The following is a 103,068-nucleotide window of genomic DNA, read 5'->3' as shown; positions in this document are numbered from 1 at the left end:
AGATTCTGCTGAATCTTTAAAATTTTAACATGATTTCATAGGTCTTTATTATATATGCAGAGAACACATGAAATATAAAATAATAGTTAAAATTCAATCTGACTTATTAACCAGACAATATGTATTGACAGCTTTGATGTTTTTAACTTTAAAGATAGATTATCTTGTCTGAGAGAAGGGAGAATTTAAGACACCTCAAAAGAGAGAAAACAAGTTATTTTAATGTTATCAAAAAATCCTTCTTGAAGGAATAAGGTATCTGCTGCACACCCAGGCGGTAAACCTCAGAGGTTTGCTCACATAAGAGTAAACACACAGAAGGTAAAAATCAAATAGAATTCCAAATGACTGCACTAAATTCCATAGCTACAAAGCTAACTATTTCAAAGAAATGGTCAAAGTCTTCCTACTGTCTCACAAGGTAAAGGTAGATCCAGCCCCTATAAAAGTCCTGGGTGGGCTAGAGCTCAGGTAATGGCTGCTGACCATGCTGTACAAGAGAAATGGCTAGGAGATGGAGGTGGAGATGGGGGTGTCCTTGGGGAGGATGGCTCACAGAAGAAGAGAGAAGGAAATACCAGTAATGGATGATCTGCAGGCTGCCCCCAGCTACTAAAGTTTGGATGCCTGGTTGATGAAAAAAAAACTGACTCATTTGGAGAATGATAAATAGCAACAATCACAGGCACTTGTAGAGTATTGATTTCCAGAGACTTCCACAGTTTTCACATGAGTAATCTGATTTATATAACCAAGCAGTTCCAGTGAGGAGTCTGATGAATCTCCTGCATGAGTCTATGGTATTCCTCACATCTCATAGAGAGGAAACTGAAGGGAGAAGGAAGGTACATGGCTGCTTCCAGGCCACATGGGGTCTTTACTAGACGGATGCTTTCTGGAGGATACAAGAACAAATGGTTCCAGGTTACATGGATGACCCTTAGCTAAGTTGTTGGATGCTTCCAAGCAGCCCTCAGATCTACATATGTCTGAATAAATGTTGTTAATATTAATGTAATTTTTAACCTGAAGGTGAGTGTCAAAATAGTTCTTTTTTAATTTAAATATTTTATTGTTTGTGCTATTACAGTTGTCCCAATTTTTCCCCTCTGTCCCCCCCCCACCTAGCTCATTCCACACTCCCACAATCAATCCCACACAATTGTCCATATCCATTCATGTTCTTTGACTAATCCCTTCACTTTCTTTCAACCAGTCCCCACCTGCCCCTCCCCTCTTACAGCTGTCAGTCTCTTCTGTTTCTATGCCTATGGTTCTATTTTGCTCACTAGTTTATTTTGTTCATTAGATTCCACTTACAGGTGAGAGCACATGGTATTTGTTGTTCACCAACTGGCTCATTTCACTTAGCATATTCTCCAGCTCCAACTACACTGTCACAAAAGGTAAGAATTCCTTCCTTTTCTACTGCTGCATAATATTCCACTGTATAAATGTACTACAGTTCTTTTATCCAATCATCTACTGATGGGCACTTAGGCTGTTTCCAAATCTCGGCTATTGTAAATAATACTGCTATGAACATAGGGGTGCATACATTTTTTGAATTGGTGTGAAAAGAATAATATACACTGTAAAATGGTAATTTAATAACAATAAAAGCAAGCACTTATATCTTACTATGTGTCAGGTACTACTGTAAGTACTTTGCACATATTACCTCACTTAATCCTCACAACCATGCTTTGATGAAAGTATTACCTCCATCTTTCATAGAGGAAAAGATGAGGCAGATGAATTAACTAAGCAATATCACATTGTTGGTAAGAATAGAGCTGGGATTCAAACCTCAGCAGTCTGGCTCCAGAATCTTTACCACCCTTCTATCCTGCCTCTCAGTACTACTATTAACAATAATCCAAAAGTGAGATTCATGGAGGATATCTACAAAAACTGGAAATGCCAGGGGACTGAGAAAGGAAATAAAGCATGCATTTTTTTTTTCATTTTACTCAAAAAGAAATAAATTTTACCCTTGAATGTGATTATTTGAGAAAATACATTTGGATTTTAGAGAACTGGAAGGAACATGAGGGACTTTTTGAGGTGATGATAACATATATTTTGATTGGAATTTGAGTTACATGAGTTACATTTGTCACACCTCAGTGAATGTACACTTCTATTTTATGTTTTATTTTATATAAATTTTATATCAAAAGAAAACACTGTAAGTAAATATTGAACTATGGTTAGTGGTATTAGAGTACTGAAATACTGAGGGGAAAGTATACAAATGTCTGTAATTTATTTTGAAATGCATCCAAAAATAAAACAAACTGATGGATGGATGGAAGGATGGATAGATGGCTGCATATATGATAAGACAAGTATAGTAAAATATATTTTCAAATGATACCTTGGACAAGGGTTTGATCTCCAAAATATATAAAGAACTCACACAACTCCACTCCAAGAAGACAAACAATCCAACTAAAAAAATGGGCAAAGGACCTGAACAGACACTTCTCCAAGGAGGACATACAGAGGACTCAGAGACATATGAAAAGATGCTCAGCATCACTAGCCATCAGAAAGATGCAAATTAGCCCTGGCTGGTGTAGCTCAGTGGATTGAGTACGGGCTGCGAACCAAAGTGTCGCAGGTTCGATTCCCAACCAGGGTACATGCCTGGGTTGCAGGCCATAACCCCTAGCAACCGCACATTGATGTTTCTCTCTCTCTCTCTCTCCTTCCCTTCCCTCTCTAAAAATAAATAAATAAAATAATAAAAGAAAGATGCAAATTAAAACCACAATGAGATACCACTTCACACTCGTCAGAATGGCCAACATAAGCAAATCAACAAACAATAAATGCTGGCGAGGTTGTGGAGAAAAGGGAACCCTAGTGCACTGTTGGTGGGAATGCAGACTGGTGCAGCCACTATGGAAAACAGTATGGAATTTCCTCATAAAACTAAAAATAGAACTGCCTTTTGACCTGGAAATCCACTGCTGGGATTATATCCTAAGAACCCTGAAACATCACTCCAAAAGAACCTATGCACCCCAATGTTCATAGCAGCACAATTTACAATAGCCAAGTGTTGGAAGCAACCTAAGTGCCCATCAGTAAATGAGTGGGTCAAAAAACTGTGGTACATTTACACAATGGAATACTACACAGCAGAAAGAAAGAAGGAGCTCCTACCCTACACAACAGCATGGATGGATCGGGATGGAGAGCATTATGCTAAGTGAAATAAGCCAGGCAGTGAAAGACAAATACCATACAATCTCACCTATAAGTGGAAGCTAATCAACAAAACAAACAAGCAAGCAAAATATAACTAGAGACATTGAAGTAAAGAACTAACTGACAGTGACCAGAGGGGAGGGGGGAGGGCATAATGGGGGCAGGGAAGTGGAAGGGTCATCAAGGAACACATGGACAAAGGACACATGGACACAGCCAAAGTGGGGGTAGGATTGAGGGTGGGAGGTGGGGATATGTGAGGCTGGGGGCAGTGAGTGGTAGGGTGAAAATGGAGACAACTGTTCTTGAACAACAATAATAATAATAAATAAACAAATAAATTTCAGATTTAACCAAAAAAATAATAAACAAGTATAGCAATGTGTTCATGATAGAGCACTTGAACTACCCTCCATGTGCCCCATACTAATCACTGCCTCCATCTCTCCCTCTACAAGTATAATCACCTTCCTGTGTTACTTTATGTTCTATCACCCTTGAGCACAGTTTAGTTTGCTCCCCTTTCTAATTTTGCATATCTCCCTCTGCCCCTTTCTTTCCCTGAAAATGAGTCTGTTGAAGGACCTAGTTTCACCTGTGAAGTTTCCTCCCATCTGAACTTTGATGATTGCATACTCATGGTACAGGTCAGCATGTTCCTCCATCCTCTGCACTGCATTTCCTGCAAGCTGGTCGCTGAGTGCAGAGGGTGAAAGACTCAGATTCTATCCCTTTGGCAAGATCGAGTGGTGGTGTGTTCTTTCATCAGGAGATACAAAATGTCTGCTTTTCTTTTTTCTTTTTTAATGTTGATAGTTATTTGTACTCAATGCCTAGGTTCATTAATTCATTTGAGATCATTAGGATGGTGATATATTACCACATTATTTCCATTTATTGGCTGGAATGATTTTATAAAGAGATGTTTCCTTTCGTCTACCATTTTGTTACCCAGTTGCACAGCTCAAAAAGGACAGGTAATATAAACAAACAGTTGATTCTTTGTATTTATTCACACAATTTTCACAATAATGAATTGGTTACCTGTCATCCTCAGAAGCTGACAAATTAGCTTTCTTTTTAGATATTATGAAATCATGAATTTAAACATATTTAAACATTATCCTCATTAAGCCTCAAATTGTTTCACCTGTTACCAGGGGGCTTCTCCAAGATGATTCCTGAGCCTTTTGTCTCCAACTCTAGTAGTCTTTGGTAAGTCAAAATGCTTCAGTTTATCTTGTACATTTCCTACTCCAAAACTGGAATCAGCCATTCACTTTCTTCAAGAAACCCTAGTTTCCTTCAATGGAACATAGTATTTCAAGACCATAACCTGGACATTAGAACACTGTTACTAGGGGATTGCATTCCTTTTCTTCCTTGCTAAGAATCCTAGTTCTCAAGAACCCAGGGGAATGACAGAATTAGAATATCCCATCATTTGCTCTGACATATAATAATTGTACAACAGTTTCAGAATAACAATAACACTACCACCACAAATTACGATCAGAGGAAACGGTTAAAATTTTTAGGCTAATCTTATTCTCTCCTCTTTTTAAATGGTTGTACTAGATCTGTGTTGACAAATCATATAATCTTACATATTCTCCCTCTTTCAACCTTCATTAAGTCTTAGTTCTGCAAGCACAATATACTTCAAGTTCACCAACCAGTTCCCATATCAACGTCTCTCTAATCTTTGTGGCGGACTTGATCTCTAGTAGACACTTTAATAAGGGCCCATAAGAACAATAGTCCCCAAGTAACTGCATGTTGATCACAGTTCATGTCCATCTTACTTGACATAAAACCTTTTGCTCACATTTTCTTTCCTTGTGTATCTTAAGTATATTACTCCATTTTCTTTTGTCTTTTTTTTTAATTTCTAGAGAACATCTATCAATCTTATTTGGTTTGACAAAATCAGCATTGTTAAAAAGTAACAAAACATGCCCTGGCTGGCATAGCTCAGTGGATTGAGTGCGGGCTGCAAACCAAAGTGTCGCAGGTTCGATTCCCAGCAAGGGTACATGCCTGGGTTGCAGGTCATAACCCCCAGCAACCGCACATTGATGTTTCTCTCTCTCTCTCTCTATCTCCCTCCCTTTCCTCTCTAAAAATAAATAAGTAAATAAAAATCTTTTTAAAAAGTAACAAAACATGAGCTTATATTGAATCCGACAAATTAAGTTCTACAGTATCTAGAATATTATATAAGAAATATCAACTGAGGGGAAAACAGGGTAAAGCATCACATGCAGATGCTCTGGGCAAAGAGGGAGCAACATCTGCAGGTGAGGTCCATAGTGTACAGCTCATAAGAAACCCTAGAGAAAATACAATTGACTTCTTTGGGTGAAGTGTTTTTCTTTTGGGAGAAAGATAAAGGGGCAGGAATTCAAAGGCATATGCAGATTGGCTTCACCACTTCAAAATGCTCATAAAAGTATTTAGATGATGGCACTAGGGCACCTTTGAGGGAAAGAATACCTTAACCACATATAGGCTCATTACATAATATTTTGGTAACATGGACAATGTCCAAGTAATGGAGCAGACAAGAATAATTGTAGTTTGGACTTCTGGCCAAGATGGAGGCCTAGGTAGACACACTGTGCCTCCTTGCACAACAAAAGGAAAGACAACAACAATTTAAAAACAAGAAACAATCAGAACTGACAGAAAATTGAACTGTATGGAAGTCCGACAACCAAGGAGTTAAAATAGACACGTTCATCCAGACCGGTAGGAGTGGTGGAGATGGGCAGCTGGGCAAAGAGGACTCGTAGCAAAGCAGCAGCTGGCAGACCCAGTGAAGTGGCAGATTGCAGACTGAGTGGTCCCACATTTGCATGCAGATAAACCAGGAGAAACAAAGGGGGAGCTGGACAGACTGCACAACCCAGGGCCCCAGCCCAAGGAAATAAAGCCTCAAACCATTGATTGAAAACACCTGTGGGGGTTGAGGCACCAGTGGGAGAAACTCCCAGCCTCACAGGAGAGTTTGTTGGAGTGACCCACAGGGTCCTAGGCACAGTGTGTCTACCTATGCCTCCATCTTGGCCAGAAATCCAAACTACAATTATTCTTAAGTCTGCCCCATTACTTGGAAATTGTCCATGTTACCAAAATATTATGTAATGAGCCTATATGTGGTTAAGGTATTCTTTCCCTCAAAGGTGCCCTAGTGCCATGATCTAAGTACACAAACCCACCCACATGGGGATCAGCACCAAAAGGGCCCAATTTGCTTGTGGCAAGCAGGGGAAGTAACTGAAATACAGCAGAGAACACAGCAAGTGCCATTGTTCCCTCTCTGACCCCTTCCCCACATACAGTGTCACAACACAGCCACTGGGTTGCCCAGCCCTGGTGAACACCTAAGGCTCTGTCCCTCACTACATAACAGGTGTGTCAAGACAAAACAAATGGCCCAAATGAAAGAACAGATCAAAGCTCCAGAAAAAATACAACTAAACAATGAAGAGATAGCCACCTATCAGATGCACAGTTCAAAACACTGGTAATCAGGATGCTCACAGAATTGGTTGAATTTGGTCACAAATTAGATAAAAAATGAAGGCTACACTAAGTGAAATAAAGGAAAATGTACAGGGAGATAATAGTGATGGGAAGAAAACTGGGACTCAAATCAACAGTGTGGACCAGAAGGAAGAAAGAAACATCCAACCAGAAAAGAATGAAGAAACAAGAATTCAAAAAATGAGGAGAGGTTTAGGAACCTCCAGGACATCTTTAAACTTCCCAACATCTGAATTATAGGGGTACTGGGAAGAGAAGAGGAAGAGCAACAAGTGGAAAAGTTATTTGAACAAATAATAAAGGAGAACTTCCCAAATCTAGCAAAGGAAATAGACTTCCAGGAAGTCCAGGAAGCTCACAGAATCCCAAAGAAGTTGGACTCAAGGAGGAACACGCCAAGGCACATCATAATTACATTACCCAAGATTAAAATGAAGGAGAGAATCCTAGAAGTAGCGAGATAAGGAGAGTTACTTACAAAGGAGTTCCCATCGGACTGTCAGCTGATTTCTCAAAGACACCTTACCAGCAAGAAGGGGCTGGAAAGAAGTATTCTAAGTCATGAAAGGCAAGGACCTACATCCCAGATTGCTCTACCCAGCAAAACTCTCATTTAGAATGGAAGGGCAGATAAAGTGCTTCTCTGATAAGGTCAAGTTAAAGGAGTTCATCATCACTAAGCCCTTATTATATGAAATGTTAAAGGGATTTATCTAAAAAAAGAAGATAAAAATATGAACAGTAAAATGACAGCAAACTCACAATCATTAACAATCACACCTAAAACAAACAAACAAAAAAAAGCAAACAACTAGAACAGGAACAGAACCACAGAAATGGAGATCACGTGGAGGGTTTCAACAGAGGAGTGGGAGGGGGAGAGAGGAGGAAAAGGTACAGAGAATAAGTAGCATAGATGGTAGGTAGAAAACAGAAAGTGGGAGGATAAGAATAGTATAGGAAATGTAGAAGCCAAAGAACTTACATGTATGACACATGGACATGAACTACAGCAGGGGAATGTGGGTGGGTGTGCAGGGAAGAGGGGAGTGAAGGGGGGAAAATGGGACAACTGTAATAGCATAATCAATAATATATATATTTTTAAAAAGAATACTTGTATTTTAATAGAGGCTATCTATTTTTCTTCTCACTCTCTGGGGCTTGTCGCAGCATCACAGGGCCACTTTCTCCACATGGTTTCTAGGGGACATCCTCTTATTCTTGAAACATCTTCTATAAAGGAATCATCAAGAATTTTGTCTCCCTACAACCAGTATCATAACCCCCTCATGCCTAAAACGAACTCCCCCTCTACATCATTATTCGAGGCTCTTCAGTGCAAGGGCTCATGAAGAATGTTTTAATTCCTTTATTCAAAGGTCAGCAGGCACCACTGTATTCTTTTACTTTATACTAAACACTTCTTACTCTTATATATGCTTTTTGTTCCAACTGTCCTGTTGTTAAACTGTAGTAGTGACAGCCTTCACTTATTGATCACTCCAGTCCATCTCCTTCTGGGACCCCTGACCAGGTAAATACCTGTTTAAAGTTCTTTCATCAACTTCCCATATCATAAGGGAAAACAAAAACTTCATCTTGTTGAATTTGATCTGTAGCCTTTTCTTCAATCCATGATTAAATAGGAGTTTTGTTTCTGAAAATTATTTTCATCTAGATAATAAAACAATATCCCAATGGCTATTGTTGTTCCTAAAGCTAATCCCAAGGCAAACAAAATGGCAGCAAATGCAGCTAATCCAAATGGAACAATTGGAAGAGGAATGAGTCTGCACTCATATCAATCTTTACCGTGTTCCACCTGAAGGAGAGCCAGTTATAAAGCTGTGTATATAATCATAACAAAAATTAAGGCAGCCTGCATACAACCCAATAGTATTAGAAGCAAAAACAGTATGAACAAAGCATGATTTTGGTAACCCAAGTTGTTGATTCAAGGACAGTGATGGCCCATCTTCATCACACACCTGTTACACTGCCAGCAGCAAGGTGACTACAGTGCCTTGTATGCTTGGAGACTTGACGGTACTGGAGGTACATGCTATCCTGAGAATTTTCCAGTTCCCACCCCAGAGGGACAAAGCCAGGACTAACAAACATAGCTTTAAAGTAATTATAAATAATTATGCCAGTCCAATTTGTCAACATGATGAAATCCAGGCTTCCTCCAGTTGTATCTAAGGGCTGGTACCACAGCACAGAGTCAACCATGGCCATCGCATATCATACTGCTACAATACCACGGGCTATATTAGGACCCCAGTGACACAGTCTTTAATTCTTGGAGATTTTCAAACTCAATAACTGAGCAGAATGTACCCATTTTGGTGAGTAAGAATGCCTTCTTATCTTTAAAGAATTACAGATATCCTTTCTCTGTGTACACATTTCCTTGTGCCACCAGTCCATATGTGTTCCCTAATTATCATGTCTTCGGGTTGTGTGATGTTAATTCAGATTATGCCACTTTCACTGTTACACACTCAGAGGAGACTCCCAAAGACAGGCCATCCTTACTCCAGGGGCTGGAGTTTCTTTCAAGTAACCATTTTTTCCTTTTCACACTTCAAAAGCAAATAAACTATTAATTTAGTGAGGAGAAAGTGCACCCACATAGCAGGCTTTTAAAACAAAAAGGCTAATGAATCTTATTTCATTTCTTCTGCAATATCAGTTCAGCTTCTGCTTTTGAGGCCCTCCCTACAGTAAAAAATTCACCTCTTCCTTTGTGTGAATCAAAGAGAGACATCAATGACATACTGAATTAATATGAAAGGGATTTTCAAATGCAGACACCATCCAATGCCAACACCAAGAATAAAACTGTCTTCACTGAAATATTTGATCAATTGTTTGATGTCAAGCAGCATTATTGAGTTAGATATTTGTCTCTCTTCACATAAAAGGACAGATTACTGTATTCTACAGAGGAATAAATCTGACAATTTCCTACCAATAAAATAAAACTATGCCCTTAAAATGGTTTAAACACTTGAACTTTAAAATGCAAGCTGTCTCCACAACTATTTGCTATTTTCCTTGGACTGACAAAAATAATTTATTTATATTAAGATGAATGTCTATAAAAAATAACTATCTTACATAGCAGTATAAAAAACACAAAAGTGCTCCTTTGATTAAAGGATAAAAATCTCTAAGTATTTGCATGTAAAAGAAAAATTATAAAACTTGGATAATTATAGCTGAAACCTTACATTAGGCCTTACCACCTAAATGGAGCTTCGAAAGTCCGCAGAAACCCTTTCAGGCTTTCCCCAGCAATAATTTCCTGTACATTGCCCTACTTGCTCCCTAGGCTCAGTTGTGTTAGTTCACAAACAGTAACAAAGGCTGTGACCCTGTCCTCAGGCTACCAGGCACTAAGCAACATACCAGGGAGTCACCAATAATGTTAATTAAGATATAAGTTGGGAAGGAAAAAGAAATGCCGTAGAAAAAGAAGGAGAAACTAAAAAGGAAAAGATGGAAAAGGAACAGTAGAATAGGACAAAAGGAAAGACAGAACTCTTTGGGAGCCATTGACAGGCACCACCAGCTCCTAAAAGAGACTCCTGTCATCGTCACCAACCCCATCATATGGAATTACTATTTATTTTGCACCTGCTGTGTACCAAGCTCTGTATTTGATGTCTTACATGCATCCTTTCAATTTATTCTTGCAACAAACCCAATATGGTAGGGTTTGCCCCTTCTGTATTTAAAACCATAGATTGAGTTGTACATGAATGTTTATGGCAGCATTATTCACAGTAGCCAAAGGTGAAAACAGCACAAATCTTCATCAACCCAAGTGTCCACCAACTGATGAAATAAAATTTGGCATATCTGTACAATGGAATATTATTCAGCAATAAAAAGAAAGTACTAATACATGATAGAGCATGGTTGAATCTTGAAAACATGATGCTGAGTGAAAGAAGCCAGTCACAAATGACCACATTTATGTAAACATTCCATTTATGTGAACATTCCAGAATATAGAAACAGAAAGTAGATTAGTGGTTGCCTGGCGGCAGGGGAGATGGAGGGAGAATTGGGGAGTGACTGCTAATGGGTACAGGGTTTCTTTTTTGGGTGATGGAAATGTCTTCACTTAATCGTGACAGTGATGGTTGCACAATCTGCACATATATTAAAATCATTGATGTATACACTTTAAATGGGTGAATTACATAGTATGTGAATCATATCTTAATAAAGCTGTTATTTTAAAATCAGGGATTGACTATGCCAGTCACTCCTGGAGGAAAGGAATCCAATATTGATTTGTTTCAGCATAACAACTAGCCCATTTCTGAGACTTGTAAGGGGCCCTGCAGCTACATGGGAGCCAGGGACCTGAGTCCTAATGTTCTCCTCTAACTAGATGGTAATTTTGAGTAAGCAAAATCTTGGAATATGAAGAGACACAAAATCTGGTGTTACTGAAGCAAATACATGTGCTTGCAGTTTGTAAGTTTCTCCCTTTCCTTCTACCTCCAACAAATCACCAAGTATAAGAGAGTTTATCTCCTTAACACTTCTCCCGTCCACTTCCTCTTCTCCATTTTCACCACCCAATGTCTGACCTCAGTCCTCCCATAGTCGTAGATTACTGTAATCACTCCCAACAGGGTCTCCCTGGCTTTACTCAATGCCCCTTCAATTCTCCCAAGCACACTACTGCCAGAGTAATCTCTTTAAAATTAAAGTCTTAATCATTAGGGAAAAGAAAATCAAAACCACAATGAAATACCACTTTACACACATTAGGAAGAGTACTATGAAAAGAAACAATGAAAAGAAAACACAAAGTATTGACAAAGATGTGGAAAAGTTAGAACTCTTGTGAACTGTTGGTTAAAATGTAAAATGATATAGCTGCTGTGGAAAATAGTATGGTCATTCTTCAAAAAATTAAACATAGAATTACCATATAACCCAGCCATTTCACTTCTAGGCATATACCCCAAAGTCTCAAACAGATATTTGTATACCCAAGTTCATAGCAGCCTTATTCACAGTAGCTAAAACATGGAAGCAATCCAAGCATCCATTGAGAGATGAATGGATAAGCAAAATGTGTGTATATACACACAAAGGATTCAGCATTTAAAAAGGAAAGAAATGCTGACATATGCTACAACATGGATGAGCCTTGAGAACATTGTGCTGAGTGAAATAAGCCATCCACAAAAAGGCAAATACTGTATGATTTTACTCTATGAGATATCTAAAGTAGTCAAAATCATACAGACAGAAAGTAGAATGGTAGTTGCCAGAGGATGGGGGAGGGAGGAATGTGAAATTATTGTTTTGCAAGGTGAAAAGAATTCTGGAGGTGGATGTAGTGATAGTTGTACAATGGTATCAATATATTTAATACCACTAAACTGTACACCTAAAAATGGTTAAGATGGTAAATTTTATGTTGTGTATATGTTACTACAATAAAAAGACTTAAATTTTGTTTTGAAGTTTTAAATTAGAAAAAAAAAGAAAGAAACTTAAGCACGCTGGTCTTAATACCAGTACTAATACTCTGCCTGAGACCCTTCCATGCCCTCTTTGTCTTATAAAATGAAAGTCAAGTTGCTTGAATTCCCATCTGTTGGTGACCTGGCTCCTAGCCTCATCAATGTCAAACTTTCATCCAATAGAGAGGACATAACCTCAGCCCCAGAGACAGGATACCAGGGAACTGGAGGTCCCTTACATATGTCACAATTTCTCAGATGTTCATGCCTTTGTATACTGTTCCCTCCATGGAACTGCCTTTCCTCCCCTTCTTCCTATTGTAAATGCCTAGACCAAAGGCAGTTCATCTGGGTGCCTCTGAGGTGATGGGTGGGGGTAGGGTACTAGCTGGAAAGAATCACAAAGGAACTTTCTGTGGTGAGGAAAATGATTTATATCTTGACTGGGGTGGTATTTACAAGGATGTATGCATTTGCCAAAGTTCATTGAACTAAATTGCAATCTGGACATTTAAATTTGTAATAATGGTAAGCAACAAGGAGAAAAGTCAATTTAAAGCACCATTTCCCTGAGGCCCACTTCTAACACGGGCTAATTTAGATACCCCTCCTTTGTGCCCCATAACACTCTACAAATACTCTTGAACTTCACCACCTACAATTAGAATCAGCCTACAAACCACCCTCACCATTGGCTACCTTCGTGCTTCTTGTAGACACACTTAAACAATCCCACATCATCATTTTCTTTCCTCTTCCTCATAAATAGTTTATACCGAAATTAATGTGTTCGTGGCTCCAGGGGACACCTTTCCAATGTGATGTGAGATTTGTCTGTTTATTCCCCTCCAACCCTTATAGATGATCCTGAAGAAAGACATTTAGAAGTCATTCCCACATTGACTTTATGTCCTGTTGAATGATCAGCAGGAATGATAGCAAATCGATTTTCCAGAAAAGGGTTCCCTGGCTTCTTGTTTAAGGAATTCAACTCTAATCTCTTCAAAAACACATGTCTAAGTGAGCCTTAACATCAACATCCTTATAATTAACTTAATTTAGATAAATACTAATTTCCAGAAATTTTACATTGTAAACTTGGCTATGACTGAATGCTTCAGGAAGGCCCAAATGTACTGCAGGAATCAATGAAATGTTAACAAGCTCCAACAGCCTCACAGTTGCCGCCGCAGAGAGTGGAATCCAAAAAAGAATTGTGCTGCACCAGGCACACCTGTCCCACCTCAGCAAGGCTGTCTTCTTGCCACTCTTCCACCTATATGTAGCTAGGCACAACCCTAGCCTAGGCAGAATGTGACATTCCTCCCTATCTGATTCCTTCCCCCATTCTGCTTCCCACTTAGCACCTCTATTCATTAAAACCTGTGTCAAAAAAGGCCTGAGTCATGGCCGGGTGGCTCAGTTGGTTTGGCATCATGCTGTAAAACGAAAGGTTGTAGGTTAAATTTCCGGTCAGGGCAAATGTCTAGTTTGTGGGTTCAGTCACTGGGTGGGGATGTACAAGAGGCAACTGATCGATGTTTCTCTCTAACATCGATGTTTCTCTCTCTTTTTCTCTTCCTCCCTTCCCCTCTCTCTAAAATCAATAAGCATGTCCCCAGGTGAGGATTAGAAAAAAAAAAAAAGGCCTGAGACTCATTCACTCAATGACAACATTGGCTGATACAGATCTGTGTTCTCTCAAGAGCAATTCCAAAGCCCAAAACTCGGAAAACCAAAACATTTTTTAAAGTTTGATGTGAATTCCTTTGGCAGCACACCCTGGCCTGAACTGACAGGGGCGAATTTGTATGGAGTCTTTATCACCATTTTCTGATTATACAGAGCTGCCACAAACCATGTTGGCAGTAGTATATACTCTACAGTATATGCAATGTATCACCTCTCTAAAATCCAAAAACCTCTGGATGCCAAAGTACATCCAGTACTTTTGACATGAGATTGTGGGCCTCAACCCACTGGAAGGCCAGTTGGATCCCTTTGCAGTGGGCACCCACAAGGACATTCCTGGGTCCAGGTGGAAAAAGCAAGCACCATGGTGTTGGGAACTGCCCTGCTTGGTTTCAGAAGCTATAACCCCATAGGGCTAAGGCTGAGTAAAAGACCTTGGGACCATAAGCCACTAAGAAGACAAAGCTTATCCTCCCAGCTGGGGCGCTGCCTCTGCCCCCTTCACTTCACGCTGCTTGGCCTGGGGCGGATGACTGGTTGGCCAAAGACAGGTAAGATTCCTCAAACGAAGGATGACCGAAGACAGGCATGGTTTTGAAGGAGCCATCAGGGAAAGACTTGGAGGAAGATAGGAAAGGGGTGATGGACCCTCACCCCTTGGTTTTGTCATAGCCTGAGTCTTCCTTCAGTCTGTAAGAAGTCTCCTTATCTCTAGGCTGCCTTACTTCCTCCACCTGACTTTAGCCTGAAACAGTGAGGGAGGTGGGTGTGGCCCTGTGCTGGAATGGGCAATTTTGGGGTAGGGGGCAATCAGGCCTAAGAAAAAATGCATAAAACCCTGTGAAACCTGCTTTGCTAAGAATACAATCAATTTAAATGATAAGGATCCAAGCATAAAATGAGTTTGTTTCCCAAAGTTTTATGGCCCTTTGGCTATCAGACCCTGACTCAGAATAAGCCCTCATAGTTCTTTGAATGTTATTTGTTGTTTGATCATTACTGTCTGACAATAATTGATGAGCTTTATGTATATTGCCTGTATTCCTATGCAAATTAAATCCAATAAAAGCCCATTAAAGAATAGGCTTAAGGCCCTTTTCTTCTGGGACCTTTCCTCCCCAAGCAGATCCTGTCTTGGTAGACTTATTCTCACGGGGAGTGGGGAGAGGCTCTGCAGGCAGAGCCCCACCACACCATGCTGGGCAGCTTCTGGGTGTGTGACACGGATGACAGAGCAGGGTGTAGGGCACACCTGCCTGACAGCACTATCTCTGACTTCAAGAGTCACCTCATCCACAGGGATTACAGTCTAGTAGCTCCAATGCTCAGGGAGCCACAGGGCAGCCATGACCTTGCTCTTGAAACCAATAGTTTAGTAGTTTAATGCAGTCTGATTTTAATGAACTGAGAGAGTACTGTTCATGGAAACAGAAACTTTTAGAATAGCCATGACTGGGTGTCATATCTAAGTCAGCAGGTCAGTTCAGTGAATTCTGGTCCCCGTTTAAGTGACTGTGGCTAAATATCGGAGGCTAAACTGACTTGTTTACTTGTTATTGAAATACAGTCAACACTCAGAATGGTGCCTATACACAGGTGAATTTTCACAAATTGAACACACCCTTGTAACCAGTGTCCAGCATGCAGGAACCACCCTTGTGTTTCCTTCCGAGCCATTATCATCTCCTCTCCCCACCAAAACCAACCATAATCCTAACTCCTAAAAGTCCAATTCCCAGCTAGATTTTTAGGTTAAATTCATCAAATGTTTTGCCATCCAATGGACCCAGTTTTCGTAATGACCAGGTTTTTCCTTACCTTCTGAAGGTGGAGCAATAAAACTAGCTGGTCAGAAGTTAGGCAGGGGTGATGAACACACCATACAATACACAGATGGTGTATCGTAGAATTAATTGTACACCTGAAACCTATAATTTTATTAACCAATGTCACCCCAATAAATTCAATACATTAAAAAAAGAAGTTGAAGCAAAACAACCAGAGTACAGGTCCTGATAAAACTCTGGAAGCTGATGCCCCACCCCAACCTGGTGTTGCCTCTAAATCAGACCAGAAAAGAATATAAAAATAAGTAAAGTTTGCTTGCAATAAAGAGCAAAGAAACTTAATTTAAATTAGCTATTCAAATATAGATATCACTGAAATCTTGTAAAATGCCATTTTTAACTGAGATAAAATTTACATAACATAAAATTCACCATTTTATTCATTTGTAAATGTATAATTCAGCAGATGTTCACAGACTTGTACAATTTTCACTGTTATCTAATTACAGAACATTTCCATCACACCAAAGAGAAACCCCATTATCTGTTAGCAATTACTCCTAATTCCTCTGTCCCCCCATTCCCTGGTAACCACCAATCTACTTTCAGTCTTTGTAAATTTGCCTGTTCTGGACAACACACCTCAATGAAGTTATACGGTATGTGGCCTTACCTGTCTGGCTTCTCTCACTTAGAATATTATTTTCAAGATTCATCCATTTTGCAGTATCCACCAGTATTTTATTCCTTGTTATGGCTAAATAATATTGCATTGTATGCATGCAGTACATTTTATTTATCCCCTGATCAGCTGGTGGACATTTGGGTTGTTTCCTCCTTTTGGCCATTAATAATGCTGCTATGAGCATTCATGTACAAGTTCTTGTATACCTGTTTTCATATGAAAACATATGCTCTCAATTCTCTTGGGCATATACCTGGAAATGGAATTGTTAGGTCACATAGTAACTCTAACATTTTGAGACACTGCCAGTCTTCTTGCCAAAGTGACAGCAGAATTTTATATCCCTACCAGTAATGTATGATGGTTCCAATTTCTCCACATCCTCACCAACACTTATTTTCATTATCATTGTTATTATTGTTATTATAGCCATCCTAGTGGGTATGAAGGAGTATCTCATTGTGGTTTTGACTTATTTTCCTAGTGGCTAATGATGTTGAGCACCTTTTAATGTTCTTATTGGCCATTTGTATATCTGTTTTAGGGAAATGTCCTCTGCTTATTTTTAAATTGGATTGTTTGTCTTTCCATTGTTGCATGAAGGGGTCTTTATACAAAAAAGGTTTGCAAATGTTTTCTCCCATCCTGTGGGTTGTCTTCTTACTTTCTTGATAGTGCCATTTGATGCAGAGAAGTTTGTAATTTTGAAAAAGTTCAATTAATCTGTTTTTTTCCTTTGTTGCTTATGCTTTGGATGTCACACAGGATGGGTTACAGTTGTTTGTATGGAAAATGATACAAATAATTAATAAATAATACAAGAATAAACATTCTTTCATGTACTCACAACTGTAAACCTACATCTGCCCCACCATCATGAAGAGTCATACTTGTTTTTCATGTTAAGAGTTTTATAGCTTTGTAAAATACCATTTTATTAAATCATGTTTTTATTCATGTAAGACAACTATCATGCCAAACCTTCCTTATTGTAAGGATCACAAAAATATAAAGAAAACACAAGATATATTTTAGTTTCATCCTCCATAGCATAATATTTTATGCTGTAAATCATTCCTGCTGGATTCAAATTCTAGAACTGACATGTCTAAGGAGCACCTTTGGGAAATCTGTGTGTCCTGATTGAAAAACAGTGTTCCAAATTATGCATGTGTTCTATATATTTATCTATAATTAGTTGTTTACCCAAATCTATATAAATATATTGCTCTACCACTAGAAACCATTAACATGAAAAAAAAAAAACAGAAAACTTTGTATAGACTGATACAATTCCATACCCACTAAGCATAGAGAGACAAAGGGTATGTGAGTGGCAGGAAAACTGTCTGTTGATATATTAATAATATATTCTAAGACTGAACATAAACCAATCCCAGTTTCCTAATCTTTCCAAGCTTCAGTTTTGCCTCTGTAATATGGAGATGATAACAGTGTTTACCTTATAGGTTATAAAGATTAGATATGACAATGTATAAAATGTAATAATTGTATGTGTCACACATTATAAGCTCAATGAATGTTAGCTGTTGTTATTTTTTCATGTTTAATGCACATTAAGATTATTTGTAGTAATTTTTAAATAACACATTTTTCTTTTGACCCTCTCTGTCCCCTCTTGCCATAGAAGGACATACGCTCTATGCAAGCAAATGAGCAAATAATGATTTGAGCTGAAGATAAATAATAGCCTTGAAAGAAATCTACAGGATTAGAAAGATAAACAAGAAACTTTAGAGTGGGTAAAGACCAAGAAATGTTTATTTTTCCATCTCTTAGGTGATACTCTAGCTACTTCTCCACTGGCACTGAGCTTTTTGAGAGCCAAGCAGTTAACTTCTCCAAGATATTCAACTGAGCACTTCTCTGATTATTTTCTTGTTTAGTGGGGTAGGCAGCAAAACGTATTCAAAAGAGTGAGAATTAGGAAACCTGAGTTCGAGCTCTGATTCTGCAATTACCTGTGTAATCCTGTAGATTTGCCTCATTTCTCTGGCCCTTGATGTTCTATTTGAGGAAAGAAAGAAGGAAGGAGAGAAAAAGGGAGGGGAGGGAAGGAGGGAAATGCTCTTCTGATTCTGAAAGTCTAATATTTGGGACTACATTTAGAATTTCTTTTCATCTCTATTTGTAGCAAGCAGAATTATTCGAGCCAGTTTTCAAGCTATTTGGGTGTGCTAACCTTTGTGATAATACTTCTACCAGAACTGGCTTTTGGAAGTAATTCCCAGCCCAAAAAATAATCTTCCTTTGTTTGTTTGGCATCTCCACAAAAGCCAAGCATCCATACATCTGGAAGGAAGACAGGCTCTGTGCCAGGCTCACGGATGGGTATAAATGCTGACTCCTCACGGATGCTGCGGGAGACCAAAGTGGGGAAAGATGTGCTCACTGTCCAGTTGGAATCACTGTGAGTCCACAGTTCAGAGGGACTGTCATCCCTCACCAGCCAAAGTTTTAGAAAGAAACAGAAGGCCCCTACTATTTCACATCAGTCAGAAGGCAAACTAAATAATGCTTTAAAATTTCTGCTCTTGCCACTTGTCTCCAAGGGAGGGGTTATGGGAGGGAGAAGTATGTAGAAAATGCATTCACTCATTCAATTAACATATATTGAGAGCCTATGACATGCCAGGCATGATTCTATGTACTGGGAATACAGTAAAGAGCAAAAGTAAGTTCCAGCATCCACAAGCTTACACTCTACTGGGGAAGACAGTTGATAGGAAAATAAATTAGTAAACAAGTAGGTATACATGCATGTGTAGGCGGAAAGTGTGCACACATATGTGCATGTGTGTATTCACAGGTGAAAATGTATGCATATATATGCATAGGTGGAAAGTGTGTGCATATGGTATGTATAGGTGCAAATGTACGCATACGTGGAGGCATATACTTGTGTGTGTATATCAGTGGGTTTTAGTACTTGGAAAAAAGAAAGGCAGAGAAAGTGGCACAGGAAATGTGGGGAAAGGGTTGGGTACAAGTTGCTATTGTAAATACTGTGGTCTGAGCGATCTTCCTTGATTAGATGATATATAAACAGAACTGAAAGATGAAGGATTGAAAAAGAGCATTCTAGGTAGAAAGAACAGAGTAAAAACAGGCCTTGAGGTGAGAACAATGTGTGTTGTATAAGAGGAATAGCAAGCAAAACAGTGTGGAAATCAAGGTAGAAAGTAGCAGAAGGTAAGTGTGATGGGGTGAGGGGAGGACACATCACATAGGGCTTGTAAGAAACAAAAGAAACACTGTAAGAACTTTGGCTCTTATTCTGACCAACACGGGAATCCACAACAATTTTGGGCAGAAGAGACATATGATATGCCTTACATTTTAAAGTGAGCCCTCAAGCTGCTTAGAATATTCTGCAGAGGGGTGGTAGCAGGGACACCAATCAGGAGCTTATTGCAATTATCCAACAAGTTGAATGGGAACTCAGTCAAGGGGGCATAGCTATGAAGACAATGAGAAGAAACTAGATTCTGAACATATTTTTGAAGTAAAGTCCAGCAGGATTTGCTGATAGATGCAGTGAGGGATAAGAGAAATCAAGTTAAGCTTCATGACAAAGTTTTTGGTTGTCTAGATTGAAGGGTGGCTGTAGGAGAAACAAATTGGGAAGCAGGGGGTTGTGGTGACTCAGGAGTCCACTTTGGACATGTTGTTTTTGTAACACATATTGACATCCAAGAAGAGGTGAAGAATAAAGACCTGGGCTGGGGATATAAATTTAGGAGTTGATGGCATATGTCTGGGATGAAAACCCATGAGACTGGATGAGGGCCCCTCTGGAATGAGGGTAAAGAAGAGAAGAGTTCTGATGCCTGAGCCCCAAGGCTCACCAGTATTAGGAAGGCTGAAAGAGAAGGAGGGAGCACTGGAGACGAATGAGAGAGGTAGCCAGTGAAGTAGGAGGCACATAATAAAGAGGGTGCTCCAGTGCTACATTGAGACACAGGTTGTGCTTCCATCACAGTAATTTTATTGCAGTGGTGACAGTGAGACCTGTAACATTTTTGCTTGGCTCAATGAGTAAAAACTGGATTTGAAAAGACTTTTCAATTTTAGAAACAATTAAGAAATAATATATCTTACATCATCTGCCAAAATAGCAATGTACTTCTTACTATTTAAATTCTAGGGCCCTAAAGTAAATTGCTTGAGGAAATTGGGTCCCAACAATTACAGGTGGGGAATTTCTGAAGTATGACCACATTCAAGTGGAGGTCAAAGGAGCTCAACTAAAAGAGTTGTGGACTGACTGACATAAAAACTGGATTGAGCAAAAATTACTTTAAAAAGGATTAAGACTCAAACTTGGGAGGAATTCAGGTAGTGGAAGGAATCAGAACAGGTAAACTTCCTTCAATAAAAATTTATTAACAGGAAGGAAGGAAAGAAGGGAGGGAAGGAGGGAGGGAGGGAGGGAGGGAGGGAGGGAGGGAGAAAGAGCTGCAGAAGCCAAAAGGACAAAGAAGTCAATCACATCAAATGTTCCTTATGGTCAGGATGAGGACTCATGATTCATGCCACAATGTTGATAAACCTTGAAAACATTATGGTAAGTAAAACAACTAATAGCAAAAGGCCACATCTTTTTTAAATATATTTTATTGATTATGCTATTACAGTTGTCCCATTTTCTTCTCTCCTTTATTCCCCTCTGCTCTGCAGCCCCCTTCCCATCAGCATTCCCCCACCTTAGTTCATGTCCATGGGTCATACATATAAGTTCTTTTGCTCCTCCATTTCCTATACTATTCTTAACTTCTCCCTGTCTATTTTGTACCTACCATTTATGCTTCTTATTCTCTGTATCTTTTTCCCCATTCTCCTCCCTCCCCCTCCCCATTGAGAACCCTCCATGTCATCTCTACTTCTGTGATTCTGTTCCTGCTCTAGTTGTTTGCTTAGTTCATTTTTGTTTTTATTTTCTAGGTTCAGTTATTGATAGTTATGAGTTTGTTGTCATTTTACTGTTCATAGTTTTGATCTTCTTTTTCTTAGATAAGTCCCTTTAACATTTCATATAATAAGGGCTTGGTGATGATGAACTCCTTTAACTTGACCTTATCTGGGAAGCACTTATCTGCCCTTCCATTCTAAATGAGAGCTTTGCTGGATAGAGCAATCTTGGATGTAGGTCCCTGCCTTTCATGACTTTGAGTACTTCTTTCCAGCCCCTTCTTGCTTGGAAGGTTTCCTTTGAAAAATTAGCTGATAGTCTTATGGGAACTCTGTTGTAGATAACTGTCTCCTTTTCTCTTGCTGCTTTTAAGATTCTCTCCTTATCTTTAATCTTGGCTAATGGAATTATGATGTGCCTTGGTGTGTTCCTCCTTGAGTCCAACTTCTTTGGGACTCTCTGAGCTTCCTGAACTTCCTGGAAGTCTATTTCCTTTTCCAGATTGGGGAAGTTCTCCTTCATTTTGTTTTCAAATAAGTTTTCAATTTCTTGCTGCTGTTCTTCTCCTTCTGGCACCCCTATGATTCAGATGTTGGAATATTTAAAGTTGTTCCAGAGGTTCCTAAGCCTCTCCTCATTTTTTTGAATTCTTATTTCCTCCTTCTTGTCCAAACTGTTGATTTGAGTCCTGGTTTCCTTCCTTTCACCATTGGTTCTCTGTATATTTTTCTTTATTTCACTTTGCATAGCATTCACTTTTTCCTCCATTTTTTGACCATACTCAACCATTTCTGTGAGCATCCTGATTACCAGTGTTTTGAACTCTGCACCTGATAGGTGACTATCTCTTCATTGCTAAGTCCTATTTTTGGAGTTTTGATTTGTTATTTCACTGGGGCTATATTTCTTGATCTCAGAAGACAGTGACATTGTAAGGGGCAGAGCCTTAGGTATTTGCCAGGGTGTGGCAACCCATGTTGCTGTGTTGTGGTGCTATATGTGGAGGGGGGGTCCAAGAGGGAACAATGCCACCTGTTCAGCTCTGGGTCAGCTTTCAGTCACTTCCCCCAATACCCACTAGTAAATTGGGCCCTTCTGGTGCTAATTCCAGGTGGGTGGGTTTGTGTACATCCTAGGACCCCGTGAGTCTCTCCAAAGAACTCTACTGGGAAATTGGGAGTGTCTCCCACCACTGAAACTTTCACAGGTATTTACAGCCAGAGGTTTTGAGGCTTTACTTCCCCGCACTGGAACCCTAGGTTGCATGGTCTGTCTTGCTCCCCAGTTGTTCCTCATGGTTTATCTGCACAGAAATGTGGTATTGCCTGATCTGCCAGCTGCCAAAAGGCCACATCTTGTATAACTCCATTTGTATAAAATGTCCAGGACACACAAATTCTTAGAGACAGAAAGTGGGTGAATGGTGAGGAGAAGCGAGGGAGGGGAAAATGAGGAGTAACTGCTAATGGGCCTGAGGTTTTGGGGGAGAGGTGATGAAATGTTCTGGGATTAGAGGGTGGTGATGACTGTACAACTTTGTGAATAAACTAAAAAAACTCACTGAATTGTATACTTTAAAGGGCGAATATTATGGTATGTGAACTAATTATTTTAAATTTTAAATGAACACTCAGAATTGACTGTGGGGTCTTGGAAGGTGGAGGCCAGTGGTAACATTGACAAGAGTGGTGGGCATCACTGGAGTAAGTTTAGAGGCAGTGGGAATGGGAAAATCTGAGCATCGGTGTGCGTAACAACTACAATGGATTGAAACTCATCCGATATGTTTAAATACATTAGTTCATAATGATGCTTTTTTGTGAAAAAGTCACAAAAATAACTCAAGATCAGATTAGGAGATGCTAGGGAACCAAATTATTATTTTGAGAGTACTAAGTGATGGTATATGGAATTCACTTCAGAGTACAAAAAAGGAGATGTGGATAAGGATCCAGGTGAAACAAAATTAGCCATGATCAATGATCGATCATGGTTAATCATGCTAAAGCTGGGGGAGACGTACCTGGGGGTTCATTCTTCTCTTCTCTCTGGGCTGTTACATCAGTTTAAAACACATCACCAAACACAAACGAACAAACAAAAAGGCTGAAAGCGCAAATGGAAGAGGACCTGAGGAGAGCAAGTGCAGACCACTCTTTAGAGAAGCCAGTAAAGGGAAGCAGAGATAGGGGGCACCAGTAAGAAAGAACGTGGGGCCAGTGGGGGGTTTTCTGAAAATGGCAGGCGTTAGCCGAGGTTTGTATTCTGATGTGAGCATGATTGATTAGAAAGGGAAAACATCTGGGAGAGGGGACAGAAGCTCTAGCCCGGGCATTAGGCAGTTACCTGCAAATAAGTCCAGCACAATTCTCACAGCTAAGGGCATAGGTTTTTTAGAGAAGAAAACTGTCTCTGAGTTGGTTCTATTTAAGGGACCCGCATACGTGAATTTGGGGTTTCCTCCTCCTTGGGAAGAATCTTGCTGAAAATACCCTCCTTTCTATGACCAGGCTTGAAATCAGCCGTGGTTATTCTTCATTCATAATCATCCTCCCTAACATCTATGAAGCACCCATTTTCCCAAGGGTCTTTGATTTTAATTTAAACAATTAATTTTAGTTTTTAAAGAGAAAATAATAAAAATAAAAACAGCCCATAATCCCACTGCCCAGATAGCCCTGTGAATATATTTAATGAAGTAGAAGCCTGCCTCCCCATTCTGAATTCCCTAAGCAGTGTTTTATTTTTCTAGATGATAATAATAATAATAATAATAATAATAATAAATTACCAGCAATAAATTTTTAATAAAAATTCATACACAAGAAAGCACTATACTATAATTACTATTCTGGACCTTAATCTTTATACTTAATATATCTTGGCAATCTTTACCAACATATTTAATAGCCACAGTGCACTTTTTAAATAAAAAAACTCTTTGATATGTGTCATACCTTCATCTCATTGAAGCACATGGAGAACAGATCTCATTTTGCAGATAGCAAAACTGACCCGGAGTAGGATTAAATGACCTGTCCAAGGTCTCATGAAGTTGAAAGCTGAGGAATAGTAGATGCTGGGTCCCTTTCACTCCCTGTGCCACAGCGCCTCCCAGTGGCATTCAGGTAGCATTTTCCACCCACAGCACTACAGCTCCCATCCTCCAGTTCTCAGGAAAATTTCCATTTAAATTATTAAGACCAACCAACATCCTAAACCATGAAGTCTCTTTTTATTAAATAACTTCTCTACTTGTGAAATACTTTTTATAACCATTGAGTTGGGGCTTAAAATTCTTAATAGCATGTTAAGTGGTACATCCTATAATATTTATAACATTCTAAATTTTTCATATGGAAAGAGAAGGTATAGGTGCTCTGAGAAGATCCTTTTTATCAAATTTTCAAAACTTAGTCCAATGTACTGAGCATTTTCAAATGTTTGGGCTCTTAATCTTTTGGGGGCACATGACCCCTTTTGAAAATTGGGTGAAAGCCACAAATCCTCCCCTGAGGCAGAAACACAGACATGCAAACTCTTGCCTCTCGTCCCAGGGCCTTCCCAGGACTTCTACAGCCGGTCACAGGCCCCAGGTTAGAAACCACTGCTGTCATGTGTTCATGTCCCAATTTCACTCACCCAGGCATCCCTGCAACATTTCAGTCAGTGCCACAACATGCTTTAATTCACTGCAGCTTTTAACATGTATATGCCAAATCTTCTCAACCTGACTGGTTGTTTAGGGATAACTCAATATAAGTCCAACAGGTATTCTGAAAACCGTAATATATTTTGTTTCAAATGTTTTTAAAGCAACATAATTAAATTGAAGCTCCCATTGAAAACAAGTTTTCGACAAAAAAGATATTGAAATAAAGTTTGACCTAGGATTATTCAGTGATAACTTGATGTGTGGGTCTTTACTTACACTGAAAACGAAACCAAACAAAACAAACATCCAGGCTTTGGATATGAAGGGGAGAAATCAACAGAACAGAGGCTTCAACACAACATCAATTAATCATTAACTCTAGAAATATGATGACCTCAGGAGCACAGGAAGTTTAACCTTTGGCTTTTGGGTGGGCAGAAACACTCCATAAAGAAAATCCTTTCTTCTTCCACCCTTACAATCCTCTACACTAATTAGGGGATCTTTTTCTGAGCTGCCTTAGGACATCTCCTTATGCAGGCTCAGTACCCAATTAAAAGTCTGCATATAACACGATCATTAAATAACAGTAAAGGACTGTGTCAAATTTTTTCCTCACACGGTTTAAAACTACTTTTAATTTCCCTTTCCGCCACCCAACTTTCTAGTTCAAAGCCACTCTGAACAAGAGTTTAATCAGCTGCATAAAACATTAAAAGCTTATTTTCAAACTTTTCAAAAGAGTGACCCTTTTATCACTATTGATAAGGTGAGAAAAAGATGGGAAGAGGATAGTAACAATAACAACATTTTCTCACCTCTAAGAGCTTCTCTAAGCTAAGGCTCTGTCCCCAACACCAACCCTAACCTCATCTCCCAAAGGACAAACACTTTCTTCAATGTGAATCCAGTCCCTGTCTACTGACTCACTAAGTGCTGGAACAAGAACCAGAAAACAGAAGCGGCTGTGGACTAGGGAGACGGCGACCTTGCCATACAGCAGGCGGTTGCCCAGGAGAAGCAATTCCTCAGAGCCACCAAAGCCCTTCCCTTCCGGGGTTAGCAGCACATGTTAAAACAGATGGTTTTACCTTTGGGGGGTTTGAGGGGATTTTTTGCCTTAGATCTGTTTCTCTGCCTGGAAACATTTTGTCATTTGTTATTATCATTCATATTTTAAACTTTTTAATTAAATTTTTGGGGTGACATTGATTAATATTAATTCAATAGAAACCCTGAAGCATAAGGACTTATAGGTGTGTGCCTGAGTCACTCTGAAATTGCATTTAGCTTTTAAAGGGATGTTATTTATGTTGCTGGGGGGCCTGTGGCCGTGAAACCTCCTTTTTTCTTCAATTTCTAGGCTTAGAACAATCTCCAAACCACAACCTCCCCCATACTGACCACTTTCCCAGTACAATGTTCTAATTAATAGAGCACAGAGGTCTCTCTCTGTCTTCTAGCAGAGAGCAGGTTTAACCAGAGCATTTGCCCCATCTGACTGCACTACTGTAGGATTATATAGAAGGCCACCCAGGGAAATATATGCAAGAAAAATGCATATATTACTGTAGCTCTGTGCCAAATTAGCTCACCTGGAAACTTTGATTATCTGGCAGTATGCACTTGTCTTTGGCTAACAAATGTCTTCACTTTTTAACATATATGCCTGGCCTCAGCACTTTTCAGTCCTAAACTCTGCTGTCCTTTAATCCTCTTGACAGCTAGCGTGTGTCCCAGGGTTTTGAGGGTTATGGATGCCGATGTACCAGGAATTGTGAACTGTGCCACCAGCATCCATCCCAGACAGGAATGAGGGTCTTTGGGGGCTTCCAAGAAGGCTGACCCAAATTCCAGAGACAAGCAGTTCAGCAGAGGCAACGTGTTCCTCACATGTCACCAGGAACCAGGCTGATCACACAAATGTATCATTTATGGCCCATGAGGAGAGAATAGAACCTTGTTATTGATCGTTATTGGGTAAGGTACTGTTAGTTAATTTGCCCACATTTCCTCCAAGTAGGTATTATTAACCCTATGTTTTCCAGTGAGAAAACAGATCCAGAGGAGTTAAATGACTTCTCCCAAAGTACCAGCTATCAGGTGGTAGAGCGAAGACTGATGTTATTGTTTGGCTTTCTGATTTAGAATGCTCAGATGGTGAGCATCTTAAAGATACAGCTTTAGCATTACACACCAAGTGGGAGGAAAGGAGAACTCTATTTCCAAGAATGCTTCAAGAAACAGTACTCACGAATGTAACTGCAAAGAAAATCCATTATTTTCTCTGTAATAAAACATGTAGAAAAAGAAAGGAGTTGGCATCTTCTCCTATCCTCTTAGCCTATCCTGCTGTTCTCCCTCACCAAGGATCAGTCCAGTCCTGCCTTCTCACAATGGCTTCTCTGAGTGCCCTCAGCTGGCACTTGGCCTTGGCTAACAGTACCATATACTGCTCCATGTTGCTAGTTTCCCTTCTTCTCATCTCCATTCCCAACTCCTAACTACTTGATGGAAATTCTAATAAGCAGAGAAACACTAAAGAAAAAAAGTAAAGGAAGCAACCTAAGCATCAGTGAATGAATGCATAAAGAAAATGTGGTATATAAATGAAATATTATTCAGCCATAAAAAGAAGGAAATCTTGCCATTTGCAGCAACATAGATGGACCTTGAGGGCCTTATGCTGAGTGAAATAAGACAGAGATAGACAAATCCCTTATGATCTCACTTGTAAGTTTAAAAAATGAACTAACAGATATATACAGAGAACAGACTGGTAGTTGCCACAGGTAGGGATGGGAGGTGGGTGAAGGTGGTCAAAGAGTACAAACTTCCAGTTAGAAAATAAATAAACCACGGAGATGTAATGTATAGCATGGTGACTGTAGTTAAAATACTTGAAATACAATATTTGACTATAGTTAATAATATTTGAAAGTTACTAAGAGAAAAAATTTTAAAGGTTCTCACCTCTAGAAAAAATTGTAATGATGTGTGACAGATTTTAATTTGACCTATTGTGGTGATTTTTCACAATATATACAAATATGAAATCATTATATTGCACACCTGAAACTAATATAATGTTATATGTCAATTATATCTCATTAAAAAAAGGAAAGATCCTGTACATTCCACAGACTGTATCACCAACCCGATATCCAGAGCTGACTCTTACAGTGGAAGCATCACGCATCACAGCACCTTGGCCTTGTTCATCCCACCTTTTGAGCGGAGAAGCCAGAAAGAGATCTTCCAAAGTCCAGTCCTGTGCGAGTGAATGTGTGGAGTTGTTCGGCAGTGAAGGAGCAAGAGACAAGGGAGCCTTTGGCCAGCTCCAGGCAGAGAAAGCTCAGTCACAAAATTAAGAGTTACGTCAATCATGAGTGACTTCCAAATATAGTTCCCAAAATTTCCCTGCTATCTAACAAAATTTTATCGACATCAAAGTTTTTGTTTTTCCTTTCTTTCTTCACAATCCAGCTACATTATCTGAGCATAAAACCATCTTTCATACCTTCCTGAAACATCCACCATGAAAGCTGTTGGTGATGTAGCTCAGGTAAAATACATATTATCTGGGACTACCACTGGTATTGTGCATTAGCATTTGTTTATCAGTTTGCTATGCAATTCCTTGCATGCCAAAGGGCTGAGATCACAGATGAGGCACAGGATAGTGAGTCAGGACAGTCTTGTGGATGAACACTGAGGTGGTGGGTACTGGCTGTATCTATATAGAGACAGGCTCCAACACTTCACTTAATTGGAGCTCCCATTTTTCCCCCAAATGAAACAAGGATAAACATCCTTGCCCTGTCCTGGGCTGAATATTAAAGGAGATAACATGTATAAATATTCAATGTAAAGGACAAATATTCCTATGGCAGTAATTCATGACATGCCACCCCAAATTATGGTACCTTGGCACATTGAATATTTTAAGCTATAGAAATATGTCATGTCATTCAATATGTCATATGCAGAAAGGACCTTCCCCTAAAGCAGATCAATAGACCCTCACATGAGGGCCCTTCCTATACCCAGAGGAAAGGAGCGGCAGTCTTAGCTCAGAAGATAAAGGGACATTCAGAGGAGTCTGAACAAACAGGCCTTGCTAAGTTTCCCCTCGTCAACTACACTTAGCTCATACTCTTCGTCCCTTCCTATCTGTCCATGACTTCCCACCCTTCATCAAACCTGGCACAAATACACTCAAATTTAACAGTTTCTTTGGGTCTTCATTTCCTTACGAAGGTTTTTGTGTCACACAAAACTTATATTAAATAAATTGGTATGCTTTTCTCCTGTTAAGCTTTGTTAGTTTAATTTTCAGACCAGCCACAAAACCTAAAAAGGTTCAGGAAAACTTTTTTCTCCCCTACAGCAAAGAGCATATTAAAAACTCAAAGTGCCAGAAGCATGGTGCTTTGTCACAACAGAGTCCCAATATCTCACATCAGGAAAGATCTATGCTATTCAAACTTTAAAAATCAGTCAACTTCTTTGAGGGGGAAAAAAAAGACTCCTTGCTTATTATGTGAAGACACACCAAAATATGACATTAAGAATACCTGTCAGTTTGACTCAGCTGATGTATTTCTAACAATTGCAAACTACATGGCTTGTTTCTTTGGTGTGATATGCCTTTCAACAGATCTCCTGGCTCCTTCCTATAGGTGATGCACTGAAGTCCTCAGGGATTCACTGACTACAGAATTTGAGATTTTTACTTGCATATATTCTTTTATATAGACTGTGGATAAGCATTCTTTCTTCCCAAGCCTCAGTTTTCAGTACATTACTTTAAGTGCAGGAAACTGTAGAAAGCAGAAAAAGCCAGTATGGTAATGTTTCACCCGGGTAATCATATTTCCATTGCCTTTACTAAACCACAAGGCAATTTAGCTCAAAAACAGATAAATGGAAAGTTTGAAACTGTGTACATTCTTGGGTGTTTCATTATAGAAGAATAAAAGGCCATCAATGGAAAACAAAGATAGGACAGGGGTCTCTAACTAAGAAAACAAAAACCTTTCTATATGAAAACATCCATTAGTACTCAGGAAATACACAATATTTAGACATTTACAAACAAAAAGCCCCAATTTCCCCCAATATTCCTTATAAGTTACATGTCACCAAGAGACCCCTCAGATTATTTTCCAGCATTAATTGTTATACAAATACACTGCACTTTAAAATGCTCCGTGTAAACAACAACAAAGACTTAGAAGTATCTGAAAGGTTAAAATAACAAATAACTTTTCAAAATTAGGTATAGCTTTTTAAGAAGTAACTTTGCCAGCTTTTGCTGCTGGAAGATTTCACATAAATATAACTATAGAGTATTTTCATATCATTTTACCCATAAAGACATTTATATTGCATGACATTTTAACACCCTATCTTTTTATTTTACTTTTTTCCTTGAACTTGTCAGCAATATAAGTAAAATAAAATTACAAATATACAAAATACACAAAACAAGATTCTATTTGGTTCACATTTTAACATTACCTTTCTACACCATCTGCCTCTGGATTTCCAATAAAAAATCTTTTAGTTTGAAAATCTTCATCTTCGCCAAGGCAGTTTCTAGAGCTTTGGAAAGTTGTCACACTAGGACAATCACAAAATGAAATGACACAGAGCAGCTTAGAGAGACACAGGAGAGTGGGTGTTTTATTACAGTACTGTACCAGATCACTGTTTCTAGGAGGTAATCCATAAATGTTTAATCCTCCTAGTGTTCTTGAGCAACGTAAAAAGAACCACTCCTGACTAGTTCAACCTCTTTCATAACAGTAGTGGCAATAATTTTATTGTGAAACTCATTTTTCTATCATCTTTTGGGTTAATGGTTTTTGAATTTTGCAAAGTGTAATTTATACTTCTCTCTTTAGATGATGTGTTAAGCTTCTCCTTCAAGGTCAAGAACAGGTAATACTTCTAAAATTCAAGGCTCTAGGAAACATATCGCTGAGTGAATAGGTTTTCATATTGTGATGGTTAGTCTCCATTAAATTATAGCATTTCAGTAATTCAGAGTTGATTTTTAATGTATCCTATTTTATATCAATTTCCATGTTATACATACAAATGAGTGGGGGAAAATATAATTTCCTAATGCATGAGGCTTCAAGATAAATGAATTCAAGTTTACCAAAATAACATAAACTGTATCTGGACCATGTTTGTTATTCCACAAATTATATAATAAGTAGTTTATACAGAAAGACTCCCTAAGAATTTTATGTCAGTTTTGCGTCAAGCTGACCACATGTTGTTGAAGACCCAAATTAAGACAATCTGTAAACAAAAAATATTAAACCCTTTAAGTATGTAACACTGGTTTTACCTCAAAGTGGAAGGGTACAATGACAATAAATAACTCATTCTTAAGGGTATTTCTGTGCAAATTCAACACTTTCCATCCTGTGCCTCTGCTATTCTGCATGGCCTCACAGTTGCACACCCCCAGCCAGCAGCTTGTAAATAGGCCCTAGCCAGTGAACAATCAAATTCCATATTTGAGAAAGTTAAAACTCATTAAATGAATTAAATGCATTATGATGTGAAAATGAGTTTTCATTTTGCCAGATTAATAAATATTAATACATGAATAATAATTATGTAAGACTAGAAGCAACCCAGAACTGAAACAGGAAAGGTACAGAAAAGAACCTATAAACAGAAAGAATCTATGGGTTATCAGTACTTCTTATGTTTTTCTATTAGTCTGGAGAGTCTACAAAGAAGCTTTCAGGTTTCAGAGAGTTGACACAGCATGCAAATGCCTTTACTCAAACTCTTGTTATTGTGTTGACTTAGGAAATGCTTGTATCATAATAAGCTGAGGGGTAAAAGAAGGGCAGATTCAAAGAGGTCTGAGAGTCTCTGTGGAAAAACTCATGGAGAGGTACATTTTAAATGACAGCCTCCCTCTTTGGCTCAGCAGGTCACTTCATGATGCAATTACAAAATCAATTGCCTAATGGTATAGGCAAAAATATTTTTGGTCTTTAGCCATTTTGTGACTCTGCAAATTTGTGCCTGTAACTGATTGTAAATGCACAACTCTGGCTGGAGTTCTTCTAAAATCTTGACTTATTGTCAAAACACTAAGCAGTGTTCTGGTAAATCGTATGCCTAATTTCAATTCTACTGCAGAAGACTGAAGTTTTATTGCTGACTCTCTAAACAATCTGGAGCAGCGTAATTAGTTGGGATAAGTTGGACTGAGTTAACAGAAAGACTGCAAAGTGCCTAACACTTCAAACCCAACAGAGTCCATCTCCCATTATCGTAACAGCCTGAGAAGGATGCCCTGGTCAGCAGGGTCCCAGCACTTTCCATCCTGTGACTCTGTCATTCCTCATGGCCTCACAGTTGCATGCCCCCAGGCAGCAGGAGAAAAGAAAGTATGGAGGGGCAAAGGGCTGCTTTAAACCTCTGCGTGAAGAAAGCACGTAGCATTTCTGATAACATTCCACTGGCCAGAAATGGATTATAGTACCATACCTAATAAAAACTGAGGGTCCTAATTTAATGTATGATTTTGATTTAACACAGAGCCCCAGCGCTCAATTCAATTTCTTCACAACATGCCCCAGTCCTTTCCCCTGCATTTATTAACTCCCTGAGGCAGCAAGAAACATGGCCAAGCCCTGACCAATGGTCACCAGCTATGGGTCTCCTTAAACTAAAGATAGTATAATGTCCTAAGTTGTATTTCAGCTCCTGAGCCCTAAAGCAGAACAAGTCTTGAGCCACATCCCATTAAACCAGACTAAAGGACTACTCTAAAGCTGACCTAAAGACCTGAAAGCATGGCATTGAATGAGTAGCACAGCTACTTAGAGCATTGTCCTGATACACCAAGGTTGAAGGTTCAATCCCCAGTCAGGGCAGATACAAGGAGCAACCAATGAATGCATAAATAAGTGGAAAAACAAATCAATGTTTCTCATTTCTCTCCCTTCCTATCTTTCTCTAAAATCAATAAATAAAAATTAAAAACACCTGAAATCATGATTTACTGTCCAAAACCTCTTACTCATGATGACTTAGGAAGTTTGCTCTATACAACCTCTTATCTACACCATCAGGGAGTCCAGTATTTTGGAGCATAAGCTCACCTGTTCTCCAGATTGGTGTCAATCCTAATAAACTATTTTTCTCCACTGTAAATAAACTCCTGCTCTTGCATTGCTTTGGGCTTGTGCATGCAGGGGAAGAACTTTTGTTCAGTTCAGTAAAATAACCCCAAAGAGTTTAGGATTTGAAGCCTAGCTGCTTGCCTAAAGAAGTTGAAAACCATACAAGGATTGTTGGTGAAAAGCAAACAATCTCTGCTACAGGCAAGTCAACTGATCTTGTGCCTCTGGGCTCCTTCATTCACAAATGAGTAAAAATCACTTACATCCCCATAACAATCTTTTTTTTTTTTTAAGATTCATTCATTCATTCATTCTTAGAGAGAGGGAAAACTCAAGGAAGAGAAACAAAAGTTTTTTTGAGGGGTTGTGTTTGTGTTTATTTTTAAAGGTTTTTAAGCCAGCCCTGTCTACTGTTCTTGTGCATCTAAGTTAACGCACCTTTAACGCATCTTTGAAATGTCAGAGGTAATCCTCTTTTCCAGCCTGCTCAAGGGAGCATGAAATCTCGTTAACTATCCTGTAACTTGCTTTCTCCCACCTTCCTATACTCTTCCTTACTTTCCTCCCTTAATTCCATACATACAGATATAAAAGAAACTGCAAAATTGTTATTCTCTGGAGCATATAAGATCTTGTTTCCCAACACATGTTGTCAGTTTGGCTCGAATAAATTCTTATAAAAATTCTCTACAGGTTTGGATGTTCTTATTTGGACAAGAAAATGAGGAAATAATTCCTAGGGTGTCACAGAGATAGCAGAGAAAAAAATGTTCCAGAAACAGGGAACAAGTGCAAAGACCCTAAGATAAGACTCATTTGGCACATGCACAGGAATAGCAAGGAGGTTCTATGGTAGCACTAGGGTGGAATAATTGGAAGACCAATTCACAGAAAATAGAGATGGAAAGACAGTAGGAGGCCAGCCAGAGCAATGTCTCCTGAACCATGGCAAAGACTGGATTTTACACTGGAGAAATGAGATGTCTGTGACTAATGGATCAAGTTACATAGCAAGTAGGTATGGAACTGAAACACTGATCCTTTGACTTATATTCTGTGTCCTTTACTTTAGACCCCACAATTTTAAATGGCAAGTTTTATTTTCTACCACAAAAGCTACTAAGAATAGGAGAGAGGTGAGGTTAGGTGACTGAACCGTGGGTTTTCATATTTTAAATTATTTGTATTTTTTTTAATAATTGACATTCATGGAACACAGCTTAAAGGTGACCAAAGGTTTTCCAGGGCCGAGTAGTTAAGATTCCCTCCCATCTCTGATCCCAGCCACCTGCCTCTCTTTCCATGGCCTTAAATGAGTTGGGTTTTAAGATGACATTCATTCACCAATATTTATTGAAAGCCTGTTCTGGCCAGGGGTAGTACTTTACTAGGTGCTGGGACCTAACAGACTAAGAAGTAATCTCTGCCTTCTCAGAAACTATTGTCTAAAAGGCACAGGAAAGGTCTTAAGGTTTGATTAACAAATATAAGGCAAAATTAGGTCTCATTGAAATGAGAAAGCTTTAAATTACAAAACTGTCATATTCTCTTTAATATATCTAAGAGCTGTAAAGGGCATTAAAGCCAACATTAACATGTTTGGGGCCACACAAACATGTATTTTGAAGATTTTCTATTCTGAATATGAAAACTTTCTAAAATAGCTTGATGTTCTTTTCTTAGTCTAGCCCTGTTCAATCAAAAATAATAAAATTTCTTAGATCATTTTAGAAAATCTATGTTTAAAAACTAATGAATAAGTCATGAGGATGTGGTGTACAGCATGGTAACTATAGTTAAATACTGTATTGAATATTTGTATGTAGCTATTAGAGTAAATCTTGAATGTTCTCATCACAAGAAAAAAATTGCAATTATTATGGTGACAGATGTTAACTGGACTATTATGGTGATCATTTTTGCAATATGTACAAATATCAAATCATGATATTAAAGTTAATGTATGTCTGTTATACCTCAATGAAAAAGGAATATTTTTTTTAAAAAGAAAGAACTAAACTCAGTTTCAAGTGTGGCCTTTGAATTTTATATGATGGGAATGTATATGTATTCAAAAAATACATATACTGTATTGTTCTTAAATTAGGGTACAGATTAAATAAATGTTCAACTCATAGTAGGTGGAGTAGAGTACACCACTGTCTTCAGGAGGAAGAAAAGCAGCCATACTGTGGAGGTAAAGGGTAGAAGGCAGGAGTCGCTGCATTCAATACCAGATCCCCCTTGACTCATGTGGAATTTTAAACCAGTGATTTCTCCAACCAACTTCATTAACTCATCAATCAAATGAGGATGACTTCATCTTGTGTACCTCACCATTAGACTGTGACATGAAAGAAGCCCTTGCTTTTCTTCTCTGAACTCCTACTTAATCCTGAAGCACTAATTCAAGTATCACCTCCTACATGAAGCCTTCCTAGTCTTTCCTGACCAGGAGTAGTTAGTGCTTTCATCCTCAGGGTTTCAAGAGAACCGGGTCAAGCAATGTCCCAGTTTCTTTGCATTGTCCTCCAGCTTTTGGTTTCTCTCAGAACCAAGTAGCAGTCTTAAATAGTCTTTGAAGCTTCCAAGGAGCTACCAGTTTACAATTAGGAGTTCAATAAAAATACCTGCGTGATAAATGATACCTGTTTCCTTGTTTGCATTTGCAAACGCTTCTTGGGTGATTCTGCAAAGAATGTAAGACATGAAATCTCTTTTCACTAAAAAAAGTCACCCTGCGATGTAATAAAATCATAAACAATACAAATAGTATGGGGTTCTATTCCTTTCAAAATTTGAAATTCCATTGGGGTATCTTTTCGATATAAGAAAGTGTTCTTTAACGTGGACGGAGGGGTGCACAGAACTCCCTATCCTTGTTTTACTCTAGCTTGTTCCTGGCTCTTTAAAATGCCTTAAAATGCTTAAGAGGTGTTTGCTAAAAAAAAAAAAAAAAAAAAAAACGAACAGTCTTTTTAAAGCTTTAAATGATGCAAGACAAACTCAAGCCTTCATGGGCTCTTCCCAAGATTGGATGTAGATTTCCCTGGAACTCAAACAAGAAAAATAAGGAGCAAAAGTGCACAGCATAAGGCACTCCTGTAGTGTGGCTTTTTCAAACTTTCCTTCAGAAAAATAACAAATTGCTAACTGTGCTTTCTAAGCGGCCCGGGGAGATTGCCACAGAAAGTTTTAGTTCTAGTGCCCCGGGCCCTTCCCAGAGCGCGAGCCGAAGCAGGCTCCACGTCAGCCTCCAACCTTGTCTGGCCGGAGCTCGGAAAAAGTTCTCGGGCAGCCTTGGTTCCGGCGTCGCAGCAGTTTAGTCTGCGGAAAGGAAGTGGCTGGGATCCAAACTGCCACTCCGCCGAGTGGCCGCGTCCGCCCACCGGGATCTTTGGGGATCTAGGACTTAACGACGCCGGAACCTGATACCAGGGACGTGGGCGCAGCCGAGCACAATAGCTACCGCACGGTCTTACAGTGAGGCCCTACCGAGAGGCGGAAGTCAAATGCGGTGACGCAGCTAGGGGAACTTTTGCCTCGATGGCACCTTCCTGTTCGCGACTCCACCCCCACTGGAGGGGCTCGGCTCGAGAATTCAAGATGGAGTCACTGAGTCGAGCTGGGCAGGAGATGAGTTTAGCGGCCCTCAAGCAGCACGACCCCTACATCACCAGCATCGCAGACCTCACGGGCCAGGTTGCTCTGTATACCTTCTGCCCCAAGGCGAACCAGTGGGTGAGTGCCACCAGGCCACTGAGGTCGTCTGCCCGGCCGCCGCCTCTTAAAGGGGCCGCGCGGACCGCCCTGGGTAGGGGGTGAAGCCGGAGGCCAGGTCAGCGGAGATGAGGTCGGGGACTGGAGGAGCTGACCGGCTTCTGAGGGGGGGGCGGGGGCACACAGATTGGGAAAGAGGAGCTGGAGAAATACGCCCAAGATATCCGGGGGGAAAGCCGACGGAGGAGAGGACTGGAGGAGGATCAGACTGTTGGGGTCGGGACCGGGGGAGTGGGTGATCTGCCTTCTTTGCAAATGTGTTAGAGGATATGAGACCGCTGAGGTCAGAAAGATTCCTGAAAGATTAAGGGTTATTGGATAAATTACATGTATATAATCAAAGTAAACGCCCCTCCCCCCCAACAGACACATAAATAAGAGCCCCCTTCGCAGAGGTCATTTGGATTTAAAGCTTGAACTCAAGTTAGTTTCAATTCTTGAAAGAGAGGAGGTGGGATAAGTCCCGCTTTTATGGAACCACACTGTATTTCCAGAGTTTTGGAATACATTTTAAGGCACTAAAAGAGCTTCCATATTAATTGGATTCCCTTGAAACCTTTGAAAAAGAGACCCTGTAAATGTACATGGTTCCAGCTTTGCTGCTGGTGATGTCACCCCTGAATGCTACCGTCACACTCAATACTTTTTGACTTTTTTGCATGGGAGTGGGTCCAAAAAAGTTACATTTAGTCTGTTCAGTGACTTGTTGGCCCCTGTTAGAAGCTTCATTTGTTGTTTTAATAACATAATTTCCTGTCTTCTAGTAATCCTTAATTAACTCATTCAGCTCTAGGCTTTATTTACACCTAGAAAATATTCCATACTACACAAAATACTAGCAAAACTAATACAACAATTAAAAAAAATCTGTAAATGTTTGATGAATTGAATTCGCGAATTACTGATGTTCACATTTCAGTAAGAAATGACCTTGTACTAACAAAAGTATGAAAGGTTATCATCATAGCACATCCTTTACAATATAACATATAAGTTATATTTAACCAATAGTTTTGTGAAAATCATTTTTCATTTATAAAGTTAATTCAGATGAAGAGAGTTGTCAAAATTATTTTGCTTTAGAGCTTTCCTTCACCTCTTGGAAGAGGAGAAGATATGGGAAGCCACAAAGAACAAAATTACAGGGTTTTTTAAGTGAAAGTATTTTAGATACTGGCTTACTTTGAATTGTTCTGAATAATTTTTCTTGGTGCTACATATAAATTTGTGAAACATGAATTGCAGACAAATGTTAAAGACTTGGGGCAGGGACTTACTAACAAACTTTTATTTCCAATTTTTCATAGACTTTAAATATTTTGGAATTTTAATTGTGAAATTCTGCTTTATGCATGAAATACAAGTCATAATAACCTGAGTTGAAAAGTAGGCTGCCATTGTTTGTTCATTTGTATTACGGAACACAGTACATAACCAAATCTTTTGTGTCTTCGTTACTTTACAGTGAGTTGTGACTTTGCACAGTGTGTTGTTTGGGCAAGTTTTCTCTGTGAGACAATTGATTACCAATTTTTTATACTAATAACTTAGCACTTGAAAGTCAAGAAAAGCCTCTGAATCCCTAAGATGGAAAAGTTCCATAATATTTAAACTAGGGCTATACTCCTGGAACAAATTGAGATAATAAATATTTTTTATCCCAACAAACTAAATTTGATTTGACTAACATTTAACATTTTCTAACAGTTTGTTGACTACATTAAAATATTTAGGTCTTGCCCTGTCCAGGGTGACTCTGGTTTTGGGATCATCCCATAAACCAAAATGTCACTGGTTTGATTCCCAGTCAGGGCACATGCCTGGGTCGTGGGCCAGGTCCCCTGGCTGAGGACATTGGAGAGGCAACTGATTGATGTTCCTCTTGCACATCAATGTTTCTCTCCCTCTCTTTCTTCCTCCCTTTCTCTCTCTCTAAAAATAAGTAAAATGAATAAGTAAAGCCACTGTGTATGTTTTTAATAAATCATAAAATATTTAGGTCCTGTATAGCCTATGGACTGCCAACTTGTGTGTGTGTGTGTATTTTAACATTGTAACTATGTTTAAGACCTAATACATTCTTGGCACAGCAAATGAAAGATGGTGTGAGTTGTACTTGACTAAATCAAAACATTTCACTTTAAGCTAAATTTTTTTTAATTATTGGCCTACAATAATTATGTTAAGGCAGAGTATAGTTTCATTATTCAAAAAAAGTTCTAAAAATAACAAATTAATTGCATTTGATGATTTTTTTTTAACTTTTATAAGATTTAGCGCTGGTTGGTATGGGTCAGTGGATTGAGCACCACCAGCCTGCTTACCAAAGGTCGTTGCTGTTTGGATTTTCCATCAGGGCACATGCCTGGGTGGCAGGCGGGGTCCTTAGTTGGGGGCATGCGAGAGTGAGAGGCAACCAATCTCTGCCTTTCTCACTACATGGATGTTTCTCTCCCTCTCTTTTTCCCTCTCTTCCCCTCTCTCTAAAAGTAAATAAATAAAATCGTACAAAAAAATGTTTTACTGAGTCAAACTGACAACATATGCCAGGAAGCAGTATTCAAATACCTTTCATTTTACAGTGATTTTTAACTAACTACAACATTTGCTACTCATGAAATATGCTGAAATCCCCAATCATGAAACAAAGAATGTATAAGATAAAATTTCTTTTTTTCCCTACTAACTTTGATAAACTTTAAAAATGAAGAAATTGCTATATACAGTACCTTGCCTTTAAAATTAAGAAATCTGGCTAAAACATTTAACTTAAAAAGTGGAAGCTAATTTCAGGATTTTCTTCTTTAAAAATTAAAAAAGAAAGAAAAAATGCTGCAGATTCAGGCATGTCACTGGACTGAACATTACATGCATTAGTGTGCATCAGGAGCATAGAAGGAAAACAAGAGAAACTTCATAGTAGTGTGTGGAGTGAGGACTTGGTTGATCTGTTTCAAAGTGATTAATTTTAAAATAAGTAAGTTGATCTTAACGTGAAGTATTTGTTTTCCTTTGGAATATTTGGGGTTGGATTATGAGTAGAAAACTAATTGATTCATTGTCTATTATAGGAGAAGACTGACATAGAAGGGACCTTATTTGTATATCGAAGGTAAGCTTTTAAAATGTATGTATGTATTTTTAAATCTCATGGTGAACAATATCATATGAAGTGGTTCAACCCCATTGTACATTTGTCTTCAGAGCCTTCCTGCTTGACCCTTCACGTATTCACTCATCTCTGCCTAACCAAGTTACGTCTCCTCTTCGAGTCTTCCTGTGATCCAGAGTAAACAGAACTAGAACTTCTTTAGGAACCTAGCCACACCATCTTAAAGTAGAAAATATTTTGTAGTAATAACTGAATCTAAAACAGATGTCTTCCTCCTCCCCACATCCCCACCCATATTTAAAAAGATACATAGGTGAGAACGATACAACACATGAATTAGCTCTATAAAATAATGCAGTTGAAGGGTCAGTCCTGCTGTTCTGTGGTTACTAAATGAGAGGTTATCTTCTGTGACTTGGGTTCTGTCCCCTTTCCTACCCACTCCCTAAAAGTTCTGGATTGTGTACAATGAATCTAGCAATGTGTAGTTTTAATATTAGAGTCCTTTAGAGATCATTCAGAATTGCACATTTTTTTACTTTCAACTTCTTGGAGGTATAAAATGTGATTGCTTTGTAAATTGCAAGTTTCGTGGTCTAAAAGTAACTAACAGGATATGATAGTCAAGGAGTCCCTTCTTTTCCTGGATCTCTATTAGGCCTTTGCTGTGGTTCCTTTGGTTTCTAAAGCTTAGGAACTCAGCAGGAGTTATGACTGACATCTGGTTCTTTTCTCTTTTCTTTTCTTTTCAGTACTATGAGTTATCTTTAAAGGATTGCTTTTATCCTTTGATTATAATTAACAAGAATTTACCAGATATTCTCTAAATTTTTTTTTGATCAAGGGGAGGTCTTTAACATTCACTTCCTATAAATCTCTAGGAACTTTTCAACTGTTGGTAGAACTTTGGTGTCTATAATACTTTGAAATTACTCTCCTGGCTTTTTTGTTACAGTATAGCACAGATTCACTAATTGTAGAAAATGTGAAATTTAGTGAGTGGCTTGACTTAATAAAGTATAATACATGGAGGCTTACACAGTATTGATTATAATAAAAAGAGACCAAAAGGAGAACACTATATATACCTTGGATAAAGTTATAGTAGGATGTCAGAATATTACTTTACAGAGACCTTAGCATTGAAGAAGCCTGGATTTAGAGTCAGAAAACCTAAAGCTGAATTCTGGTTGTTATCTGTATGACTTGGGCATGGGCCTTAATCATTTTGAGCTTGTTTCCTAATCTGTAAACAGGATTCTAAAATCTCTCCCAAGTACACAGAGAAATGAATGAGAAACCAAAAAAGTGTTGTATACATGCAAGGTGTCTAAAGCATCATGTACTGAATCACACTGGTATAGGTACTAAGGACATCTCTTATTTAGGATTGAGGCATTTTCTCTTGGGAGAACTATGGAAAGACCTATTTGGCACAAAAAAAAACATTATTATAACATCAGACAGTCATTGTTATAACCAGTCCTGTACCATATTTAAAATAAATGAGGGTTTTCTTGAACAAGTGTTTATTAAACATCTACTGTGTTGTCTGTCTTGGGATATATAGCAGGGGAAAAAAATAAGACAAAATCCCTATTTACATGGAGGCTTACATTCTAATGGAGAAAGACAATAAGTATGGAAAAAGAGAAGGAGGTTTAGAGGTATTGAGCTTTGGGAGGCCTGAAAAGGATAATTCTCAGGTAGGCCTCTTTGAGAAAGTGACATTTGAGCAAAGGCTTGTGGGAAATGACATAACTATAGATTCTGGGCAAGTGGTCCAGGCAGAAGTATTTAGAAAGAGTGGCAAGATGCTCAGTGCGGCTGGAGCAGAAAAAGCAAGGGAAGACACATAGGAAATGAAATCAAGGTCAGGGCAGGAGGGGTGCATATCAGCTAAGACTTTGTGGCCTTATAAGGACTTCGGCCTTTACTCTGAGGGACTGAGTCCTTAGAAGCTTCTGAGGAAGAGGATTGTGATGTGACTTTTTTTGATTTACAATTTTAAATGCTAATAATATTATGTAATGTAAAAATGTATTCATTCTTAGAAACAGAAGTAAAGAAGTGGGGTAGCATTTCTACAAACTAACAGTGACTGCAGATTATTTTTCTTCTATTAAATCTAAGGTCAGCTTCACCTTACCATGGTTTTACCATTGTGAATCGATTGAATATGCACAATCTTGTTGAACCAGTGAATAAAGATTTGGAATTTCAGCTCCATGAACCATTTCTTCTATATAGAAATGCAAGCTGTGAGGAATATCTGTTTTATTACAGTTCATATGTTTATAGTTAAAATGAGTGACTATAGTTTCTACCAACACATTTTTTGGAGTTTTAAGTTACAAAAAACATTTAGTCCATACTCTTTTATAGTTATAAATTAGTCTCAGTAAAAGCAAGTCTTTTTAAATTGGGCTTCTAAAATTAAAACACTTTTGTGTACAATAACTTAGTATGTTATTTTGGTTAACTAGACACTTCATGTAATAGCATTACATTGTGTTCATGTTGTTTGCTTTATGAAGGTAAGTTTCACCCTCTTTCTGTGGGACTGAATTGTTGGCTTCCCATGCCCCTGAGCAATAGGATCTTAATTTGAAGATACAGAATGGGACAGACACTGATAGTTCTGTCCACAAAGAGAGTATTATCTTTTGCCCTGATAGTGGTATTTTTTGATTTGTTTATTTAGTTGAGTGTTGTGCTGGGCCAAGAGGGACTGTGCTTTAGGGTTAATGATAACAGTAACCTGTATGGGGCAGGCAGGTGTTTTAAATCAACTGAGACTCAGGTGAGTGGCACCAACTCAGTTGGAGAGTGAGGATAACCTTTTTTTTTTTCCCATAGTCCAGGGTTTTTGGGGGCATTTTACAGACCATTAAGAATGGTTGGATATAGTCAACAAAGCTAGAGTGGTTCTTTCGAGATGTAATGTACTAAAAAATATGTAGATATTTGGTGCCTACATTCAGTATGGGTAATGAACATATGTGTGAGGACAGAAGGCTATGTTATAACTGCCTTCTAAGGAAATTACTGGAGAGAAATGTTGCTTCTAACTCAGAAAAGAAGTTACTGTGTTTGAGTTTCACTGAATGGGAGGTACTGGTATTGGAGAAATGTATTCATATATAAATATAAAAAGCTACTAGAAATTATGTGTCTTTTAATTCCATGAATGAGAAGTGGCTAGGTCTATTTTGAAGCTAGAAGCCCCAAATTCTCCCTAACTCTCTTTTAAGTATCTAAGCGAAGTGGAATCTCTTTTCAATAAACTATTTATCCAACTAATTGAATTACCTCTGAGATTTTAATTTCTGTGGACATATGGAAATGCCTTTTAATACCTATAAGTTCAGATGGATTTAAACTAACATTAACAGTAGAATTATTCCAGATGGCTATTATTCTTTGCGTTGAATATTCTGTTAAAGGGGAAATACTGCAAAGAAACACAGATCCAATTTTTTAAAAAGAGAAATTGGCTTAATTCTGCTCTTCAGTACCTGGAAACTTACTCTAGCAATTGTTTCTTAGAAAATTCTGATTATTAAAATAGTAGGTGAGATTATCAGAGGCCATGGACTTCATTACCATTTAGTATAAGCATGAAGTAAATCATATTATATTTTATTCACAAGTAAAGTTTCCTTTAAAGTTGGAGTGCAACATAACACAAATATAATGAAACCATGATTAACCAAATTAACTAATTAGAGCTTCAGCTATCTGGAAATATTTCTGTAGTCCATGTGTGGAAGAAATGAAGACAGATTATAAGAAAGCAAGCTAATGTTAGATTTTATTTTGTGGAAATTTAGCAAATGACTCAAGTATAATCTGGGGTCAGCATAAAAATGTCAGTATTTATAACTTTACCCCAGTGTAGTATCAGTATTATAGGTAATTTTGGATATAACATTAAAATTTATATTATCTTAGAGTATTCTTGAGCAGAAAAGTGCACTGATGCATTTTATTATAGAGAGGTAGATATACAAGAGATTGAAACAAAGGTTTCCTTAGTTAAACAGAAAACTCACTTAACCAGGTCATTTCATTTCCCGGTTAACGGAGGCTCTGAATCATCCCCTAAGAGCCTTACAGTTTCTGATATTACTAATTAGAAATGCAAGAACATGTCAGCTTGTTTTCAGACTAGAGAAAGGCCTGGAAAGGTCAAGTACAACATTGTGGGTATATTAGAAACAGTCTAGAAGATGAGCTTGGGGAAATACTTAAAGGAGTAGCTATATAGGGGAGAATTAGTGACAAGATAGTATAAAGTGATCTGAGAGCATTCAGGCCTCTCTTGAGTAGTGTGTGTCTTGTCTACCTCATCTTAAAAGTAAAAAGTAGTCTTGTCGGGTCAGCAAGCCATTGAGTTGTTCAGGGATTTGTTCTTTAAATAAAAAGTTAATTAGTGCCTGATTGTATATACAGGTAATTATACCTGATTCTATAGCTGTTCTTCTGTCATTTCTTGTGGGAAATAGCACCGAGACACCTGACCCATTTTACTCATACACCTTCAGATCCAGCTTCTTGCTCTCAAATCAATTTGTAGAGTTAAAATAATAGGAAACTGAACTGTAACTTTGTTCCAGTTTCTAAATTGTTTTTATTGTTTATTTTTCTTATACAATATGCTGACCTAACCCCATCCCACCTTCCCCCAAGAAAAGGTGAAATTCACAGAGAAAGTGCTTATCCTAGTTAAGGGCTTAAGTCTGGTGATTCTCTTGAATCTTTCAGAAACAGTAAGTATGTTTTACATACTGTGCAAGGGCCTTTTGCAACCACAGGGACCCCAGTGAGGCTGTGGTAAGAGTTGGGGGAGACTGGCAGATTCTGTAGTTACTAAGCAAAAATGATTTCCAAGCACCCTAATTTCTGATTTCCCGACTTACAGATGAAGAAGAAAACATAGAGTCCAATAGAAGTTAAAGTTGCTCAAGTCACAAAGTTTTAAGTGACAGAGGGAGAATTCAAATCTAGATCTGTCAAGCTTCAAAGCCAAACTTCTTTCTATCCAACTGCAACAAAGGATTGCTACATCAGTCCACATTCCAGAGCATACTGTCCAGTAGATCTCTATGATGATGGAGATGTTCTGTATCAGTACTGCCCCATACTAGCAGCCACCAGCCACATGTGCCTACTGAGCATTTGAAATGTGGCTAAGGCAACCAAGAAAATTCTTTTTCTTTCAGTTAATTTAATTAATTAGCATTTAAATGGTCCTATTAAGCTAATGACAACAGAAATCTAAAGGATGAATTCATGTTCAAACACCCTTTTGTCATGCCATGTTGAATTGAACAAGCATTTGAGAAACTTTGGGCTCAATTTTGTGCCCCTTTAGTCATTTCTTTTTAAAATTTACAAATCATTCTAGATATAAAGGCTGCAAGAGATATCCCTGAGAGTGGCTTTGCCATGGTAACACTCTTGGCATGGAATTTAGTTTGCAGACAAGAATTCTATTCTAGGCTTGCCATTTTACCAACTGTAACCCTTAGATAAATCACTTAAACCAGTGTGTCCTGCTCATCTTAAAAGGGCATCATATATGTGAGGGTATTTGGTCAGGGCACTTAAACATATAAAATATTACAGACTGTGTCTCCATCTTGGACTCAAGCCAAAGGATCTTGATTAGTGAAAGAGTCATAATGACTTCGATATTATCCAGGTTCTTTATAACCCATGCCCATTAGTGTGGCTTCTTCCCCATTCCTTCTGACTAGCACCATGACAAGCTGGGACTCTGATTATCTTTTCAGATGTTGTAGGGGCCATTACTAGACAGCCTGAGCTGTGACAAGTTGAAAATATTATATATTAAAATGGAAAATCTTAGTGGGTACAGATTTTTAAACTCAACAAAAAGCAATTTTGATCAGTAGGTTATGGTGTTCATTCTTTGTTGTCAATAATTTTTTTCAATTCAGCTGATACATATTAGTTTCAGGTGTATAACATACTGATTGGACATTCAGTAAAACATTACTAAGTAATCACCCCAGTAAGTCTAGTATCTGTGTGCATGGTATTCATTTTTATCATAATACTGAAAACACATAGCATCCTCCTGGCTAAAACTTTATATTAATAATAAGAATATAGTAATAATGTTTTAATCTCCCTTAAAAATATTGATGATTTTAATTTTAGTATAATTAGTTGGGGGGAGGAAACATAGATCCTTTGCTGTGTAAACATACACATTACTGCACTAACACCTGCTGATATTCTATCTTTTATTTGTAAACAATTCATTTCATTAACTGGATTATAAATCATTTCTTTGTAGACTGAACTTCTAGGTATTCTATGGCAAAAGGCACCCTCAAGGAAAATATCTTTCAACTTCTGTCCAGCAATAGCATAACAAAATCTTTCTACAAATATTTAGAAATGCTATGTAAAATATTAAATGCATGCACAGCGTAAGCAAAAAGAAAACAGTGGTCATTGCCATGGGCCAGCATCAAACTGAAGTCTGAAAGCTAACTGGGAAACCTATGAGCTGACACTGGCTGCTAGCCATTAGGGGTTCTTTGGGAATGGGGAGGTCTCCTTTTATATGAGGACCCCATTACAATTACATGGGATTCAGGAGACAAGATCTTGAGTCCTAATACAGTGCACAGTTGGGAGCTGAGACACACATATCAGCATACATCCAGGTCCCCTGATAAGCTATATAATAAATAAACTAGAAAGGATATTGGCCCCTCAACCTAGGGAGATGAAAGACAAGCTTATCTATCTTGGTCTGGGCTGGGTTAGAGGGCAAATGTTTCCCCTAAAAAATTATAACCATGAGCCTCCTCTCATTCAGATTTGAAGTTTAAGTTATACCATTCATTGGTATAATTTCTTACCCAGGCCAAAAAATTAATATAAAATTAATCTTCAGCTGGTGAGCACTCTAGAACACCTGGCAAACAGAACTACAAAACTCTTCTGGAGGGACACAATCCTTAACCCAAATCGCCCCAGGGATCTCATTGATAGGCTTTATGGTTCAAAATTACTAAATATACAAAGAAGTAATTCACAGTCAATGAAAAAGGTAGGATACAACAAACAGCAGGATTAGCCAGCCCTTCCCAAGAACTTTAGTTAGTGAAATGATCAGATAAAGACTTTAATGCAGGGGTGTCAAACTAATTTTCACCAGTGGGGCCACATCAGCCTCATGGTTGCCTTCAAGGGCCAAATGTAATTTCCACTCCTTAACAGTTAAGGGGTAGTTATATTTATACAGTCCCTAAAATTATTTCTGCCCTTCGAAGGCAACCATGAGGCTGATGTGGCCCCCAGTGAAAATGAGTTTGATACCTCTGCTTTAATGGATATAAATGTCAAGTATAGATTATAAAATGACAGGTAGATATTAAAAACAACCAAGTAGAACATATGGAAATTAAATTTTTAATTATTAAAATTAATTCTTTACCTGGACTCAACAATTGGAAAGAATTTTGGGAAACTGGAGGAGACATCTGAGAAAGTATCCAGAATGCATCTCAGAATGAGAAAGAAATGGAAAATGTGACAGAGAGAATAGAATTGGAAAGTCCAACAGATGACAGAGAAGAATTTCAGAATGATAAAATTTAAAGATTTTTATTTGTTTCTTTTTAGAGAGAGAGGGAGGGAGGAAGAGGTGCCATCAGTTGCCTCTCACGTGCCCCCAACCAGGGACCTGGCCCACAACCCAGACATGCGCCCTGACCAGGAATCAAACCAGCAGGCTTAGGCTCGCCGCTGGTGCTCAGTCCACTGAACCACACCAGCCAGGGCAGAATGAAAAAATTTAGGGAGAGGTAATATTTGAAGAGTTGGAGAATTTTCCACAATCTGTAAAAAACGTAAATTTCAGGTGCTGTCAGTAGAATAAGTCCCCAAGCATAATAAATAGAAATAAATACAAACCTGAACACATGGTAAACCATCAAAGACAAAGAGACAGCAGCAACCAGAGGCTGGCTGAGATTGATTATTTACAAATAGCAACAACTAGACAGCATGTTCAGTTGCACCTACTGAGTTTGGAAGACAAAGGAATAATATTTTCTAAGTACTGAGGGAAAAAACAACCAACAATTTAGTAATCCAAGAAAACAAAATAAAGACTTCTTTCAACAATAACAGAACTGTCTCTAGTAGCACTGTCCAGTACAGTAGCCACATATTACTGTTGAGCATTTGAAATGTGCCTGGTGAAACTGAATTTTTAAATGTAATGGTGCAGTTCAAAAGGCTATAGTTGAAAAGTAAGAAAATTGAACACAGAAATAGGAAATTTAAGAAACAATGAGCAAAGAAAATGAGGTAAATCAAAATAAGCAGTGACTGTGTAAAACACTAAAGTGACTAGTTTGAGTAGAGAAAGGTAAAGCAAAAATACTAGACAGCAATAACAAAAGCTGTTCAAACCTACACATCCCAAGACTGAGGTAGGATAAACTGATTAATTATAGGCTTTTAAATCAGCCTTTGTGTGTTCAAAAGATTCAGGGTAACCACTGCATAATAAAAATAGAATGTCTTTTAAACCAGTAGAAACCAGAGTTAGAACAAAGTAAGTAGAAACCATGGGAAATAGAAAGCCCAAAACAAATGGTAGAAATAAATAAATCAGTAATTAGAACAAACATTAACTGAATTAAACCTACCAATTAAGACAGATTTTAAAGTTGGATAAAAATACAGAATTTGGCCATTATACTGCTTTCAAAAATCATAAAACTCGCTCCTGGCTGGGTGGCTTAAGTTGGTTGAAGTTCTGTCCTATACCCAAAGGATTGTGGTTCTTTTCCCAGTCAGGGTTATTGCCTAGTAGTTGCGGGTTTCGATCCCCAGTCAGGTTTGTACAGGAGGCAACTTATGGATGTTTTTTCTCTCACATCAATGTCTCTCTCAAATCAATAAACATATCCCTTTTTTAAAAAACTCTCAAACTCAAACCTGGCAAAGGTTGAAAGTTAAGGGATAAAAATGAGTTATCTCAGGCAACTGTTAACCTATCAGACAAGGGTGATGTAGCTCTGTTAATCAGACACTGATAGATTCTAAGTTAAAAACATCTAGGACTAAAGCTTACCACATAATGATGAAGGAACAAATACCTAGAAGATAAAGGCAATTCCAAAATAGCATGTATCTAGTATATGTCAGAAATGTATATGAAATGTTAAAAATCTATAATTATGGAATTTAACAGGCCACCTTTAGCAATGGGCAGATAAAGTAGACAACTCAGATTATGGTATATTTAAACAATACAGTTAACCTTGATCTAATGGACACGTGAAGAACCTTGCTTCCAGAATTTCAAGAATTTGTGTTTTTTTTTTTCACAGTACATATTCAAATTTTATAATACATTCCCACATGTAGGCCACCCAGCCCAAGAGTAAAGAAGTTAGAAATATGAGTTAATTTGAAGGACAATATAGACAAATAGAAATTAATTGGGGAAAGTAGAAATTGCAATAGAACCAATAGGACAAATCTATGAAATTTTCAAAAAACTCTCCCGTATAATATGATTGATCCAACAACAATAAAAGAGGTGAGAAGAGGTATACTAAGCAATATTAGGAATATGTATATATGTGTGTATGTATATATATGTGTCTGTATGTATATGTGTGTGTGTGTGTAAACAGTACTATACATTTCTGGCTTTATCATAGGGTGTTTATCCTCACAGACCACTTTTCTGCAGTGAAGAAGCCATACTTCTCATATTCACTGTCCTTCAGCCAGCATTTGGTAACCACCTTCCTAAGCAGCGTACCTCACTAAGTATGCTTCTCTGAAAGGCGCTTTTCCCTAAGACCAGTGCTGAGGGTTCCTTCACTTTCCACTTCTGTAGGCACCTCTCAGAATGAAAGTGGTAACCTGGAATCTGTGTGTGTATAGCATATACTATGGCTAATTATGAAATGCCCCAAGATAATTTGTAAGGTGGGTTCCAAGCAGTTTTTTTTTTTTAATCCAAAATTGGTGTTTGAATTACCAGAAACATAAAAGCAAGCAAAACTGGTTTTTCTGTTACAGCTAACAGTTTACAGTATGACCTGGTTAATTTAAAATATTAAGGTAAAGGTTTGTGGTACCATTAAGCTCTGCAAAATCAATTCTGGCACCTAATGATTTTCTTTTGCAAAACTATTTCAGTATTGTCTTTTATTTTGCTTTTAAACAAACAAGGTGATTATATAACTCAGACACACACCCAAATTCAGTGATATTTATTACATATCTGTCATTGCCAAACACTTTACCCAAGTGCTATATACTATTTTAATTAAAACTATTACTTACTTTTAAAGAATTTTATTTGTCCTTCGGTTTCTGCTGTATTTTTTTAGAAAATTATAAGCAGAAAGTCATAAAATTGGTTAGAACTTTAGTGTCAGAACTCTGCCTTTCCTGGTAAGGTCGGGATTCTTAATGAAATATCCGAATGCTATGCTTATTCCTAAAACAACTTTGTTAATTAATGGTAAAAATTAATTAAGAACCTGTGATTTGAGAATTTTCAGTTGTAAATTTGAATGATTAGGCTAGTAATAGCCAAAGCCTGACCCACCAGGGAAACGAGGGACAGCTCTTTGTTTCTCCACCTAACCCGTTACAGCACAGACTGCCCACTGAATGCCACTTTTCTCGTGTTTTAGATGTTTTCTGATAGCCCAGCAGTAACTGTGGGAAAATTAACAAGGTATGTAGCTCCATAGCCTGCTTAACAACAACAAAGCAATCGTCATAACAAGAACAATTAAAAATATTACTGCTTTTTAGTATTTTTAAGAACTTACCTCCAAAAGCCTGTGTGAGAAGTTCCCTCTCGTTCTGCTTCACTTACAACTTTCCTTTATATCGGGCATCAGTCTCCTGATACAGAACATTTTTAATTAAAATTAGACTCACTAGAAAAAGCAGGGAGATTCATTTCCATAGTGTTGAAAATTGCAGCTGCCAAGTGGAAAGTTTCAGTAAAGAAATACTGTTAGTGTGTCCCCCTTTTTTTTCTCTGCTTGTCCTTTTCTCAGTTCAAGGACAAGACTCAGAACAGTAGAGATGGTAGGTGGCTGTTGGCACTTGGCACAAATCTTCAGGCTTAAAGCACAGTGCAAGAGAAGTTTATAATTCGTCAAGTCAAAAAATGTGAGTTCTACCTCCAAACCGAAAGAGGAATTTATAAACAATTTTAAAAGTTCCACAGTTCATTCTTTGTGATCTTTGAGTTCAGCACAGTGCTTCTTACTTAGCCTGAGGAAAGGCAGTCAGTTTTCCCCCATCAGCTGCAGCACTGCGGTGGTGGGTATGAATCTGTAATCAGAGAAGGAGAAAGGATCTGTGGCAACTGCATTAGTCTGGCCTTCTGCACCAAGATAAGGAAAGAGCCTTGCTGTTGCCACATTTGTAGATTGAAGAGGTAAAAGCACCATGAAAACGTGGAGTGATTTAGACTCCAAGGCTGACCTGGTGACACTATTAGGTCAGACATTTCAGAAACCTGTATTGCTTGATATCTGCTGTAGGCTGCTGCTTAGTAGAGCTTCCACCAGGTGCCTTTTGTTAACTTTGTGAATCCCTGAACATTTTAGAATTTTCAAAGCAGATTCTTTTCAGTATGCCTTGATAATTACTGGCTTTCCCTCCCCTAAGGTAGTGTTGACACATAAAAAGCAATTTTATCTTCTTTTTAAATTGTGATGTTACCTAAATTGTAAAAATTTAGAGGTTAACCATGCTGCACCACTTATCTCTAATGTTTTCTCTTATAAGAACTCACAAAGGAAAGCAACAATTACTTGTTAAATGGCAGAAATGTGTTGTTCTTAATATGTATGTGTATAGGTTTTTATCTGTGTTTACATGGTGAAGTCCATTGTGGAGGTAAATATCGAAACACAGAGTAACTGATAGTCCAAGAAGACTAGAAGCCACTTGAGTTGGCAGAATAAGCCTCCAGGCTGAGCACTTGAGGTCAGTACCCTGGAGGGTCCAGGAAGATCTGAGTTCCTTACAGAGCCATTGTTTCCAGGCATGCTCAGCTTTTTCTTTTTACTGAAAGGAACACATAGGAGAAGCATTTGCCACCAGTATTTAAAAGTTAGGATATTTTACACACACACACACACACACCCGTACACCTAGATTTCTACCTTTTCTTCTAGGGACAAAATGGCATGCATGGTCACACAGCACCTGCATTCCTGCAAACACTAAAAGCCAAATCTCTGGGAGGGCTGCCTACCACATCCTTATGGATCCCACCTCCTGAGGTTTCTTAAAATCTTGTGGGCATTTGCTTTACAACCATGATTTGGGTAATCTCTTAGTAAACTGACAGAAAAATATGTAGGAGAGAAGTTAGGGAAAGGAGCAAAAAGAAGTTCCACCTTTTCTTACACCATTGCCTGCCTGACCTATTTTCCAAAGCCCTAGGTGTAGATTTTTGGAAGCCCAGGAAATAGAAACTCAACTCCTTGGAGGCCAGGAGCCATATTCCTCACCCTTCGTCATCCCTTATGATACATAAAAATGATCATATTTGTGTGGGAAACCAGGGTGAATAGACTGCCAGTGGGGGTTGGACGTCTCCAACGTTTTGCCACACCCATTGTCACTTGCAGCACACACTGGGAAGACACTCTCCGAACTTATGGAGTGGTGAGTACTGTGTGGCAATAATGGCAGTCAATCCTAACAGCAGAGATAAAACCCTCATGGTTCACTGTTTTATTTGGGTTTGCCTATCATTTAAAAATAAAAGTTTATAAATAAAAATGATTAGTTATGATATTCTTAAGTTTATTTTCTTAGCCCCTAAAAAAAGTTCAAGGATCATTTGATGTGTCTGGATCCTATACTTATTATATTAATAGACTGTGTGAGCAACATTGCTGATAAATATTTTCAGCTTGGTTTAATTTAGAGAGGGGTACCAGATTTTAAAATACTAAACCAAAGAGCTTGCAAAATAGCATTTTTCAATTACCTGGCCCAGCCCTAACTGGTGTGGCTCAGTGGGTTGGGCGTCATCCCACAAACCAAAAGGTTGCTTGTTCGATTCCCATCAGGTTATATACCTGGGTTGCCGGCCAGATCCCCAGTTCGGGGTGTGCAGGAGGCAACTGATCAGTGTTATTCTCTTTCTCCTTCCCCTTTTTCTAAAAATAAATAAATAAAATCTTTTATAAATAAATGACCTGGCCCAAGTCTTTTAGTTAATGACCAATAAACACTTAAGATTTAACATTTTTAAAGTGTACTCCATCTCTACCATGTTAGTTTCAATGGTGTTTTAAGATGTGTGTTGTTTTGGCCAAAAGGAGTAAGCTGCTAAGGTAATTGAAGCATATCTACCAGCCTGTCTTATAAATACATGACATTTCCTCACCTGCGTGTGTGTGTGTGTGTGTGTGTGTGTGTGTGTGTTCTTGCTCCCACCTCAGGGCCTTTCTCTTCTCTCTTTCCTAACTATTTGATGTTCATGTGGAGCCACCAGGCTTATTCTTGTCTTAAATGATTTGACAAGGCAGAAGCATTTGCTTTTATACTTGCCAGGGCAGACTATGTTTATGTAATCTGTTCCAGTCTTACATTCTTTTTATAATCAGAAGGGTCTTCCTTATGCCTAGAGTAAATGTTTTTGGCTGTGTTCAGAGCTGGTTTCTTTGTTTTTGTTTCCTGGTATAGGGAATCTTTGTCAGTATCATCTTAAGAAATTTTGTCACTCTGAACACCAGTGCCAAACAGCTTTTATCAAACCCCCTTTTCTGCTTTGTACCATGCTGAGAAAATCTCCAGCTTCCTCGAATCCTTTTAGAAAGTAGGTCAAATCTAAATAATAAATGAGTCAAAAAGACACCATGTTCATGAGAATGATTTCCAGCTCTGTTTTTGTGACATTTCACAAGACCTCTGCAAGTCTCAAGGGATTTTATAAAGCCTCCATATCATATTAATTTGGATTTTTTGACTTTATGTATACCACATACCACTCCAGATGAGAAGCAGAGTGAAGTATTACATCAAATCATAATAGGCTCTTGAATCTTCAAACAGGCTCTCTAGGGAAGTGGGAAACTCTTGCCCCTCAGCTTTTTTAAATTTCTCAATATTAAATAATCCAAATACCTTTAGTCTTTGTCAGTCTTATTGTTCATATTTTCAAAAGAGAAGGGCTGTCATTTGAAAAGAAAAGGAAACACATGATTTTATTTATTCTTTTCTGCATCTTCATATTTTTCATGAAAGTACAAACGAAAGGTAATAAATATCCTGTCATACCTCCTAACTCTTCAGTAACTTGCCTCTGCAGCATGACTTACTGGGGATGGCTGTTAACAGCCTCGATATATGGTGGGTGTCCAATAGTTTGCTTTCATCTTGAGAAAAACCATTTATCATATAGGATGCCATCATTATTTGCCATAGCAAAGTAGTACTGTATTGCCAAATCCCTAAATCCTCTGTGGTATAATTAATCAAGGAAAATTATTTCAGCTTGTTTTAGCAAGTGAATTGTTGACAGGATGTATTAGGCCATATAGTTAAGTTCTCTTGAGGAAAGAATACTTAGTTTTGCTTTGGAGACAATGTTCTCCACAGTTTTAGCTATCTGGCAAACTTGTCTGTCTTTTCTCACTGGTGACAGTGACAGGCTTAGTGGCAGGTCTTTGGGCCTTCTTGCCAGTTGCATGCACTAAGCATTTGATATGTTGGCAGACAGCTGATTCTTGGATGCGTGTCTGAACCTATACAGGTCTGCTTTTGGCAGAATCGAGTGTGACTCTTATCCTTTACCCATTAAGCTATCATTATGGCTTCCTTATCTTTATTTCTTCTGCAAACATGCCTTTGAAAGCATTTGGCCCTTTTGGCAGTTTACTTGATAATGTACAAGAACGGAAGGCAAGTGTCTTATTTCTAAATTAGAGTATTCTTTCAAAAGAAAAGAGGGAACCTGAGTGAAGATTTGTCATAAGTTGATAGCTCTCGTGGATTTATTTTGATTATCAATTTGGAATTCTTTCCTAAGATTTTGTTTTACAATCCCCCATAGAAACATAGTTGAATGCCTCTGTTTAGCCAAAATAAAAAAAAAGAAATTGTGCTTCTCTAAGCCTGACATAGTGCATTGCATATCATAAATATTTTCCCATCAGTATGTTGTATGTGTGCGTACATTAGAGGAAAACTGGAAGCATTTTTATTTGGATTTTTGTGTTTGGGTTGTTCTTTAGCCAGTGTTGGAAGAGGCATATTTAAAGAAAAGTAGGTGTGTGTGGTTGCCATATATGGAGTCTTTTCAAAGCCCAATCTAATTTATTCTGTGTTGGAGCAGTTGTTAGCTGCTAAGAACATAGCTAAGACCCTGCAGTAGATAATACTTAATAATTTATCTCCTCTGTAACAAGGCTGTTTCTGTGCTATTCCTTTGAGCTGTCAAAGCTAAATTTAATCTGTTGATTTACGTATTTCAAGATTACTTGTTATTCATTGGATGTTGATTCTGTTTGAAGCATCAGTAGTGTCTTAAAATTCTGTGAACAGGACTATGAAAATGGGTGCTGAACATGAGAAGGTAGTCACAGCCATTCAAAGACTTGGAAAACAAAAGCAAACCTCAGCTGTTTCATAGTAGTGCCTGTAGTCACCTGTAGGACACATGACTAGACATAGGTTCTGACAGTTTAGGACAGTTTTAGTATAATCGGAGAGTTTCCCTACCAGAGAAGCCTTCTCTTGTAAACAGGGTAGGAAAAAAATTTGTTTGTGCTCTTCATTCATTAAAATGAAGCCATTGCCCTGGCTGGTGTCACTCAGTCAATGGAGCTCTGTCCTAGGAACTAAACGGTCACTGGTTCCATTCCCAGTCAGGGCACATGCCTGGGTTGTGGGCCAGGTCCCCACTGCGGGGCACACAAGAGGCAATCACACATTGATGTTTCTCTCCCTCTCTTCCTCCCTACCCCTCTGTCTAAAAATAAATAAATAAAATCTGAAAAAAAAAAGCTATTTACTCACTCTGTATATCGATGATGTTTTCATTCACTGTACAGTGACAGTTAAAAAATCCAATAAATTTTTATTTTACTGAAAAGGGAACTTTTAAAGTTGTGATTGGCCATGAAGCCTTATTGGGTTGGCCAAGAATAGGTGTGTTCCCAAACAGTCTGTTGTTTTTTCTGTGAAAGACACATTTTTCATTTTCACCAATAAGTTTATTGATTTAGATATGTTGAGTATATATGTCAGCTGTCTCCTGCTTTGGCTTCTAATGCTAGATATCTTCCAATGCATGAGACAGCCCCACAGCAAAGAATTAGTTTGGCTAGAATGTCATTTGCTACAAGAGACTTTGCAAACCCTATTTTGACACGTCCACTCAGTCACAGCATTTCTGCACATACTGCACAAATCATTTTTTGTGCTTCAGTCATGGTTTTTACCTTTACTTGAAATAATAATCATGATACACCAAAAATGTTGCATATTTCTTTCCATCTCCATATTAAATGGCTGCACAAAAACTCACCAATTTTGATGGGTTTTTTTTTAATTTGCATGCTGATATGCAAACTGTTTCAAGTGAAGTTTAAAGACCATACTAAGCAGTACTAGAACATCATACAGAAAAATGTAACAGACTTTTTGGCCAGCCTAATATAATTACCTTAATTTAAGGTAAAACAAAAAATTCACAGTTAAAATAGTTTTGTAGCCTTTATTAACGGTGGCTTTCTAAATTATAGTTGTTGTTGTTTTTAAGATTTTATTTATTTATTTTTAGAGGGAAAGGGAAGGAGAGGGAGAAAACCATCAATATGTGGCTACCTCCCACACACCCCAAGCTGGGAACTGGCCTGCAACCCAGGCATGTGCCCTGACCAGGAATTGAACCGTGACCCTTTGGTTTGCAGGCCAGTGCTCCATCCAGTGAGATACTCCAGCCAGTGCTAAATTATAGTATCTTGATAGTATCTTTATAGAGTACAAATAATAACTATTTAAAAAGGAATTTTAATTTAAAGTTTCTTGTAGTAGCATTTATAGTTCCTATATTCTGTCATCCTTTCAGTTTATAATTTTTAACTTAATTATTTATACTTCTTTTATCTGTTGCTTTAATCTTCAAGCATAATGAGGTTCATTAACTTTGTATTTTTATATTAAAAAAAACTTTATTTAAAGTAGCAATGCGCAGTAGATATGCAATGGCAAGACTACTGTCCTGGGAACCAGAAAACCTGAGTTCTAGTTCTGAGACTATTTTTCTCTGATTTATTAATAAGTCACTTAATCTTTCTGTGAGCCTCAGTTTTCCATCCATAAAAGAACATAATGAAACTTCTGATACAAACAATATGGCATAAACTTGTTTCTCTCAGCTTCTTCCGGGCAGTCTAAAATTCAGAAATAACACAAAAGACAATTAGGAGACCTCCGAAAGGTAGAAGAGGAAGGTGATCTGGTGTAGGACCCAGAACTGACAGAACACAGCAGCAGGGTGCCTTAACAGCAGCCTTCCCACCCAACAGAATAAGGGGTCTCAGGCCTGGTGTTTCTTAACCTCCACCCTTGCAGTAGAATGTGGCTAGGTAGGCACATTCCTCCCCTAAATCCAATGGGAGTCCTGCCAACAATACCAGGTGAGCACAGCAAAACTTGCAGAAAAGATTGGAAGCCCTACTAACAATAAGCGGCTACCAAGAGAGTACTTTTTCTCCCTTCCATGAAGGGAAGGCGGGTGCAGGGAAAGAGTCACACACTACCAGCCTGTCCTGGGAAGTAGTATTTGTTTGTGAAGATCAGAGGCTTCCTTTTTCCCCAGAGGCACACCAGGTGGCCTAACCATGGGAAACTTCTACTGCTTCAGGCAACACTGGCTGAGAGCTTACTAAATTCCTACCTTAAGAAATCAGAAACAGAAGAGCAAAATCAACTGAAAGCATAAAGAAATAAGGTAGAATAAAGATAACAGCAGAAATCAATGAAATTAAAAATAGAGAAAAATCAAATCAATGAAACAAAAAGCTGGTTCTTCGGAAAAAAGTCAATAAAATCAATCAACCTTTAGCAGGACTGAAAAGAGAAGGCAAATTGCCAGTATCAGGATTGAAATAATGGATATTACTACAGATTGTCCAGACTTTAAAAATAATGAGAATGCTGTAAGCAACTTTATACTCATAAACTTGACAACTTAGAAGAAATGGACCAATTCCTTGAAAACAAACTACAAAACTCAACCAACATAAAATAGATAACATGAATAGTCCTATATCCATTAAAGAAAATGAATTCATAATTTATTTTTTTTTAGAGAGAGGGGAAGGGAGGGAGAAAGACAGAGAGAAACATCGATCGGCTGCCTCTCAACCAGAAGCCCTAACCAGCCCTAAACCAGAGACCTGGCTCACAACTCAACCATGTGCCCTGACTGGGAATCAGACCAGCTTCTTTTGGTTTGTGTGATGACACCCACCCCACTGAGCCACACCAGTCAGGGATGAATTCATAATTTAAGAGCTTATGAAACAGAAATCTCTAAACCCAGAAGATTTTAATGGAGAATTCAAAGGAGAATTAACACTAATTTTACAGTTTCTTCCAGGAAATAGAAAAGGAGGGAACATTTCCAAACTGATATTTTTATAAGACCAGTATTACCATGATAGCCAAATAAGACAAAAGCAGTACCAAAAGAAGAGGTACATATCATTATCTCTCATGAAATTAGACTTTTAAAATCTTAAAATATTAGCAAATCCAACAGTAGGTAGAAAAGAAATATAAAAAATGCCAAGATGGGCTTCACTCCAGATATGCAAATCTTGTTCGGTATTGAAAATCAGTCCATGTAATCCCACTGTTTCAACAGGCTAAAGAGGAGATAAAAAAAATCATGTGATCATATTGCTTTGTTTTGTTTTTAATCCTCACCTGATGACTTTTTTTTCCATTGCTGTTGCAGAGAGAGGGAGAAACATCAGTGTGAGAGGAACATCAGTTGGTTGCCTTCTTGTACATGCCCTGACCAGGAGTCAAACCCGCAAACTTTTGGTCTATGGGACAATGCTTTAAGCTACTGAGCTACGGCAGCCAGGGCCATGTTGTATTTTTTGACACACAAAAAAATAATTTGACAAAATCCAATGTTTGTGAATAAAACTTTCAAGTTACGAGTAGAAGTGTACTCTATCATCTTAATGAAGAGCACCTACAACAAACATCATGTCTATAGGCTGTTTGAAAGGCTCACAGTTTTCCCCTCTAAAATCAAGAACAAGGCAAGGATGTCCTGTGTCATCACTGCTGTTCAACACAGCACTGGGAGTTCTAGCCACTGCAGTAAGGCAAGAAGGAAAACTAGAAGGTCCACAGATTGGGAAAGAAGATATGACAGTGTTCCTATTCACAGATGACCTGATTGTCTGTATATAAATTCCTAGAACTAATAAGTGAGGTTAGTAAGGTCTAAGGATAGAATGTGTCACATTTCTGCATATAACAATGACCTTGTGGAAAACCAAATTAAAAAACAATACCATTTGTAATCTCTACAAAGAAAATTAAATACTTGGGTGAAAACTTAAATTATAAAATACTGATGAGCCCTAGCCAGGTGTCTCAGTTGCTTGGAGCATCTTGTACACCAAAAGGTTACAGGTTTGATCCCCAGTTGGAACGTGTATGGGGAGGCAACCAATTGATGTTTCTCTCTTACATCATTGTTTCTCTCTCTCCCTCTTTCTCTAAACCCAGTAAAAACATATCCTTGGGTGAGAATTTAAAAAATAAAATAATAAAAATACTGATGAAAGAGGACCTCAATAAATGGATATGCATACTGTATTCCTCATATATTAAAGGACTCAACAGAGTAAAGATTTCAACTCTTCCCAGGTTGACCTATAGGTTTAAAGCACTTCCTATCAAAATCCCAGCTAGGCTATTTATAGGCAAAGACAAACTTACACTAAAATTGAAATAGAAAGGCACAGGCCCTATAAGCTAAAATAATCTTGGAAAACAAGCATAAAGAGGAAGGAATTATTCAAACCAATATGAAGGCCTATTGTGTAGCTGTTATAATCAACACAGTGGGGACTGGTAGGTAAACAAACATGGCAGAATAAATAATCTTAGATCCACAGAAATACGCCCAACTGATATTTGACTGGTATAAAAGGTTACTCAACAGAGAAGAGTATTTTCATCAAATAATATTGGATTCGACCAAAAAGAAAAACAAACCAAGAACCTTTCCCTAAATCTTTTTATGCAAAAATTAACTCAAGATGGATCACCAACTTAAATGCAACTATAAAACTTTTGGGAAAAAAAAACCCAGAAGATTCTGGAACTAGGACTCAGCACAGAGTTCTTAGACTTGACACCTAAAGCATGATTCATAAAAGGGGAAACTGATAAATTGGACCTTGTCAACATTAAAAACTTTTGCTCTGGAAGGACCTTATTAAGAGGATGAAAAAATAAGCTACAGACATGAAAATACTTTCTTTTTTTGTTTTGTTTTGTTTTTTTAATATATTTTATTGATTATGCTATTACAGTTGTCCCATATCCCCCTTCTCTCCCCTCCACCCTGTACCCCCCTCCCACCCACATTCCCCCCCTTTAGTTCATGTCCATGTGTCATACTTATGAGTTCTTTAGCTTCTACATTTCCTGTACTATTCTTACCCTCCCCCTATTTTCTACCTACATTCTATGCTACTTATTCTCTATACCTTTTCCCCCTCTCTCCTCCTCCCACCCCCCTGCTGCTAGCCCTCCATGTGCCCTCCATTTCTGTGGTTCTGTTCCTGTTCTAGTTGTTTGCTTAGTTTCTTTTGGTTTTGCTTTAGGTGTGGTTGTTCATAATTGTGAGTTTGCTGTCCTTTTACTATATACATGTCTTTTCTTTATCTTCTTTTCTTAGATAAGTCCCTTTAGAATTTCATAAAATAAGGGCTTGGTGATGGTGAACTCCTTTAACTTGACCTTATCTGGAAAGCACTTTATCTTCCCTTCCATTCTAAATGAGAGCTTTGCTGGATAGAGCAATCTGGGATGTAGGTCCTTGTCTTTCATGACTTGGAATATTTCTTTCCAGCCCCTTCTTGCCTGTAAGGTCTCTTTGGAGAAATCAGCTGACAGTCTGATGGGAACTCCTTTGTAGGTGACTGTCCCCTTACCTCTTGCTGCTTCTAGGATTCTCTCCTTCGTTTTCACCTTGGCTAATGTAATTATGATGTGCCTTGGTGTGTTTCTTCTTGGGTCCAACTTCTTTGGGGCTCTCTGCGCTCCTTGGATTTCTTGGAAGACTGTTCCCTTTGCCAGATTGGGGAAGTTCTCCTTTATTATTTGTTCAAATACGTGCTCAGTTTGTTGCTTTTCTCCTTCCCATTCTGGTAGCCCTATAATTCAGTTGTTAGAACGTTTAAAGGTGTCCTGGATGCTCTTAAGCTTTTCCTCGAGTTTTTGAATTCTTATTTCATCATGCTTTCCAGCTTGGTTAATTCTATCTTCCTTCTGGTCCACTGTATTGTTTTGAGACTCAGATTCCTTCCTTTCACTATTGGCTCTCCTCCGTGTATCTTCCTGCATCTCTTTTATGGTAACCTGCATCCTTGCATCTAAATTGTGCCCAAAATCAACCAATTCCGTGAGCTTCCTGATCACCAGTGTTTTCAACTGTGCATCTGATAGATTGGCTATTTCTTGGTCGCTCAAAAGGATGAGTCCTGGGGGACTGATCTGTTCTGTTGGAAACATGTCTTATGTCTTTCCCTATCTCTCCTTTTTTTTTTTCCGGTCTGGTCGCTCCTGTTACGGTAGGGGGCAGAGCCTTAGGTGTTCACCGGGGCTGGGCACCCCAGTTGCTAGATTGTGACGTTATATGTGGGGGCGGGGGTGGGAGTGGGGATGGGAGGGAACAATGTGGGTAGTTCCGTTCTCCTGGGCTCAGACCCTTCTCTGGGATCCTGGGCTGCGAGCTCTGCCCTTGTCCACAATCGCTGCCTCACTGGGTCCGCCAGCCGCAACTTGCGTACTCAGGGATCACCACTGCGTTCTTGCACCCTGGATGGCTGTCGCACCGATTTCTCACCAAATTTTCCCCAACCTCCGCGCACCGCCGACCCGCACCAGCCCCACGCCCGCCCGGCTCGTCGTCTCCTACCAGTCTGGATGTACGGGTCTACTTCAACTTCTTGGCTGTCCGACTTCCATTCAGATAAATCCTCTGTCAGTTCTGAGTGTTATTCTGTCTGTAAATTATTGTTGTTCTAATCTTGGTTGTGCGAGGAGGTACGGTGCGTCCACCTATTCCTCCATCTTGCTGGAAGTCGACATGAAAATACTTTCAAATCACATACCTGATAAAGGACTAGTGTCTTGAATGTACAGGGTCCTGTAGAAGTAAGGCTTGCTTAAGTGTGGTTGGTGGGATACATGAATGTCTCACACGAGAGGGACAGCAATTTGAACATTTTACCTAAAAAGTCATATGGTGTGCTTGAGTGTGATATTGTTATGTACAGAATTATATGCTTATGACTTTGTAATAAAAGATTTTGTAATAAAAAGGGGTATTTGTGCCAGACCCTGTATAAAGAACTCTCAAAATTCAACAGTAAAAAAAAAAAAATCCAGTTAGAAGGGGTAAAAGATACGAACAAACATATGACTAAAGAGGGTATATAGATGACAAAGAAGCACATGAAGAGAAGTCAATAAATAGCACTGGCTATTAGGGGAATGTAAATTAAAACCACAGTGACTTGGCCCTGGCTGGGCAGCTCAGTTAGAGCATCATCCCAATATGCAGGGTTGCAGATTCCATCCCTGGTCAGGGCACACGCAAGAAACAACCAGTGAATACATAAATAAGTGGAAAGACAAATTGATGTTGCCCTTGATCTACCCCTCTTCCTAAAATTAGGAAATTAAAAATTAAAAGAAAAAACCAACAATGACTTCCTTTCCAACCTGGGCCCAGCCAGAATGGCCCCTGTGAAGAAGAGTAGCAAGAGGAGCAAGGGCTAATCTGCCATCAGTATGGTAGTGACCAGAGAATACACCATCAGCATTTACAAGCACACCCATCCAGTGGGTTTCAAGAGGCCTGCCCCTTGGGCACTCAGAGAAATCTGGAAACTTGCCGTGAAGGAGATGGGCACTCCAGATGTGTGCATTGATACCAGGCTCAACAAAGCTGTCTGGGCCAGGGAATAGGAATATCCCATACTGTATTCTGGTACAGTTGTCCAGAAAACAATGAGAATGAAGATTGACCAGCCAAGCTTTATATGTCAGTTACCTATCACGACTTTCAAAAATCTGTGAACATTTAATGTGAGTGAGAACTAACTCCTGATTGTCAAGTAGTTAACAAACTGCAAAAAAAAAAAAATGTGATGCTGTAGTGTACACCTATTAAAATGCATATAAAGTTTAAAATACTGAGAACAATAAGTGCTCTAAGAATGCAAACTAGATTGCTCACACATTGCAAGTGGAAGTATAAAATAGCACCACTCTGGAAAACAGTTTAACAGTTTCTTACTAAATTAAATATGCAATTGCTGTGGCTCAGTAACTACACTTTAGGGCATTTAACCCAAAGGGGAAAAAAAAAGTTAGTCTTGCACAAAAACCTGTGCACAAACATAGCAGGTTAATTCATAATATCCAAAAACTGGAAACACTCCAGATGTCCTTCAGAAGATAAATGGTTAAACAAACTCATACATTTGTACCATGAAATACTACTCAGCAAAAACAGGGAGTGTGGGGGGAATGAACTATTGACGTAAGCAAGGGAATTATGTTGAGTGACGTAAGTCAGTATCAAAAAGTTGCATACTATATTATTCCATTTATATAACATTCTAGAAACACAGATTAGGGTACCAGTGGTCAGATGGAATGGCGGAGCCATGGGAGGTGGGTATAGCCATAAAAGGGCATGGGAGATCCTCGTGGCCATAGAAATGTTCTGTATGTGGACTGTATAAGTATCAGTAGCCTGGCTGTGGTACTGGATTATAGTTTTACAAAATGTTGCACTTGGAGCAAACAAAAGGCACACAAAATCTCTACTTATTTTATTTACAAGGCATGTGAAGCTAAAATTATATCAAAATTTAAAGTTCAGTTTTTTAAAGAAAGAGTAATGATACTTGCCCTCCCTGTGCCAGGGAGTAGTTGAAAGTAAGAAAGGAGGTGCAGCCTGGGACAAGCTGTGTCACAGTAGCAGTACGAACATGGTGGCAGTAATCCACACCTACCCACGTGCTTGTTTTGACACAGACTCAGCATTTCTGGTCTGCATTATCCAAAAAGTATATACAGTGTATTTATGTATTGTTATCGTTAATAAAGTTCATTTATCTATTCACCAAATTGATTTTGTGGGCTTTCTTGTGCTGATCACTATACTGGGAATAAAAGAGAGAGAGAGATGGGAAAAGACGTATAATGGGCAGAGTTGATCATAGGATGGGTCTGGAGCTGGTATTTGTTTTTAAAGCTTTGTTTTTACTGTGACATATTTTGTATTTTAAGTTTCAAGACTCACAAAGGTTCTAGTGCTTGATAGCTGGTGAACTGGTTTTCAATAATTAAGACCTTTTTCAACATTTGGAGGGAAAGGCATTTTTTCCTTTAGAGGAATCTTTAACAGTTTGAGAGTCTGGTGATACATTCTATGGCATTCCATGGTAATACTATATTACTTACATGTATGTTTAAACTTCATTTCCCCTTATTGTTTTTTTCTCTTTGTTTTTCAAGTGTCAATATACAGTATCTGGTTTTATGACAAGAATGACTGTCATCGCATAGCCAAACTCATGGCTGAGTAAGTATTGATATCAGTCCATAGATTTATTTAATTAGTGGTATATGACAAAATTATTTTTCTCCCTACTTTACTTTGTTATTAGAGTGTACTAACTTGTATATTTTCCCCCTAATTTCCTGTTTATTGGCAAAAATTTGGAAAAGGCAGAAAGGCCTAAAGAAATCTGAAATTATTTATAATCCTACTACTACACCCAGTGTGTGTTAGCATGTTAGCATGTTTCCTTCTGGTGTTTCTTTATGCATACTTTATGTTGTATTGTTGATTGTTTCTTGCAAAAATAGCATACCGTATGTACATCCTACTTTTCATGTCAACAGCATTTTTCCAGAGCATTAAAAAGCCCTCTCTAGTGTTCCAGTGACTGCATTGTATCCAGTCCTGTGGATAGACTGTAGTTTAACCAGAATCTTACTGTTGAACATGTGGTTAGTGCCATCATACTGCTCAGCTTCAGGTGATACCGTCTACGTGCACTTTGCAGCCTGACCACCACATCCCACTTAGGTTCTCTCCAGATTTTCTGTAACAAGTGGTACTGTGTTCAGTAGCTGGTGGAGAACTGCACACATCCATATTCACCCTTTTAAGTGAACTTATCTTTGACACAGATTCTCGATTTAATAGTTGCCAATCCATTAATAGATTTGTAAGCCAGAATCTTGGAGTTTGGAAAACAAGTTTCATTGAGTTAATGTTCTAAAGGGTGGTTTGTTGTCCTTACTCAAGCCCTCCAGCAGAAGCCACGCCTCATGAGTCGTCTGTATTGCTGGCATTGCCAGTCTGGATTGTAGGCGCCCAAGACACGGTGGTTCTGGAGGGACCTGAGGAGCTCCAGAGCTCTGGGCAAAATGCTACAGTGGCCACACTTATTCTGATGCACTTACGTTCCCTTTTCAGTTTTTGCCTGAATCTTCTCAGAAATGTTGACAGCTCTTTCCCCTCTGTCAAACCAAGATTCCCTTTTCTCTCCTGCAGGATTTTTATCTGTGTGTGGTTGGGAGAAAGCAATCTTAGTTGTTTGAAACAGTCTTATTTTAAAACTAATTTTATAAATAAAAACCCCAAAATTCCAATTCTGGATATGTTTGCACTTTAAAAGAAGTACTCATAGCTAAGATTTTAATCCAGGACTGCTAACTTGTCCTGATTGGATGTTAATCAGCCACCTGCTTTGCCTGCTCTGGCTGTGGCTCACAGAGTAGGCTGTGTTTATTGCTGTGTGCATCCCCTGAGGATTGTTGCAGGTGAACCTGTGTCATTCATATTTGAAAATGTTGACTCTCTAGAACCATACTTTCTCTTTAGAGCATCTTTTCTCAAAAAACGGATAAAAACTATTTTACGAAGTCATTTATTTGATGACTGCTACCTTTTTGCAGTTTTGAAAGTAACAGGAAAGGCAGCTTACTTCTGTTTACCTAGAAGGCGCGGATTTGTTGATTCTTGGTTATCCAGGATATTTTTTTAATATCTAAACTTTGGAATATAGAAATACAGTGACTGTTGAGCAACACAGGTTTGTACTCCATGGGTCCATACATGGATTTTTTTTCCAATAAATACATACAGTAGTGTAAGTTGATTTTCTCTTCCTTGTGATTTTCTTAATAACATTTGTTTTCTCTAACTTACAACAGAAAATATATGTTAATCAACTATTTATATTATCAATAGGACTTCCAGTCAACAATAGGTTATTAGTAGTTAAGTTTTGGGGAGAGTTAAAAACTACTCAGATTTCCAACTGTGCAGGGAATCGGTGCCCCCCCTTATATCCACATTATTCAAGGGTCAACTGTGTATACACTCTCTCCTGCAGGTTGAGAGCTTTTGCAACCTGAGTAAAAGAATCTAGCTTCTTTAGCTCTAACAGCTATTCACAAGAAACCATTTTGAGTTTTTTTTCTCTGTCAGAGCAAGTGGTACCCCTATTGTAATGCTTCAGATGGTAAATGAAACTGAAGACTTAAAAGTGTCTGAAAATATTATACTGTACCCCAAAATAGGATGCGGAAATAGAAACAGGAAGCAGCGAGGAAAAAGAAGAGCATTCAGGGTTCTTTCACTAGAAGGCCCAAAAGAAACATTCACTTAAGCTTTCAGCTTATTTTACTTGAAGTGGAGAAGTATCAAAAGTGATTAAAGAATACCCTCGTTAAACTGTTGATAGTGAGTTTCAAGTGTCTGGCCTATTTATGACTGAAGAGAATACCTTATATGTTCACATTAACTTTGTGATAAATGGCATTCTGAACACCAAAGGTAAAAGACTACTTTATCTTTCTTTGTTCTAACTTTGCCTGTGTACAGCTTCTATTTGTTACATATTTCAAATGTCATGTGTGCTAACCAGAAGAAACACAGGTAAAATTCCTTTTGGCATATTATGCATCTAAATAAATGTGTCTGTCAATGCCCATTCTGTTAACTTTAGATCTTTTTGTCACTTTTGAAAGCTGCAATATACCTAATAAAAATTCTTCAAGTAAGAAGTTTATTTATTCCAAAAGTGGTTTATAAAAACTGAGAAGCTATTAGGAGAGCAAGCACATTTCTAAACCTGTACTGTATATAAATCTGGAAATTCTCTTTGGTGATTGCAAAGTTGAAAATCCATTAAACTTAATAAAGATGTTGACTCTCCTAAAGAGGAGATCCCTTCCACCAGAAACTATTTAACAGTAAAACTTGTTTCAGTGTTTGCCTGCATAGACTATAAAATTAAGAGAATTCATGGAAGTGAGCTCTGTTCCTGATCTTACAGATAGTTTTAGGGGCATATTTGATGATTTGAGAGGAAGGGAGAAAAGTGAGGTCCATCTTCAGAGTCTGAATTGGAGGAGGTCTGAGAGCCCAAGCCTTACTCAGGGGAGGGTCCCTTCCACACCACCCAAAAGCTTCTGCTTTTCAGCAGTGGTGAGCTTTGTAAGGCGCCTGTTCCCACGGGTGAGCAGAAGGTTGCTAGAAATGTCTTCTTCTGAATCAAAAGTACAGATCCAGACCAGGTCAGCAGAAAGGTGAATACAAGCATGGGCAAGCCAGGCAGCATGATAGGAGGTAGGTAGAAGCAGATTGTGTGACCAGAGTCCTTGATGAAATGTAGATTCAGGCCAGTGTGATCTATAACTGAATATATTAAATAAGTTATTCTAAATAGTCCTTTTCCTTCTTATTGAAGGAGTGCCTGTTCACTATGGAAAATGAAGAAAAGTACCAAAATGTGAAATTGCTTATAAATCACCATCAAAAAATAACCAATGTCTATCTCTCCAGTCTTTTTAGACTTTGCTACAGACCTCACAGTTACAATACAGTATTTCCCAAGAGATGATTACCAGTATGGACATAAAAGAATCAATATTCTAAGTGGTCTGATCCTCATTATCACATGCCAGTCTTCTTTCAGTCTACCATAAGGTTCATGGTTCTACCTTTGTTTTAGAAATAATAATCCTGCCCTGGCTAGTGTGGCTCAGTAGATTGAGCACCAGCCTGCAAACAGGAAGGTTGCTGGTTCAGTTCCCTATCAGGGAACATGCCTGGGTTGTGGGCCAGGTCTCCGAGGGGGCTTGCAAGAGGCAGTCAGTTGATGAGGTTTCTCTTACGCATCGAGTGTTTCTCTCCCTTCCTTCCTCCCTTCCCCTCTCTCTAAAAATAAATAAAATCTTTTTTAAAAGAAGTAGTAATCCTGTTAAGAGCTATAAGAATCTAGATAGAAAAAATGATATCATTACCTTAAAGTAGCATTTTCCAAATAGGAATCCTGCCTCAGGAGAAGATACTATAGTCAGATAAATTTGGGGAAATACATAAGCCCACCCTTCTTAGAGAATCATAATACATTTTAGTATATTAAAAAACACAGAATGATTTTGCTGTTTAAAAAAAAAGTCTTTAGCCCTGGCTGGTATGACTCAGTGGATTGAGTGCTGGCCTGTGAAGCAAAGGGTCGCTGGTTTGATTCCCAGTCAGGGCACATGCCTGGGTTGCAGGCCAGTTCTCCCCAGGATAGGGGGGTGCATGCAAGAGGCAACCACACATTGATGTTTCTCTCTCTCTCTCTCTCTCTCTTTCTCCTTCCCCTCTCTCTAAAAGTAAATAAAGTCTAAATAAATAAATAGTCTTTAATATTATTTAACCCAGTGTTTTCAAATAAAAGAAACCGCATACACTAGGAGTTCCTGGGTGGACTATTTTAAAGCAGTGAATTGAGTGACACTAAACCAATCTATCATTGCCCTGTTCCTCTTATTCCATAAAAACAACAACACAAAACCTTTACTACTGAATTGTTGTTTGTATTGCCTGTCGTCATCACTGTCTGAAGAATTCTCAGTTGATACAGCGATCAAGTTGTGACTGTGCCAATGATATTCTGTGCCAGGCAGGCCTGTTCATTGCAGTTGGAACTGAAACTTGAATAAATCTTAAAAAAAAAAGAAAGAAGACTAGTTGCCTTATTAAAACTTACTATTATTCCAAGAAAAATACAAGAAACACTTAAGAAGCCATGTGCTCACCACCTCACTCTCAGTTGCTGACATTTTGCCATAATTGCTTCAGACTTTTATGGGGGGGAGGGATATTCTCAAGACATGAAACCCCACAGATAGATTAGAGACCCAGCCCTGTGACATTCTTAACCCTCACCTTTTCTTACTTTATGTATTTTCAAGTACAGAATTAGCCTAAGCAGCACCAGTCAGAATAAAGGCATTGCCACAGTCATCCTGACCTCAGTTACCCACTGAGTGGTTTTTTAAGGAAAGAATGAGGGAAACCTTTTGTTTGCCTGTAGTGCTATCATACTTTTGAAGATTCTCCAAGATACATATTTTTAAAAAATGAATCTTTCATTCCAAACTTCCACAGTGAGTTGTTCAGCTATGCAGACTTATTTTGTCTTGGTGGCATTGTTCATTTACGAGTTTACTTATCAGTTAGTTTGACTGACTTGAGATACTTCAGAAAAGAAAGATAATTTAGTAGTTTTTAATGTACCTATTTCTAACAACTGTAGAATGGAATTCTGTATTGGTGTCCTCACAGTGAAGTGTATTGATTGGCAGTGCTGTGAATAAGTGGTGAATTAGTCAGTCATATATCCCAGGCTGAGATAACCAAGACTCTGTGATTTATATTGTGAGGACAGTGTTATTGTGACATTTTTCCTGTGTGTTTGGAAAGGAACACCAGAAGAGTTCTTGGGTCAGATTGCATCTAAACAGGTCTTTCTAAAACCTGGTTCTCCTCGTGTAGGGTGGTAGAAGAGGAGACACGGCGCTCTCAGCAAGCTGCTCGGGATAAACAGAGTCCCAGCCAGGCCAATGGCTGCAGTGACCACAGGCCCATCGACATCCTGGAGATGCTAAGCCGAGCCAAGGATGAGTACGAGAGGGTGAGACTGCATGCCGACTGGGAAGATGAAAGTGGGGGAGGAGACCTGCAGGGGGTTTGTGGACTAGGGAAGTCTCCTCCTGGGTCAGCAGAAATAATTACTTCAAAAAAGCATGTCTTTTAGTTTTAAGTCTAAAAGATAAGAAATTTGTTTACCTTTGAGTCTTTGACTTAGCATGAAAATTGAGAACTTTTTTTTCTATTTCTGTAAAATTACAATGGGAGAAAGTGGTTTTGGAGTACAGAAGTTAACCTATAACAGGTCTTTCTGGAAAAGCTTCATGCCTCTTCTTCGCTGCAGTCTCTGCTAGGTCTTAAGAATTTATATAGTCTTTTGAAAGTATCCTGATAATCTCTGCAACCTTTTAATTTGCACAGCCTTCATTAAGCATCATTGGAGTTTTACCCAAATGAGGGCTTTTCCTAGAACTCTTTTTTCTTTCTGTTTTGTATTTTAGTTAAAAGGTTCCCTGGCTGGTATGACTCAGTGGATTGAGTGCTGGCCTGCGAACCAAAGGGTTGCCAGTTCAATTCCCAGTCAGGGCACATGCCTGGTTTGCAAGCCAGGTCTGCAGTAGGAGGAGCATGAAGAGGCAACTACACATTGCTGTTTCTCTCCCTTTCTGTTCCCCTCCCTTCCCCTCTCTCTAAAAATAAATAATAAAATCTTTTTTAAAAAAGTTAACTGATAACATTTTCTCCCCAGAGTTGGATGAAGTAGACGCTGTGGACATTCATTAGTTTATTCATTACATAATTATGAACTATCCATGGTGGGCCAAGTAGTAGACATTTCCTCAGTGTTCCTCAATCCTTGTGGCTTTGGAACTGTCCTGGCTTTTCACTTGACATCAGCACTTAGAAGCCCCACGCTTCATTGAATGAGATTGAGGTTTCCACTTTGTTTCAGCAGAATTGAATTGTCTCCTTACTCTTTACTCAACACTGAGTTAAGTACTTCTATTTCTTGTTTAACCCTCACCAAAAACTCAGAGGAACAAGGTATGAAAAGCTCTCTAAAACCGTATTTCCCCAACATTTCCACTCTAACACTGGTCTCTGCATTGTTAACAGGTGATCCTTGAGAAAAGGTTCCAGTTGATCAATGAGTTAAAAAAAACATTAGCTTGGCTCTTCTGCCCTACCCTCTTAGGGACCCTAAGTACTAAGGACTCAAGACGCTGAGAGGTCCCCACAATACATAAAACAGTAAACATCAGTTCCCAGATTGGTTTTGACTATAAACCATTTTTCACATACTACCCTTTAAGAATCTAAAGTTTGGCCCTGGCTGGTGTAGCTCAGTGGATTGAGCGTGGGCTACGAACCAAAGTGTTGCAGGTTCAATTCCCAGTCAGGGTACATGCCTGGGTTGCAGGCCATGACCCCCAGGAACCGCACATTGGTGTGCGTGTGTGTGTGTGTGTGTGTGTGTGTGTGCTCTTCTTTCTCCGTCCCATCCCCTTCTGAAAATAAATAAATAAAATTCTTTAATAAAAAAAAAAAAAGAATCTAAAGTTCAGGGAACAAACTTTTTGAAACAGTGCTCTGGAAAGGTAGTTTCCACCAAAACTATACAATAAATCGTCCACGTTCAAAGACCAACGAAAGTCCCCTTTCCTAGGTAGAAACTAATACATAGAGCCCATGAGAAGTTTTAAGTTGTATCAAATTCCTCAATGGCTCATAGAGAATTAGGTGGAACCTATGATCTATGAAAAATTCATATGGGAAAACCATTCTTCTCTATAATGAATTCATTGATTTTTAAGCAACTGGATGAGAATAAATTTCAAGAATCATTTTCTGAACTTTTCAGTCACCTTATATTCCCCAAATTTGTGTTCATATCCTTAATGAGGCCTGGGTTATCTACAGAGATGGCCTTGTTTTTCAACAGGGCTTTCTGTGTTCTAATAATAGGTAGCTAATAAGTCCAGAGCTCTGTCACTCGTTCCTAGTGATAACTGGATTAAGGAGCCACATGGACAGAAAGTATATGTGCAGTAGAGCAGACACTCCAATAGGTAGCCCGACATACTCAAGCTCAAGAGTGAATACCCACAAAAGAAAAGAAGGAACCAAACTTTGTGTTTGTGCACACAACTGTAAAGGAACACCAGGTCAAGTGGGCAATCTCAAAATCTGACATGAGCCCTAGCCAGTATGGCTCAGTTGATTGGAACATCACCCCTTGACCAAAAGATTATAGGTTCAATTCCAGGCCAGGGCACATACCTAAGTTGCAGGTTCAGTCCCCAGACTGGGTGACTACAATTCCCTGGTCTGGGCTCATGGTTGTGAGGACACAACCAGTCGATTCTTGTGTCTTGCATCAGTGTTTCCCACTTTCTCCCTTCCTCTCTCTATAAGAAGCAATAAAAAAAATGTCCTTGAGTGAGGATAAAAAATAAATAGCAATAAAAATCTGACGTGACTTCTAGTTACAATAAACATTGCAAAAGTAAGAATGTGGAGAAAATAATAATTACCGTTGTTAAGAAAATTCTTCCACAGTGTGGAAGAAGTAAGAGATTGCCTGTGGTTAGATTTAGTTGGGAAATTTAGTTAAATCTTTGATATTTACTTTATAATATGTTCTTTCTGCTCTTGAAAACTGTCCACAAATAGAGCTTCCGTAAACGACAGTTTTGTTTCTTGTCTGCACTTGGCCTAACATCTAACCGAATGGAGTTGGTATTAGCAGTGACCCCTGAATTCATTATCTTAGTATTTGGATGCGTTCTCCTCAGCTGCCACATGGTTCCAGATGGCTCCATTGTTTATCTATAGGGAGACACTTGGGAAACTGACAGAGTCAAGGGCAGGGGCACAAGCCAGGCCTCAATGATAGGATTTAATCCCAATTCTAAATCTCTCCTGTCCAGTGTATATAATAAAGTGAATGAAATTCAAGACTTTTGAGTGAGGTATTTATAATACAGACAGTTTGAATATAAAAACTCTTTATAATAAAATTTTTCTTCCCAAATTCTACAGTTAGCTTTAATCAAGTTTGCTATTTTTTCAAGGTTTTTTTTTCTATTACTGTTTATCCCCTCATACCTTCTTCCACCTCCAGCCATCACCCTTGCCCACCCCCTTCTGCATTCACCACACTATTGTCTGTGGCCACGAGTGAGTTCTATTTTTTTTTCTTTTTTGGCACCAATCCCAACACACCCTCCAAATTGCCCCACCCAGAGCTGTCAGCCTGTTCTCTATGAGTCTGTCTCTATTTTGCTTGTTAGTTCAGTTTTGTTCACTAGATTCCACATATGAGTGAAATCATATGGTACTTATGTTTCTCTGACTAATTATCTCACTTAGCATAATGAGGCTAGGTCCATTCATGGTGTTGCAAAGAGTAAAATTTTATTCTTTTTTACAGCCATATAGTATTCTGTTGTGTAAATGTACTGTAGCTGTTTTATCCATTCATCTGCTGATGGGCACTTGGGTTGTTTCCAAATCTTAGCTATTGTAAATAACACTGCAATGAACATAGGAGTGTATATATTCTTTTGAATTAGTGTTTCACATTACTTTGGGTAAATTCCAAGAATTGGAATCGTGGGGCATAAAACAGTTTAATTTTTAATTTTTTGAGGTAACTCTATACTGCTTTCCATAGTAGCTGCACCAGTCTGCATTCCTACCAACAGTGCAAAAGGGTTCCCCTCTTTCCACATCCTCACCAGCACTTGTTTGTTGATTTATTGATGACAGCTTTTTTGATAGGTGTTAGGTGCTTGTTGTGATTTTAATTTGTATCTCTCTGATAATTAGTGATGTTGAGCATCTTTTCATATGTCTATTGGCCATCTGTATGTTGTCCTCTTTGGCGAAGTGTCTGTTTAGGTCCCTTGCCCATTTTTTCATTGGATTGTTTGAGGGCTTTTTGGTATTGAGTTTTTAAGTTCTTTTGTAAGTTTTAGATATTAACCCCTTATCAGATGTATTAATAAGTATGCTCTCCCATTCAGTGGGGTTTCTTTTCATTTTGTTGATAGTTCTCTTGTTGTGCAAAAACCATTCAGTTCCATGTAGTCCCATTTGTTTATTTTTTTCTTTTGTTTCCCTTGCCTGAGGAGATATATCCGAAAAAAAGCTTACTACCAAAGTGTGCGAGATATTACTGCTTGTGTTTTCTTCTAGGATTTCTGTGGTTTCAAATCCAACCAACTTTCTTATTTTTAATGTAAAGGAAAGTAGCTGAAACCACAGTCCTTTACAGTTGGCCCATTCTGAGCTGCTCTTAGCCTGGGTTTGTAATCCTGGGTTTGGGCAGGGGTTATTTGGTGGTAGTGGTTGTTGTTGTTGTTGTTGTTAATTTAATTGAAAAATTTTACACCTAGACTTTTTTGTTCTTAAAAAAAAAAAGGAGCACCATTATTTTTCTTATTATGTAAGTAGTACCTATAAATTACAAAAACTTTTACATTTAAAAATTACAATAAAGGAAAAAGCCATAATTCTACCACCTAGAAATAATCAGTTTTAATGCCTTGTTATGTATCCTTCCAGAAATATATGTATAAATACGCCCCAGTGTGTGTGATGTACTTGTATATACTAATTTTATTAACTAGTTTTCAAAATAGCTTTTATTAACTGTCCTGTAACCTGTTTTTTTTCCCACAAAACCCCATCTTTTGACAGTAACTAGATAGGGAGTCCCTGTGAGAGTTCATTTAGTAGAATTAAAAAATTTCTTTTTAAAAAGAATTGTGATGTTACCATATTTTGCTATGTATAATGTGTTTGCATGTACAATGTGCACCCACTTTTTTGGCCCACACTTTCATGGGAAAAAATCTTTCATTTTAATTTTTAATTGATTTTTTTATTTATATATGAAACCAGTTATTATATTCCAGAGTAGTATTTTGCATAGAGCTATCATTACTGCTTTCTAGAGTTACACTTCTAACACATAAGCACAAATAAAAGAATTAAAAACATTTCTATAAATACATAATTAGTACTGCCTATGTATAATGCTCATCCTTTCTTTTCCCTCAAAAATGCGGGCAAAAGGTGTGCATTATATATGGCAAAATACGGTAAAGCTGTGTATTTTTCCATCTGTGCCTTATGTAAACTATACCCAAGATTTTTCTGATTCTTTCTCCTAAGAATTCAGAATATATCCCTTGAAGAGTACCTAAGTCATCAGGTACTGCATTTTCTTTCAAGATAAGTACTTAAAATGGAATTGGTAGTTCAAACAATTTTGACTTTTATTTATGTTTTAATCCTCACCCAAAGATACATTCACTGATTTGAGAGAGAAAAAAAAACATCAATGTGAGAACCATCAATTGGTTGTCTCCCGTGTTCTCCCCAACCAGGAATGAAACCCGCAACCTTTTGGTGTATAGAACAACACTCCCACCAACTGAACCACCTGGCCAGGGCCGATTTTGACATTTTAAAGATTTTTACCCAATACTGTCAGATTTCCTTCCAGAGAGCTTGTCTCTTAGTCATTTTCCTCAAGCCTCACAAACACTGGGAACTGTCATTAACAGAAAACTCAGAATAAATCTTCTAGGAATGGCACTGCATATGTAGGAAAAAGTATGTGAAGTTCTTGGAGACCTTTTAAAATACATCCTATATTGCCCTTGTTGTTGGTGTGACTCAATGGATTGAGTGCCAGCCTGCGAACCAAAAGGTCACTGCTTCAATTCCCAGTTGGGGCACATGCTTGGGTTGCAGGCCAGGTCCCCATTTGGAGGTGTGCAAGAGGTAACTCTCACACATTGAATGTTTCTCTCCTCTTTCTCCCTCCTTTCCCCTCTCTCTAAAAATAAATAAATGGCATCTTAAAGATACATCCCATCTTGTAGCTCATGTTGAGTTGAGAATCACAGACTCAAATCTCCCCAAGACCACATGGGCCATGATAGTGCATACAACAGGCCAGAGAGGATCCAGAGAGGATCTGGCACAGACAGAGAGCCTATCACTATGTCAGAAAGAGTCAGTTGTAGCTCAGCTCCAGGCTGTTGCCAATTATCTAGCTTCTCTCTGAAAACAACAGACTGGGATTTTTATGTGAAAAACTCCCAATTTTTAAAATGCTCCATAACATTTTATACCACTACCACTGTTTTAAGAACTTGTTAGGAACAATATTTTGAGTTTATGTTTTCTCTAATACAATTTATTTTTTAAGATAATAGCATTATAGTAAAGTGAAACTATTCCCTTTTTTAAAAAGAAAGAAAAAGGCACGAGTGTTAGTTTTAACAGTGAGGTAATGATTTCTGGGCATCTGGGCTCTGATCACTGAGCCTAGCAGTGCTCTTGTTCGAGCCCCCCTGAAAGGCACTAGGGGGCCCCAGAGCCTTCAGGTGGCAGGAGACGACAAAGGAGGCCAGCATCCAGTATTCAGGAGTAGCCCAATACAGTTCAGTTCCATACATTTTTCCGTAGTGCATTGAGACTGGCTGATGATGATGTGCAAAGAAATACATTAGAAGATAATTCATAGGTTTTCAGGCTACTTCACCTCTATTTAAATGGGTAATATGGCATGAATGGCTTTTTGAAATAATATAAGGTTTAAGGCATTTAAATAGAAAAAATATGTATCACTCATTAATTTGACATTCAAGTATCTACTCCTGCACTAAGCATGTCTATTTATTGTATGGTATCAGAACAAATTAATGTTTTTGGACTGTGAAGTTGAAGGCTTTCTTTCTTTATCTTGAATATTCTAAACTGTTTTTGGTGTTCATTTTGACATAGATCATGCTCACCAGATGTAGGATCAGATAACCCAAATAGAACTTAAGTAAAAATTCATAATTCGTTCTGGCCAGTGTGGCTCAGTTAGTTGGAGAGTCATACCACAAACCCAAACAGTCATGGGTTGATTCCTAGTCAGGGCACATGCTAATGTTGCAGGACTGGCCCCTGTCAGGGCACATGCAAGAGGCAATCGATGGCTCACATCAGTGTTTCTCTCCCCTTCTCTTTCCCATCCTTTTCCTCTCTCTAAAGTCAATAAGCATGTCTTTGGGTAAGGATAAAAAAAAAATAAAAAATAAAAATTCATATTTCTACCTCCATCTCTTTTTTTAGGATTCTCTTTAAGAACAAAAAACATTTTTACTTTCAGTGTTATATACAAATTAACAGGAGTTTTACAACATTTTATGACTGTTTTACCACCTACAATTATGATGTTTAGAGACCTAAAATTTAATTTATAAGACTAATATGATAATTTCAGCAACAATCCATCAATTCAATGTTCATCAGCAAATAATTGGGAACAATTGGCCATCCATATGCAAAAAAAAAAAAAAACCCCAACCTAAATGTAATACCTATAATATAAATCATCTCAAAATGGATCATAGATCTAAATGTAAAACAAAACTATAAAAAATTTAGAAGAAAGGTATTTTTACTGTATGACCTAGGTACTACTCCTAGGTATCATATTTTGCTATGAATAACGCACACTTTTTTGCCCAAATTTTTGAAGGAAAAATAATGGTACACATTACACATGGATATAAAATAATTGTGTACTATGCTTATAATAATCCCGTGTATAATGTACACAGAAATTTGGGTGTGCATTATACATGGCAGAATGCGGTATTTACTCTAGAGAAATGAAGCTTTTGTCCATACTAAAAAAACCTTACAATTGTATCACCAAAAACTGTAAACAACACACATGCCCTCCTATGGGTGAATAGTTAAATAAACTGAAATGTAGTCATATCATAGAATACTACTCAGCAACAAAAAGGAATGAACGTTAATAACGCACAACAGTTTAGATTAATCTGAAAGGCATCATACTAAGGCATTTCTTATACTAAGAAAAAGAAGTCAGCGTTCCATTTTTTACGCCATTCTCAAAAGGACGAAATAGTAGTGACAGAGAACCGATCACTTGTTTCTAAGAATGCAGGAAGCTATGACTACAATGAGACAGCATAAGGGAGTTTTGGGGGTGATAGAACTATTTTACATCTGATTATAGTGATAGGTACACAAAACTATTTACCCCCCAAAAGGTTAATTTTACCATATGTTAAAACAAAAAGACCCTTTTATTTTTATTGTACCTATATGAAAAGATGGGTGTTAGCTGAACCTAGTGTGATAATCATTTCACAGTGCATGTAAATCAGTCCATCGTGTTGTATGTCTTAAACCTGTACAGTGATGTGTGTCAGTTATTTCTCAACAAAATTGGTAGGAAGTTGTTGGGGTTTTTTTTAATGGAAAAGTATATGTAATAAAGTAATACCATTGGCTTTTCCTTAAAAGGGTTATAAAAATAACAGTTGTTGCTACTATTGTCTAAAATGAAGTGCTCAACTTGCTAGAAATTTTATTGTATAAGTTACATGAGGGTCCAAAGCAAAACATTTGGATTTTTTGCTTGTTTTTCAAAAAGCACTTCTGATAACCTCAGTTGCTGTGTTTTGACCCAAATAATAGCAAACTTTTTCACATGATAAACTTTTCCTTTTAATTTAAGAATCAGATGGGTGACTCAAATATCTCCAGCCCTGGGTTACAGCCAAGTACTCAGCTCTCCAATCTGGGAAGCACTGAGACTCTAGAAGACGCCACCAGGGTCACAAGATAAGGTTTGTACAGCTCAAGTCCTAGCTTTGTCCAAGATAACAAAATACAGAGTAACGTTTTCTAAGGATTTTAATGCGGTACAGGTTTGGTTTGTCATTTATCTTTCAAGGTATGTATGGGCGGCAAAATAATGACATCTACTCATGTGATTTCCCCTGGTCCCTGTGTCTCTCATCTGGATTTTGCAGTAGTAGCCTCTGCTGGTTTCCAGCTTTTTTGTCCTTGCCACTCCCTTACGTATTCTTAACCCAGCTGCCAGAGTAATCCTGGCAAAAATCAGTTAGATTACGGCATTCCTTTGCTTAAAACTCTCCAGTGGTATACCATCTTATGCAACAGCCAAGGTCATGGCAGTGGACCATGAGGCCCTACTTGATCCGGCCCCCTATCCTGGTCTCATCTTCTGTCCTCTGCCTTGCTCACTTGGCCCCAGCCTCGCTGGCTCTTTTGCCTTTCCCCAAATGTGCCAGACTAGCTCCTGCCATGGGCAGGCCTTTGGACTTGCTGTTTCCTTGGCCTGGAATACTTCTGTCCTGTTCATGGCTTGCTCCATTTCTTCCTTCAGGTCACAGTTGTCCTTTATATAGGTGAGGCCTTCTTGACCTCTCTGTTTTGAATAGTAGTTCTTCCCTACCCTGCTGTGCTTTATATTCTTCCTAAGACCTCTACCCCACTAACATGGTTGTGGTTTTCATATATATTCATTGTGTCTCCTCCCCACCAAAATGTAAGCTCCCTGGGGGCAAGCAAATTTGTCTGCCTTGTAACTGATGGCTCAATAAATGAACAGATACTAAGGAAAACCTAGTTTTTTAATTCAGCTTTTCATTTTGAGGTAATTATAGGTTCATATGCAGTTAAGAAATAATACAGAAATAGGTATATTGTGTCAATATCCATGTAGCCTTTACCCATTTCCCCCAATTGATAACAGCTTGCAAAAGACAGCACAATATCACAACCAGGATATTGACACACTCTACCCACTGAGTTAACATTTCCTCAATTTTATCTGTATTTGTGTGTGTGGCATGTATATATTTAGTTCTGTACAATTTTATATATAAATTTATATAACATGTATTGTAGCTTTGTATATCTACCACCAAAGTCAAGATACTGAAGACTTCCCACCATAAGGATCCTTTGTGTTGCCCTTTTATTGTTTGTTTGTTTGTTTGTTTGTTTGTTTAAGATTCTATTTGTTTGTTTTCATTTATAGAGGGAGGAAAAGGGAGGGAGAAAGAGAAAGAAAAACATTGATGTGGAAGAGAAATGTTGATTTGTTGCCTCCCACATGCCCCCAACTGGGACCTGGCCTGCAACCCAAGCATGTGCCCTAACCAGGAATTGAACTGACAACTTCTGGTTCACAGGGTGATGCCCAACCCACTGAGCCACACCAGTCAGGACTGCCCTTTTATTATGACATTGCCTTTCCTATTACACCCCCTCCTATCTTCCCCTCTCCTCTTATCCTTAACCTCTAACAGCTACTAATCTGTCTCCAGTTCTATAAATTGTCATTTCAAGAATGTTGTATAAATGGTATACAGTTCATCCATTGAAGGACATGTGGGTTTGTGTTGGGTTGGCCAAAAAGTTTGTTACATTTTTTCTGAAATGTGTCTAATAGTGTGCTTACTTGTTTTTAACATTTTGAAACAGTGTTGTTAGATTGTATTGTGACAGCTGTCACATCATAATGCAATCTTTAAAAACTTACCAAAATTGGTGAATTTTTATGCAGCCATTTTAATATTGAAGATGGAAGAAAATATGCAACATTTTCAGCATATTACACTTTATTATTTTAAGAAAGGTAAAAACATGGCTGAAATGCAAAAAAAAAAAGATTTATGTGGTGTATGGAAAAGATGCTGTGACTGATCGAACATGTCAAAAGTGGTTTGTGAAGTTTCTTGGTACTGGTGACATTTTGGCCAAATAATTCTTTGCTGTGGGGCTGTGTTATGCACTGGAAGATGTTTAGCAGCACCCCTGGCCTCTACCCACCAGAAGCCAATAGCTGGAGATAGCTGACATACTCAAAGTATCTAAATCAATAAAGTTATTGGTGAAAATTAAAAATATGTCTTTTATTTTATGGAAAAAAACTAAATGGACTTTTTGGCCAACTCAGTAGTTTTGGGCTAACACAAATAAAGCTTCTAGGAGTATTTATGTGCAAATTTGACACATAAATTTTCATTTCTTTGGAGGAAATGCCCAGGAGTGCAAACTTTTAGGTTATTTGGTAATTGCATGTTTCAGTTTAATAAGAAACAGCCTTAATTGTCTTCCAGAGAGGCTCTACCATATTACATTCCCATCAGCAATTTGTCCATATTGTTTTTAGGTATTACATGATAATTACTTTAAACAAGATTTTGTATACTACATTCCTATTCTCCATTTTTACTGAACATATATTTAGGGTCCTGAAGCTCAAAAATATGTATTAAAAGAGGTCATCTGTAAAATTTAATTTTTTGAACTATATATTTTGAGAGAGGAAGGAAAAGAAGGAGCAGGGTTCCTATATTCCTCCTGGTATGGTTTATCAGCTGTGAGTATTCAGTGAGCCAGTCACTTCCCTTTTCTTTAATCATGGGGCCATGAGTTTTGCATTGTCTCACAGTTATTGTGAGACCCAAATGAAGAATTGAACCCCTCATAAAATGTCTAAAGAACCATAAAGCACCGTTCATCGAAAGATGAGAGATGAGTGTGACAAGCCACGGGTGCTCAACCTTGTAACAAAAGCATCAGTGATGGATCTGTAGACATACAGAATTCAAGTAGTGGATACTCAAAGAATTGTACCCTCTAATGCAAATAATGCTGATATAGTTATTTTTTCATTTCTTACATTTATATTTAAAATTCCATTTTCTAGAACAAAGTGGCAACATTTTCTAAAATACTGAGTTATGCATATTGTCAGAAGCCATCTGATTAACTAAAATTAGCTTAAATCCACAATCAGTCCCTGCTCAGACAGCACATTCGGTTTGTAACACTGCCATCTAGTGCTGAGAAAAAGGCCCTCAAGCCTTAATAGTATTAAATTCCATTTCAGTTTCCTAATTCATTTATTAAAATTCTCTCGGGACTATTTTCCTAGTTGGTTTTGTATTTTTGTATATTCACTTTACTTACCAGGTAGATCTGTTGTGCTCACAGTAGAGCCAAACAAATATGAAATTCTAAACTGAGGTCTGTGGGGTGAGGAAGGAACAGTGTAAAACCTGACCTAAGTAGATTAGAATTGTGTCCCGCCCACTGTTGCTCACTGAATTCCATCTCCCGAGGGGAGTGAACAGTCAGACTAACATCAGTTTAAGTGAGGCAATATAAAACTCAGAACCCAAACTTTTTTTTTTAATTTTATTTATTTATTTTTAGAGAAGGGAGGGAGAGAAAGGAGAGAAACATCAATGTGCAGTGGCTGGGGCCCGTGGCCTGCAACCCAGGCATGTGCCCTGACTGGAAATCGAACCTGCAAAGGCTTTGGTTCTCAGCCTGCGCTCAATCCACTGAACTATTCCAGCCAGCGCTAGAACCCAAACTTTTAAGCATATTCAGACATGAAGGAAAAATAAAATTTCACCGCTTCTATGGATGAGGGAAAATGAGTCCATGAATAAAAAAACCCTACTGCTAGAGGAATAGAGCCTGTTTCTCTTGTCATCACGTCCCCCCCAGTGCAGAGACTGTAAAACTGTTGAGAGCTTGTGTGGCAAAGCCGGCTCTGCTTCCTCAGGCTCTGTGACTGATTCAGCCAGTTACATATTTTCAAAAGCTGTTACATTTTGACCTATAGCTACTTCTTATCAAGCTTAAGCTGCACCTCTGTTTTCCAGAGGTTAATATCACCATTCGGTTGATTTGGTAACCTATAGTCTGCTTAATTGATATCTTAGTGTGGTGGCATAATGGTGAGAATGTGGACTGTGTTGTTAGAATTAGATTAGAATCTGGTTGTGTTATTGTACTTGGGCATCATCTAAAATGGCAATAATAGTAGTACTGCCCTCATCGATTAATAGAGTAATACACTTAATGTGCATAGCACAGGGTCTCATATAGTGAGCATTGTCTGTGATAACTTATTACCATCACACCCTCATTTATTCCTTCTTATGGGAGATACCACTGAAACCCTAATGCTTTTACCACACCCCTACTCCAGAGAAAGTGGTAGAATCAGTTTCTGGCCTGGAAGAAGTTGTAGAAAGGCAGCACTGAGAAATCCAGAAACTGTCTGCTTTTGCAGTCCAGGTTCAGGGTTCCACCATATAGTTTCCTTTTTTGATATGAAGTAGATTTAAAATCATTAGAAATACATGTTTTTTAAGTGTAAGTATAGAAACATTCCAAATGTAAATGCAGGACATTTTAATTGTTCAGAAGTTGATTGATCTTCCACTAGACAGGTAAAAATTGCTACCCCAGATGATGCCATTCTTTTTTTTTTTTAACTGATATTAGAGAGGAAGGGGGAAGAGAGAGAGAAACAGAAACATTGATTTGTTGTTCCACTTATTTATGCATTCATTGGTTGATTCTTGTATGTGCTCTGAACGGGAATCAAACCCTCAACCTTGGTGTATCAGGACAATGCTCTAACCAACTGAGCTACCCAGCCAGGGCTTGGATCTTGCCATTCTTGAAGCTTAAGGTATATTTCATGGTGAGGTTTTCACATGTCTTATTGTTGGATTGCTCCTTTTCTTATAACATAAAAATACTATTCTTACCTTGAAAAGACTTAAGTTTCTGCCAGATAGTCTCAATATGGTCTGTGTTTTACAAAACAGTTATATCTAAATGTTGATTTTTGTCCATACATATGAGATTATATTTGTACGTCTGTAACAGAATGTGGTGGTTAAGATCTACATAATTTACATTAATGAATGAAAATCAGTGTAGTTTTTGAGCACTTTTTTTGCCAGTCATCTTGATCATTTTGTTCTAAACATAATGTGTATAAAAAGGAATTAACCACCTGGCTGGTGTAGCTCAGTGGATTGAGCTTGGGCTGCAAACGAAAGTGTCGCAGGTTCGATTCCCAGCCAGGGTACATGCCTGGATTGCAGACCATAACCCCCAGTAACCGCTCATTGATGTTCTCTCTCTATCTCCCTTCCCTCTCTTAAAAAAAAAAAAAAAAGAATTAACCCAAATTGAAAATAGGCAAAGGACTTAACTAGACATTTCTCCCAATAAGACATAGAAATTGCCAACAAGTATTGGCAAAGATATGGAAAAAGTGGAACTGCCTTGCTTTGCTGGTAGTAATGTAAAGTGGTACAGTAGCAATTCCTCAAAAAGTTAAATGTTAGAATCACTGTATAATCTGGCAATTCTGTTCCTGGACATACACCCAAAAGAATTGAAAAAAAGGATTAAAACTGATGTTTCTACACTGATATTCATAACAGCATTATTCACTGTAGCCAAAGGATAGAAACAATGCATCTGTCAATCATCAGAAAAATGAGTAAACAAGATGTGGTGTATGCATTCAGTGGAATGTCATTCAGCCTTAAAAAGAAATGAAATTCTGACACATGCTACCACATGGATGAACCTTGAAAACATGCTAAGTGAAATGCACCAGTCATCAAAAGACAAACACTGTATGATTGTGCTTATATGAGGTACCTAGAATAGGCAAATTCATGGGAACAGTAGAATTGATATTATCAGGTACTATGGGTGGGGCAATGGGAGGAGGAGAAAAATAGGGAGTTATTTAATGGGTACAGAGTTTCTGTTTGGATTAATGACAAAGTTCTGGAAGTAGATGGTAGTAGTTACACAACAATTATGATGTACTGAATGTCACTGAATCTTAAATATGGTTGTAGTGGTAATTTTTGTCATATATATTTTATCACAATTTTTAGAAATGGGGTGTTTCTACACTCATAGATAGACATTTGTGATGCCAGGGATCCGCAGTGAATAAATCACAGTGATCAGCGTGGGCAATGGAACCTATACATTCTAGTACAGTTAAGTGGCCTGGAGAGAAAAGGAAGTCTGTCCCATATTTTGAATTACATTGAATGAACTTGAGTTGTTACCAGTGAGCTTTAGACAAGCAGCTATGTCCTTAATGCCTCCTTGCATCAGGGAACAACAGGGTGTATTATAACAGCACAGCCTTGGTATCCCGTCGGGTGGCTTTGCTCCTCTTTGCATTATGGGGGTATGATATTCCAGAGGGTTTGATGAATTTTTAATATCCCAACATATTTTTTGATGTTCCTTAAAACATATCCCAACACAGGTTGTCCTGATGGGTAGTGAAGACTACCTGATGTTCACTTCCGTTTACTGACTACTTGTTGGGCCCCCAGACGTTATATTGGGAACTTAATTTTCATAACAGGTGTGAGGTGATTACCACAGTTGCCCACGTTTTTCAGGTAAGGGAACTAAATACAAAGATTATGTACTTTTTCTACTTAAAATCTAGGGATTAAACCTAAGTACCTTTGATTTCAGACCATAAGCTCTACAGTTTTTTCAGAAGTAAGGATGTGGAGGAAATTAAAGCAATGTGAGGAAAATGTGCATTGTTTGAGACGTCAGTGCCTCCTCACACTTGAAGTGGGACTCTGAATCTGGAGGATCCCATAAAGTACTAGAAAACGCTGTGACAAGACAGTCTTTCTGATCTCCCTACAGCACTACTGGTGGGGGCTGAACTTGCAACTTGGGGATTTCTTCACTTAAAAAAACTCTTGTCACAGTAATTTCCAAGATCAGTTAGATTTAAATATTAATAGAATTCCCTTTATTGAATATTTTCTAGGATAAAATTGTTGGTATGAAATTACAGTTCTTCACGGCTAGAGGAGGCTTCTGCCTCTTCTTCAGCCACAGTGACACCACACCGCCTTCACTCTCCTCAGACCTGCTCTGCCACCCTCTCACCCAGCAGCACTCCCCTTCACTTCTGTCCCCTCAAGTGAACTGCCCTGCATCCTCTCCTCAGCATTGGCCTTCCTCTGCTGTTTCTCCTTGACAGAGGGCATCCCAGCCCTCTCCTCTTAAAAGCCTGTAGCCAGTAAGCTCCCTCCCCCTTCTCTTCCTGACAACCACCATCATAGCACAATGCTCCTGGCACCGGGCAGAATCAGCAGGGTTTCGTTTTTTGTTTTTTGTTTTTTTTTAAGGCTTTATTTATTTTTAGAGAGAGGGGAAGGAAAGAGAAAGTGGGAGAGAAACATCGATGTGTAGCTGCCCCTTGCACGCCCTCCGGGGGACCTGGCCTACAACACAGGCATGTGCCCTGACTGGGATCGAACCAGTGACCCTTTGGTTCACAGGCCAGCACTCAGCCACTGAGTCACACCAGTCAAGGCAAAATCAGGAATTGTTTGTCAAATGGATGAAACAAATATTTGCCTAGGAAAAACTGGGCTCATTTTTCTGTAGAAATGTGGTCATACCATAGAACTATCATGATTATACTTAATTTACAGTTGCTTTAGCTTTTATAGATGTTTTGAGGCCCTGGAAATCATGCATTTCAACAAATTATTCTTTCTATATAAACATCTGAACAACTTAGTCCACACACTTTAGAAATAAAACTATAAGTTGAGGTCACTTGTGTTGTCAAAGTACTTAGGTTTGTCCCCCCCTAGAACATAAGCTCTAATAGGACTTTTTTGTCACTCCCTTCAGTGTCCCTTGGGCCCAGGTCAGAGCAGGACCTGGCACCCTGTGAGTACTTGGTAAATTAAGGCTAAATGAATAGGCAGCACTATGTGGAGGTGCAGGAAAGGTCATTAGTGGAAAATTTGAATACTTCTCCTTTAAATCATTGCTGTTGGTGTCAGTAAGCCAGATCAGAAGAATATATGTAAATTTAACATTTTCAGCCTAACTGCTTAGGCTTTTCCTAAGAATTCTGTGATGTGAGATAGGATGAGGAATGGCCTATTTGTTTTTAAACAGTTACATTTATTTTCTGGTATCTGAGACCCAGTCCTCAAGGTGGCAATGCCTAGTTTTTTATCAAAAACATTGAAAATAACGGTAGGATTACTTGATCAGCACTTGGTCCTTCTCCCCTCCTGAGTGTAATTTCCTGATGTGTGTTGTTAACATGGGGCAGTAGGCATGATTAACTTTGTAGTAAAGTCATTGTCCCTTCACCTGATCTCAATTACTTGCCCAGGGAAGAAAAAAAAAAGACTTCTTATATTATCATCTGGAGACCCTAAAACTTTACTTTTATTACTGATGAAGATTTCTACCCACCAACTTAGACCTGCTGTACCTTGGCCTTTATTGCTAGTACATCTTTAGTTTGTTCCATTGTCTTATTTTCAGAGTCCATCATCATTGCTTCTGCAAACTGTTTGTGGTTTGATGAAAAAAAGGTTAGTTACACTGGTTTGCAGGAGATTTCTTTCATTGGGTGGTTTGATTTGTTTTTCAGTCTGCTCCATCTGGACACAAACATCTGACAGTAGAAGAATTATTTGGAACTTCTTTGCCAAAGGAACAGCCACCAGTTGTGGGTCTGGATTCGGAAGAAGTGGAGAGGCTGCCAGGAGACTCCTCTCAGAAAGAGCCCAGCTCATTCCTACCATTTTCCTTTGAGCAATCAGGAGGGGCCCTTCAGTCAGAAAACCTGGGTGTCCGTCCTGTTGCCCACCACTCAGTCCAGCCTGAAGTCAGCTCCCCGGTGCTAATCACTCCTGCCTCCATCTCACAGTCCAGTGAAAAGCAGGCCCCAAGCTATGCGATCCCGTTGCGCCCTGGGCTCAGTCCCACTCTACCAGCAGAAGCGCCTACTGCACAGGTTCCCGCCAGCTTACCCCGAAACACCACCATGATGCAGGCGGTGAAGACCACACCTAGACAGAGGTCTCCACTCCTGAGTCAGCCAGTCCCTGAGCTGAGCCATGCCAGCCTGACTGCCAGCCAGAGCCCCTTCAGGGCCCCACTGAGCGTGACAAATACCGCTGGAACATCCATCCCAAGTGGTTGATCTTCTCCAGAAACTCAGGTTGACCCCACAGCATGACCAAATACAGACACAGTCGCTTGGGAAGGGTGCAGTGGCACCCAGCTTTTCTCCAGCAGCCAGCCAGCTGGCCACGCCTGAGAGCTTCATAGAGCCTCCCCCTAAGACGGCAGCAGCGAGAGCTTCCACCACCCTGAACAACATGGTGCTTGCTCCCCTTCAGGTACTGGCAGCAGGGTGGGTGCTGTAACTGAGTGGGATGAAACTGGAAAGACCATGGTTTTGATTAACATGAGACAGAGTCATTTTATTTTATTTCATTTTACTTTATTTTATTTATTTATTTATTTATTTATTTATTTATTTATTAAGAGGAGAGGGGAAAGGAGGGAGAGAAACATTGATGTGTGGGAGAAACATCAATCAACTGCCTCTCACATGCCCCCAGCTGGGGACCTGGTTTGTCTGCAGCCTTTATGCTTGCAGGATGACACCCATTTCACTGAGCCACACCAGTTAGGGCTGAGACAGTCATTTTAAAGAGACAACTATTGAGTCCTGGCTGGTGTGACTCAGTAGATTGAGCATCAGCCTGCGAATCAAAGGGTCACCAGTTCAATTCCCAGTCAGGGCACATGTCTGGGTTGCTGGCCAGGTCCCTAGTGCAGGGTGTGTGAGAGGCAACGGCACATTGATGTTTCACTTCCTCTCTTTCTCCCTCTTTTTCCCTCTAAAAATAAATAAATAAAGTCTTTTTTAAAACTAGAGACAACTGTTGAGCATGTCAGGGGCTAGAAGAAAGGAGAGGTCAGAAGTTCTGTAGTGAACAACCAAATTGACAAATGTTGTTATAATGCAATTCTACTTCCCCAAATTATTCCTTGATAAAAGCTGAGAAACTGTATTTTCCTATCAGGATATGTATTTTAGGGGTTTTTTGTTTGTTTTTGCCTGATAGTTCCAGAAGTCCTCATTTGACTCAGGACCACCCAGATCCAAATTATCCCAGTTGCTGATCAGTTCCCAACTCCCTCAGTGCGTGTTCAGTGCCTGCCTTGTGCCAGGCACACTCAGGTGCCGTAAGAGCATCCCAGGTTTAGAGGTATGATAAAGCTTCTTGGTGAACTGATGTTCACCTGAGATCTGAAGCTCAGTAAAAATTAGCCAGACTTTTCCTAGAGGTGTGAAAAGTGTTCGAAGCAAGGAGAGTAGCATGTGCAAAGGCCTAGGAATGAGAAGGCATTGCTAAACTCAGTTTTGTGACTGGATCCACTGTAGAAAAAAACTTGGGGGAGATGGTATTTGTTGATGAGCAAGACATTGTAAATTGTGTTACAGAGTTAGAGGTTTGTCCTCAGAGCCCTGGGGAATCTTTCCAGGGCTTTGAGGAAAGGATGGCATGATGGGAAAGGAGAAGACAAGTAAGCTGACCCATCAGGGAGGAGACTGTAGCAGTCACCCAGGCTTGAGTTGATGGAGGACTGAATATGGGAATGTGGACAAGCAGATTTGTTAAAAGTGATTGGTGAGGCTTCGTAGCAGATTAGGAGCAAGGGGGTGATGTTCAGATCTCAGCTAAACATCAGTTTCACCAGGAAGCTTTACTTGACCACATGTCTCCAAACCTGGGACGCCCTTACGGCACCCTGCTGTGCCAGGTGTGAGGCAGCCACTCAGAGAGTCCTGAGGGGTTGGGAACTGAGTGATTATAAGGTTGGTGAGTTGTGAGATCACAGCTGAAAGGAGGTAGTGCCCTCTAATTGTACTGCTTACTTTTCAAGATCTTAGCCTCATGCCCTTTAATAATAATAACAACCCCCAATCTTAACATTTTACTGAATAATGTTTAGAAGAGCCCATCATACTAATTGTATATTATTTCTTAGTTAATGGGATATTTTGTTTCATACTTTTTAAAGAAGAAATTTAGTATCTTGGTTACATTATTCAGTTGTCGTTTTGAGCCATTTCTGTTGAGGTTCTCTGCATTCAATGAGAGGAGAGTATCCTATTTAATAGTTAAGCATTATGCCCTGAAATGTGCCTGCTGCCATTGCCCTGACAACAAAGCTCTAGAAGTGTGGTCATCACTCTTGAACGCTACCCCCCTCCAGATTTTGACCTCTGGGAGAGCACCCTGCTCTCTAGCGTGCCTTCTTTCAAGGGAAGCTTATATGTGTGTGCCTTTTCATTTACTTGGCAGTATTGAATTTTAAGACCTAGGGCTTCATTGAGGTCTAACATATTTGCTCTACAAGTTCTTTCTTTCCCCATGAATGAGGACAAAATTTAGCATGTGTAAGTGTGACTCAGATGAAAACCGTTTAGTGCTACCTGCCCAGAGTTTAAATTACCAAATCAAGAGGTATGCTGCCAGGATCTTGCATCTCTGCAGACTCAACAGCAAAACTATGCTTGGTCTGTCTCCAGCTCTTACGAAGAGATACAGGTTCCAGCTTTTTCCTTAGCGATACCTTACAGGCTTTGTACACACCCCCCTGGAGAACTAAAGGGGTGGGGACCTGTCCTGCCACTCTCGTCCTGCGGTCAAATCATCAGTTGCGTTGTCACAAGTTCCTGTCAGCCTCTTCCCTCGGGAATCTAGGAACTAGTTAGTGTGAACTCCTGCTAGCGTTCCCTGTTGCTCACCTGCCTTTTTCCCCATGAACTAGGAGATCTTCATTGAAATGTACTGCATCTGTTCATCTTTCTTTTTTAAACATTGCAGTCTATGCAGCAAAACCAGGATCCTGAAGTCTTTTCCCAGCCAAAGGTGTTATCCAGTGCCATCCCGGTAAGGACTCTTGATTTTTCAAAGAACACATTATGTTTAAGTTCTGCAGGGTATGAAGTATTTGAGTGAAATGTTTTAGCTTTCAAGCCTAGGCCTATTGTAGATAACCCTCCTAGGCCAGACTCCCCCAGCTCCCCAGAGTTTACTGCTGTGACCTCTGTATAGACCTCGTGCCATCTCTCTGAATGGTTGTCTTCCCTGTGTGTACGAGGGCGGTGTCAGCCACAGGGTGGACAGTCACTCAGTGTTTGTGAATGGGTGACTGCTAAAAGCACATCAGCCAGGTTCTCTGAGTGGAACATAATCCTTGCCCTGGAAGAGCTGTGATGTCCCAGGTAACAGGGCAGCATCACTACCAGCTGCACTGCTGTCATTGGCCTCCCACTGCTGTTACGACAGAACCTCCCAGGCCTGTGTGATCTGTCCCTTTCTTGTCCTCCCTGCCCCATGTTTTGAAATTTGTTCCCACCCACTAGCCTTAAAATGCACAGTTATTTCTTTCAGTTCCTAGAATTTTGCATTTCCATTTGCCTTTGAATCCTTATACCTCTTCTCAAGTCTCGGATTTTAAACCAAAGCCAGCTTCTGGCTGGTCTTGCCAACTGGTCATTTCTGTGGCTCATCCTGCTGCATGATGATCAGCAGGAGCTCTCAGCCCAATGCTGCACCAAAAAAAGCTAAATGGCTCACACACCAAACCATAACCCTTAAAACTGTGGCAGGCTCTGTGCCATTTATACGTGAGGAGGGTGACAGGGGAAAAAGAAATGTAGATCTCTTGTTTGTTTTATCAAATGTGAGAATTATTAAAAACTATTGGCGTGTTCTGATGGTTAGCATAACTATGTAAAAAACACATCCAGATGAGGGGAGGGAGGTGGATGTTAATTTTAAAGAAATTGTATCTTTGACACCTGCAATGGTATAGTAAATTAATCCAACACTTCAAAAGAAACTAATATTTATGTAACTGGATTTTTTAATTGTCTTCTTATTGAAGTAGAATTTACATGTAATAAAATGCAGATTTTTATGAGTTTTGACATATGTGTACCCCTTGAGTAACCCCACCCAATCACCATATGCAACATTTCTGTCACCCCAGAAATTTCCCTTGTGCCCTCTTCCAGTCGTTTCCCTGCCCCCCATATAAAAACTTTACATTTTAATTTATCATAGCATTGTTCATATTGTGTATACCATGCTGTTTATCATATTTCCCTTCTGTGGTGATCAGACTTGGTTTCCCATAATAGCTCTACAGCATTCTTATCACATAAATGGGCTTCCTAACCAGATAGAAAGTGCTCAGATGCTTCTGCTGAATGCCAATCTGAACTCCACATAGTCACGTTGGACTCTGCTCCAGTCTCCTACTGTTCATCAGGTTACCGGGGGTTTCCTACTCTGGGACTGGCTGCTGGCTTCTGCACTTTGGTACGAAGTGACCATTGTTCCCCTGCAGGTCGCAGGCCCTCCACTGGTTACTGCAACGACCACTGCAGTGTCTTCAGTCCTGCTGTCCCCAAGTGTTTTCCAGCAGACAGCTGCAAGGGCCACAGACCTAGAGGGGAAAGCAAGCTCCCCTTCTCCTCTAACTGTTACTACATCAGAAAATCAGAGAAAGCCTTCCATTATTCTCAGCAAGTCTCAGCTTCAGGATACATTAATACATCTAATCAAGGTATGTAGGATATCAGTTTAGTCTTTGAATTTTCATTTTTAATTTAAAAAACATTATAAGTTCTTAGAAATTGGGTCATAAAGTAAATTAAGGACTAGCTAGGAGTAATGTTTCTCTCTTTCTGAGCGTATACCTCCAGTGGAAGACTATCTGAGCAAATTCCAAAATATTAATCATGGTTTTTCCTGGGCGGTGGGTGATTCTTTGGGTGACTAGTTATACAAATCCTTTATACAACCTGTTTTCCTAAGCTGCTATCAAAGACGTAGTCCTGATGAGGTCACTGTGGCATTACCTTCTCTCTTCCAGAATGACTCCAGCTTCCTCAGTACGCTTCATGAGGTCTACCTGCAGGTTCTGACCAAGAACAAAGACAACCACAACCTATGACTGGAGCAGAGATCAGTCTGAAGACAGAATCTCAACCTCAGAAACTAATGGGCCTCATCATGGAAACTTCTAAACAAAACATTGAGTTTTGAGAATCCTGAAATTGAGCCTATGAGAAAGAGACTCGTTTCTTAAGAATGTTTTCCAAGTGACATTCTCAGTGATAATGGAGGTTTCACTGTGAAGCATCACCAGCAGACCTTTGTTTTGACAAAAGAAAAAAGGGAAAAAAAAGGACCATTGTGTTAAGTTGTGTGGGTATTTTCATCAGCTGTAAGCAAGTATGTGAAATAAGGAGTCTGATTTTCAGCTGCTTTCACTTTCAAGGTCTTAGGAAGGAAGTATCACCAGCCTTGCAGCAGAGTTCAGCCCAGCCCGTACCCCTTTCCTCCTGTGTCCCCTGGAAACCTGAGCATTAGGCTGATAATCAAGTTCTGAACAGAGCAGAAGTCAGCTCTGTGTAGTCTAGCTTCTAGTTGTAAAAGATCAGCGTTGAAATTGACAAGACTGATTTGTTCAAATGAAGTATATTTCCTATGATTGCCTCATTTGGGCCTTTGAAGTTCTGAAAGTTGTGTTTTGTTTTTAGGTGTCCTCAGTGCTGACGTGCAGCAAGCTCCCAGGGTCCTGTCAGTCCCTGTGGTGGTATGGGAGCAAGCATATCACACCTTTGAAGCAAAGGCTGGGGCTAGTAAAGCTCAAATTTCTATCAAAAATCTTCACTTTAAGTTAAACTCTCCAGTGGTTTCAAAAATGTTACATTTGTGTGTGAAGCATAGCCTTATTTTCCTTTTCTGTGTAAACACAGAAGTCATTGTTGATTGTTTTCCTTAACACTTTGACAAAGGACCAGTGGACCAATCTGACAAAGCCATTTCTGGTTCCATTCCTCGAGTCTACTGAGAATAATTTTGAAGCTATGCAGAAAAGGGAGCTGTTACTCACACTGCCCTTACTTTACTGTAGTATATGGAGTTAAAACAAAGTGAAATTCAGAACTTTACCAATGTATTCCTAGGCTGTGACTACTTTTGCAGCCCAAAGTGTGAAAATATGTAAAGATGCTTTGTTATGCTGCTATTAATCTGCCATGATTTATATTTATTCTTTTATGGCATGTGATGGTGATTAGTAATATTTTAATGTAGACTTTGATTTATTTCAGCAATAGTAATTTTAAGATATTCTTTGAATGAAAGTGTCTTTGTTTCTATGATACAGGTCATTTTGTAGTATTTAACCAATTAAGATGCACTGCTTACTTTTCTGAGCACTATTTAATGATTGGGTAAAAACCCCAGTGGCTCAACCAGCTAGCGTAAGGATTAGCTGTGAATAACGCTGACAGGTGTGACGGTTCCTCGGGAACAATCATTTAAGCTTTAATGGTAACTCAATCATTAAGTCCATAGATTTTTTTTTTCCTAGCTGAGATTTTAGAAAATTACTTGTGAATTACATACTTGTTTTAGTTCGGTCTTAGTTTTTTAGCAAGAATGCTTTGTTGGATTGGCTTTTGTTAATCTAAACATGCTTCCTGGGCAGCTTTTCTTCTTCTCAGTTTAGTGTCCTCTATTGCATCTGCCTAGTTGTGTGTGAATTGTGCAGAAGTCAGGAAACCTTGTAAGTTCTCATACTCAATTAGGAATAGTTTGTTTACAAAGGTAGTGTGTAAATTCAGCAACCAAAAATGAATTGCTCATGTATCACAGGGAAAGTGAAGGGTAAGGTACGCAGAGTTACTAACACCAGGAGATGGAGCCACGTGAGCCACGTGGTAACAGGGAGCCACGTGACTGTTCTCTAAAAACAGCTGTACCAGTAGGTTTGATCACACCCCAAGTATAGTCTCGGTGGGCTCTGGTAGACAGAAGCATCAAGGGATTCTTGTTAGACATTTGAATGGAATGACTCAATTATGAAATGATGACTCAAGTATGTATAACATTAGAGGAGTTAAGAGAGAATATCCTAAGGAGGGTTTGTAATCAAATCTTAATTTTCATCCTTTAATCTAAGGGAATAAATATGGTAGATGGTAAAGAGAATCTGTGATAAGGTTTCCTTAATGTGAAAGTAAACTTTTTAAGTGCCCAAGTCATGGAGACTTGAAAAGGGTATGCCTGTTTCAACTTCAAAATTTATATATTGAAAGCATTTATATAAAGTTCAGAAGCCAGAAGTTCACCATCATGATTACCAGGAAGTTAAGGCCAGAATGAGTTCCTAGAAAAGTCAGGCCAAGCCTGGATAATTGCACTTGGATACCTCTGGCTCAAAAGTCCCAGTTCAGTTGCCTTATTCCTCTTTCAGGCGCACTCTCCAGAACCTCGTGCTAGCTTGGGTTGCATGTTTACATTGCTACAGTGTCTTTACTGGGACCTTCATTGAATTGTAATGGACACCAAAAGAGATGCTTATTGCTAGGCTTTGCAGAACTCCAGGTGATGTGCATTTAGGCCATCCTGTGTATCTGTGTGCCCACCCCCAACACCGGAGGTGGGGGTGTCACTGCTCTTCTGTTGTAGTTCATGTGATGTCTGTGAATGGACTCCTGCCCCTCCCAAATGACCTTGTTCCTTGAAGGCAGGAGCTCCTGGGATTTGTAAGGTGTGAGTTTGAATCCTGAGTTTTCAGATGACTGTCAGCATCAGGAGAAGCATTTCATTGTCTGCATGTGAATGTCCACAGCTTTTCTTCTAAGGCTTTTGGGTCATCATCACAGAGAGGTGTTTTGTTAAGAGCCTGAGTTGCCCTGGGTCCTTCTCTGCCAGAGGATGCACAGGCTTAGTTTAGGATATGTTGGACCCAATTTTGCATGTCAAACATTTGTTCTTTTTCTGCCTATGTTTTCTTGTAAAAATTACAACCCCCATGAAATCCTGTACTAGGTATTTTTAAACAATGCAGCTTTATTATTCTCCTCCCCAAAGAATGTAGTTTGAAATTTTCTCATTTTGATAGTAGAGGCCATAACTGCCACTGTATTACTAATAATGCAACATGAAATTGAAGGTGCCTAACTGCTTAAAAAAATTAAATCAGCCATCATACTGTAACTCTGGGCAAAATGTAGAAACACAGAGGAATGAGAGGTGGCACAGGTGTGAGTGGGCCCAGTCCCTGTGAGTAAAGACAAGGAGTCCCAGGGATGTGTGTCCTGCATTCTTGCTGCACATTTGCTGCTGAGCATGTGTTTCTTTCTTAACCATCTTTGGTTTTCTTTGCTTGTATTCAGAGTAGCTTGTGCCCTGTGTTTTCAGGTGTCTAAAATGTTAAGATCTGCACCAAGTAAAGCAACTAACACTGGGCTTTTGAAAAGCTGTGCTTGAGAACATTTCCCTGAGTGCACTGGGGCCTCGAGGAGCCTGTTTTTCAGCAAGAAAGATGTGTGCAATGTTTCACTTGGTTTTGTATTTGATCCGATACCGTCATTAAATGCTAAGATGCAATGCCCTTCACTTAGAGTGGGGAAAATGCAAAGGTGTGTTCCTTTTATCTGCGATTCCTTAAATGTGTTTTTAAAGTACGTGTTCTAAATGGTTTTTTATTCTGTATTACTGCTTTGGCCATGTGGCTCTCATGACTTTCAGTGTACCAGTCTCGGCTCCCTGGGAGGCGGGGGCGAGAAGCTCTGGACTTGCAGCAAGGTTTTTGTTCCATGAGCTCAGTACTGCATCATCAACATTTTTAATGGTATGAATTTTGTACCATCTGTGTATGTTTGCAAATATTAAGTTATTACGTGTTTTCAAATGAGCATTTTTCATCCTAAATTTTATATGTTTGCAAATATATTTTTTTAATAAAAGTTCAAAACCAAGTTTTAGCACCTAATAAATTTTAGCCGTGTTTTTATTTAATTTATAGAAGTGGAATCTTTTGAATGAGTTGTTCTACTTTGTCAGAGCCTAATACTGGACAGATGGGGTGGTGTGAGAGAACAAGGCTGGCGAAACCCTTGCCTACCTGTGTCCAAGCTGTCCCAGCCAGCCGGATCACAGGCCACATGGAAGCCTTAGATGAGTGGACATCTAAAGAATCTCTTCCTCAAAGGTTTCCCCTTTCCCATGGAGGATACATACAGTTCTAGTCACAGCCAAAAACACAGTTTTACAGGAGATTTGACAGTTTGGGTCATTCCCCAAATCCACTCCATGTGTACTGATTTCCCGTTGTGTGCCAGGCATCTAGGACAGGAAGGAAAGAGTGAGGGGAGTAAAATGTGATTATTATGGGAAATAGAGAAAAGTTTAAAGACAAATGGGTTAATCATATATCTCCCTAATAATGTTAACTTTTTAATGTCTCTAAACAGGATTCTCCCCAAAATGTTTGCCATACCTGCCTGCTTTCTTAGAGCAGAGCATATGCTAACTCTTGCTTTGTGACTGTTTTTATTCACACATGCAGCAGCCATCGTTAATGTTGCGTGCTCATTCAACACTTACGGATTGCTGTCTCATTATCTTCTTGATCTGCACAATAACCCGTTTTAGGTAGAAGGAAGCTGAAGATGAGAGGGGTTGAGGTTATGTGCCAAAGGCTGCTTATGAAGCCCATGGTGGCTTAAGGACCTGAAGCCACACAGACCATACAGCTGGTTGGTCTAGAATTCCTTTCTTGACTCTATGGCCTCCATAATCAAGTGTTCTGGGTTGCTGTTTATAGTTTCTTAAGTCACTTATTACCACAACTTACTAAAAGCTAAAATGACCTACTCACCTGCTGCTTTTCATCTGTCATGACCCGGGAAACCAGGTAACTAGTCCGTTGGAATTTTGTGAAAAACTTGGGGCAGTGGGTACTGAATAAGCTGTAAAGGATGGGGTTGTAGGTTTCTGGATTGTTTGCAATGTTTTCACTCCGTTAGGGATCCCGATTCATAGATTGAATGTTGCTAACAACCTGATGTTTATGTAAGAAAACAGTAAAAGATGATCGAGGCTTCTGGGAAACAAATGTTTGTCCCAAGAACAACTTGTCTCTCCTACTGTTGTAAGTGAGAAGCTAGAAATTGGACCACCAGGTGGTCACTGAGGGAAGCCCACCTTCAGACGAAGGCAGGTCCTTGGAAGGCTTAAGGGAAGAGCAGAGAGAAATGGTCACTGAAGCGAAGTCTGAGACTCAGTCTACGTCTCCTCCTTTCAGACGGCGCCTGTTGGGTGACCTACTATATGCAGTATGAAGAGGCCTCTCCTACTAACAGGCCTCTCAAGAGCTGAGACCAGGTCAAGATCCTAAACCTCTTCAAGTCTGCTGAGTGGAGTTAGGCCAGAAGACAGCAGCTGCCACACGCACACACAACCCGCAGTGAACCTGTGCTGTTCCCACGCTGGCGGGAGGGTCGGGCTCCGAGCTCCACGGGTGCCTTACCCCTCTTCAGGTTCTCCAGGTAACTTCACTAAAAGTGAAGATAACTAGTAAGAGATTTACCCAACAAGCAGAATAGCTTGAAAGGAGATCATACAAAGTTAATGTGATAGTCATCCCATGTTTGACAAACATTTCCTTCAGATGAATTTAAATAAATTGGAAGTGTAATTCCACAATGAATCAGAACAGACATGTGTCATGTGCTGCATGCTTTGTATGCATTCTTATTTAACCCTCTCCACACCCCTGAGAGGTGAAGGGCAAGAACTGCAAGGGACCCCAACACACAGCACTGACTTCCTGTCATCCCGCGGCAGGCGGCAGCACAGACTGTGCTTACATCCTGTCAGTGCCTCAGCCAGAACGGGCCCCAGAATGGGCCCCAGAACATGGAGCCAGGAAGGCAGCCACCATCCACAGGGACTATTTTCTTACCAGATCCCTGTCACTCTAGAAAGGCGGGTTGGGTGTACCTGAGTCCCTGCAAGGCTCAGCAAACCAACCCCCATTTTCTATGGAGTCTCAGAGTGTTGGCAATGGTGCCCTGACTTCTGAAGCAGGTACAAAACATTTTGCTGCCCAAGCCCGATTCTGTTGTTTCTATCTCTGATGTGTCTCCCAGACTCTGGCCCTCCTAGGCCTCTCCCAGGCAGGGTTCTTCCCCCGAACAGAGCTGGCCAAAGTCCTCCCATCCTGCTGGCACTGGGAGGCCCCCGGACTTCTGTTTGACCCCTGCCCTCTCCCACCAGGCTTTCCAGACGGGGAAGTGGACTCTAGCAATGGGGTGCAAGCAGTGACCCCATTTGCCATGTGGTCTGCACTAGGGGCCTCCACTCCAGCAGGCACCTCACCCCCCCTTCGCCTTTTTAAAAAAATATTTTGTAATTCCACCTTTATTGACCTGGCCTGGAATTCGTAGAAACCTATGCCTACAAGCACAATTCTAAAATAATACTACCCTAAGTGTAATAAAAGCACATTTAAAAGGAATTTATAATGAAATTCTCCATATTAACTACACAAAAGCTTGGTGCAACTACAGAAATTCACCAAATGCCCCAGTAGAAAAGCCCTGGTCTTCATGCTGACACTTGTTCCCGCCATACCCAGGAGCCGGCTGCAGTCCCTCTAAGGGCCTGTCCAGCACCCAGTGCCCCAGGGAGTCAGTTCCCCCCACCCCTCCACGCCACAGCCCCACCTCAGCACTCATTGCCCTGACTCACCGGGGCTCCAACCCAAAAGGAAACTGAAGAGCTGTTTGCACTCCGGCACAAGAGGTCAGGGTTATTAATGAACGTTCCTGAGGACTTTGGAATCCTTAAATGATGGCGCAGCTCAGTGACTGGACATCGGCGCTGTGACCACCCAGCATCTCCCCACACTGTATCTTGGGGAGAGGCTGAGCAAGGTGGGCTGGCAGGTGGGAAGAGACACATGCAGGTGCTACTTGTTCGTCCCCATCTGACCCTTGGGGCTGGAGGTGGCAGCTGTGCTGTCCCAGATATTGTGATTGACACCACGCCTGCATGCCCGTGCACACATGCACACTCTCTACACACAGGCCGCCCCTGTCACACAGTGACTCTGTGAAGAACTGGGACTGCCTGAGCCCTTTGTATCCAGAGTGGTACAGAGCAGAGGTGTGTGCCACTATTGGTGGAACAGAGTGAATTTCACCACCACAACCAGCTGAGGGGCAGAGGCTGTTACCTCATTCAGATGAGGGAGCTAGTGATTGAGTAATTTGCCAAAGGCAGTCCGTCAAAGTTCACAGCTAGAGCACAGCAGAGGCAAGAGTTGAACTGAACCTCCACCTCCCTCTGGGGTTGTGGAACGTGGAGAAAGTCTCCAGGTCCCTGGAGAATTCTGAAGAGTTTTTTGGAATGACAGCAGCATTGCTCCCTATGATGGGGCAGTTGACTGGTAAGGGATTGCTTTGCCCATTGTGATTATTCTCAGCTACCCCTGGCAAGCGTGGTTCTCAGAGTGCTTCCTCAGCCCTAGGCCAAAGGAGGGCAACAGAGGCCCAGAGGCACGCTGCCAGGACACTGGCCAAGCAGCGAAACTGAGGCCCAGGGCAGAAGGTGAGTGTCAAGGCAGCACGCTTTCCCCCTCTACAGCTGCCACTGCTTTCCAATTCAGTGTTCTAAAATTTGAAATGGGTTTATTGTCTCAGTCTCCCATACTCACACCAGCCTTACACAGGTATAGTTTTGTTGCAGGGAATACTGTTATTTCAAAACTTGCTGTCCATGGTCACCTCCTCCTTAGAGACTTCTCTGATCTACAGCCTCAGCAGACAGTTTTTGGGGTTTGTTTGTTTTTTTGCACAGATCACAGCAGGCAAGTCTTCTGTACACACAGCCCTTGCCAGCTTGTGACCTGTGACCTCCTCAGAATCAACTGTAACAGAACTGTTCTCCTTCCTGAGCCTCTAAGCATAGCACTGGTACAGGAGCCTGGGTAAATGGAACAAACGAATGAGTGGTTGAGTGGATCAAAGGGTCAGTGCTGGTAAAACCATTTTCTTGTCCTGACTGGGTGCCCAGCAGCAGCAGCAGCAGCACCTCTGCTACGCACAGTAACACAGACCAACACTTCCCTGAGGGCTTCACTCATCTGAGTCACCAGACCCGCAGGCTGGCTGGATGCCCTTGCTCATCCGGGGAGTGCAGGTGGGGAGGGAGACAGTAAAAGCAACTGAGTCTGGAAAGCAACTACCTGGGTTTGGGACTTTGTGTTTCTCCTAGTCCTCCCACCCTTAAATAACTTCATAGCTTTGTATTTCCCAGGAGGAGCTGTGGCTGGGGGCAGTGAAACAGCCCCTCTACATGCCTTTCTCCAGAGTGCCTTAGTCCACCCAGGAGAGAATCCACTTCATCTCCCCACAATAAAATAAACTCATGCCTCTTTACTATCCACAACAACAAAGTAGCCACCTCCCCCACCCTGGCAGGCTCAGGGAAACCCAGGCACTAGGAGAAAAGGGGACAAGGGTGACGATCTCTTCCCACCCCATCCAGCAGTCCATGCAAGGTGGGGCCCAACTGCTGTAAAAGTGCCCTGAGTGTCAACAGCACTGCCCTAGTGCCGCCTGGCACAGCGTTCCTGGGAAGGAGCTGACAGAGGCTGTTGAGGCGGCTCCATGCTCCCCACCCAGGGAGGTGCCCCAGGCTCCACTGCTCAAGTTGCAAGCTACAATGACTAGGCACCTTTTCGTTATGCACAAGGAAAGCAAGCCTGACAGGGCTTGGCTGGGCTAAATGCTGGTGCTCATCTGTCAGGAATACCAATGTATCCAGCTCCAGGCCTTCCGGGGTGACTCGGAGGGTCCACAACCCAGGTTGGTCCTGAGTCTGGCCGAGAACACACAGTGCTGACTGGAAGAAAGCCCTCTCTGCCGGAAACGTGTGCTGGCTGGAGTGGAAGCGCAAGCGTTGTTTGTTACAGGGTAAACACAGAAACAGTGCAAATGTCTGGGGGACAGTGACCGACCTTCCTCTGTGCCAATAATAATCCTGGGGGAGAAAAAAAGCATATAGACCCCGTGGGAAAGGATTTAAGATGCATAGCAATGTAAACAAAAGCAAGACATACGGAGAGTTCATAACCTTATTTAGGATATTTATGTTTATGGATAGAAAGACTAGAAGGAAATGCCAAAAAGTTGTCCCTGGTGATCTCTGGATGGTGGGGTTATGAGGCATTGAAGTTCTCTTCTGTGTGTGTATCAACCAGGGCCCAACCAGACAAGCAGAACCCATAGATACACGCCATGGTCTGCCCGGGAAAAGTCCAGCCACTGTTAATCTAACAAGAACAATTCATGCAACATCAGTGTAACCTGGCAGCCAAGGAGAGTGGACTGGAATGTGCCTGAGTGGACAATGACGACTTCACTGTACTAGTCAGTGGGGGCGGTAGATAATGTTGAGTGAGCATGTGTGCTGTGTGGCTCTCACCTTCAAAATGACTGAGCGAGCAGAGCAATGAATCTGCATCAGATTTTGCATTAACCTTGAACATTCCTCTGCGGAAACATATCCATATGTTTGGATATGTTTATGGATACAATCCATAATTGTATTCATATGGAAACAATTATCCATATAGGATAATTCAGAAGGCCACAGCTATGGGCAGCTGGTGATTGGCAGCTTCACTATGACAATGTTCCTGCTCATTCAGAGTGTTTTTGGTGAAACATCAAATCATGAGGTGACTCAGCCCCACTTTAGCCCAGATTTGGTGCCCTGCGACTTCTGGCTTTTCCAAAAACTAAAATTACCTTTGAAAGGGAAGAGATTTCAGACCATCAGTGAGATTCAGGAAAATACAACAGGGCAGCTGACGGCAAGTAGGAGAACCTGTGTGAGGCACCAAGGTGCCTTCTTTGAAGGGACTGAGGCACCACTATCTTACGTGCAATGTTTCTTGTATCTTCTTCAAAAAAATGCCTCTTTTTCATATTACATGTCTGGATACCTTCTGGGTAGACCTCTATATTAAGAGATCTGTGCAAGGAATTGGCTCACTCCATTGTGGGGGCTGCTGCATGAGTCACGAACCCTCAGGGCAGCCCATCAGGAAGGTCAGGCTGGGCTCAGCATAGGTTAGCGGCTGCTCTTGCAAATCACTTTTCTTCTTCAGCCTTTTAAGCAACTGAATGAGGTCCACCCAGGATCTCTAGACAGAGAGTGGCCTCACAGGGTTCTGACCTGGCACACAGGGTCTGGCACAGAGGGAGAATGCAATCTGTGCGTTGTGAGAGCGAGCCCATTCCACA

The 103,068-nt window shown here is 39.4% G+C and overlaps 1 protein-coding gene, 1 long non-coding RNA gene, 1 other non-coding gene and 1 pseudogene across 3 annotated transcripts; 3 read left to right on the top strand and 1 right to left on the bottom strand.

Annotated features, from left to right (window-relative positions):
• Window positions 1-7,918: 7,918 nt before the first annotated feature.
• On the bottom strand, window positions 7,919-8,940 carry LOC114501337 (annotated as a pseudogene).
• Window positions 8,941-10,143: 1,203 nt separating this feature from the next.
• LOC118501636 lies at window positions 10,144-20,750 on the top strand. The gene is made up of 3 exons (XR_004904271.1): window positions 10,144-10,153; window positions 13,959-13,964; window positions 20,602-20,750. It is a non-coding gene; the product is annotated as an uncharacterized LOC118501636 (long non-coding RNA).
• Window positions 20,334-20,476, top strand: LOC114502188. The gene has a single exon (XR_003685039.1). It is a non-coding gene; the product is annotated as a small nucleolar RNA SNORA1 (small nucleolar RNA).
• Window positions 20,751-36,743: 15,993 nt separating the features above from the next.
• DCP1A (decapping mRNA 1A) lies at window positions 36,744-96,212 on the top strand. The gene is given in 12 exon segments (XM_028517946.2): window positions 36,744-36,927; window positions 40,038-40,078; window positions 42,212-42,339; window positions 64,937-65,003; window positions 70,269-70,407; window positions 78,928-79,016; window positions 79,018-79,039; window positions 87,508-88,056; window positions 88,058-88,261; window positions 90,767-90,832; window positions 92,298-92,516; window positions 92,826-96,212. Coding segments are annotated over 12 exon segments (1,740 nt in total). The 5' UTR covers window positions 36,744-36,792; the 3' UTR covers window positions 92,907-96,212.
• Window positions 96,213-103,068: the final 6,856 nt, after the last annotated feature.

Source organism: Phyllostomus discolor, chromosome 7, assembly GCF_004126475.2.
Source record: "Phyllostomus discolor isolate MPI-MPIP mPhyDis1 chromosome 7, mPhyDis1.pri.v3, whole genome shotgun sequence".
Taxonomy (NCBI): Eukaryota; Metazoa; Chordata; class Mammalia; order Chiroptera; family Phyllostomidae; genus Phyllostomus; species Phyllostomus discolor.
The sequence above is the reverse complement of the archived record's forward strand: the minus strand, read 5'-3'. Positions and strand labels throughout refer to the sequence as shown.